At 38.1% G+C, this 137,800-nt stretch overlaps 5 protein-coding genes across 5 annotated transcripts; 3 read left to right on the plus strand and 2 right to left on the minus strand.

Annotated features, from left to right (window-relative positions):
- The first annotated feature begins 8,450 nt into the window (after nucleotides 1–8,450).
- LOC140234981 (uncharacterized) lies at nucleotides 8,451–21,593 on the plus strand. Its single transcript, XM_072315050.1, has 7 exons — nucleotides 8,451–8,549; nucleotides 14,363–14,455; nucleotides 15,035–15,176; nucleotides 18,349–18,465; nucleotides 19,795–20,029; nucleotides 20,487–21,474; nucleotides 21,531–21,593. The coding sequence occupies exons 1-7, from the start codon at nucleotides 8,451–8,453 to the stop codon at nucleotides 21,591–21,593; spliced, it is 1,737 nt and encodes a 578-aa protein (XP_072171151.1).
- A 64-nt stretch (nucleotides 21,594–21,657) lies between these two features.
- On the plus strand, nucleotides 21,658–26,271 carry LOC140230153 (uncharacterized). The gene is made up of 5 exons (XM_072310345.1): nucleotides 21,658–22,451; nucleotides 23,050–23,134; nucleotides 23,563–23,611; nucleotides 25,125–25,225; nucleotides 26,103–26,271. Exons 1-5 carry the CDS (start codon nucleotides 21,664–21,666, stop codon nucleotides 26,232–26,234), a joined length of 1,155 nt encoding a protein of 384 aa, XP_072166446.1. The 5' UTR covers nucleotides 21,658–21,663; the 3' UTR covers nucleotides 26,235–26,271.
- An 11,560-nt stretch (nucleotides 26,272–37,831) lies between these two features.
- LOC140230164 (spermatogenesis-defective protein 39 homolog) lies at nucleotides 37,832–52,470 on the minus strand. The gene is made up of 16 exons (XM_072310355.1): nucleotides 52,388–52,470; nucleotides 51,105–51,206; nucleotides 50,289–50,406; nucleotides 49,399–49,680; nucleotides 48,786–48,875; nucleotides 48,070–48,152; nucleotides 47,248–47,409; nucleotides 45,975–46,114; nucleotides 44,804–44,831; nucleotides 44,121–44,194; nucleotides 42,901–42,991; nucleotides 42,005–42,136; nucleotides 41,137–41,268; nucleotides 39,850–39,936; nucleotides 38,765–38,959; nucleotides 37,832–38,279 (listed from the first exon to the last, which is right to left on the minus strand). Exons 1-16 carry the CDS (start codon nucleotides 52,400–52,402, stop codon nucleotides 38,259–38,261), a joined length of 1,752 nt encoding a protein of 583 aa, XP_072166456.1. The 5' UTR covers nucleotides 52,403–52,470; the 3' UTR covers nucleotides 37,832–38,258.
- A 1,857-nt stretch (nucleotides 52,471–54,327) lies between these two features.
- On the minus strand, nucleotides 54,328–71,535 carry LOC140230175 (triokinase/FMN cyclase-like). Its single transcript, XM_072310363.1, has 14 exons — nucleotides 71,484–71,535; nucleotides 70,098–70,344; nucleotides 69,039–69,149; nucleotides 67,218–67,399; nucleotides 66,353–66,431; nucleotides 65,764–65,888; nucleotides 62,040–62,214; nucleotides 61,334–61,456; nucleotides 60,809–60,952; nucleotides 60,149–60,283; nucleotides 59,006–59,112; nucleotides 58,066–58,203; nucleotides 57,095–57,184; nucleotides 54,328–56,377 (listed from the first exon to the last, which is right to left on the minus strand). Exons 2-14 carry the CDS (start codon nucleotides 70,303–70,305, stop codon nucleotides 56,219–56,221), a joined length of 1,776 nt encoding a protein of 591 aa, XP_072166464.1. The 5' UTR covers nucleotides 70,306–70,344; nucleotides 71,484–71,535; the 3' UTR covers nucleotides 54,328–56,218.
- A 23,774-nt stretch (nucleotides 71,536–95,309) lies between these two features.
- On the plus strand, nucleotides 95,310–134,160 carry LOC140235082 (visual system homeobox 2-like). The gene is made up of 5 exons (XM_072315155.1): nucleotides 95,310–95,745; nucleotides 116,065–116,170; nucleotides 123,364–123,487; nucleotides 132,394–132,568; nucleotides 133,667–134,160. The coding sequence occupies exons 1-5, from the start codon at nucleotides 95,310–95,312 to the stop codon at nucleotides 134,158–134,160; spliced, it is 1,335 nt and encodes a 444-aa protein (XP_072171256.1).
- The last annotated feature ends 3,640 nt before the right edge of the window (nucleotides 134,161–137,800 follow it).

Raw genomic sequence — 137,800 nt, forward strand, 5'->3', positions numbered from 1 at the left:
ATAAAGAGCCTTCGGAATAACGAACCTTCGGAATAACGAGCTGTAACCTGTTTAATACCCCGGTCACACAGCACTCCACGTCTAAATCACGTACAAAAAGTTATGAAAATCTGGTGGACGTGGTCGTCAGTGGTAATTTTTGGTCAATTTTGGTTTGGCCGTGCTTTTGTACGGGGTATGGCCGTCGGCGGCTGTTCCACTGCTGAAGCACTGCCTAAGCACGGCTAACCACGTCCAGCCACGTGTATGTACGAGGGAAAATCCATTTGTTAGTGATAAGCAGCTAAACACACGCTATTTCCCGTGATACCAACGCGTAACACGCGTCCGATGACCGTGCTCTACCCGTGACAGACCGCGAAACTTTTGCGTCTTACCGCGTCTCCCTAAGTTTTAATCACTGCCGGAACACGGATTATCACATGTATTTCAAGTGTGTTGCACGTCTTTACCACGTGTTCCCCCCGTGGTTGTCCGCGGAATAAGATTTTGAGCAGTTCAAAAACTGCTTCACGGGAGACCACTTTTAGACGGGTTTTGGCCGTGATTAAGCCGTAAAGCGCTGTGTGACCGGGGCTTAACCTAATAACTTTGTCTGAAGTTGGCGCTCGGTATAGGAGTGTTATGCGGCAAAGTCTGATTTTTTTAAAGATAAAGCAGTGAAAGCAAAAGAAGAATAACTCAAATTTTATTTCGATCTTCCTGAAATACCTGACTTACTTGGGTTCGCATTAAGACGCAGTAAAGTCTTCATTGTAAGTTATGTCATACTGAATTGCGACAACAAGTGTCTACAATTGCAAGGAGAACTGGATACAACAGAAAAAGTATACTTACTTCATGGGGATGTAGAGAGCCACGAAGAGAGCAATGACATACGGAAAGTAATTTGCGTATCCAACGTATACAGTGAACTTGTTTTTGTAGTCCACGTCATCGCTCACGTTGGCAAACTTGTAGTCCTTGAAGTACTGTACAAATTAAAATGATTTAATTGCTTTTGTTACCTCTAATCCAGTTAATACTCAATACAATGAAAATCAATCCAACATTCGAAGATGTTTGTTTTCAGTATAAAGAGAATAGCAAGTGGTATTCTCAATTAGGAGCCGTCAGGTTGATTAAATTAGTTTTTCTTAACATAATATGCTGAATTAATCGACTGCGTGGTTTGACTAACTTTTACACAATGACCCCGTCGAATTCTCTATGCAATATCTTAAGTAATTTGAACGCTACGAAGTGTTAGAAAATTGTAATTATGAACTCTGGCATTTATTACTATCATCTTAAACATAGGTGACAGTCGATATCACATCATGATGTTTGCTATTGTCTTATAGTTGTTATTTCTAGTGTACTATGACTATGTTCATGATCATAATCATACGTTTCGTCTTGAATTGACAATATAAATTGTTATCGTTATGTCATTTGTAATAATCGGCGCGTGCATTGTGCTATCAGACAGATCATTTGATTCTCTAGACAACAAACTCTTTATGATTACGTCATCTGGGAAAGGTCAGTATAAAAAAAATGTGATATAGGGTCTAAATTGAAGAGTTGGAAAATGAACACCAGTGATCATAAAGATTCAATGAAGAACATGCTATTTTTTTATGAGTTATGTCTTTTGTTCTCAGGTTGTCAGCCATGAATGCAAATTTCAATAGAATATTCTGAATTTAACATTCAAGCATACAGTGATGCCATGTCAGGCAATTTTGACAGCTCATTTTGTTTTTGGTTGTTCATCATACCGTGTGTAAGCAATGTTCAAAAGGCCCGGTCAAAAGGGTAAATCGAAGGATGCTCCAATCAAAAAGATTCGGAAGATTATTACTGAGATAAGAGAGAAGTAATCAGATACTCAGATTTCCAAGCTCTTTTGAGGACTGTATCTATTTACAGTAGCTTAGGGCCTGGTATATGTGCGTGTATGTGCGCGTGTGCGTATGTTCTCATCATCACCATCATTTATTATCACTGAAATAACTTACGTTAATGACATTTTCCATCTGAAATTGCCAAATACTGTAATTATTCATTAAAACAGGTACTTAACGTAAAAAACAACATTATAAATGCATGCATGATGTGAAAGTGCCTATTATCATTAATAACTTTGTAGGACTTACATGCAGAGGTTTCAGTTAAAAACCACAACATACCGGTGCAGCTGTAATGAAACTGTTCCAAGGAAAGAGAGTACCGATGCCAAACAGAGCGAATATACATTTCACAAGAGATCTGTGAACAAAATGAAGGGACAAGGACATGTAATTCTTTATCAAAAACACATACTATATCGCATGCACGAACACACTCATCCAATGCGCAGACCACAATGTAATGACGAATCCTTGAAATAATGTTCAAGTTGATTGCATATGAAATAAAAAGCCACGAATCGTTACAGATCTCCAGGAATATGATTAACTTTGTGTTACGAATGACTTGAGAGCGGTAAACGGTCATTTTACAGATTGAGACACGGAAAGCGATCAATTTACACACGACACTCACTAAGCTTCGATGATATCAAACAGTCATTGATGTGTTATCTTCTAAACTTCCTATAGTGAACAGAACGCTTTCCATCTATGAATGTGATTTACCAAAAATATTTAATTATGACTCATGAGTTATATAATTATCTTTTGCATCCCTGCCAATTTCCCCTAAATCATATTGATGGTATAGTCCTCAATCTATACACATTATGTCATGATTCTGTGCCCTACTGTGGAGTAGTCCTGAGGCCCCAGATCAAAAACATTGTCAAAACCATAAGGGGAATCAAAAATTTCCCCTTTGGATCGAATTCTCCTTATAAGATATACCTCGTTTTCAGACGTAATTCCCCCTATGGACGATTTTATAATATATATATAAGTAAATATTGCGTGATCTGTCATGTACCCGCTTTTTCTGGCCTATGCATAGGCACTAAAATCATTGCCAAATTTGGTTTCACCTCGGACTTCGGTCTGAGTTATAATTATGAAGCTGCATTTTACAAAGAAACGTAATATTGCATACTTATCAAGTACACTGCTCAATTTAACCATACACATCTGTTCATCCTTACTGCATGTACCACCAAGATGACACTATTATTCGTACTCGTATCTTAACATTACAGAGCAAACTGCAACTTCGACAACAATAATGTTCTCATTTTGCTGTGTAGACTGACTCATCATGATATAATGAATTGATATTGCGTTCGCTTTAGATTTTGAAGTCTTTTCCACTTTTCTCTTATCACTTATACCGCGTGCAAACAAAGGGTTGTTTCTTGTCAAGTTTTCCTTACTTTTTCCACTTTTTCGGTTGGGTTGTCGTCATCCTAGATGAATCCTGAGTGGTATCAAGCATAGTTGTCCCCGAGGTGTTAGCATCGTTGTTCCCTTCCGTATCTGCCATTTTGATGAAGCCGTTTGCTTTCAAGGAACACGAAAATGATCTGGCTCAGAGTATCAATGTAAATCATGAAGCTCTGAACATGTCGTTGAGATTTTTTTTTTTTTTACACATCTTCAGTCTGAGAGCATGTAATATCATTATCTATAGTTTTTATCAACATATCATACGTCTGGTAGTTTCATTCATTTACATCGGCAGAAAATGAGAGAAATTAAAAAAAAAAGGAAAACAATAGGTATAAATAGGGTATATATCGCATGGAACGGTATAAAATCAGCACGATTGCGAAGGAATGGGCAAAGGACGCCTGAACGTTGTGATATTATTTCGCAAGTCAGTAAGTGTAAAATGTCACTATTAAGGGTTCTCAAACTATCGACAGCAACTATTATGATTATGGCTAAGAGTTAAGTGATCGTAGTTGCAACTGCTTTGCTTGTTACAATTGTACGACTCCTCCCACCTTTAGGACCACTTTGTTTTGTTTTGTACGAGAATATCCCAGCCACTTAAAAGCTGATTTTCATCATATAAATTTGTAATTTCTCTTAGAACTGAATGCTCTTTAAAATTTTGCAAGTGGTTTATGATTATCTCGCATGTTAGAATCTAAATCCCCATCTCAACCAAAACTATAAACGCCTATACCATAAATTCAATCTGCATACTTTTCTGCAGCCCTCTTCCCGCCGATGTGCCTAGGGTAAAAGCAGAGCACTCCCTGATTCAAAATTAAAGGGCGTGTTTCATTCGTTTGCTAGTTGTCTGTTTGGATTTGTTGCATGTGCCCACTATAATGGAAGCACTTATGTTTATAAGAGGAGCAAGCTACGCTCAGCGGCCTCCGACCTATTCCGCCGTGGACTTGAAAGCAGTCAAAATTGAGGTGTAGTGATGATATCATTCAATTTACTCCTGTTCTATCTCTCTCTGAATGGAATTATAGCACGATTGCTTTTACTACTGCAGGTTGTGGGAAAGTTCAAATCCAAAATGAGACAAGCTATAGGCAAAATTTGGTCATGTCTATGAGTTGCGTATCTGGAGTTGTTGTAAGACTATCGTGCCCGGAATACGCTGCAAGCTTGTGATATGAAGATACTCCATTAATGATGTCGTGACATTTCCACCGCGGATCAACGCTGATCAACATTACTCCACAACCTTGCATTATTAACCACAACGCACTTTCATCCATAAAATTACACACATGACATACACGGTTCGTGAACATCAGTTCTCAAATGTTCTTTTAACGTATAGCACAGGGAAATAATGTAGAAGAAAGTGAGATGACTTACTGCTAATTGCGGTGTTTCACGACGAAGTTGAATATGACACCAAACCAGCTAATTATGCCCTCCGGTAAAGATATCCATCTCAGGCATAGTATAACAGTCCTCTCTCAACGTATCTATAATAGTCCACTGCGTGCACATCCCGCGTCGCTCACGTAGACACCGTCATCAACCCATGAAATGAGTGGCGGTGAAATGCTAGTCGGAAAGGGGGAGGAGGGAGGGGGGGGGGGATTTGACAGCAGTGTATATTACGGACAGAAATTTACCCGGTATGTCGGTATTCTATCGAGGAAACTTAAATTCATCTGATAAGGACTGGTGTGGGATTTGATTGCAATCTTTTTTATGAAATGAAATTTAATTCGAAACATGATCAACAAAGACATGTTGAGTACATAGATGGAGCACGCAAACCAATTTTGTTCAGTGAATTGTTGTGAATTGCATTTTTTCTCTGGATTGGACTAGTGTTAGTTTCATGTTTAAGTTATGTAGTCATATTCAAGTGATGATGAGATGGATTTTCTGGTCTTGTGCTGCAGCCGTGATATATTATGCTTCAGAAAAGACGATTATCATCTTAGCCTAAATTTATTTCCAAGTCTATAAGCCCCTTCGAAACTAACTGGAAACAACCCTCCCTCTTAAGGGTGGGATTTCACGGAGCACGCGAACGATTTGCGAATGACGCGAATGGCAAAATCCAGCATTCGCATTTTAGTCTGCAAAAGATCGCCAAACAAACGTGAGGGTTCGGAAGCGTCGTCAATTGTTCGCGAATGTCGTTTTTACTTCGGTGAGAATTTCAAAAAAGTTTGAAATTTTTCGCGAACCTTTTCCGCACACTTAGTCGGGATTTGCTCGTGAACTGTTCTCGAAAGTGTCTTTAAAGCTTCGTCATATGCGCAAGACCTTCGCAAGACACGCGCGATGTTCGCAAAATGTTCGTGAAACCCCAAACAGACTCCGAAACTTCTGAGAATGTCTGGCATATGTTACGCGAAATCTGCGAAGTTTTTCCGATCATTTCACGACGTAATCGCAAACTGTTCGCGTACCTTTTAAGACATTCTCGCGAACGTTTAGCGCACGTTTGGGGGATGTATGCCCTGTACGTTTTCTGCAAATAGAAATCGTAGCATACATCTAAACATCAAACAATTATTAACAACTATAGTAACAAAAGAAATTATAGACTAGCAAAGAGAAAGAATATTTGATATACAAAAAAAAATTGCAGAATATACTTAAAATCAATCTTAAGTATGTAAATTTCATTTGAACTATAGAGATTATGTGTTGGAGGAACTGCAAAAAAAAAAAAAGATCAAATGCTTTACTAGTGGAGATACGTCCTAGGGGAAAAAAATGTAGGCAAACACACGATAGAGAAATGAGAGAAAACGAAAAGAGAAATAGAGGAAAGAAAAAAAAAATCAACTCAAGAAAGCTGATTTGAGTTGATTTTTTGTTATTGCTTCCACCTCTCCTTGCTACATTTTCTTCCATGATTATTAAAATTTTTTCGTTGTTCGCATTTCCGTCGCGTGTTCTTCGTGTACGTAACATGCTGTACTTTAGCAATGATACACACGACAATCGCACATACGTCGTGGGAACTTCGCACAAATTGCGCAAGAATAGTTTCTGGCTTCATTGTCGGAAAACATTCGGAGAAAAACTTTTCCGAATGTTGGATTTTGTCATTCGCGTCCTTCGCAAATCGTTCGCGTGCTCCGTGAAATCCCACCCTTACTCCTCGCTCATCAAAGCGTCTCAACCCTTTTTACCTACCCACACCCCCAACCCCCTTCACCTTCACTTGACCACATTAAGCAATCGTGTCTTTTTCATCGGGGATTCCCCCGTTCCCGGCCACACCTAGAAATTGGGATGCCCTAGATGGGGATTCCCGTTCGGGGAAGGATTTTTTCCTCTGTCGGTTTAGCTGTGCATGCCAGCATCATTATCATGAGCATGATGTCATCTGTTGACGTGGAGCCAGAGAATGTCATACGGCTAATAAAGATGTGTTGCATACTAGACGTACTGTTCGGCTGCGATGTACAACACAACTTAATCTGGTACATGTACAGTGTACACGGACACAAGACGGATACAAAGAACATGCTACATACAAAACAATGGTGTATCACCCGTGAATTAATGTAATGAAAATTCTTAATGTTATATCGACCCTAGTGATACATTACTCTTGACCCTGTATCAGTGTAATTCATCCTCAATGCAATAGGCCTATGATCCACCCTAAAAATAGTATAGGCCTACATTTTCCTCGTACTGTTTATAGATGTATCACATTTTAACGTTAAATGTAATATATTCAGAAACATAATATATGCATTTCTCACCGAGTCTCATATTTAGCAAGCGCCAAAGCCTTCATGATGTAAATATCATCCAACCCGTTTTTCGGTGCATAATATTATGGCAAACTGTGTTGTTCATGTTACACATAATAGACAAAGTGAATCACCCTCCTTCCCCCCCCCCCCCCCCAAAAAAAAAAAAAAATCACTATGATGGCACCTTGTCCTTCTGTTGACATTGAGAGTATAATGTAGGTATAAGATTTAGGGTGGATATCACATTATTATATTGGCAATACCTATGTATGTAGGACCTATTACGTTTAGACTCCTTTGTATTTGTGGTTCAAATGCACCACAGTGTGGTTGTTAGGGCCTATAGGCATGTATAATAGGGTAAACCTATATACGTGTAGTTTAGGGTGAAAATATAATCTTTCATTTATATGGTGGATTTATTACATTTATATGGTTAATATGGTTAAAATAATGTATTACAATTACGGTTGACTTGATTATCGGATATTCGTATAGGGTTAAGACGTATTGCATATATAGGGTAGATACATTAATTTAGCGTATTCACTTCATTTTGTAGTGATGATACTATTTTGCTTACAGACAGACTTGTTGAATTACAAATAAAGGCGACGCGACAAGGACGCAAAGGCGAGAAGGATCCTAGTTAGGTTTTTACGCCTGTTTGCCCCGAAGAAGGCGCAGGCAATCTTTAACAAGGTTAGTCACCTTCTAACCAACTACTACTTAATTCATACGAGTTTTGAGAAGTCTCCTGCTCGTCTTCTAAAAATCCTAAACAAGACGATGAGATCAGTTTCGAGAAGTCACCCTCTCCCCTTCTCATCATGAACAAGGCGATTAAGTGAGTTCTGAGAAGTTGTCTTCTCGCCTTCTCATCTTGAACAAGGCGATATTTAGATGAGTTCTGAGAAGTCACCTTCTGCCTCCTTATCCTAAATGTAGGTGAGTTTAGAGAAGTCGTCTTCTCTCGTTCCCTAACAAGGCGATTAAGTGGGTTTAGAGAAATTACCTTCTTGCCTTCAGTCATCCTGAACTTGATAGGTGAGTTTTTAGAAGAGGGCCTTGTCGCCTTCTCATTCTGAACAAGGCGATTATAGGCCTAAATGAGTTTTGAGAAGTAGGTACCCTACGTTGTATTATTTGATTATCGCCTAATTACTTAATTGTCGTTTACATCATTACAATTACTAATGTTGACATTTATCATGAAATGCAGCAAGGTTTCTGCATACAAACAAACGTGTGCGGCTTATAGATTTATATTTCCATGAGCGTTCTCATCATTTAAATCCGATTCTCATAAAACTTCCACAGTTCTACTCACTTGATATTACAATTCTATCCAATGCAAGTCACCTTGAAGATCCAGGAGAAGTTTTTGAGACAAGTCGAATCGGGGGTGCCTCCCCATCCTCCCCCGAACTACACCATTGATAAAAGGCCGGTATGGGTTCAACAGCTGATCTTACGAGCATTCACTATACTCAAGAGCACATGAAACTGAGTAGGACAAAGGAGTTCACCGTGTAGTCTTCGATACCTTACCATTGACAGACAACCACACAACCTCTGTTTGTCTTCGGTAATTGATGATCTGTTGCCTACTCACATGTCCCACTCACTTTCTCGTGCCATTACTCACAGGGCCCTACATGCCACTAGCGCACTGGACGACCTTTTCTTCATTTGCTGTTCCCTGTATAAACGATCTCTTGCAGTCGAATAATGCCACTTTAATATCAAAGATGCATAGGCCTATGTCTACTCATCAAGGCAGAGATGAAAGCGCACCTATCCCCAATGGTTGGATAATTATGTCCTCATTGTATCATGAAAAGGGGAACAACAATCAATACGTAACATAATTATTTGATATCCCAAGCCATCAATCCTCCTCTTATTAAGTAGGACCTACATGCATTATTGTGAATTACACGTATATAGCCTACACGATTCCATGTTGATTATTGCGCAATCGACTCACTCCGAAGATCACCACCCCCCCCCCCCCCCGCCTTCGCCCGATAACAACGTTCGTCCCATACCCCATCTATCCAGTCCATTTTGTCTGGTTGCGTACTGGTTTGTAGTTTTCGAGCATAGCCCTAGTAATTCCAAGACTAGAGTTGGTGCTCCTTGATGATTCACTCTTCTCTGAGTCTGTCATCATCATCATCATAGCTAGAGAAGCCACAGCCGCATGTTGCTCTTGAAAAAAAAAAAAAAAAAATTATATTCTCACAAATCGGCGAAAGTATTCCAGGGTACGACATTGTGACCGATCCACCACAAACTGACAGAGCAGAGATCGATTGCAAACCGATCAACCGAAATGGATTTCTACTCTTTATAATATTGCTCTTAGTTGTGTTTTTAACGGGGGTAAATCGACAGGGTATTTTAAGATAGAAAAGGGGGTTCGACAAGGGGATCCACTGTCACCCTATCTGTTTATTTTATGTATAGAAGTGTTAGCGCATTCGATAAGAAAAGACAAGGAGATTTCAGGATTATGTTTTGGAGGGAATGAAGTTAGACAAGTGCTTTATGCGGATGATATTACATTTTTGGTACAAGATTTTGAGTCAATCAAGAGGATTGAATTTATTTTTGATTGTTTTCAACGGGTCTCTGGACTTAAACTTAATAAAGATAAGATAAAAGTGTTAGAATTGGGAAGCAGTAAAGATAGTGTTTATGATTTTTCTTTTGGACAAAAGGTGACGGAGTTAAAAATTTTAGGGGTATATTTCACTTTGGATCCAGAGGTGAAAGAAATATTGAATTATAAAGAAATACTTAGTAAAATAAAGAAATTATTGATATGGTGGAAGCAACGAGACTTGGCGTTAGTTGGTAAAATTCAGTTATTGAAGATTTTTATTTATTCTAAGTTAATATATGTGGGGTCTCTTACCCCTTTGCCAGAATGGGTATATAATGAATTGGAATTGGTTGTTTGGGAATTTATTTGGCAAGGGAAACAAAAAAAAAAAAAAACTGTGTTGGTATTAGATTATGAACACGGGGGAGTAAAATTTATGCATTTTCCATCATTGATAAACGCTCAAAGAGTAATGTGGGTTAAAAGGTTATTTTATGGTAAACAAGAAATGAAATGGAAACAATATTTTCTGTTTGTTACTAAACATATTGGAGGTAAATTTATATTTTGCTGCAATTATTTTATTTATCTTTTGAATTTGTCTATACCGGGATTTTACAGGGATCTGTTGAAAACATGGGTGAAAACAAGGGATTTCAGGGGTAATTATAATCAAATAAGGAAGGAAGTATTGTTTAATAATAAAATGATTCGTATTGAGGGAAAATGCAGTTTTGATGAAGATTTGTTTTTGAAAAATTGCTTTAGATTGGAACATATAATGGATAGGAATGGTAAATTATTTTCTGTTGAATATTTTTATAATAAAGGATTTAATTATCTAAATATTTTGAGTATTCAGAAGATATATGAAGCGCTTCCAATTGGTTGGAAAAGGAACACAGAGGTAGAGAAGGATACAAGTGTTGATGAAATGATTTTTATAAGAAATGGGAAGAAAATTCCTTTGGAAAAGATTACCTCTAAAGACATATATGTTGAATTAGTGAAGAAAGTAAGTGATGATTCTTTGGTGATAGAAAAAATGAGAAATTTATATCTTTGTGATTTTTCTAATAAAGATATAAAATGTATTTTTAGTAGGATAAGAAGTATCACTTTGAGTTCTGTTTTGAGGGATTTTCAATATAGATTATTGCATGGAATAGTGTACATAAATCATCAATTATTTCAGTTTAAGTTCGTAAATGATAATTCATGTTCTTTTTGTCATAAAGAGGAAGAGACGTATAAACATATATTTTATACATGTGAATTTGCTAGGAAAGTTTGGGGAAAATGTAGTATTTTTTTGAATATGTTGATTTGCAACAGTTGAGTTGGGAAGAGATCTTTTTTGGTATAGAGCTACCTGATAAAGGAAAAGCTCAGTTAGTTAACCATGTTATAATTTTGGTGAAGAAACTGCTTTTTTTAGGAAGGAAAAATAAGACACCCCCAACGGAATATTTCATTAAAAGGTCTATAGAGCAGGATATGTTAGAAGAAGAAAAGTTAGCAGTTATACGTAATACGTTGCCAATACATTTACAAAAGTGGGAAAACTGGAAAAAAAATTTGAAAATTTGTTTTGCGTTTATTTAATAGAGTAGGGTCTGCTGCACATCCACCAGGAAATGCCTTTTCCACGCACTCGTATTGTAATATCTGTTATAATGTAAGTCAGGACACACAGATTTCAGTTGCCTTTGAGGTTTTGTTGTGATGGGGGTTTTGGAAGGGGGAGGGGGGATGGGGGTGGGGTAGTAAGAGGGAGAATGGACGGGGGTATAGAGTGGTCGGGGGGGGGGTGAGAGGGAGGGGGTTGTTTTGTTTTGTTTTGTTTTTACAATAAACTTCAATCAATGGATATTGATATTTTAGGTTGGATTGAACGAAAGCTGAAAAGAAATTATTTTTTGGGTAAGTGATTTAGTTAATAGAATTTATAATGTAATGAAAGAATAAAATTGTTAAGAGAATGAGGGATTAGTAGTGTAAAACTAGAAAAGAAGAGACGTTTATATGGATTGTGTATATGGATTGTGAAAACATAAAATGTATCAGAGTGTATCAAAATATATTAAACTGATGTAAAGTTTTGGTATAAGTTTGGTATTTATTGATGTAAAGGATTATGAAATTGGTCCAGAGAATTTTGTATAAATTTGTTTGTATATTATGTTTCCCATTGATAAAGAATAAAATATTCTTTAAAATAAAAAAATCAACGGGAGCGCAGCAAAGAGATTTTTCTCCTCACACTCGTGCTCACACACTGGGGAAAATCTCTTTGGAGCGCCCGCATCGTGGCCGCCGGTGGAGCATCAGAGATCGTACAAGTTTAGTGTAGGCTAGGCTACGATCTTTTTGGAAGCGCCAAGCAGCATGAAGCTACATAAAAAGTACAAGTAGGCAGTCGGTACCGGTATCAATCAACATCCACGACTCGACTAGGACTTCACAGCGCCCATTTCAAGTTTTTATGAGCTGGAGAGTGGAGTTCCCTCGGTTGCTGCGCTGTTGAACAATGTGTTTTCTAGGGTGTCGTTACTGACGTTAGATAGGAAATCATAAAAATGCAGACAACGAAGCATCAGAAACAGCTACACTTTCTTCGGGTATGTGATTGGATTCGTCGGATTCTGACGACATTATCTCTCCACTAGAGTTTCATAGTCTTTGTAATTACATAATTGCCATATCATGTTCCATTATCGTGATTATAGACCGTAAGGATTTATATTCTGTTCTACGTTTGCGTTCAGTCCCATTCCTTACATTCTGTGTAGGACCTACGTGTGTGGGGCGAAAGTCTCCAACTTCCAAGACTAACCATGCTAACTCGCTGAACTTACCTGGTCAGAATTTACGCTCCTACTACAATTGTACCTCTCTAGCTCCATTAATCGGTAACAATGACAAGTGTCATTGGAACCAGCTCCCCACCATTTTGACAGCCACTTCTTCTCTAACTTAAACTGGTTCGTTAGGTTAGAGTTGAACGATAGGGGGTAGGCACCTCCTAGCTGGTTTGGGTGACACTGCGTCAAACCTAACGTTTAGATCTAACGTTAGCTGTTTGAGTATACTGTAACATTGTTACTGAATGTTAGTCCTAACACAGGTGCTTATAGACTATTAAACATTATTAATATTATAGTAGAGCTAGGGCAGATATGTAGCAAAAATTGGTCGAGATGCTCACATCCAGATCCGGCGGAGAGTATGAAATTTCGCACATACATGTAGGGCCTAGGCCCTAGTTAGGGTATTTTGGGGTGCTGATTTCAAATTGCCGGATCCAAGAGATCTGACCACAGGTTTGATTCTACATCTTTGAAGATCCCTATCTTCAGTTCTAATTCAATTGACCTGTGGCACCAAAATTTGGTACACAAGAGCGTTTTGACATGTTGACTTTGAGTTTGATGACAGATTAATTTGAAGTGCCTGACAAACATCGAATGGCCGCCATTTTGAATGCCAATATGGCTTGACGAAATGTTCAAAATCCCTATCTCAAATTCCATACTTGCCAACTCTACCGCATTTGGCGGTAGACTACCGCTTTTGAAAGATTTTATTAGCATTCAAGCTAGCGCTGCTCGCGTAGGCATCCTGGATTCTGCCGCTTTCTCAAATGAAAATGTTGGCAAGTATGAAATTCTCAGTGACGAGTGACACCGAAATTAGGTGCAGGCGGGTATTTCAACATGCTAAGTTTAAAAATGGAATAATGTGATGTGTCTAACAAATGCAATGCCCGCTATTTTGAATTCCAATATGGCTGCGAAGACAAACATCACGACTAACATCACGGGCATGCCAAAAAGTGCTGCAAAATAAAGCATAATGCACGTTTCACTGACGTCACAATGTAAATACAGCAGCGCGCACTCAATCAGTTACAAACGCGCGCTCAATCAGGTAGCCTAATTTACAAACCCGAAATAGAGATTTTCAACTCTCCAACATGGCAACTATGTAGGAAAATTCAAACTGGCTGCCGTGTAGCCTGTCAGACATATCAAGCAGGTCTATTATTGAAGTCATCATTATCACCATGTTTTTATGTATCAAATTTCAATGGCCCATGTTGTTCAGAACTTAAGATAGGGATCTTTAAATGTTTTGTGATGGCGGCCGATCCAGTGGTCAGATCCCTTGGATCTGGCAGTTTTTTAAATCAGCGGCCCAAAACACCGCTATGTCCAAAATTTCATGCTTTCCGCCGGATGTGAGCATCTTTTTCACATATCTGCCCCACTATTAGGGGTCGCTGGTGCAGTTAGAAGAGGAGCTATAAGTTGAACTTTACATACACAAGGAACCCTCTTGATCTTTTATACAATGTACATCATGTATACACTTGTAACCAAACAGGATCAAACAGTGCAGCATGACACACTAACAGTTGGATTCAGCACTGGATAAAGTATGAAAATACTGGTACCGGTACTCTTCCCAGCCCAGAGGTCAGTACTATACTTCATGGGGAAGAAGATCATCATGGTCAAAGTTTGATTTAAAGTTAAGAGTCGTGATGACAGTTTAAAAGTAGACACAATGAAAAATATAAGAAAGAAAGATTGTAATGCCAGAGAGATGATTCAAATTATTGATTAATTTTTCTTTTATTCACTGGCTAGGTGAGTGAAAACTGTCAGCTGCTGACTGAATTGCACATTATTCGAGATGAAGGGCATCCGGATGAAACTTGGTTCGGAGACAGACACCTGCAGGTGAGCTGTTGCATTACAATATTAATAAGTAGAAAAAAATGGGTTAGTGTGCAGCCTAGACAGAAAGATCCGTCTGTCCGGAGGAGTCTTTTACTTTCATGACGTTATCGCTCTCCTCCGTAGACAAAAGGAGGGGATCTGTGAAGCCAGACGCAGTCTCCGCGGAACATTTCCCCGACGACCAGATACAGACCGATCTTTCGGTCAATGTGCAGCCATGCATAAAGCACATTTTTGAATGAATTCTGGAACCGAAACATTGCAGTCCATAATGAGAGGAGCTATGAAATTTCAATATAACAACTAACATCAATGCATGTCAATACTACATCTAATTGGTTCCACTGGTGAATTGCATCCTTAGACTTAAAATAAGATAAAATATAAAAGATAAAATAAGATGAAATATGGCATTCTTGAAACCTATGATGCATTAAAGTGAAATATCTGATTTTTACTCAATCTAACTACTAAACAAAAAATATTCCTATTTTATCTATACATTTTTCATTTATTTTCCGTTCTTCATCCTGCTGATTTTTAGCAGCACAGTACTGTGTTCAATTGATATTCTTGTAGGAAATTGTCATCCTTCTGAGAGACCCAATCAAAGTGAAAATTGTGTCCTACTACGAACAACTCAAGAAACCTAGGAGAGACAAGACAGAAAAGGTTGATCCAAAGAAACAGAAGGAGAAAGAAGACTCCACCATTCTAACAGGTGAGTAGGAGGAATGGAATATTATTAATAGATGGAGCAACAACAAGAAATACCCTAGACTATTTTTATTTGCTTGTATACCGGTACCTCCTGTCAAAATAAAATACAAGTACGGTGTACTGTAGTTCTCGCTATTTGGAGCATGGCAACTTGAAGTGATTTCAAAATACACCTGAGAATTTGTTACAGGGTAGCATCAATATGGAAGGTAGAGAAGTAAGCATTTTTATTCTTTATTCTTTTTTATTTCATTCATTAATGTTTTAAAAGACACCACAGAACAAATTGAAGTAGGTTACACAGTGACAGAACATATCAATATCACATACACTGTATAGAATTTGCATTGGAGTTTAGATAGCTTTCAATGTAAAAGGTTGTCTTTGTAAGATTGCAATTTGCATGTCATTTGACAGATATGAATGAGGAAAATGCACAGGTACTAATTAACCACTCATGGAAATCATGCTTCTTTAGATAGAAAAATATTGATGTTGGTTAACTTCCTGGAGTCTTTGATGCCTTTGTGTCAGATGCCTCAAAATAGTAATTAGGTGATCCGAGTATCCTCTCGGATCACCTTCTGTATCTGTACGGATTCTTTGTTGGTGGTTCTTCTTCTTCTTCTTCTTTCTTTATTTCTGGACAAAAGTTGTGTATCGATTAGCTCAAAAAGTGTTCTTCCTATCAATTTCAAACTTATACCATATATGTATCATGTCCCAAAGACGACGGGTCAAATAAAATCATAGTGATCAGTCGACCGTGACGTCACTATGACGTCATTATATGAAAACACATTCTCAATCATATCTCATCAATGGAATGGAATTTTTCTATGAAATTTACGTCACATATATTTGAAGTTATGCGCATTCTACTCATATACTCAAAATTCATATTTTCTCTTAAAACGCGCGCGTACGCGCGCGTTGAAATATTTGTATGCTCAAATCGAGCTCAAATTTTTTTTGCACACATTTCAGACCATTTGGAGCATTTTTTGAAAAATTGAAAAAATTGGACGGACGCGTACGCGCGCGCACATATACGCATGCATAGCTCATATGCAACAGAAATTTACCGGTTTTTTACGTTTATCGGATGCCTGAAATGTCAAGGAATATTTCTACCAAGTTTCAAGTCAATCCGACTCAATATGACGTCATACGGGCCCGTCAAAGTTGAAATTCCGCGCGCGCGTCAATGGCGATATACAGTGCAACAATGCCAAAAAACTGCCAATTTTAAATCCGATTTTACTCGTCAGAATGGACGGTGACCCCCCATTTTCTTTTTATATTCTGAAAGCTGATGAGTTGTACATGTCATTTCATGGGTTGGCGATGCTGAAAAAATGAATAAAAGATATCAAATTTCTTAATAAAATAAAAAAAGTAAATTTTCAAAATGACGTCATCAAGTTTCAAGTTCACTCGAGCGTATCGCACTAATCCTTTGCCAATTTTCACCCAGATTTCAGTATGATGTAGCTTATTAAATACTCTTTCATTGATGTGATAACAACATTTTGATTGGATGTCGGCATCACCTCGTAAAAATGGATTGAAAATAACCTTGTCAAATTTGACCAGTTTACGTGTTATCTCTATGGGAGTGAAGTTTTTCTGGAAATGAAAACTGACATGACTATCTTTATCGAGCATTAGCTCACTTATGCTTCGGTGAATTTCTCCCAGATTTTAGTATGATATAGCTGAGACTTTGGGCTATCGCGTAAGTGCCCTTCTTTTTTTTTTATACGGAGTCGGCATCACGTCCAAAAACTTGGTTGAAATTAAAGCTTATCTTCGATGTATTGAAATATGTCTTTGTTTCTTCAACTTTCTTTGCAATAACTCAAGAAAAACATACCCTATCACCACCATATTTTGCACATGTTTAGTTCATGTCACGTACATGATTTCACAAAATAACAATTACTTGATCGGACACCATCTTGGGTATGTAAATTAGGGTCAAAGGTCATAAATGTTTTATCCTGTATCTTGGTGAATACATGTCTTATCTTTACCATATTTCGCACACGTAAAGACCATGTTACAAGGATCATTTCACAAAATAACCACTTTTTGCTCAGATGCCATCTTGTCTGTGCAAAGTGGGGTCAAAGGTCATATGTTCTTCTTCCTGTATCTTCGTTATGACGTGTTATCTCTATGGGAGGGAATTTTTCTAGATGTGAAAATTGACATGATTGTCTTTATCGACGACTAGCTCACTTACCCTTTGGTGGATTTCTTCCAAATTTTAGTATGTTGTAGCCAATTTAATACTCTTTAAGATTTGTTTGTTAATCGGATGATGTCTTCACCTCGTGGAAATGGATATAATGTAACCTTGTCAAATTTAACCAGTTTACGTGTTATCTCTATGGGAGGGAATTTTTCTGGAAATGAAAATTGACATGGCGGTCTTTATCGAGCACTAGCTCACTTACTCTTCTGTGAATTTCTCCCAGATTTTAATATGTTGTAGCTGAGACTTTGGGCTATCGTCAATATTTTCTCCAGTTTTTCATACGACGCCGAGATCACGTCAAAAAACTTGGTTGAAATCAAACTTATCTTCGATGTATTGAGATATATTTCTTTCTCTCTGCAACTTTCTTTGCAATAACTCAAGAAAAACAGCCCCTATCATCCCCATATTTTGCACATGTTTAGCTCATGTCACGTACATTATTTCATAAAATAACAACTACTTGATCAGACACCATCTTGGGTATGTAAATTAGGGTCAAAGGTCATAATTGTTTCATCCTTGGTGAATACATGTCCTATCTTTCCCATATTTTGCACACGCAAAGACCATGTTACAAGAATCATTTCACAAAATAACCACTTTTTGCTCAGATGCCATCTTCGGTGTCAAAAGTGGGGTCAAAGTCAAATATACTTCATTCTGTATCTTCGTTAGTGTATACGGAATTCGGTACCAAAGATGGCAGGTTTGACTCCCTTTTCTAAATGAGAATTCAAACATAACACGACCAATGTCCCTAATCTCAGATGAAAACTGTATGGTCATTCCTTTTGGGATCAGGACTCAGATCATTGATTTCGAAAAAGATCGGATCACCTAATTTGTCAGTCTTGACAAATTCCGAGTCTAGTTTGTTTTGTTCTTCTTTTTTTCTGTTCATATACAGGGCAATCAGTAAAGGTTGGTTACTACTTTACCAACTCCAACATACACTATCGATCATGTGTGCTGCCAAGTGAGATTGGATCACCAGTCTGGAGGGAGGACGGGTCAAGATATGGAGGTAGCCCAGCAAATCCACTGAAGTTAAAATGTCCCCCTGTTATTCCACTGAAGAGGCACTACATCACCATCCAACTATGTACCTAGTTCAGTTGAAGCAGACAAGCCATGCTACTCATTATCATGCCATATTTTGATATCTATAATTTATTGCAAGTACAAATTATGCATTTGTCATAATGATAATTGTAATAACCCCTTTTCCGCATTTGTTTTATTGAAACTTTCATATTTTGCCAAAATGAGACCAATGATCCACTAGATTTAACAGATTTAACCTTGAGGCTGCCTAGCAGAAGAAGATGTGTATAAGAAAGGTCAAAAAGAGCAGTTTAAACCATATTTGGTGGTATGCAGAAAAGGCAATTCTGTGCTGTTTTGTTTGGTGTTTTTTTTTTTTTGCTTTGTTACGGGTTTTGTAGATTTGTTTTATTTTTGTGGATGGCTGCATCTCTTTTGTCATACAGTGAAAGCAACTACATACAGTACCCATTACCAGTTATGGTGTAAATATATACAAAGCACTTGCTCAAAATGTTGTTGCATTTTATTTTTTTTTTTTTTTTAAGGAGGTGTGGGTTGTTTTTCATGGTTGACTTGTAAGTTACATAGTTAGAAATACACATTTTCATAGCTGGTTGCCTGAAGTAAAAATTTGAATGACTTATGAGAGGAGCAAAGTCATTACAATTCCCAAGATAGTAGCTGTCATTTAAAGCAAATTGATTCTCACTCCAAAGATACCAAACAATTTTAAAAGACTTGAAAGTTTCCCCGTCTGAAACTTTAGAGAAGGGAATATTTGTCTTACACCCAAATACACCGTACAAGATATATGACCAACAAGGCACAAAGAGATTCAAAGCATGTGTTATTTCTACAGCACAATCTATAAGTGTTATATAATCATCTAACTCGACTACTCAGTGGCATCATCAATTAGAGTTAACGTTGTAGGTAGTATATTGCACATGTAGTCTGTAAATGATGTTCACTGCAGAACTGAACTAGAATTTGAGAACAATTTATTTGAGAACTTTGTTTACACGTGCTTTTAAAAGAAGTTGCATACTCTCATCATTTTATTCTTAATTCCCTGGCTTGAACTTGTGTCCATTTAAAGCGAATGTGAATTTCTGTGAATTTCTGTGAATTTCTTGTAACTTACTAGTTGTTCTCTGTTGGTTGTCCACAGGCAATGGCTATTGGTCAATCTCTTGCCCGGGCAAAGCATGTGACATGTTGCCACATATATGCTACAATTTTACTTCTCAACTTTTACATTTACATCTCAACATTGAGCACTTTTCACATCTGCATTTTCCTTCAGGTGGTGGTTTTAGCTATGCCCGTCTCTTCCCAAGGAAGCTTGTTGTTTTCGTGTGCAATCATCAAACTGGGAGTGCCAGAGCGGTGACCAGCCAGCTACGAAAGTCGATGGGCAACACTCCCCAATCCAAGAGCCTGGGAATCAGCAGTTACTCTGCCCAAAAGAATGCTGAAGAGCATGATGTATTCCAGTGTACAGATTCTGCGGCCCGAAAGCACTCCAAATTGAAGAGAATGTGAGCATATTGTGCCCAAGACAACATTTGTGTGTTATTATTATAGTTTATTCCAGGAAACTTAATGTTTTTGAAGATGAAACATTTTGTAAAGATGCTATATTTTATCATTTTGTAGATTGAAAATTTGTGTTTAACACTAGGTGCCATTGGAGGATGCCTTTTGTGTTGTTTAGTTTGACGTGAAAAAAAGGAAATGTATCAATTACTCACATGTGTCCTTGCACACATTTTATACAATGTCAAATGCCAAATTCATGTAACATAATCTAAGTATTGGAAGATTTTGCAAAAGAGTTTCTTCAGCTCTGAGATATGTGTTATGTAATATTTCTGTCTTTGTTCAGCCTGTTATTCTTGGTTCTCAAGACATTTCTTTTTGTGGACATTTAGAGCACGTTCAGAAATGAAGTTCATATTGATTCCTTGATTTGCATTCTGTATACACTTCCTATAGTGTCGGTGGGATGAAGAATGCAGGGACTAGTAATACAGCAAATCAGAGAGCTCTACTTGAAGGAGAAGAGTTTTTTCATGGTCCTCTGCAGCTTAAAGGCACACATCCACACCCACAGCTTCAAGGGTCCCAAGCAGAGTCAGAGCCATCCACTGTACAAATGAAGTCAGCTGTCAGTGTTGGAAGCAGCTCTGATGGATGTAGTACACTACCCAAAGACACTGGGAAAGTTCAGTCAACTGATGACTCGTGGGATGATCTGGATGTCAGAGTGTGCAAGAGGGCTAATGTTCGTAGGCAGTGCAATACCACAAGCACAAGGGAATTGGAGCAATCAACCCAACAAAGGGATCTCACCCTTAAAGACGATACAGAATCTGTCAAATCAACGGAAAGTAGCAAAGTGGGCGATAATCGTCAAAGATCAGAAACACCCAAAAGATATAGGCGAACTTCTGATGACAAAATAAACTCAAATGGAAGAGACTGCACTCCTTCAGACGAGGTTCAAGTTACCCTTACCCAGACATTAGGGCACACAGTGTGGGAAAAGAAGGAGCCTGATGGTAGTGCTGACAATAAGATGTTGCCTCCTAGTGCTTTGGAAGATATGACAAACACTCGAAGCGCAGTGATAGGAGTTTGTCGTGCCAGTCCTCGTTTGAAACAGAGGGGAAGAGTGAAAAGTAAGCTTTCTCTGAAGAAGCAGGCAAAATGTGGCCAACAGTCCGCAGAATCTGTGAAGCGCAATCAAATTCTTGGGGAATCAGAAGACTCTGGAGTGGAGCAGACATCTCGTTGCGTGTACAAGAGTGCTGCAGAATCAGCCGGAAGGGAAGCAGTGCCGGCTGCAGACATAGGAACGGATGCTGGACTCCCTCCAGAAGCCCTCAAGGGAGTTGCTAACTGTTCAGTCAGGCTCAGCGATTGTCAAGGTATGCAGTCAAAGTGTGATGGCAGTGGCCCTAAAGAGTCTGCTGCACCAGAGGTTGGTACAAGGGCCAGCAGTAAACAAACTCAAGGAGCCTGTGATGACCTCTCAAGGAAAAGGGATTCTTTGTTGCCGAGAGGGACGCCTGCAGCCATTTCCAGCTCTTCTTCAGATGACGACCTGGTGGCAGTCAGCTTCCTTCAAGATGGCGTGCCTAATGGCAGGGTGCCCCATGGAGTTGAGCACATGACCGCTCCTGTTCTGCATTCTAAGGCTGTACCTGGCAGTCTCAAGGAAGATCAAACCTCTCATTCGATGACATCTGGTAGATCTCATACCAGTGACCGCCAGGAGATGTATGTAGTTGACGAGCCAGAATTTGCCCATACACACGCTCTTAGGATGCCACCGAAGAGATTTAAGCAGAGCAAGTTGGCACTGTCTCGCAGAAAGGTGCAGGATACGCTGCCAACCAGCACTGCGGGAGGAGGGTCTCAGCAAACACTGCAGTCAAAAAATACTACCATCTTCAGAGCCAACGCTGAGAACAAAAAAACTCAAAAGATGGATCAGGGTGAACGGGATCAAGTAAGTACTAATAAGAGCGCAACACCACAGGGGCAAGATGAAATACTCTCAAAAAACTGTAGCGAAGGTAGTACCCGTGATGACGCTGATAGGATGAGGACACAAGATACGTGCCTGAGAGGGACCAAGAGGAAGAAAAGAGATATTGATACGATATGTGCAGACCTAGAACAGAAGGAATCTGGCAGATTGTTCAAATGCCAGAAACAAACAGAAGACGAGATGCCGTTTTGCATCCCAGGGGATGACAGCAGCGATGGAGAAGAAATTGACACGGGAGTTAATGAGGATGGGGTGAAGAAAGATCAGGGTAGCGGCGCCGGAGGCAAAGAGAGTCCAAAGAAAGGAAACGGGGGCAACCCTGAGGATGATGTCATCGATCTCAGCCATGGAGGTGACCAGGCAGACAGTGGCAGCTGGTTTGAAACCATGTTCGGTGATAAAAGGTATAAATGATTCACATAAAGAGTAAATGAAAATTTTTAACCATTGACATCGTGTTGTGTAGTGACTCCTTAGAAAGGAGATTACAGTTTGGTGGCTAAGTTTCTATGAGAAAATCATTTCAAAGCAATTTTTTACTGTATGTGATTATCATTATCATGATTATCTGTATCATTAACCTGTAATGACTTCGGCTTTTTTACCTTTAGTGTATGGTGAGGTAACAAACAATGTACTCTTGTCACTGTACCAGTATTCTTTCTGGTTTTTACATTCCTTCAGGTACACTTTTACAGGTTTCTAGAATGACAAAACTTCACAGCATTTACTGCATTACACTTTGGGTGTGCATCAGATAAATTGCTGATAAGTTGATTTAATTATTCATTCATCAAATGTGACTTAATCAATTCGAATAATATGTACTTGATTAGTTTGTTCATCTACCAGTAAGTAGTTCCTTCTTTGTAGACTTGTTTACTAAAGTATTTCATATTTTGACAACCACCATATTTATAATGCCACCTTTTATATTGTAGTTGCAAGTGGTAATGAAGGAGTTTCAGGGAGCAGATTCCCCTTTATTTGCCAACCAAATAGGTATGTGAGAGAGCTGACGGAAGATGACATCGTAAGTCTCACACTCAGGAACAGGCTGTATCTCAGACGCATCTTTACTGGCAAGGTGAGCCACGCCCAGAGGTATTACTGTATACGCCGAATATTTCACGAGGTTTTTATTTTCGCGAATTTCGCGAGTCGGCTGCTATTCGCGAAATAAAGACACACGAAAATATTGACTCTGTCCCCGATATGAATGTGACGTATGTGTATACATTTCTCGTTCAGTACAGAACTCCATGATCGCGAATTAAACCACCCGCGAAATTGTCGGGAAGTCTTGATTCGCGAAAAATTAGACTCGCTAAATATATGGCGTATACAGTGCATGATATGCAACGCATTCCATATTTAGCCAAGCCCTAGTCACTTCATGGGAAACCAAAGCCCAAATATAAATGTGGATTGAGTGTGTTGAAATGTGTTGAATAGCATCAGAGCAGTTCAGTATTTTACATGTTACATTTTCCATGACCTTTCTCTTGTTTATAGATATCCTGTGAGAGACATCAACTGTACAAGAAAAAGCCTTCTGACAGAAGTGAGTTGATTATGTTTATTTCTAAGGCTGTATGCTTAGAGATGCCAACTGTTTTTGTGTTTTTTTTATTCTCAGTATTTTGTACTATCTGCTTCCCAAAAATGTGCAGCTTTTATTACCTAATATATGCCTTCCCAGCTCTCAGAATACTGCACTGCTGTTTACATAGTTGGCATCCCTGCATGCTTATGTGAACTGGAAAAAAAAGTAAAAGAAAAAAAAAGTTTTGCAGCTGTGTTCCTGTGTCACTGAGAAGCTTTGTTAATCAAGATCAACAAATGGTAATTTATGTTATATTCCACATACTAAGAATCTTGCTATAGGATTGGTCAAAGCTGATCACGTGATAAAGTGTAGTTTTGCCCATCACATCACCTGAGAAGAACTAGGTCACTTGATAGTACACAGTGCAACGCACTTTCCCTTCAGTGTTGCGCGGAGCGCGCAGCAAATTCATTGTTTTGTCATCTATAAAGACAGCTGTTTGTTTTGCTGATCTCTGGCAGTCCATACAGTCTTAACGCGAGATGAGTACGCGCGAAATAAAAGTGCGTTGTACTGTGGACTATCAGTTAACTAGGTCACTTGGTAGTACACAGTGCAATGCACTTTCACTTCAGTGCTGCGCTGTGCGCGCAGCAAATTCATTGTTTTGTCATCTACGCGCACACATAGCCTAAGCCCTAAGGATACCCAAAGACAGCTAAACCGGTTTCAGATGTGGAATAAAATGGGAATTTCTAGGACCCTAGATGTGGAATATAAAGCAAATAATCAACTTTTAGTTTCAGGCTATGAGACAAACTATCACTTCCTCGGCGATCTGAATGTGTACACTATCTTTCCTCAGCTGCGCTTCGAAAATATAGCTACATCCAGATCGCCTCGGAAGTGACAGTTTGTCCCATCATCTTCACCAACGTTGATTATTTGCTTACTAGATGCTGATAGGTATCGGGGACTATAACCCATGGATTAGGTTTGGGGAAAACAATCTGGGAAAGGTCAGGGGTCAAAGAGAACAGATAAATTCAGCACTTTACACATTGTGCAATAACTCGTGACATATGGTATGCTGCACCTTTAAAAAAAAAAAAAAAAAAAGACGCAACCACAGCAATGTACAGTCCAAACTGATGTCTAACAGAGCAATTTGTAATGTGTATTTTGAGATGAAAATCTGACATAAGATCTGAAACCAAGATTAAAAATATGTAATTTTACATTGTATGCAATCAAATAAAAACATTTTGTGTAGTCTCAATAAATGGTAGACAGAGTGGTGTTGGGTATTGATGTGAGTCTTTTAATTGCAAAATATTTGAAAATGCAGTTCAGAACACACCTCAAAATACATGTATGTAATGTAACAAAGTCCATCTAGTCACATTGATCGTCATTCTTTCATAAAGCAAGCATTTTTATGCTGTTGTATGGTGTGGAATGGAACAACAGAGTTACATTTTTCCCATTTTCATGTGTATGCTGGATTTGTTTAACCATGGCATGACAGTGGCGCTTAAACACCAAGTGAGGCTTGGACCATTCCGGGATGAGCAGATGGATGCAGTCATGGGGGAACTGGTCAAAATATACTGCAAGAGACATTTTAAGGTACAGTAGGACCTCAATTATCCCGCCATCAGTTATCCAGATTCTCTGTTATTCAGACGTCGACTGGCTGACATTTTTGTTTACGTTTTCATGTATTTTCAGTGCCGAATCTCACTCAAAACAAACACGCAATCAACCATGATCGTGTGAATACACGACGGGACATATTGCAATCATCCCAGCAGAGTGTAACTTTTAGCCAGTTCGTGAGACGACGTCAATGACTGGTGCCGCACTTGTCACTGGCACTTATTGTACAGCCTTGGATTTATCTGCGAGTATACCGCGTAATAACTTTACAGAGTGCATGTTGTACAGAATTCATTGGAGACATTGTTGAGCGTGTCTTATGTAAGTGTTCATAACTCTCCTTGAAGAAGACAAAAAAGGTAACGGCAGTTTATGCGAAAAACAGAGAGATGTAGATACTGTAAAATCAGAAATGTTCGCATGCATTTTAATTTCGCAAGAGCCGAGATTGGCAAAATTTGAGTGCATGTGAAAGTTCTTGTTTGCACTACATGTGTATGCATTGGATTCCAGTGGCAATTCACAAAATATTTCGAGCCACAAAATAGGCCATCAGCTCCAATTCGTGAAAATCTCATGCTGCACAAAAAAGCTTTACAGTAGAATTCTATTCAACCATTGATCATCCATACCCTACATGTATTTCTAATTATTCAGTTGCTCCTCTCTTTGCTGTGTGTCATGCCATGTGTAGTTAATTGTGTGTAGCAAAGTGCCATGACCATCGAAAGGTGGACCTGTGCACTGTACAAATAGCCAATAGTATTATTGTCATTATAGACATCATTCTCTTAGTGACATTTCTACCCCTATTTTCTCTCTATCTCTCTCCAAACATTGACCCCAGTACATGGACTACATCTCCAAGGTTCTCCTACCAGAGGCCATGGCCAAGATCTACATGGATGTCCACAGTGTTAGCCATGCCCAGGCTGAGCAGGTCATCCAGGGAATACAGGAGGAGCAACCAAGGTGTTGAAGGTCATACAGGGTCATGGGATGATTTCAAGTGTGGTGCTGGTGCTGGTAAGCTGGTGTTACCTCCCAAACAGGTGCTTGAACTTGAGCTCCAACACGGCGGGTCAAATTGATGCAAGCAGTATTGATTGTGGACAAAGTGTCAATCCAATCCCTAACACTGGTTGTCATCTTCACTTTAATACCACTGCTGCAAAGTCAGTTGGATTGTGCTGGAATTGCAGATAGGAGGAAGAGAGTTATTCCATGTGGGTCACATCAAACAAGACGAGGTACATCCCTTACTGCTGCTCAGACAACTGATGAAAAGATGAAAGGTCACAAGTGTGGACCGCTATAGAATATAAACATTTTTATTTGGCTTCCAAACACTGAATTGTTTGGCCATGCCTCGTTCATGTTTTCTTGGAATATTGCCGCATAAATAATTGTCCATAGGCAGGGCTCCACACTAACTTTTATTTTTGGTGGCCCAAAGGCAAACATCCGACCTTTTTTGGTGGCCCGACGTGCGTTTTTGGTGGCCCCGGGCCACCGGGCCACCGTTAGTGTCGAGCCCTGCCATAGGTGTTGTTTCATTATATTGTCAAAAAATTGATTGGTGATCTTGGGACATTTTGTAAGTCAGAGCATACCTGAAAGGATAATGGCCTCCAAGCAGTTTGTTGTTGTTGGTTTTTGTGTGTGTGTGTGTGTGTGTGTGTGTGTGTGTGTGTGTGTGTGTGTGTGTGTGTGTGTGTGTGTGTGTGTGTGTGTGTGATACTCAGTACGGAATCGAAGGTTGCCAAGAAGCCTACCCATGCTGTCTTTCTCTTGCCATAGCAGAAAGGTTGTTCCTGTTGTGTCCTTCAATTTCATGATGTGATCTTCGGTTTCCAGGAGCCAGGCTTTTCGACTTCCATAATTCTCAGTGTTGAATGGCTTTTCGTACCCTTTTGCAGCATTGCTCTTGGAGTTCACCAGGTTAAACAGCTTTAAATCCATCCTTCTGATGAAATCTGTGGTAGACTCACTCCCTGCAAAGTCAGGATGATGTAGGTCCTCCCAGCAAAAATCAATGGCATCAGTTACAGAGGTATATGTACCTAGTACCTGGATGGCAAACTTCACATTCATGTTATGTTGCTGCTATTTGACATGCTTGATCATCAACTTGGCCAGGTGAAGACTGTCTGTTTCTTGTAATTACTACAGCTTTTCTATGTCCTCCCATGATGTTTTGTTCCCATCATGGTACAAATCACTCCCAAGTTAGTGAAGCAGTTCCTCACCAACTTAATCAAGTGACACACATCAAAGATAAAATGCACCTGTTCATCATCTTGAGGATGCCTGAAACTTACATTTATTGTTACTAAATCCAATACACATCCTAAGACTAGCTGCTGTATCATGATTGGCATATAAGCTATCACAACAAACACCATGAACTTACATGCCATAAATTGGTCAAGGCACTAATCAGACTCTTGATGATCTCAGCGTGGATGTTTCCACTCTTATTGTCCATGAGACAATATGCCGCTGGATACGTCCAGTGTCCTGTAAGACCGACCACCGTAAATACCAGCACTTTGATCTGTGGCTAGGTGGTCTTCACTTGTTGGCATGAAGTAACTGCAGTCAACGAACCCAGAGGCTATGAAAACTCCAACATCTACCACTTCATAACTCTGATACTGCCACTGTCCCAAATTGCATATACCCTATTGCTGTTACATTGTACATGTTGAATTTAGTTCAGACTGTGATTCATTTTCATTGATAATCATTAATTCCTCCCTCTGACTAAAAAAAGAACTATCAAAACAGTGTATAACATTTTCACAAAATCCAAAAACTTTTGACCTTGTCAGGAGTCCATGCTTTGGGGACAAATGTGCTCCTTTCCGTGTGAGGTCCTCGTGGATGAACAAGTTTGATCCTTTCAGTTTCAGTCTGGACGCAAATACCTCCTGGCACACATTGCACCTGGTGAACTTGACTGTGATTGGGTTGGAAGAAGGAGTTTGGTCCTTCGCACCAGGTCAGCGAGTTCTTTGGGACATAATTAAAGTGGCTATATACTTTTTTGGGGTCATTTTTGCGATTTCAGCCACTCCGGCTTTACAATCATTTCCATTGCCATGAATGCAACACTTTCAATTGTTTGCAAAGCAGATTTAGTTTTCCTCCTGCTCTTTAATACATTGGAGCAAACTCAAGAATGCAATATCACTTTTCGTTGCGCACCTTCTGCACTCCCGTGCAGAATGTGCAAAAAAAGTTACATGTCATGGGAAGCGTTCTGACCTGTCATGATGCTTGAAATGATAGAGCCATTTCATAAAATGTACCCTGATGCCTATCTTTGCTTGTCTGTTGTCGCTAGACATAACTCTGTAGAATGCAATATCACTTTTCGTTGCGCACCTTTTGCACTCCCGTGCAGAATGTGCAAAAAAAAAGTTACATGTCATGGGAAGCGTTCTGACCTGTCATGATGCTTGAAATGATACAGCCATTTCATAAAATGTACCCTGATGCCTATCTTTGCTTGTCTGTTGTCGCTAGACATAACTCTGTAGAATGCAATATCACTTTTCGTTGCGCACCTTTGCACTCCCGTGCAGAATGTGCAAAAAAAAAAGTTACATGTCATGGGAAGCGTTCTGACCTGTCATGATGCTTCAAATGATAGAGCCATTTCATAAAATGTACCGTGATGCCTACCTTTGCCTGTCTGTTGTCTCTAGACATAACTCTGTAATATAGTGTCCTTACAAAAGAGCAGAAAGCTAGCAACATATTGTTCAAGTTGATTCTATGAGACATACACACAGTGTTTGATTGATAGTGCAAGCTTTAGGCAAATCCTTGGTGGTCTGTTTTGTTATGGGGTTTTCATAGAAAACTGCTGTATAATGACCATGTGGACAATTTGAGAACTGTTTATGACTATGAGTATTTGAGAACTGGTATGTATGGATACTGTTAGTAAAGGATAAAAGTTCCCCATGTGAAAATGTCTACAACAGAGAGTTCTGAATGGACTTGTGCAGAGTGCTTTGTAAAGGTAGAAGCAGCTGTATCTATTTTTAGTTTCATGCTCCAAAAATAATATTGCTGTTTATTTTGTGAATATGCAGATATGTGATATTTCATTGTTTGGATACTTGAAAAGGAATATGAGTATTCCGATGGTTTAAAGTTTGCCAGATTTGTTAATCACTGAAAAGTTGTGCAATTATCAAGAGAAGATTTGTTACTATACTTTAACCACTGCAGTGCATTATGTCAAGTGCTAATATGGGAATGTAAGCTATGGAGTGAATATATCTATTCTCAGTGTGATCAAAGCCGTCCAGTCGAAGTCATATTCAAAGGCATGACATTAACCTATTTTCTTTAAATGACCCATTTGGGCCACCAAAAAGTATCAAATTTGATTTTTTTGGTGGGTGGCCAATGAAATTTGGTGGCCCCCAACAAAAATTTGGAAGAAAGTGTAGAAAATATAAGTCATTTTGTAAAACTCTAAAATCATATGTATGAAACATGATAATTCTGAGAAATTTGGCAGGTGTGATGTAGTGCATCAAGTACCACATACTGTGACTAAGAAGTAAGAAGAAAAACATTAAAAGTCAAATAATTTTATAAAACATCAAAGTTATTTTAAATGATGCTAATTATGCAAGACAGTGGCAGGGCTTCAAATACCACATACTGTAACTATATTTCAGTAACTCTAACATTTTAGATATTGAATTGAAGCTTGTTTGTTTGTTTGTAAGAAGAAAAACATTAAAAGTCAAATAATTTTATAAAACATCAAATTTATTTTAAATGATGCTAGTTATGCAAGACAGTGGCAGGGCTTCAAATACGACATACTGTAACTATATTTCAGTAACTCTAACATTTTAGATATTGAATTGAAGCTTGTTTGTTTGTGTGTTCATTTTCCATCTGAGAGATGGCTGGATAGCCCATATTCAGCTACGTTAAGCTGGTCTTCCATGGGGTCCAGTTGGATGTGAGGTGGGACCACTTCACCGGGTTAAGCACCCTGCTCTTTGCAATGAATGAATGAAGCGGGATCTTTTACGTGCATGAGTTGTTTCTCTCTCATACATGGGACCTCCATTTTATGTCCTATCCGAGGGACAGAGTGTTTTGCCTCTTAGTAGAGGGGACGGTATGCTTACACACAACATTGCTTAGTCCAGACTCGGGTTCAAACCCGGGCCGCGTGATCGTGAGGCAGACGCGCTACCGACTGAGCCAACTCACCGTAAATGTGATTTTCTTGAAATTATTTTTGAAAAGGCAATAAATGATTATATTTAACCCTAACTAGGCCGGGGGGGGGGGCCTCCGAGGCCCCCCCCCTCGACGTTCCGCGCGATGTATCGCTAATGCGAAAAGCTATCGCCGTGACGTTTCATGACTTTTTTCTTTCAAGTCTCCCGCATCTTTTGACACCAAATTTGCGATGCCCGGGCGCGCGGTTCCAAAGTTGCGCATAAATATGTATGTGCATGTCAGACCAAAGATTGCTCAAAAACGTGAATTCGTGTACAATTTCAATGCAAACTGTGCTTTCAGGCAAATTTCATAAAAGCATGATTATTTTGGAGTTTTATTGATTGAAATCAATTCATAACATGTTTTCTTGTTCGGAACAATGTCGCGGACAAGTTTCATCGAAAAAACAATGAAAAACATAAAGTCGAAAAAACAAAGAAATACATAAGAAATTCAAAAAACAATAAAATACTTAAGAAATTTTTTCTAATGGCGCAATTTTTTTCTCTTATATTTGCTCAGGACACTAAAAAGAATATTTGCACAAAAAATGTGCCTATTTTGAGCTTTATTTAGTGATTTATACCAAATTGTCTTATTTCATGCATCATTATGCATAAATTAGCATAATTTAGCATAAATGATAATTTTCAAAAAATCTAACTTCGTGGTACTTTAGATTACATCACAGGCAATGTGTGTGCCAATTTTCATCGCGATTGCGCGGTCGACGGCCGAGATCTGGAGGGGGGGCCTGGGAGGCCCCCCCCCCCCCCCGGCTCTATGATCTACCTAAATAGCCCGGCCTAGTTAGGGTTAACATAGGGATTCACAGGACTCGAAATACCCATTGGCCATCAGCAATACATTTATGCTGCCATTGTGCTCTCTGAAAAAAGTGCCTTGACCCAAATTTGATGAAATTTTATGCCTAGAGTTATACTTTCAAAATCTTGTTCAATTTTAGATAACTGTAACTTGCATTATGATTTTTTTTTTTATCTTCTTACAGCAAAGTAAAAGCTTAATAAAGAGAGGTATGACTCCATTATATGTGCATTTACATACAATTCTGTGCCCTACTAGATTAGTAGAAATTAAAATGAACTTTACTGGCTTTCAAATCTGGTGTATCACTTTGATTACTTTGTGATAGGTCTGTCTCTTTGGGTAGCACAAGAGATATTCTCAAAGGGTGATACTGAAGGAATGCAGTGGTGGTAATAATACTCGATATGTTATGAAATGCAAGGATACTTTATGAAGTTTGTTGCTTTAATTCTTAAGCCATTGACCTGTGTTTGACACATGGGTTTACATATGTGTGAGTGTTACATGCATTCATACATGGACATTGTGGGCATAGGACTTATACTTCAAACAAGAATGCGCTACGCTGTGAAGTTATGTACGAGTTTTATTAATTTGTCCATTAATGTGCCACGATTGTTGTACTTCTTTGCAAAGAAGCACACCCAAATACTGTAGAACCTGTTAATTTTGCGTACATATATTTTTCGCAAATGAGGAGGTCCTGGACATTTTGGCATGATGTTGTTTTCATAATTTGACATAGAGGCTATCGTAAGTGCATTTATCTAGCCTGCCTGTTCACTTCACAAATTAAATGCGATCAAATCAGGTGGCGATATTTTTGCGTACTGTTACATTCTTGGCCCAACAGTGATTCATGAAATCTGTGAAAATTAAACCCTTATGAAAATAGCAGCTTTTACAGTACTGTTCTTTAAAGCTGCAGCTCCACTCTGAATATCCACCTTGCAGAAATTACTTTTTAGTAACACATTCCGCATAAATTCTTTGTAATTTTATGCAGACACCTCTTTTCTTCAACCTTTAGTAAATTTTTGACACTTTGTTCATGTTGATAATTTCCAGTACATTTTTAAACAATACCTCATTTCTTTGTGCTGATTGATAAGCAGAGATTTTTGTGCTATCAATGTATTTATGATCCATAATGTATCTTGTGTTGATGAAATTCATTGCTCTTTCACTCTGTCCATATGACAAACATAATGCAGAAATATTAAAAGATGAGCTTCAACAATGAGCTATGATTGATAAACTGTGTTTATTTCGATCTCTCTGCCTTGGTAAGTAAACGCAATATATCTACATCATCTATGGTAATCTAAAGTACTGTCTTGGTTACAATGTTTGATGGAGGGTAGCTCGGCCATCAGTGCAGACTTTTACAATCATCCAGCAAACCATCCAGCAAACTGCAGTGCAATGAGATCAACATTTTCTAATGACTTGTGGAGATTACCCCACATTGTCTAATTGGAGTGGAAGGGTATCACAAACTTAAATGTCATACCACTTATTAGTGAAAATTGTCCACATCCATTGTAACTGTAGTAGCATCCATTGACTCCAATCTATGAAATATAAAATGTATGACAGTCTCACATTCATACAGATCAGCTATGGACATTCATGTGTAAACCTACTGCTTACCAGCCGTACAACAGAGAGTGTGGCTTAGTCCTGAAAACAGTGGAATGCTGATTAAAGATTTTCTCGGTCAAACCCCAAATTTCTTTTTACAAAACAAGGCAAAGATAACAAAAATTCACATTTCCACACTTGTGTGCACACACACACAAACAAGACACTACATACAGATACAAAGTGTACAACCTAATGTACACTATATACTTTATTCTTTACATCTTTTGGGAACACTGGAATGGACAGTTGGTATTCATGTAAGGTTGATGTCTGCCAATGACGTCTCAGTACCATAGGAAATGGGGGAAAACCAAAACCTGTAGCGTGACATGCTGAAGGTACTGAGGCTTTGAACATTATCTCAAATTCAACTTGCATGTACTTTGTACAATGCAGCTAGAGCTTGATTTTAACCTGTTGAGGACGGACTGATTTTGCTACAACAAAATGTGTCTAGGGCAGGTGTCTATTTCCCATAGACACCTGCCCTAGTATACTCGGGACTCGTCCTCAGCGGGTAAAGTGGAAGCAGGGGCTGTTAATTTTCTGAATGTCCCCCTCTACAAATGTACACGTCCTGTATTGAAACCTGGTATTAACATGGGTTGGGAACTTGTCCACACACAAGTGACATACAGTCCACTGATGGATAATACATTTGTACCTGTTAACAATCATACTCACAATATTCGCTTTATAACTGTGGTCATGATTGGACGGTATTTCATTATTGATAAGAATAAAGCACAGCTGACAGTGAAATGAAGAAATGTGTACATGAAGTACAGTCTGCACTGAATCCGAGTCATCCCCATACCGTGGATGGAATACTAGGTTCATGTGGTACAAATGCAGGGGAACCTCATCATAACATGCTGCTTGGTACCACTAAAATTTTCGTGCTACACCGTTATACAGTATCACCTTATCAGGTGATCAGGGATAAGCACAAAAGAATATAAAAGGAATGGGAACCAAAAAATGACCTTGTTATATCGGGTATATCTTGTTTTATCATAATGTTCCACTGTATATAGCAGCATACTGATCGGCCTACTTGGCATGACACCTATCCATTTCACATTCAACAATCTGGCCTCCAACATCTGTGCAAGATTAACATGTGAAAGGCAAGCATTAAAGCATGAAATGGGTATCTATACAATGTAGTATAACTGGCTCTTCAAAGTGCAAAGCCTGATAATGCATGTACAGCTGTATGTAGCAAGTACCATTGATAAACACAAGAATTTTTGATAAATGAAGTACATGGCTAAGTGAAATTCATTTTTGGCTTATTCTTATCCTGTACAAGTCCAAGAAAAAAAAAGAATTAATGTGTTATGATGCAGTTAGATCCCACACAAGGTTCACAACCAACAAATCTCATTAATTATCAATTAAACAACCTGAATTTCAAAATGACACGATTATACAGGGTACCTACATTGTTCATGACCGAACAGAATGTAATATACATTGTGCATTAGCAGCAATATGCCATATGTCTATGTAAGTATGAAGAACCATCCCACTAAAAAGCATCAGTATTTCCTAATGTTGAGTACCCATTAAGAAAAACACCAAAAAAAAAAAAAATGGATGGAGGGTCTGGTAGAAGGGCATAGTTAGACTGATTTTACTCTCTCTATTCCCAATCACCTTGATACATGGGCCCAATCATAAGGTTTCAATGTATGTTTCCCTAATTAAAACACAGGAACTGAACATGTTTAAACACAAACAAAAGTCAGGAGAGAAGTGGGAGTAGCAATGTTGCCATGTCACATATAAGTTTTCATTTTTCATCTGGCCTCATCTTGAAATCTCTCTATTAACACTAGCTCTCTCAGCTGGTATTAATGCTGCTCTGGCTCCACATCCCAGATACATAGCAAAATTGTTTCTGCCAATGTCCTTGACAACCCAGGCACATTTTACAAGTTGCAGTCATCATGGAATAGGTTTCAGTTAACAATGCCTCCCTATTTAATATGCATTAAAAAAAGACAGTAGCAATCATGCCTTATTGCACATTTCCGATTATCTGTATAGTGTATTTATAATCTGGCATGAAAGGCATCTTTATTCACTGACAACAAAGGCTGGCTTAATGCAGAATTCTTGTTTGTTTGTTTTTTCATTTGAAGATGTACAAGATTTCATTCCTGCCAGAACTTGAACACAATCAAACAACAAACAAAACTGCAGTCTATCAATCCTTTGGTTCCAGTTACTTTTTTATCACATTAATCGTATAGCACTTTTCTATCTGATAGAAGCAATAATTATAATTCTCTCTCTCTGCTAGTATTAGTTTTTCCACAGAAAATTTGGGAATTTTTAATCAGTGTTATTCAAAGGACTTTTGCAGAGAACACAAACCGTTTGGATCTGAGCTAACACATTGATGTTTATCTATGACTATTACAACAGATTACTGTATACAAATATCCCAAGGGATTAAGGCTGTAGAACTTTGTCATATCTTAGACATAGAATATTTTGCAGATTGAAAAGTTTCCTACATTTTGCCTTTCCCTAGTGTGAAAATAAGCTGCTGATCATTTGTTTACTATAACAATATTTTGTTTACATAAATTTATACTATCACTGTAAAAGATACTACAGTCAGCAAAATAGAAAATATGCAAAAGTAGTCGCACTCAACCATGCACAGAAAGCCATGCAAGTTAGAATTTTTAGTTTACAGTTAGTCAAAGAGCACTGTTCCACATATTGGTGTTCACTAGGAGTGTTCGACACCTGCACTAAAGTTTGGTGGTGGTTTGTTTTGTTTTGTTTTTGTTTGTTTTTTGTTTTTGTAGCTTTCAGAAAAGCACACCTTTGTTTAGTACACAAAAATGAGACCTTATAATAGATTCCCAAACCACTCCTTTTAAAATGTGAAAATAGCAGACATACACAAATTCTATGTTTAACAAAGGCATTTTCATCAAGAGCACTCTTGATTCAGAACATACTTCAAAGGTTAACAAATTTCAGAAAAAGCAATTCTTTTTCCCTTCTAAAGCACAATGAGCTTTGCAAGATCAGGTCATGGAAAATAGACCAACCAACGATTAAATTTAACATCACACTTATCAACCTGTCCAAAATCAAAAAGCACCAAAATCTAAATTACTCTAGCTCACGGCTATTGTAATTAGGAAAGAAAAATCTAAAATGATATGCAATAGATTTTCAGAAAAGCCATGATCCCCTTCCTTTCTCTTGGCCCGGCCACTAGTACTGGATGTCTGCCATATTGAGTTCAGTGATGGACACATGTCTAATGGTATCAAATAAATACACACTGTGAAATATAATGATTGTAGCTTTTTCATGCTAATACTGTTGCTTTAACATGTCACCCAGTACAGGGAAACCTCGTCCTAATGAGGACCTAAAAAAAAAAGACCCTGACAATACCTTGTTATATCGGGTTTCCCACTATCTCAGGGTACATAAACAGAAAATCAAAAAGAGCTGGGACCTGAAAAATCATCCTGTTGTAAGAGTATGTTGTTATATCCAACCTCTTCATAACAAGATTCCACTGTAATAGATTATGGGTACCAATTCTATAGAAACTAATGCTGCACTTGCTTCAGTCAGTACGCAGATCCAAGCAAGACAATATTAATGTAGTTATGATTTTGATCACTATGACATAAAAGATTAAGGAGAGATGACTAGTACCTTCAAAAGTCTATAATCATGACCACAAGTACTGAAAGACATGGATATTTAATTACATCTTTAACACTGCAGACACAACTTCCATCAGACAGCAACATCAGAATCAAATGATCCTCATTTGAGCATATGAAAATACCTAAGAATATAAATTTACGAACTGACAACAAAATGTGGAATGTTACTGCTCCTCTTCTATGCTGCTCTACTCTTTTTTTTTTTTCCTATTCATGAATTCGTAAAAAATTCTTTGCAAACTGCCATTGGGATGACAACAGTGATGTACGTTGTACATGGTCTTGGTTGCTGATTGGGCAATTAATACAGACAGACCAGCAAAGCTGCAATGTCAAGTGATCTCAAGTACCAGAATGTAATGAGAGCAACCAAAAAGACGAAGGAAAAGAAGAAGAGGGAGAAGGAGAAGAAGAAAAAGGAAAAGAAGGGAAAAGGAAAGCAAACAAGGGAAAGAAGAAGGAAAAGGAGAAGGCAGAAAAAGGGAAAGAATGATATTAAAGGAGACGGAAGAGAAGGAGGAGGAGAAGGGGAAGGAAAAGTGGGAAAAGAAAAACAACTGCAACAGCAACAGAAGTACAGTTGCTGTCATCATTATCATCATACCATAGCTCCTCATAGCTGTTACATTCGTACCGGACGCAGAGAAGATGAACAAAGTCTGCCTCTTGTAACTTCACAAACCGGACAATGTTAATTTGTACTTACTCACTGAAAAGTTGTTGACAGTCCTTCTTTATGACAGCATGGAATAAACACTTTAGATTTACAGTGAATTCATTTGGACCATTAAAAAAAATACAAATGTTATTCTAGGTAAAAAAGGGAGTGTATTTTCAAGTGATATGGGGTTATCGGTAGTTTTTCATTTCTTTTTAAGAACTCTGAGATGTATTACAGTAAGATTAAATACACAATGTTGGGATGCCTTATTCTTCAACCATGCAAAATCTTGTGACAATTTCAAGAGGGATAAACAATGTTAAAACATCATTACAATTACCTTACATTTACTAGTTTAATAATCAATATTTGAGATTGATATGCATATGATGGACATTTCTATGCACAAGAATATGCACACACATATATATAGACATTTTTTTTGGGGGGGGGGGGTGGGGGAAGTGGAAGGGCCAGCTGTTTGCAATGAAAAAACAATTTCAAGCTGTCACTAAGTTTGAATAATGCATTTTGTGTGGTTTGTAGGCAAAATAGGGTTACGGGCAATGAATAAACTAGAATGGTGGTTGTTAAAGCATGAACTTAATAGTGATCCTATAGGAAGCACCCTTTAATATCTAACTCCCATACATATACCCTATACATAGTTGCTTATGCTTGGATTTATTTTTAAATTCTTTTTTACATATGCAGTACTACATGGGTTGTTACAGTGAATGACAGCAGCAACAATGACAACAAAAGCAAACCATAGATGTAATTTCAAAAAATAGTTGGTATTTGTGAGCAGAGCTGCTAATAAATCTCTGTCACTATCCACAAGACATCGATTGTAAAGGTCCTTGATCCTGGATGCCCATCAGTTCTTCCATTTATTATCCTGAAAGAAATTGCAAAACAACAAAATGACTGTGGCTTGTGACATGAAAACAAATATGGAGATCAAGGCATGTTAGGAACTAGCAGCACAAGAGAGATAATGCATGCCAAATCTAATCCTGCTATGATCAAATAGTGAAGCAACAACACAAATTGATGTTTTGTTGTTTGTTTGTTATTCCAAAACCTAAAAAGCACACGTGAAACCATCTTCTGCAATCATTAGCATCTGTGTACCAGTAGCAATGTGGAGCTGATGCTCATTAACACAAATATTCATTTTATTTTTAGATAATTACGAGCTTCAAACAGAAACCTTATTTAATATTTTTCATTATGTTTTTGTTTATAAGTTTTTCATTAACATCTTCAAGACTACTCCCGAGTATTCTCGGGCAAGAGTAAATGGGAAATGCATGTTAAAGGAAAAGTCAGTCTGTCTTCGACTGGTTAACAACATTTTGGGAGAACATAGAGGGAGCTTACCGAATTTCTGAGGACGATATCGCAGTGCCGGTCGGCATCTTCGTCCAATGCGCACTTTGGCCTGTATGCTATCAGGCGCTGGCGATCCTTCAACTGTGCCAGCGTGTCGATGACGACGCGGTGGTTCTTGAACTTGATCGCCATGGCGATCCTGGCCTCCTGGTCTTCTATCAACATCATGTACCTGCCTATCACCTTCATGGGGTGAGATGAATGCCAGGAAGAACAATAATCATCAAATAGGATAGAATATATGATGGTTGTATGAATCCAGGCAGATGGGTTTTGGTCTGCATTGTGAGTAGCTCTGTTGTACAGCGGCTATTACTCAATCTTTATATGTATCGTTATACTGTAAAACCAGAAATTTTTGCATGAATGAAACTTTCACAAATTTCGTGAGGAGCCAAGATTCAGGAAAGTTAAAATGCACATAAAGGTTTCTGTCTACACAATGCACTGAATGCCAGTTGCCTAGTCCCAAAAGTTTCATGCCATCAAAAAGGCCATCAGCTCCAATTTGCAAAAGTTTGTGCCGTGAGTGTCTCTGGTTTCACAGTGCATTTCCAACATCATTTTGAATCAGTGTTTAAACCATTAGTAAGAATAGAACAATGGTGACTTTAAAGCCGTAATGCTATGACTTTAACTGGTTGTGCACACAAATGATTTTATTTTTTTAAATTTATAATAAGTTATAGTAAGAACTTGTTTCACTCTATCTATGCTACGGATTTTGGACAGTGTCTACAATGCTGAAGGGTTATCCGTGCCAATTGGTACTCGAAGCACACATAGGGTGTAAAAACAAAATAATAGAGTATCTCTATAAGCGCAATTACTGGTTTTATATTTTTCTTTTCTAGCACTTGCAACAGTAATAAGTTATAAAATCAAATTGAACTCAATGAATCCAAAATAGGTCACATCAATGACAAGTCAGTGAAATTTACTACAACTTAATTAAATCCAGCACATACAAAAAGTTGGTGTACTCTTTAAATACAAAGGCAGAGGATATTGATAGTCTTTACACCCCAAGTCTTTAAATAAAAAGTATGAAACATCCCTTTCAGCTATCTTACCTCATTTGGTGCTTTCACAGTCTGCAGGATGTAGACCACTTGAGAAAAGTTCACAGCTGCCTTGAGTCTAGCTTTACCAAGCCAGTTCTGTGAAAGAGGAAGAAGAAAGAGAGGGAAATTTTAGTGCTACCATCTTGATTGGTGCAGTAACATGAAATATTGGACATAGTTGTAGGGTCAACTCTTATGGTGAAAATACGAAATAAATAAAAACTGACAGAAAGCCAAGCTTTATGATCATCAAAGTATTGATTTGTTTTGTATTGTGGCTGCAGTGTAATCTCATGATAATGAAGTGAGATACCTTATATAACATTTTGCAGGCCCCATTTCTTGATATTCTTTTGCTTTATCCCTGATGTACTACAAGATACCAAATATAACACGAAAATAGTAGTGTTCCCAAGCAGCTCCTTATAACAAGGTTCCCCTGTACAGAGACAACAGATCGTGTGAGCTGCAAAACTTACTGTATATGCCGAATATTTTGCGAGGTTTTTATTTTCGCAAATTTCGCGAGGCAGGGCCTATCCAAGAAATTAAAGTCACGCGAAAATATTAATTCTAATCCTGATATGAATGTAAGGTACACATATACATTTCTCCGTTGAGTTCAGTACTCCACGGTCGCGAATTTAACCACTCGCGAAATTGTCGGGAAGTCCCGATTCGCGAAAATTTAGACTCGCTAAATATATGGCGTATACGATAGTCTATGTGCCTAGACCTGTGTGAGCACAGACAGCTGCAGGGGGACAGAAGGGCTTTGTACAGCTGGGACAAACAATCATGTGATATGGTGAGGTAAATAGATTGCAAGTACTGACTCTGTCAAACCAACAAACTTATGGCCATACATTCTTTTGACAGACCAATACATTAAACACACGGATTAATGTTCCTCATCGTAACAGCTTTGTACTCTGAACTTCTTCATACAATGCATTGCATAATCTAAACCTGTATGGCCCACTGCAAGCAACCATAAACTTGGAGTACAAGGCACTCCCATTATAACGAACAAGGTTATAACAAAGTTTTTGTTTCAACAAAGTAAAAATTACGGTCCCAAAATTATCATCTATATATCTTTATATACTTTCATTTTCAGCTATAAGGAATTTTTGATAAACAAAAAAACAAAACTTCTGGTCCCGAGGACCTTATTGTAACAGGAGTGCATGGATATGATAACAGCGTATTCATACAAATGCATACCAGTACATTCTTTTTATCCATTACTTGTACCCAATATGCAGAAAGGAATATGTTTATCTATCTACTTACTTTGGAAGTGAGAAGTGCTTCCACTTGGGACCAGTCATTTAGCCGAGCTCTGGCGAGCAGTGCCTGGAACAAGAACTGCTTGTCCGTCAGCTTAAAGTCCCTCTTCATCGAGGTGGGGCTGCTGGGATCCGTCTGTGATCCGGAGAAAGGGGTGAGAGAGTAAGACAGATGCCATTCATACATCAACATGCTATTAAAAACTCACTTACAGGAAGTTGTGCTCATTTGAAATGCATCATGGGAAGAGGTAGGACCTCAAGATGACAGACTCCCTGTAGTTTGACATCCCAACTGTATGATATGCAACATCACTCATAATAAATCATGCATATTCAAACTAATGTTTCTTGCATTGAGTTGTTTTTATTGAGGCTGATTGACAAACTGCCCTCCATCAATGGTAATAAGCACCAATTACTCAGTGTTTTGAGCAAAAGCCATGATAAAAATTATGAGCATACATCTGGCCTGGGTATGTATGCCCATGCTTTTTAGTCTTTATTATCTGATTATTACACAAACGTTTGCCTATTTAAGTCAATGTACGGCTATGTGTCAATCAGTTGCTACACCAATGTTTATACCTTCACTGTTGTAACAGAGGGATATCAACTACTCATTTCCAGGCGGGTGTGGTCTAACAGAGAGAAAGAAAACAAACCCTAAAATATCTTTTAAAAAATAGAAAGGATATGGTCCTTTATTGCACTTCACTATGAGCATGTTTTGACTGCTCTGGGTAATGGGGCATGATGATTATTTCAAATGCCTTGAAAGTCATAATTTGACCCCAAGGTCTAGCACATGAAACATGTCAATATCTTTCGTGGATGAACCAGAGTTGGTAGTTTTCTCATCACACTCTCACCTCTTGAATGTTGAAGTGGTAGAGGCAGCAGTAGAAGAGAGTTGTGATGACAGGTTGGAAGTACAGACAGGTCTTCCTGGGCATCTCTCGGAAGGGTGACCTTCCTTCTTCCTGCCACTTCCTGTCACGAGGCTAGGGGGAAAAAAAAACACCCCCCAAAAAAAATACACAAGAAACAGAATTTCCATATAAAAGGTCATAGAAAATGATGTGCACGTCCATGTGTACAGTTGAGGAGACAAGAGCAACTTGGAATAGGCAGAGCAAAAAAATTCTTGCTGTTTCAGAGTGCAGCAGTTGATGGCAACAAATTTTGCTGCTCTTGGCAGAAATCATGGTGTGTGTGTGTGTGTTTTTATTTGTTTGTTTGTTTGTTTGTTTGTTTGTTTGTTTGTTTGTTTGTTGTTGTTTTTTGTGTTTTTTTTTTGGCTGATACACTAAAAATTGCTTTGGTATCATACAACTGTATTCAAGGTGGTCTATGTTTAGAAGTATGCAACTCTCCTTTTTTTCTTTTTCTTTTTCATTTGACCTAAATCGATCCCGCAGGGACAAAGGGCTGCATTGAGTGTGGGTTTTACACCTTTTCCAGCAAACCAGTAAAAGACATTACCAAATATTTTCCATCATCTTCCAAGAGGGAACCTTCTGATGTAGTCAGCCTCTTCCTCCAGCCGTGAGGAGTTATATTAATATAGTTTTATTTACTCAATACCAGTGGGGACATTTAAACTATGAAGCATGTATTATGCACACAGCATTCTTCTCATAGGGGAAGAATACATACTATAATACATGGCCATGCAAGTGGCTCATAGTATCCACTGGATCTTGCTCCAAATCAAACATATCACACATGAATGTCTGAGTCTGAGTGAAAGATGAGTACAGCATACCTCAATGTGAAGCTGTTTGTTTAGCAGCAGGACCTGCTCATTAATCAGTTCGTGTTCTGTAGTGAGACTGTCCACCTTCCTGAACCACGTCCTGGGGCGGCAAAAGTAAAATTGAGAAGAGGGAGAGAAAATTTTGTTCATGAGTTAATTTAAACTATAACAACAGTAACAACAACAACAACTACTACTACTACTACTACTACTACTACTACTACTACTACTACTACTACTACTACTACCACTACTACTACTACTTCTACCTCTTGTTGGCATCCATCTGTCTCGTGAGACAATGGTATACACCCTCAAAAAGAACACCAGTTCATTTCTTGCTGGAGCTATGACTATTAATAGGCCAACTCTTGGAATGGCAGTCTCTGCTACACTTGCTGCAAATGAAAGAGGTCGGCTGTGGAGATGTTGTTGTGGGCATAGCAGCTGTCCTCTATTTTCGAGCTTTCCTGGATTCCAGTGTCTTCTCATTTTTCTAAGTTTCTCCATGCATGATGCTATCAACGTACGACAAGTCTCCACTTCGTATGATCTGCAGCGATGGTTTCTCAAGACTGAGTCAACTTTCAAACCAGCTGATTTCAATTCACGCTTGCGGACATCATTGTACCATGATGATTACTGCTATTACTACTACTCTTCTGCTTTTTCTATTCCTAATTCCCCTATGCTAAGACATACATATCTGTGATCAAATTCACCTTCAGCGTAATATCTGACTTTTCTAGTTTCATTAAAGTGTACACTCATTGCAAACAATCAACTCCAGTCAAGATTGTTTGGCTCTGTGTGTACATACACAGAAATCAGTGATTAAAGCTGCACATCACTTTTTATGGGGATTCCTAAATGTATCCCAGTTGGCCCAGTCTTCCCATTGCATGGTATCCCCAAGCTACTATAAAAGTGGAAATTTTCGCTTTTTTTCTATGATGAGGAAACCAGAGCAAAAATAAAAACATGCACATATTTTTAACATCATATGGTCCATTAATGTCTTGATTCCGCAGAATTTAAAACATGTGAAAGTCATCTTACCCAGCCAAGCGTGAAAAATCACGCATGTGAAAATAACCACTCAACTGGGTCTTTAATTGGTGTTTCATCCATAGAAGGCCAAGCTGAACACTGCACATACACGGTGTAACTTCACTTCATGATGGGTAAAATGTTTTACAATTACATACCACCAACAATGAGATACTCACCCGTTACAGTGCATGAGATTGTTTAGCCTTGCCTTTGGGTCTTTGGTCTGAGTTGCAAGCTTGTATCTCCACAACTGTTCGCAAGCAGGAGGAGAATGAGCAGAAAAAGGATAAGAGAGTTGGGTAGTAGGGACAAAAACACATTTGAGGTATGACTCAAGTTGTGTTCGACTGCATTTGTGACTGCACATATTTTGAAGAAAAAAAAACAATTACAAAACTGCATTATTATATTCCTGTAATATTACTACAAATTCAGCAACAGCTAAGTGACACAATAGTCATGCTCACAGCACAAAACATTTGGTGTTAGAACATAAGAGAATGTATCTCATCGGATTAGGATTTGTTTATGTCTTACTGCCAGTACAAAACATTTGGTGTTAGAACATAAGAGAATGTATCTCATCGGATTAGGATTTGTTTATGTCTTACTGCCAGTGCCTATCTGCTCTAATTTACCAGCCCATGGAAATATTTTACAATTCTCTTATAGCCTCAATTTGATTTGGGAGGAAACGATAAACACGATAAACCAGAAGCTGTAGAACACCTTAAATGCTTTATATGCAAAAATTAAGTATGTAAATGAAAAGAAAGAAGTCTTATCAAATTACAAATACATAAATATCATGCTTAAAGTCAACACCATCACATCATCATGAAATATACTGATTACTTACGGCTGCTTCATCCGCTCTCTGGAGTGCTCTGCCAAAGACAGAAAAAAATAAATCAATTGAAAATTTTATCTGATCAAACTATAACATTAGTCCACGGTTAACAGTCTATTCTATGAACTTTGCATACAGTGACACAGCACTTCTCGATGTAAATGCAACTTGAAATATACATTACGAGATATGTTATCAGACTTGATGAATTTCATCTTATCAATTCCAAGCATGTTACCACATCACAATGGTAAATACTGGCCAAGCATTTTCCATCTGGTATACACAATTCTATTTTGAAGTACTTTTTTTGGAAGATATCACTGTGAGATACAGAGCAGTGGAAAGGAGGGAGTGATGTTCGTGTCTGTGATATTGAAGGGACTGTACAGTTCTGGTTGAGGTGGGGATTCATGTTTTTAACATTCCCAAGTGAGATAATGAGAAACCTCTTATGAAATATTAAAGAGCATGTAATTTTAAGAAGGATTCAACGTTTATTTGATGAAAATTGGTTTTCAAATGGCTGAGATATCAAAAAAAGTGATAATAATAAAAGGCAACAGGCCACGCCTTTTATGAGGATCTCTTCGTTTCACCTTGTTTTTGGATATCTCAGCCATTTCAAAACCGATTTTCATCAGATAAACTTTTGATACCCCTTAGAATTGCATGCTCTTTGACATCTCATAGAGTGGTTTCTGAATATCTCGCAAAATGCTAAAAGCTAAATCCTCACCTCACCCAGAACAATATGTTCTTGTATCATGTGATCACTCTCTCTGATGTCCCATATCTACAAGATCTTTGTGTGTTTTTGTTCTCAACAAGGGCGGGGGGCCCACAATGAAATTCCACAAGGCAATCCTACTATCAAGCAATTTTATGGATGCACCACAAATATGGACTCCTTTTAAACGGCTTTGGAGATATTTTTATCCAATCATTGGAACCAAAACCTCTGAAAACAGAGGCAATGTATCAGTGTTTTTGTTTTGTGGTTTGCTTTTTGTCACAAGATGGGCTCAGCATTGTCAACACAGAACAGGAAGTATTTCTTTCAGGAAGTAGAAGCAAACTTTTGTCACACAGTACTACCATCTCACTGTGCACAGTACTGTTTCCTTTACCATCAGACATTATAAGCAGTGAACAATCAATCTCTGCATTTCCTACTCACCCTAGTTCATTCGCGACAGAGTCATTACGACTGTTGTAGGATTTGATGAATGCTATGTACTGGTTGACGGCTTCAGGTCTCTTTGATAGCTGCTCATAAAAGAGAGACTTGCTCAGAGTCTTCTTTAAGAAGATCACAACCTGCACAAAAGATTTTTGGAAACATGATTAGACTGCATGTAGGGTTAGAGAGTATTAACAGTGGTATTCTAAATTTCCAAGGCAACATGAGGCCTGTCATGTAATGTCAGGTGGCATCATAGCATCCTAGTTCATAAATTCAATATTTATACATTCTGTGGCACCTGCAATGGAATACTGTCTACTTCATCATTCTTAGTTTAATGTGGTAAAAATTCAAATAGCAGAACAAAGGCCCAATTTATCAAACGCAACAACAAAGGTAAATACTTCGTAGATGGGTGGATCATCTATCAGCAATGCATTTATTTCAAATACAGATTTAGTGCTTTTAGCCAATCAGCCTGAACATTCACAAATCTACGTCATATAACAAATATACTGCCTTATCTCACATCTAGTTTGCTTGAATTTCATCAAATAACTGAATTATTGCACAAAATCATAAAATGTGGAACACTGACCTTAATATTGACTCTATAATCTTTTGATCTTTATCCTTAACCAGATGTCCTACCATCAAAGAGTAAAATTACCTTAATTTGGCATTTAGTCCACATGATTTGATTGTGTAACTACGGTTTGAAATTTGGCCTTCAGACTTCAACTTGTGACCTTAATCCCAAACCATAATCCATGACCTTACACCATGACCTGTGACCTTTCATCTCATCAATTTAACATGTCAGTTTATGGTGCATTGAGATATCCCAAGTTATTTTCAGGTTATCACAGTAACAAGAAATAACCGTGCGCAGACATGCAACCACATGACTCAAGGCCATCGCACACTATACAACTTTTGGTCGCAAGACTGGCAGACTTGTGATCTGAAATAAACAAGCGTGTTGATGCTAAGGCTATTGTGATTTATTTTGGATCCAAAAGTCGGTTAGTCATGTGACTGAAGTCGTATAGTGTGCAGTGGCCTTTATGAAATTTAAAAAAAAACAAACAAAAACTAAAAGCAACGTGCATAGAGAATATTCTAGATTATTATAACCAATATAAATGCAAATTATTATCATCATTAAATGAAAATATTACAATGATGCCTTCAGCACAATATGAAGCTGGGTACTAAAAAAAAAAAACAATTCTGATGAATGCTATGTCTTAGTCTATGAACTTACAGCGATAATTGCATTTCCATCGTGGAAGCCAATAGCGGCATCAAGCAATGAGAGCTTGTCCTTGAGGGACTTGTATGGCTCCAGGGAATACCTCTCACCAGTGATGATGCGACTGATGGTGTCTGCCACGGGCATTGCAGACCACCGAGACTTCTCTAGATTCTACGGGCCATGTGGAGGGGAGGGCATGGGGAGAGGAGGAAAGGGGTTGTGCAAAGCTGTTTATAACAACACAAGATGATAATAAGGCAGACATTCAAACCTTTTTCTTTTCAATTGGTTGAACTGTATTTTCACTGGGATACTCCTTGGACATAATATTTTTGATAATCATACACTTACACTGCTATTCTTAATTTGAAAATATGACACTGAACAGATTTTCAAAGAGAGTTCAGGGGAAATGTAATAATCTGATGCGTAAGATCAATCATTTACTATGTTGACAATATTTTGTGATTATTTTGAACTAATTTAGTGCTTAACAGCCACTTTACAGGTGTATTGATTCTAACAATCAAAATAGGAAAAATAACCTTCCAATTTGCAGAGTTTTCATATTTCTACAATCAAACTCTCATCATCAATGTTCAATCAATATCTTGTGACCCATTTCCACAACCTAGTGGAACTCTATCTAGTGCAACAACATTTGGTCTTCACATTAATTGCATCTCCTGGAAATACTTTCATCCATCATATCGAATAATCCTTTGTCCCTACCCTCCAAAAGAAAGGCAAATAAGAAAAAAAGATTCCTACTAACAGAAACAAAACAAGGGATTGTCATTGTTGCATTCACACTGCACCACATGAACTCACCTTGATTTTCCTATGCAAGGCATGAATCTCAGCCTGGAGTTTGGCTACTTCTGTCATGGAAGGTCTGCTGTCTCTCTTTACAGCTGTAGGAGCAAGAAGAGAAATGCAAAGGCAATGCTTCATTATCAATCTCTGTGCACTCCAGCAAGACCCAAACATAGGCTGCATTTATAATCTTTACCGTGTTTAAAACATGTTTCAATACCCACTAACTAAACACATTTGCAAAGGCCCTTTGTATAACGTTTCTCGAGTTGTTGCATTTATCATCTCTACTACAAGTCAAAAGGAAGGCAGCTCTATTGAGCTGTTTGGCCGAAGAAGCAGACGTCACATAGTGGGTGTGGGCAGATCTGAGCAAAATATGTGTTTCAAAATGACTTTGCATTTATCATCCCTACAGAAAAGCGTTTCTGGCTAAAAAGCATTTGAGATCGCACTTTTCCGCATTTCAGAAAGGCATTTCTGACCCTATAATCAAAACACCTCTGCCTTTATCACTTGCAAAATCTCCCTGAAAGTGTGAGGATACCTTAATTCCATTCCAGAAGTGAGTTCGTAATTGCCATAGATTAGAGGAACAAGGATTTTGTTAAGGTCAGACTGATGACACAGTGTGAAGGGTTGAAAGAGTAGGGTGGGGGAAGGGAGGGGGAAGGGAGGGGGAAGGGAGGGGGAAGGGAGGGAGGGGAGCTGAAAGGGGGAACCAAGCTCACCGTCGTCGATCGATGCAGTACTCCCCTGTGTGCTCCCATGAAGAGATGACTGTGGGGATGAGGACTGTGATGATGCTTTCTTGTCTCCTGCTAGAATAATCAAGACACGGCAATGTGACGTGATATTAACCATCGAGACATTTAGAAAACACAGCATGACATGAAAATGGAGAAGAAAAGATACATGTTTCTGTGAGGAAGATGTGAACAGGTAAATGCTGTCACTTTTTTTCTCTTTTTCTTTTTCTTTTCTTTTTTTTTTGTGTGTGCCAGGATTCCTTTTCAGGGTTTCACAATAACTTTTGATCATTTTGTTGAAATTTCTTACAACATCAGTTCTTATTTGAAATGAAATTATGACTAAGAAGAGATGCAAGAATACACAAATGAACTCATGCATTAAATGAAATGCACAACTGAATAAAGTACTATGTATCAATGAACATCACATTCACATACGGTGTATATCACATCTGCAAAAATTCAATATGATAACATTATAGTCTTCCAGACATTAGTCCTACTCAATGAACTAATTACTATTTGAAACAAACCCTGTATTCTTTGTATCAAATAGGTTCTACCTCATTATGACAGTGACCATGATACGTACCACTGAGTGATTCACTAGCTGATCTCCTGTGGACAGATATTGCCTCATTCCCAGTTGAGGAGGCTGGACTGCTGAGGGTAGAGGTAGCGGGGCTCACATTTCTGCCTGTGACTGCCGAACCCTCCGCCACCATGCTGCTGCTGCGGGTCGTCTTGAGGGTGACCGGCACCGAAGTGGATGTCGTTACTGCCGGGGAGGAAGCAGAGGTAGTCCCTCGGGCCGACTGGAAGCCACTCGGGTGACCGCTGAAGCTGCCGGACGGGGGTCGTGCTTTGCTGAACTCTGCATTGGAGGTGTGCATATCACTACATAATCTCTTGATAATGAGACTGTTCCTGACAGTGATATTACTATGTCTTTTAAGGTTTATACAATTTCAAACAAACTACTTTCTTGTTAATGGTGATCCTACTTGCCTATTTATTGTGGTCTTCTTGTTTTCTTCCAAAAACAGTAAACCTCTGTTACGTATCATTAAACTGCCCAAGTATCATGTAATGTAAATGTACCTAATGAATTCAGTAGAATAGAATATACACATGATTACACGAAACTCTTGTACACTGTGTATGTAACAAACTACAGATGAAGGACTTTATGACCCTACACAGAGAAACTGTATGCTATCGTCACTGCATTAATTTCTAATTTAATCAAGTATTCTCTACTTGAGCCGCACCATGTTCTCAAACAGTAGAATACATCTTACCACTTGTATCATATGATATTCAAAAATTATATGATATTCACAAAAATCACAGCATAGAAATCAAGTAATGACAAAAATCAGATACTACAAAAACACCATGATGTTCAAACACACAAATGCAGGGCAGACATCAATATAAAAGAAAACTTAAATGCTGCATATATCTTTAGAATTCTCATACTTTGAACTCCTCCATCAACACTGATGAAATTCTGGTTCTCTTCTTCAAAGTCCAAGCCAGCTTCCTTGAGAGACTTCTGAAATGAGTGAGCTTCCTTTCTTGTGGGGCTGACAATATCCTACAAGAGGCATTGAGGGGAAAAAATAATTATAGAATACAAAGAAACATTTTCTCAAGATTTAACATTGTAAATATGCATTGCGTAACATCTACAAATAACGTCAGAGGAAGTCTTTCAGAATAAGCTACTGTAAAACGAGGAATGTTCGCGTGCATTTTAATTTCGCGAAATTAAAATTTCGCGAAATTAAAATGCACGCGAAAGCTCTTGTCTACACTATAAAGATTGAATGCCAGTGGCAGTTCGCGAAAATTTCATGCCACAAAAAAGGCCGTCGGCTCCAATTCACGAAAAATTCATGCCGCGAATATATTGTGTTTTACAGTATCTCTGCTTTGCAGAAGTAGTTTCACATCACTATCATGTTTCAGATAGTATCTTTATGTACTTCATTACCCTACTATAAAGATATAATAGCTTTGGTTGTATTGAATCCAAATACTACATCTGAAGCTCTTTGAAACCTACAGCAAATCATCTTCTGGCAACAATAACAACAAACGTGACTAATAATTTTCTGCAACAAACTGTCAGACTGTCTTCAAATATTTGTTAGCCCATAAACTTGACATCAAAATTGTCATGAACTAACATGCAAACATACATTGTACATGTAAACATACAACTTGTACAGACACACTAGGATAATAACGACAACTGTCTTATACTCTGTCAACAAACATCATTTAACTTACGGAAGATGGGTTGTCATCAAAGAAGTTTTTCTTCTTCCGTCGAGACTCATTCCAGTATTCCTCGTCAACATCATCAGTCATGTCCGCTGACCATCCTCCGTTCTGAAGCACACAAAATAGACACAAAGAAAATATAAACACAATTGAGAAACAAAGTCTTTGGATGTCTAGAGCGCATACAACATCACTGACAAACAAGCCATAGTGTCATTGGTGGCATTGGTGTCATTGATGGTGGCGAGGGGTGGGGGTGGGGACGGTGTGGAAAGGGAGTGTCTTCTCTTCCCCCCCCCCCCCACCCCTTTCCACTGGAGGGAGCTTTGACAATCTTACATTTTAAATGGTGCACTCTGGTGCATACATCAGTAAAGATTTCAACACATGCATAGAGAGTGCCTGTGGGAAAAACTTGAAAGATGGACTTGGGTATATTAAAAGATAGAATTACCTGGACTTTGGGGGCATTTCTTGTTTTACTCCTGTTTTCAGGGTTCAGCATGATAATTCTTTCACCAGAGTGAGACAGTTAAAACTTGGTGAATTGCTCGAGAGTTGGCAGCCCTGCAACTATTATAGACCCAGCTTTAAGACACCATAACTTATGTCGGCCATAACAGGAAGTTAAGTTTCCAAAATGAGAAGAAAAGATGATTCAGTGGGTAGATATACAATGAGCCAGGCGTTTTGCTTTATCAGTAATATCAGTGCATGCAATTGTCTATGAAATTAATCATCTATTTTTCACAGCATGCAGCATTGAGCCCTCATTGTGAACATGAAAGCATTTTTTTTAAACATGGTTGTCATTTGCCCGTAGAATTGATAAATAAATGTTAACATCATTCATTAAAAAAAAAAAAAAATGTGCGAAATAATGTGTGAATAATTATAAGAGGCAGATTTATCAGTCCACATCATTGTCATTGACATGTAATGTCAGATTATTGATTTAGATTTAAAATCAAAAGGCCCATCATCAGATTATCAATTTTCATCTCTGATGCTCTACATAACTTATCGATGCATCTTTATAGTTTTATAGTAAGTTTACATGTCCACAACTGCATTATCGCGTTTCAAGTTAGTCTGTTTTGTTTGTTTTGCTTTTTCGCAGGGCGTTCGTTCGTGTGCTGCAACAACCTCTGCATAACATAAAAGCAAACGTGTGGGACTGAATCACACTCCTATTCACAGGCTCACGAATTCTGCCGAAACAAAGACAGGGTTCGAGTGATCAAGACTTATCAACATTTTCAAACTTATCTGCACGTAACATTACTCACTAATGAAGACGCCATAGTTCTTGAAGTTATTGCCGACTCTCTGAGATATTGCTCATTATATTTTACACCGAACTCGCTGGTGGTCGATGCGACGGGTGTGCTGTAGCACTAGCTATATAGCAGGTGTTCCTGGTGGATGGGTCATCGCACTATATTAGGAGGAGGCGAGGCGAGGCCGAGTAAGGGCGTATGTGATGAGTGCTACCAGCATCTACTAGCCTGTCTATCTGTCTGTCTGCCTATCTATCTATCTATCTATCTATCTATCTATCTATCTATCTATCTATCTATCTATCTATCTATCTATCTATCTATCTATCTATCTATCTATCTATCTATCTATCTATCTATCTATCTATCTATCTATCTATCTATCTTCTGTCTGTCTGTCTGTCTATCTATCTATCTCTATCTTTCCATCTATATATCTATCTATGTATCTATCATCTATCTGTAGGCCTATATCTATCTATATCTATCTATATCTATCTTCTATCTATCACCATCTATATCTATCTATTTATCTATATCCCGCTATCCATCTATCCATCCATCCATCCATCCATCCTTACTTCTTTCTTTTCTTTCTTTCTTTCTTTAGGAAGTTCCTACTATGCAGCATCTTGTTTCTTTCTTTCTTCCTTTCATTATAAGATATCTCAAAATGTTATAAACGAACTTGGGGTTTTAAGAAAAATTGAGACTGATCAAATTTTGGTTATGATCCAGATCACGATCAGGATCCAGAGTTTTGTTACTGTTGTTATTATTGTTCTTGGTGTATTTTGTTTTGTTTTGTTTTTAGAAAGGATTCTTTATCATTGGGAAATAAGAGAGCATTATGCACTTGGTGGAGATCTGTGCTCTCTGAGTAAATTGCAAAAAATAAAAAAATAAAAAAAAATAATATATATATATATACTGGATATGGAGGGGACTGCTAAAAAGCAGAGCTGATTGTATGCAGTCCCCTCATATAAAAAAAGGAAAAGTCAAATTTAAACAAAATATATCAATTTGCCTAAGAGATTAAAAAAAAACAAGACAGACAGTAAACACATACATGCACACACATGGAAGCACATAAACAATCATGAGGCAGCTTCTTGTAAGGGAAGAAGATAAGTAGAAAGAAAGATGAGTGAGGAAGGTAGTGAGGAAGGAAGTGAGTTCGAGGTGGACAAGAAAGGGGGAAGGAGAAGGAAATGGTGGGTCATAACCAGGGCACTAGAGGCACAGAAGTTTGGGCTCGCTAAGTTACAAAGAGTAGTAAAATTAAACCGTAGCAACAACAATTTTGAAAATCAAAAGCAAAGAAAAGAGTACCTTACTGTGTTGCATAAGAAGTTTCTAAATAATTCTTTAACTTTAAGGAAAAAGTATTAAAACTTAAGGCCTCTTTTATACTATCATCAACAGAATTCCAGAATTTTGGCCCAGAAAAGGAGAATAAAGATTTTGCAAGAACCGTCCTACTCAAAGGCAAATGATATTCATGGGATTGATGGGTCGGATGTGCATGAACAGTTTCGTTTTTGATAAACATGGAATCAAATACAAAGGGGAGAAAATGGTTGGTGAGTTTATACAATGTACATGAATTGTCGTAATTGCAAATGGTATAAATCATGAATTTTAAAAAATATTTTTGTGAAGTAATGCCATCTTCATTCTGCATCATCCTCATCACAGATTACATTAATTTTCTCATCAAAGCAGACACTGAGACCACTGCTCACATGATTTCACACTCTCAGTACAGCGACACAGTTTTTCTCACACTTTCAATTTTTCATCTTTTTGCCCTCTTCCACTCCGTCGACCACTCACTCTCAAACACGCAGTTTTCTGTAATTGTCATTTATTTTCATTCTCGGAACATAAAAAATGAAAACAACATCAAGGAAGCAGATTGTCACTTTAGAATGAACTTGGTTTCTGTATATTTGGTGCACTTCTCTGGTGTAATGAATTGTCAAACATGATAAAAGCCTATCTGCACATGATAAATGTTATCAAAACTTTAATATTATAATACATACACTATACATTATGTACAGGCATTCCTACTCATCCTTTTGCATATAAAAAATAAAGATTGTACATGGCAATATAGAATATAATGTTTTGATATCTGTAGCCTTTTTTCACTTATCATTTTGTAGCACAAATCAAACATTTGAGGTGTACTAATTATTAGAAAAGCTAAAATCAATAATTAACATGACACTGAAAGGCATGCATATATTGCCTTTCTAGGGCCGATACTAACTTACAAGATCATAATGATCAGTCTATCAAGTCTACATGATTTTCTAATTCCACTTTTTGAGATATAATACCAAAGTCATCACTATCGAATATATGTTTTGTTGTAGCAAAAGGCAACAATGCCCTCTTGAGGCATTATAAAGAATTAGGGTGCACCAAATACAGAATATGTGGAAATTGACCAGGAAATGTAATATCTGTGCTGTACATTATGGATATTCTATTTTCTCTTCCATATATATGTCTTATCCACACACCTAAAGCAAAGAATGGGAAAATAAAAAATAGATTTATGGCCCCATACAACATCAATAACCCTATCAACATTTTCAAAGAAAGTGGTATGGAAATAGACAAATTTGTAAGAACTTTATGCAGAACAGGTGGACAGTTACATTAACAATTAAGGCCACCTGCTTTCTAAAAGATACACAATATATGATTTTAAAAAAGGCCCAAATCAAAAGAAAGCAAATGAAAGATTTCATCCCAACTGCATTCATTGTCTTGAACAAGTAAAAAAACTCCTTTATTCAGCCAACATAATCAGAGACATTTACTTTCACTGGTACATGCTTCGGCACATGATGCATACTGTAAAACATGATATATTCGTGGCATGAAATTTTCGTGAAATTGGAGCCGACGGCCTTTTTCGCGGCATGAAATTTTTGCAAATTGCCACTGGCATTCAATGCATATAGTGTATACAAGAACTTTCGCTTGCATTTTAATTACGTGAATCTCAGCGCTCTCGAAATTCACAAAATTAAACTGCACGCGAATATTTCTCATATACTTGCTTTCCTATCAAGTGACAAAAAAGGGGAAATCCTGATACAGAGTCCACAGCATGGGTCATAAAACCTCTTCAGTGGCAATGAAATGCATACAACTGCGGGTGGTATGTGTACACCCCATATACCACATTACCTTATGCTAACTGCAGATGAGAAATGCTTCTCAAAATGTGACTTATTTACTGTGGAGTTTACGACATTTTCTAATTGGAAAAAAACAAACAAAAACCCATTGATCAAGAAGATGTAATTATACTAGTATAGCATAATAAATAGAATAAATCTTGAGTTGTTGTCTACACAATCTGCTGACATATGGTCAGTGAAAGAGAAGGAAAAAAAATGACACTCAAGATGTGTTGGATGTGATAAGATCATCTTGATGCCTAGAATGAAAATAGAGTCATTTTTGTAACAAAAACAAACCATCCTTCAAAAACTTGAACAAGATCTTACAGCTTTATGACTTGTAAATTTGAGATTTTGATGATATGAAATTAGTCATATACAGGAAATGGCAACTCGGATGAATCAATTAATATCTGATTGATATTTCAGTATTCCAAAACGGTGATACACAAAACAAATAAATGCACAGCTCGTAAAATTCTGGATACATTACACATTGGGAAGAAAATGTATGAAAATCATCATGTTTCTCTGAAGAGGTAGATCAACACTGAAAGAATTCGGTGATGCCTAGGAAACTCTTTGAGACTGTCGTCAGGGCAGTTTTAGAGCAACAGGTCTAAAAATGGAATCATGTCGTGTTCTGCATAGCCTGTAGTGCAGCCCTCAGCCAGATGCTCACTGCAGTAGCCCCAGGGTCTGGTCGCCCAAGCTGGTCTGGATTCACGTAGCGTGCTCTGCCGGCACGGGCAGCCATCTTGGCCGTCTCCTCCGTCGCTTGGTCAGCAGCCTCAAGAGAAAACACAACATTCAAAAGCTTATACTAAGGATAACAAAGTGTAAGTAGGAAACACTTCTTAATGATGAGGATGATGGGTTAGGTTTAAGACTTAGCATGCACAGCACACCACGCTGCATTTAATTATCCTTTTCATGCTCCTGTATCCATTGAAGAATCTCTTAATCTAGACATCTGTATTTCTGTCTGTCTGTCCATCCATTTATCACCTATATGTCTGCAGCTCTTCTATTTTTATCTATACTTTCATCCATTTATTCATCTATTGATCAATCTATTATCTATCTCTCTATCCATCTGCCTACCTATCTATCTATCTGCCTATCTATCTATATATCTATATCTATCTATCTTTCTCTCTATATCTCTATAAATACACATGTATGAACACACTAGCGCGAATTCTAAAACCCGCGAAAATATTTTCACAATTTTCTCTGCACGTTGTGAATGGGCTGACAATTGCGCAGCGCGAGTTCAGCAATCCGCTAATATGTTTTTGAACAGCTCAGTGCGAAAAATTAATCAGGCAAAAATATCAACGTTTGCAGTAGAGAGATAGAGAGATAGATAGATAGATAGATAGATAGATAGATAGATAGATAGATAGATTAGTATATAGACAGTTATCCATCTATCTAAATTCATATCAAAATGTCAGTCTGCATCTCTCATGAGACATTCAATCACGAAGCTAAAATAACTTACAATGACTGCATCTGAAAAGCAGTCCATTGGATTCCTGTTCTCACTGACCCCCTTTGACAGAGTCCTGTAGGCTGCGTCCAGTGGGTCCAACTAATGAACACAAGAGAAAATATTTATATGATGTATTACTAAACATATGACTGTCATTGAAATAGATGCTTTTTGCTTTCAGCAAAACAATGATTACTTCATTCTATGATTTTGGCGCTGGTTGTACTAGTAACACACATTAGCATTTTATGCTGAAACACCGCAGACTTGTATTTGACTTTATTTTCATTCTCCAGAAAGAAATTGACAGGACTCCAAACAGGTACAGTTGCACATGCATATGTTGTTGTTATTTTGTTTTATTATAAAATTGAAGGATAAGTTTCCCAAAATACAACTGTAGATTCAGTGAATGTAGAAAGATCAGTGACCTGTTCAATTAAATATTGAGGAAAATTGTGCCATCCCTTAAAAAATTTTGATTTTCCTTTCTTCAAGTTTTGGCAGATTTCACATGCTGCCCTCTCTAGACAGGAACTCTACAACAAATTATTTTGTGATGTCATAGAAGTGGCACAATCTCAAGCAAGTGTGAAAATAATTTGAGGATTCATTGGGGGAATATTGAAAGAGCACATGCCCTCACTTTTCCAGAATGCATGGAGCATGATAGTCACCTCAACACATCTGCATATCAAGTCAAAGGAAGGCATACTTTTCATCAAAAAAGTAAAATCATCAAATATTTCATTGATATCATACTATTTTGCTAGTGTTGTGACATCACAAAATATTGTGGAGATTCCACTTACGGAGGGCAGCACATGGAATTCTAGACCAATATGTGAAAAATACATAACATTTGAAAAGGTATTCAGACTTTTCTCACACTTTCACTGAGAGTTTTGCATAAATTTTTGCATTCCCTGAACAAAATATATGCGCTTGGGGAATTTTCCCCATATTGTATGATTGCCCACCATAGTTCTGTCCCCGACATCAGCTTTGCCGTGTTTCTTAATGCTGTCCATGCCTTGCTTGAGGGCACTGACCCACTCAGCAAATCCAGGGTCTCCAACCAAAGCACGCTGGGCCGCCAACAGAAACAGACCATAGAACTGGAGAGGAGAGAGAGAAGAATGAGATTGTACATGCATTGTAAAGCCTGAGCAGGAAGTATGTATGATACAATATGTATGGAGACTTTATCTTATATGTATCATCATCATCCTCATGAATCCTTGGTATACTGTTGTCACCTTCCCCTCATCATCATAATTTTCATCATTTTTTTTCCCCATCAATATCATCATCATCACCAATATCCTCATTATCATCATCAGCACTGCCATCAAGAAATCCAACATTCGCACCATCAGCAATTACATATTTTATTTCAAGACAAAATTACCACGAACATTTATTCATTTCTATATCCAGGACTTCTTACCTCTAGAAATCAAAAAATATACTGACAGACAAAAATGAAAAAAAAAAAATATCTCAGCTTGAAAGTGGAAAAAGTTGCACAAACTATCCATACTAAATCAGATTTCTTTCATGGTGGACTGTCATGTTGTTTCACCCAAGTGGGTTTATCTACCGTAAACTTGATAACAAAATTTGAAGGGAACCAATCAAATACAACACGGTAAATCAAAAAGGCAAAACCTTGGCAGTATGTGGCTGAGTAATTAAGGGACAATGACATTCCAAAAGCAGTCCTAAAGACCTACAGAGATATCACAGAAGGAGTGTTACATGTATCTCAATAGGTGAAAATAAATCCCAAGTCAGGGTGGATTTTAGTGTCATGCAGAGACAATTGGTAAATTTTGAGGGAGCCTCCTAGAAAATCAGGAAGAGTTGGTGGCTCAAATTGACCTGACACAGCAAAGGGTCAATCAATGGGACACTCACAGCTCCTGAGCTCCCTCCCATGGCCTGCTCGGCAATCCTAGACATCTGACCAGCCAGATCACTGACCGACTGAGGCTCTCCTCCTTTCTCCAGCCAAAGCTTCATTTCTGTAGTGAGATCATTTTGAAACCAAGTGTACTTACGGGTGAGCAATTGGCAATGCTAAAGAGCACTGAACTCAAGCACACTTAAAATTCTGTAGGGAATGATTATGTAGGAGGCTGGTATGTGGATGTGGTAATAGTAGTTGCCATGGGAGATGCTCTAGACTGGAGAGCAGCTCAATGCATCATCACTTTGTTATTCCTACTCACTTTTTCCATGTTTTTCTAACTCCCTCCCACCCCCTTTTCTTCTTCCTCTTCTCCTCCATCTTCTCATCTCCTTCTTTTAACTATCCTTCTCATTCTTTCACTTTCCTCCACCACCTCCTCTTCATTCCTCCCCTCATCTCTTTCTTCCTGTCCTGCTCTCATGTCTCACTCTCCTCTTCCTTCTCCTCCCTTCACTTTCCCTCATCTCCTTCCTCCCCCATCTCCTCCTTGTCCCCTCCTCCTCCTCCTATTTTTCAATCTTCATCTCAACCCCTTTCTCCTCATCTTTTTATTTCTCCTCTTCCTCACTCTCTCTCTCCTACTGCTCATTGCTGACTTCTATTCATTCCTTCTTCCGTTCTAGCTCACACTTCAGTTCACATCATTCACCTCATTTTTTCTTTTCCTTTACCTCTTTCTTGTCATATAAACCCCAGATCCATTTCCAGACAATTTTCCCTATCATGCTATGCTGGAACTCAGGATGATATACTACCACACACGTTTTTGTGATTATTCAATCCAAATTCACTTACCTACAGTAGGACAGACTAGAGTCAAAATGTATCAAGCAAAGCTAAGGACGCTGTCTATAGCAGCATCAAGGAAAAAATCTATGCACGAAAAGTCTAATTCTTTAACATAACTATCTTACAATCTTCAAATGTTTTATGAAGTGGAATGATTTAACCCTATCATGAAACTTGCTTGAATAGTTTTCTGGAAGACAATGTTCAAAGTGGAACATACATGATGAAATAATAAATCTTCTGGAAAGTTCTCCTGTCATAAAAAAAAAAACCAGAAGTAGAAACGACGCAATAGTAACCTTGTGCTCCTCTCCGCATCGTCGAGCCACAGTCCCCGTCTCCGCTGCTAGTATCCAGGTCATTCAGGAGTTGCTCGCTCTCTACCAACCGATCACAGACAGCTACCAGGATGGTTTGAAGCTGCCTGAAGGTGTCTGGGATCAAACACAAAAGAGTGGAGATGATATAAACCACCAAAATGCCCTTTGCGGTGTCATGTGATGATAAACAATGCATCCGACTCCCTCATTTCACCATAAAAACATTATTAACCTGCTTAGGACGGGCTGATTTGGCTAAAACACGCATTTCCCACACTTGCCCGAGTGTACTTGGGACTCATTTTCAACAGGTTAAAGTGATTTGTACCTTACAGCATGAGCATAGTTGGAAATTTGGCAAGAATGAAATGAGATCATGATGGATTCATTCATATATTGTACCAGACAGGACCTGTATAAGACTTCTTAAGATGTATGTATTCATAAAGACATATGTGTGATACACTGTATTACTCTGCATCATCACTGACATGATACAAAGCACTGGCAAGGTTTCCACACGACGGTTACCAATGGCAACAACAAATATTCACAACACAGGGCCTACAGCAGAAGCTCCTTACGATTGACACAAATAGGTTAGTACAGCAAACAATGAAACTCTTAAGTAATATTTACCTTTGTCTATGGTAGTCTTCTCATCAGACCCAGAATTGAGCTTGGTGTCCAGTGAAGGGTCATCTGGAAGCTGAAGTTCCAGGCCTAGTGCGATACCTCCCTGTCGGCTGGCTCTGGGCCAGCCTCGGGCAGTGGTCATTTGGTCTGTATGGGTCATAATAAAGATCAGCATGGGTCATAATGATTAATGTAACATACAGGAAAATCTGTATGAAAATGCACGGTCAAGAATGTGTTGCCCCATTCTTCCAGTGTCTATATAGATACACCTATGGAATGCTTATCAGTGGAGGACTACAGGAATACAAGCTCACCTACAACCCAACATCATTGTGTGAACATGAAGCTCTCAATGAACTTTTGAAAGAACTGCACAACACCATGAATTTACATGTATATATACACATGTACAGTGTAATTACTTTGGGTTGTTGTTATCCCTGCATTTTTTTAATGCCCAGAATGGCACATTACTGAGAGACAATTTGCTTTACAAACACAGACCACACCATCACAGCACCTTACCTAGACCTGAAACCCTAAGGCCATCTTGGTCCAGGCGAAGGATGGTCAGTGAGACTCCGGCCATCTCCAGGGAGGTCATGAACGTCCCACAGAACAGGCGCTGAACTTTGACCCCCTGTTTATCTGAAAAAAAAAAAAGGAGAGGGGCATTTGTAAAGTTGTAGCACAGAGTGTGTACCAAAAGTGTTGGCATTCAAAACTTATAATCCTCCTCTTCTCAAGTAACATTCACTAATTGAACCATAATATGTGGTGTTATGAATGTCTTGTTTTTTTACTCACTCCAAAAAAAGATTAAATGAAGTTTAAAAAATAAATGAAATACATAGACATTATCATGAAACATCACCTCTCCAGGAATTACTTAATCCACTCACTCATATATCACAAGTGAATATTACAAGCAATACAATTCTCTAACTGAAATTTGAGAAAAAAGGAATAGACAAGTTTAGAATTCAAGGAAAAAATAAATGGAAATGATATCCAATTTCAAATTCAAAGGTGAGCTACAATTATTGTCATGATACATGAGTACTAGGAGCAAGGAAATGAGCAAATTGATAGAATGAAAAAAAAGTATAATAAATGGCAAGAAAATTTGAAAAAAACAACAACGACAAAATGCTTCAAAACTAACAGACTGCTAGAAATATCTCACAAAAAAAAAAAAAAACCCAAAACAAAACAAAAAGAGAAAATGTACCAAGATAGCTCAAAGCCTCCCTGGCAACAATGCACATCTCAATGTTGGACGTTCCTCCGAGGTTGTTCACCATGAGGGCGACCTCATCCCCCTTCTGGACATCCAGCCGACAATTATTGGATGGCGCCCTCATGTGGTCCAGCATGGTGGTCACAACAGTCTGGGCATTGGACATCTATCAAAGAAGAGATGATTGGTAAATATGTTTATCTTCTCCAAAAAAAAAAAAAAAATTCTTCTCTCGCATATCAGACATGGGAGCTGGCTTCTGCCTCATGAAAACTACAATAAAGATAATCATAATGTTGAGACAATGGCAATGATAATGATAATAGTTTGAATCTATTGTGCATGATAATCATATCTATTACATTTAGAATACCAAGCCATTCATTGTATTATTATTAACATTATTTCATTTATTTATTCATTATTATTATTATTTTTTTTTTTTTACTGAAGGTCCATATCACTCTGAATACAGTTCTTGGCATTTTCACTTATTATAACGAGCAGGCCTGTACAATAAAAACTGACTTACCACATTCGCAATATTTGGTTTATGCACGAAATATGAAATCTAAAGCAGAATCTAAGTTGGTGCAGGTTATGTATTGTTATAAATTTCCATCTATCTAATACCTGCATGTTTTGGGTTTGGTTTGTTTTGTTTTGTTTTGTTTTGTTTTGTTGTTGTTTTTTGCCCAGGTACAATTGTACTACATCTGCCATCTTGACAATCAATAATATTGTGATATTCTATAGCTATAGCGTTCTTGAATTGAATTCAACTGCTTTCCTCTGAGAAACTGACAAAAATATAAGAACACATTTTTTCTGTACACTTCAACTCATATACGGATATCTCGCTGCAGAAACAAGACGAAATATTGTTTTATTCGATGTTCTTCGAAAGTCTGGAATATTGCCATGCTGCAAACAAAGAATTAATCATAACCCCCAATTGTTTCTTATCACTTTAGCATTCTAATCAAGTGTCAAACAATTGCCGGATCATAATCGTGTGAAACTGTTATCATACACGCAACTGTATCACCACAAATCTAATTAAAGTCATTTCGAGTTTTGAAACAAACAGGATTAGGAATTGACCATGCGAGGACCAATTACAGTTACACAATTTTTTGTGGCAAAACAATTCTTCTCTCTCTCGTATCTCTCTTTTTTTCTTCTTCTTTTTTGTTTTGTGTTGTTGGGTGTTTTTTTTTTTTTTGTCTTTTAGAAACAAAGAGGGGAAATGTAAGACTCTTCTCAAGCATAATTTTCCCCTAAATATCTCATGAGAGAGAGAAAAAAAAAAGAACTAGCCAGAGCAGCTGTACTGTGAAGAGAACATGTTTGGTGTGCAATTAAGTGCACAGAGCAGCAATAGAATCTGATTTGGTGTGAAAAATTAATATCAGTGAGATGATATAAAAACCATAGAAACAATGTATCAACTGAAAAAAAAAAAAACTTCTATTTTTTTTTGCTACCCCCTTTACTCCTCCCCCCCCCCCCCATCTCTCTCTCTCTCTCTCTCTCTACCTTCAAAATGCCACTGTCTTTAGGTTGTACAACAAAGGACTTGAAATTCTATATTACTCCTTGCATAACAAAAACAACAAAAAATTGCCAGATAAGAATTTTTAGTTTAGGCTAGATTTCTCACAAAATTGATTTTCAGCTTCATAGTTATGCAGAGAAATTGGATTTCCTACCCATCTGAAATAGTGGTAAAAATTCAAAGTCTGCAGGCAACTCTTCCTGAATAGAGGATTTGAAGTTCGCAAGAATTCAGGAACACACTGCATCATTCTTTATTGTGTGCACACACACAAAAGATCTAACACTCCAAATATTTTAAAGGGATTTCAAGAAATTTTGGATACTCATAAACGTCCTTCTACTTATGATTATTTAATACCACAAAGCATCAATGTTATTGCTAAAAATTTTCAGATTTCTTTTTGGTGTTTCATACCCTCATTCATATTCTAGGTGAGTAAAAATTGTAGATAAATGTGTAAGACAGAACAAATGTGGATGAATAAAGATAATAAACTCCATTTAATTCTATGCTTCTGAGTTTATGTTTAGCGAGATAAAGGATAACTCCTTCATAATACAAAGTTATAAAGTCAAAATAGCTCTTCTGAAGCACATATTGCTCAGACCAATCACAACATGGACCTATGCACATTGCTGGTGGACTTTGTAGCTCAAGGTCACGTATTAAGTGTATTCAGTTAGGCAACTGTCTTTAATTGGTTTGACACTAACTGGTCAGAAAATGACCATCAAATTTCTACAATGGTGCAGGTGGGTTCATAAAGAATACATAACCTGCTGAGTATTACTCAAAATGTGATGGTATTTCCTTCTTTTTTTTTTTTTTAATTGATGGATAATTTCCTTCCTGGAGGCTGAGTATTAAACAATGCTCATGCCTCCACAAAGTTGGACAAGTTAATTTCAATACATTCATAGAATGCATAAATACAAGGGAGTATCTTCATGCTGGTCAGATGACATAGATGAGCATGTACAGGTTACATAGGGACACCATGTTGAATTTATGAATAATACTAGAACTGTTGCACTTATACTTTATTATTCGGTTTTTTTTCTCTTTCTGTATTATAGATTTATTGAAACATAGATACGATGTATACAAACATCCCAAAGATTACAGTACAAACTAATGGGCCATACATGTACGTATACAACCATACATTTTGTAATTTCAAACACGTATACACCTACCAATCACATAACATATCAACAAAAGTACATCTTGCTCAAGCATCAGCTGACCACTGGTTTTTCTTTCATTTTGCCCAGTACATTCAAGACAGCTTTTCTACTATGTATAATTTTAAAGAAAAATCCACTTTGCGTTCATGTTGACTTTACTCTATGGGGTAAAATTTAACAAAAAGAATAGTAATTTTTTTTCTATTATTTTGTTGAATTGGACAAAGGGTTACAGAGTTTAGCGAAATATTAGTCATACACAAACATGCAAATTAGATGAGGCAATAATGCCATTGCCTAAGAATCTAAATCTTCTGGCTCACAATTCTTCCCTAAATTTTCTTTTGAAATATATATAATTTTTCTAATAAATGCATGAATTTATTTACCTGATTGGTTTAGAATTGCCACAATTTAGCAATGATGACTTTACAAAGGGATGGAGGTCATATATGATAAAATCATTGACACAAAGATTGATGGCATGATATTTCTACACACAAACGAACAGGAGAGTTGTGAGGCAATCATACTATTGCCTTAGCTAATTTGCATATAATTATGGTGGTGTCAAGTAATAACGTCTGGCAAGAAGATGTTGACTTTAAAGTTCATAGACTTTAAGTATTATCTGTTTGAATTGAACGTTTATTGTTCTGAGTGTTTGATAATTTCTGGTAATGAAAATCCATAAAAATTTGAACTCACAGGGAAGTAAAGTTTACATTTTGACAAGCATTCCAGGATTTCATCTCATGTTAAGTTAAGGTTAATTGCATGGAGTGACACACATGGATACACATTGATGTCAAAGTGGACACATATCTACCTGCTTTTTAAAAAAAAAAAAATCTACTGTTCAAGGCACTGACACCTTTTTATATGGACTTTCCATATAACAAAAAATTGTACACCATATACGACGCACTTTATAAATATCAAAAGTGAAAGTTGGAAACACTCCTACCTGCAGTGTCTTAACACCAGCCTCTCCATGTATCCCGAGACCCAGCCCAATTTCATCCGGTCCAAGAGTGAACGAGGGCCCGGCTCCCGGAACACTGCACGGGTACAGGCACAGCCCTACAGTTCCTGTTCAGGGACCGTAACAACACTGCCAATTTAGTGATGGAGAATAATGATGAATTCTTTAACCCGTTGAGGATGGGCCTGAACAGTTATGCAAGATCAATGTCACTGCTCATAGACATCTTATTATTCTATATAAGGGAAACACTGATCAAATATCAGTTTTCTGTTCATGCTAGCATATATATAGACAAGAAAAAATTGTCCCAAATTAAATGAACCAAAAGAGCTTGAGTGTGCAGACAATGAGGACAAAAAGCTTAAAAATACCAAATGTGAAACAAAAAATGGCTGACATTTCACCCTATAATACAAACACTGGTTTCAAAACTGTGTGGGAGTCATGTTCCAGGTTTGCAGCTTATTAACCGACTTCCATGCCAACGATCCACTCTTACAAAAAAAAAAAAAACTCTGATGCTTTCCTTTCATTGTGACAAATGTTTTCTGGGTCACTTTCCACTCACCGAGTGACGCACAGGCCGCCTCGACAGCTGCTTTGATCTCCGGAAGTGACTTGCCATTCTCTGCCATCGCACCTGCCAGCTAGAGTGGGCGAAAACATTTCCCCGGAACAGGTTCGTCATCATTTATTTTGGCTGCCCATAAATTCATTCATTCATATTCATCCATTCTTTCATTCAGAAGTCCAGCCATTGAGTCATGTCGTAACTCAAAGCATATCACCCTCTGGACATTTACTGGCCATTTTATGCATAAACAAAAATGGAGACAGATATAGAAAGAGAGGCAGTCTGGGAAAATGCAATTCTCTTTAATTGTTGATATTTTGCTCAAGGAAGTGAATAGATGAATGAAGCACTTACAACAATAGCAACGTCACATTTTATTCATTCCCCACTGTAACACTAAAACGCAGAGGTCAACTCTGTCGTACATGCCACTGGTACTTCACGTGTCTCCCTCTTGATACGAAAACGGAAGTAACATTAGGCAGTGTTTTTTTACGTTCAGCATCATTCCCCGCCAGGGATTCCAATTGTCATCGCAACAATAGCTGGATGAAATAGACATCTCGAAATATACCATCCTACAGGAAATTGGGAAGTCTTGACGTAGTCTGCACTTATTGTCTTCAAAAAATATTTACTGTTTTAACCCTTTATGTGCTCTGGTAATTACCTGGTAGCTTAACTTGCCAAGCTTCAATTTTCATCAACATTCAGTAATACCTCAAAACTTGATGCAGTTATAGATTACAAAGAAAAATCAGATGCAGGAATGTGTTTCAGTCCAACAGGAAGACCATGGCGACACGAGAGGTTGCAGGAATTAGGTAATCTCTAGCAAACTTATAGAAAGGAGACCAACCTTGTACATAAATATAGTCCCCGACAGGCCACGACGGTCACTCAAGTTCTGGCCAGAGAGGGCACTGTCATCCCCTACCACCACCATGTCCACCAGGAGGCCCTCCGCCTGGGCCCTCTCCATGGCGACACCAAAATTGATGCAGTCCCCAGTGTAATTTGTCACAACCAAGAGGGTTCCAGCTGTATGCAAAGCACGAGGTCATAGAGATGGAGATGGTTATACAGACCACTTGTATTACATCACAAGTGTGAGGCATGGCTGTTCTTTTGCAATGTTTTTGATTGTATCAGGGCAATTACCCCCCCCCCCCCCCCCGGCTAAATACTGGTTAGTGATAGGTTAGAGTATAGATTAGGGTTAGGATTATACTTAGGTTTAGGGTTAGAGTTTGGGTTAGGATTAGGGCTAGGGTCAGGGGAAGGGTCCGGGGTAATTGCCCACAGGGTAATTGCCCTAGACCCGTTCCTACACATTAGGCGCGGTCAGACTGGCAAAAGATCGCGAAGTTTAAGATCGCGATCTTTAAGATCTCGAAGTTTTGCCAGTGTGACCGCAAACTTCCCGCGAAACTTCTCGCGAAACTTCTCGATCTGTTTGCGGGTGGTGTCTCGGAAGCGCGAGGCCATTGTCATGTACAGATGTGCATTGTTACATCACAATCACTAGCCATCGGACGGCGCACTCTTTCTTGCGCGCGTACGAATGGCCCAAACTTCGTGATCTTAAACTTCTTGATCTTTTGCCAGTCTGACCGCGCCTAATGATACAAAAATTAACCTGTTGTTTCTTATCTTGATTACTACTACTACTCTTACTACTACTACTACTACTACTAATAATAATAATAATAATAATAACAATAATAATAATGGAATACTTATAAGGTGCTACATCCATAAAAATGTTTGAAAGTGCTTATAAAGTGAAAATGAAAATGTAGAATAATACAAATGGGAACAACAGTACATAACAAAACAAATAATGTAGAACAAAACATATATCTACTTGTATGCAAAATTAAACAAGATGTGATTTTAGTTTACCTTTAGCTATATCACTATTGTGAGTTTCTTAAATATCCAATAGCAATTTATTGAAAGAAATGGAAATGCATATACGAATTACAGATTCTCCATTTGGTATGAACTTTTGGTACAACATAAGAAATGAAGTCAGATAATGGTAGTTGCCTAACAGGGGTATTTTTTCTGGTCTATGCCATCATACAGGCAGCTGTATTCTGATGACGAATACAAAACTAAGAGCTCCATATAGCATGTGAGAAAGCAATAACAATCATTTCACACAAATGCTAAGAGTAGATTACTTGTCACCTTTTGTACAAGGATAAGACATGTCATACATCCTGGTAATTTCATATTAATGACATTGTTAGTTTTGTTTGAAAACAATCTAAACTGTTATGTACTCAGAGGTAATGATGAAAGTGTTGACATATTCATTTCTGAGATGAACTCAACCTTAAAATCATCCTCTTGGTGGCTTTAGCACAATGTCTTGTCAAAAAGAATTATTGTAAGTGCATGTTATATTAAAAAAAGAATATTTATTCTTGGTGAAAGAAACTTACACTGATTTAATGTAATCACTTTACATTCTCTCTGGACAACTAAAACATGCACAAATGTTATGAAGAGGACTTGCATTTTTCATTTTAACTATCAACTGTTTCGCTTTTTTTCTTCTTTTCTTTTAGTGCATGAATAGATGAAACCAACAATGAATAACTAGTCCTTCCCGCTTCACAATCTTACTTCCCTCACGATACCAAATTCCTTAGATGGAGGTAGCACTTGCCTTTGCTGCCTGTCCCGACTGCCTGGATGGCAGCGAGAATGGCGCTGGTTGGAGGAGAGGCAAAGACCGATCCTGCTACAGCACCACTGAGCATGCCCCGCCCGACAAAACCTGGATGGATAGAGAGAGAGAGACATCATAGTAAACCTCTGAACATCATTAGACTTAAAAGGTGCCTCGGTTGTACTTTGGGGCATGAGGGTAATGAATGAATAAGGCTCATTATCCCCAGACCATCTCCACGCATGAGCGTGACAGATGCACAGAAAGTCTGGAAACCAAGGCACAATGACTGTATTTTCAATTGATGCCAATTGCTTGGATAAGTGATTCATTTCAGTGTTAAGTGAGCAACAATAATTTGTTTAAACTCTATGGGGTAGTCTAGAAAAATATGAGTAAAATCTAATTTTATGGGTCAAATTTACCTTTTTTCTAGGAGAATTAGTTCAATTTTATTATTTTGTCAGATACTAGAATGTGTTGAGCTTAGGATTAAAAAAACAAACTGTGGTCTGTTCCAAACAATTCACAACATGTCAAGCATGTTTTACCAGAGGAAATGAAAGTGCCTCAACTCTCCTGTGTGTGTGTGTGTGTGTGTGTGTTGGGGGGGGGGGGGGCTAACCAATGGCAAGTTAACTTTAAGCCTTCTTGAGAATTCAGCTATACAGAATATGGAATGGTTTAAAATAGATGTTTCACTATCACTTAAAGATATTACTAATTGCTTAGAGCTTTGGCATGAAACTATAAACATATCAAAATCAGTTGATGAGCATCCAGAATAACTTTTCATAACTTCTTCCTCTTAGACACTACATAGTCTTTTTTTTTTTTTTTTTTTTGGTGGTGGTAATTTGTTTGTTTGTTTTTGCATAATACATAGGAATATATATGGTCCAACCAACCACTTGGGGCATCCCCCCCCCCCCTTCTTTTCCCCCGGAAGTGGCACCAGAAATGCACCAGAAAATTGTGCTGAAGCTCTTTTCACTCCTTTTTTTTTCTTTCTTTTTTTGCTTGTGAGCTGATAAAACCAGGAAGCGGAGGGCCTACCAACATGAGCTGGTTCGTGGCCCGATCCACCGCCAGAGAGCAACGTCACTTTTCCACTCTCCTTCACCGCCTGAATGTCATCCCTGATGATAACCCTGTGACCGGCCAGCTTCAAGACCCCCGGAGTAACGGCCACAAGGCCATCCAGAGCTTCGTCCACGCAGCTGTCAACTTTGTTGATCAGCTTCTTCGTGGGCAGGGACGCCATCGTGTGCTGGCCACGACAGAGAGGTAGCTGCCCTGTGTACTGCAGATTGTTTTGAAAAATAGGAAGTAAGCTGAGTTTGGGGTTATATCAGATTTGGCTATCTTGTTTTATACAGATGTTCTTCTATGAGTCCATTTGTCTGCATCTGTGTGCAACATATCAAATTTATTCCCTTCAATACACATGCAGTAATTAGTAGTTTCTCTCTGCAGATTATATGGGGAATCCTTGAACGAAAAAGGAAATAATGATAATAATAACAATAATAATAATGATAATAATAATAATAGTAACAATAGTGATAATAAAACATGATACTGAATATGAAGAGAAATGACGACACTTCTTCCCATACAGCATGCCATCTCGGTATCACAATATGGTGCTCCAAGTGCTATACCATTTTAATTGCAACCTGTAGGGAGAGATCATCATGTAAATATTTTACATTAGATCTAGGATCCCACAGCAACAGACACCATGAAAGTTAATGGGCATTCACTCTCATTTTTCTAAATCTCATCAAATGAATGAATGATAAGATAACACATTTCTACTATTTGAGCAATAGATCATGTATTTGTGATATTTACAGAATAAATTTTACATAATCCAGTCTGATACAATTTTCTTACATAGAAAAAAAAGGTTTGAAGAAACAAGAAAAGCTAACTTCTTCGTCAACCACCTGTTGATACCAGCTGGTAAACTCACCCCTTGCTGCCCCTTGGCCTTGGAACAAAATATTTTAGTTTTCTTGATTCGATACTTCTCGCATGAAATTTTGACATCATGATTGATACGTTTTTGTTACACTCTGATGTCTGCTGTAATGCAAAACCCATCATCATCGTCAAACATTACTTAGATTATAAGCATCAAGGAATTGGTGTGAAAAAATATATATATATTTCCTATTCCGCCTATCAAACGTAGCATTTCCACACACGTGCAATCGCTGCTGTTGCAGGTCACAGCGCAATTCAGCTAACTTAATTGGCATAGTGTGGGACTATACATTATGGCAAACTTTGATCTTCGATGCATCTTAATCTAACCTGAAGAAAAAGACTTAACCTGGTAAGTAGTGAAGACAATTATGACAAGAAAAGATTAGTTGTTGCTTGTGACATTCTTCAGAGCGACATTCATACCAAACATAGCATAACACCACTTACAACTGGTATAATAGTCTCGTACCCGACCAGCGCAGCTAAGAGGAGCGTGCAATGAGTTTCTCACGGCCACAACATAACAAACACTCTATGGTCTCTAATCACACACACAACCACCTACAACGTGCTATTGTGGGGATGGGGATATGAATGGGCGTTCCCTCTTTCCAGGTCAGCGTTATTATTCCCAGGGTCCAAAGTAGGGAGATGGATCCCTGCTAGAAACAGAAAGCAGTAGAGAGGGGCAGATTCCGTACGACAGGATTAGTATACTCATAGATTGGTGATTAACACAAACATGATACATTTTACACATATGCAGGATACTTGTAATTCTACATTATGTTATTTCATCGTGTATGTAACATGTATGTAACTTTTTGTTCTGTTTTATGCTAGCATGATTGTTAGTCATCTCAGAAGAGTAAAGGAATCTTCCCGTTCTTGTTTCCCCTTTTTTGTGCATATATACATGTATTTCAATCTTGTGAAGGTTGTTTGAGATTAACTATAGCTAATCTTTGTCTCAAGTGACTCTCCTACGTTCTTTTCTTTCCCTAAAATTACTTCACTTTGATATCGCATCTTTATTAACCACTTCTTTATTTTTGTCATATATTACTCATTTTTTTTTTTTTTGGTTTATCTATCCCACATCATTATCGCGTTTCTACGTTCCAATTGTATTATTCCCCACCATTACTATGTTTCATCAGCTATTCAATATGACAAGACATGCGTTCCTTTGATACGTTGATTAGCTCTTTGTGAAAGAAAGCAGGCATTTATACCCTGACTGAGCGGATCGAAAATCATTTTTTTTTTTTAAGGGTAAGGGGGGGGGGGGGTGAGAGAGAAGAGAAGCATCACCACCTGTTGATTTGCATACCAAGCATAAACCAGCTCAAAGAGGCAATCGTTTCTTGAGTATACAAAGCAGCATGAGAATATGTCCTCTGTTGCGAATGGAAGCATTATTCATTTCGTAAAATGACAAAAAGACTACGAACCTAAATCAGAAATGATTTTTTCCTCCATGCAGATTTATTGTTATTCCTTTCCCAACTGGAGAGAAGACCAGTGTGGTGGTAGATACTTGTGTTGTTGGTGGTGGTGGTGGTGGTTGTTGTTGTTGTTGTTGTTGTTGTTGTTGTTGTTGTTGTTGTTGTTGTTGTTGTTGTTGTTGTTGTTGTTGTTGTTGTTGTTGTTGTTGTTGTTGTGTCACGAGAGGAGCGGGGGAGAGGTGTAAAGGGAATTGGTATTGTGCATGGGACTTGTCATCATAATAGTGCGCCCACTTTCTCGCGCGGTGATGAAGGGTACTTCATCACCGTTACAAGTTAATTCATTGCCATAGAGGGTGCTTCATGATTCATGCTTTGGATTATGCTTTTTTTTTCTACAAAGCAAGACTTCAGTGTGGATGTGTTACCTTTGCCAGTCATCTTGTCTGTCACTATGAGAAATATACTTCTACCGTATACATGGTTAAGTTTATCTTTAAACAAGGTAAACACTTAGAAACAACTACAGCATGTACAGGAAGTTAGGCAAGGAGTGTCGATTGTATACCACTGTCGTCAAACATTGCTTTGATATTGATTGTTTAAACGATAGTGTCATGGTCTATGTTACCATCCTTAACACTGTTCGACGCTCAGTTCTTTTTATATTATAATTTCTATACCCATGGAATTGAAATATCTATTCGTTATTTTTGGTTATAATTTTAAGAAATTTAATCTCTTTTCTTTGTCACTGACTGCCTTACACTTTCTCGTCATCTCCCAACCACCTATCTTCTGCCCATCCACTTGACTCTCACTTTGGAAATTACTGCATCGCCCCAAACTAAAAAGCGAGATATTCTTCTTCCCTTAACCCTCAGTTCTCGTCCGCCGCGGCAGAAAGGAGGCAATTCCGGGCAGGAGAAGAGCCCCCGATCCGTGATTGCTACGCTTGATGATAGTTCGGCGAATTTTCCTTGTACCCTCCCAGCATGCCGGGGCATTTATCACGCATTAATCGAGTTGTGCACGGTCCATTTCATGGCGAACTCTTGAAAATCATTAGGGGGAAGTTTTTGTTGGTAAATTGAATAGGGATCAGCGACGGCAGTCTCCCAGCACTAGTAATTGCTGCGCGGAGCAGCGCCGAGCACAGAGGCGAACGTGATGGAGTGAATTGAGCGGTACTGCTTCCTACGGCATGTACGGCATGTGCATTTATAGACTATGTTTTAATTGGCAATCACAGTTGTACCAACACGTTCCTCTTATAACGTTTCCTCTTCACTTCGTCGTCGTCTTCTTCTTTCTTTCTTCTTCTTCTTTTTCATCTCTGTCGCAGAAGATTGATGAGGATTGAGATAATCACATATTCAAGCAATGGAAAATCGAACGAGGTGTATACGAAGGATGCAAATTTGGGAGGAAAACTCGAGAACTGATGCATGGGTGTTGTATCAACTTAAAAGTTAATGCTGATTCTTGGTATAGTCAAAAAGGAGGATGCCATCTTCCGTTGCCTCTTTTTTCCTCCCTATAAGAAAAAAAAAAAGAAGAACGATGACGTGATCCTGATGTTTACTGGTGAAGCTGTCGAAGATTTATTGCCCGTTTCGTAAATTTAATGAAGCAAACGTCAAAAGAAAAGTTTGTCCCTCGGAAAGCAATGAAATTAAGGGTGTCGTGTCGTCAAAGACCCTCCAATAGCAGTTGACACTTCTCAGTGGGTGAGAGAAGTACACTGCACTGTTTGCACCATCATTAACTTTTACCTATCCAGTCACACCTTCATGGGACTGTCATATCATTTCCGATAATAATGATCATATTTGTATGTGCACCTAATCACAGCTATAAAATGCCATGGATGGCAAGAGATGTAAGCTGCAGATGACCAGCAAACATGCACAAGCATGCACGCACACGAACTCACACACAATAATATTGATAATTTTGTAATATAGATCATTACTGCTGCCTGCATGGGCTGATGGCAAAGCCATTTGTGCTATATTCGTAGTTTTGTTGTTCTCATTTTATTTTACTTTATTTTATTTTATCTTATTTTATTTTATTTTATTTCATTTTATTTTATTTTATTTTATTTTATTTTATTTTATTTTACTTTATTTTATTTTATTCGATTTTATTTTATTTTATTTTATTTTATTTTATTCTATTCTATTCTATTCTATTCTATTCTATTCTGTTCTATTCTATTCTATTCTATTCTATTCTATTCTATTCTATTCTATTCTGTTCTATTCTGTTCTGTTCTATTCTATTCTATTCTATTCTATTCTATTCTGTTCTATTCTCTGTTCTATTCTATTCTATTCTATTCTATTCTATTCTATTCTATTCTATTGTCTATTCTATTGTCTATTCTATTCTATTCTATTCCATTCTATTCTATTCTATTCTATTCTATTCTATTCTATTCTGTTCTGTTCTATTCTATTCTATTCTATTCTATTCTATTCTATACTGTTCTGTTCTATTCTCTGTTCTATTCTATTCTATTCTATTCTGTTCTATTCTCTGTTCTATTCTATTCTATTCTATTCTATTCTATTGTCTATTCTATTCTATTCTATTCTATTGTCTATTCTATTGTCTATTCTATTCTATTCTATTCTATTCTATTCTATTCTATTCTATTCTATCCCATTCTATTCTATTCTATTCTATTCTATTCTATTCTATTCTATTCTATTCTATTCTATTCTATTCTATCCCATTCTATTCTATTCTATTCTATTCTATTCCATTCTATTCGATTCTATTCTATTCTATTCTATTCTATTCTATTTCATTCATTTACAGTGCTTTATTCGGTCACTGATTTCACATGTTTGTAATGTCAGTCCCTTTCAACTATCGACTCGAGTTATGGCAGTCAGGTATCACACAAGGAGACACTGTTCCATCTCGCCGTTATACTGCAATAAATACGAGGAATGCGAAGTATCGTGACCAGCAGAACATCTGTCTGAATGGATGGATTGCATATATCAATGAGTTTAGTAATTCAGAGACGACACATTGTATTCCATATATTGTAATAGAATACGAATATATAGATATGGGTACATGACGATATTGTCATTATAATGTACCTTATGCAAAATTCTGATATCTACACTCAAGAAATATGTTCATAAAATGTAAATTTTGCACTAAGTTTGCATTCTTTCTCCATGCAAATTAGACAAGCATTATAACTATAATATATGTATGTTATTTATACGCATGTTATATTTTTCGGGGGCCTCCCCCTCCCCTTCAGGGGGAGGTCCCCGAAAATTCGGATTTTGAATAAAATCAAGGAAATTGGCATTTAATGCATGCCTCTATTGTGACATTATTATTGATATATATATATATATATATATATATATATATGTATATATATATATATATATATATATATATATATATATATATATATATGTGTGTGTGTGTGTGTGTGTGTGTGTGTGTGTGTGTGTATAAATATTATTATAGGGCCTACATAAATACGTATATGATATGATATTACACTGGACAGCAAAAGAAAATACCCACTTCTGTCAAAGGCCACACACAAAAATTCACCCCTAGAATTTAAAAAAAAAATGTAAATAGTTTTGAAAATAATAAGTGTATATATTTTTTTTCATTTATCTATATGCTTATATGCTTATATATGATTCAAAGAGAGAGGGGGAGAGAGAATAACATACTTGTACAGAAGTCATGTTAGCATAATACGTTTCTTTTTAGAGAATACAATTTTCATTTCATGCAAAGTCGTAAGTGTTCACTTCAGCTAAATCATACACACAAACACATAATTAGGCTATATACATCACAATGATGGTGCTTTGATGATCGCAAACACGTCAGAGCGTTTGTTGAAAATGTTGACCCGAACTCCCTCTGTTTGATTAGGTTCTTCGCCACGAGGCTTGTGCTGCCAGAGGGGCGAAAAGTAGTCTTGGAGCAATTTACTTGATTACGATTTGTTGGTTAGCCATCTTACTTTCGCCTTCTTGTACGCCGTGGTGCACTATCGCGATCAGAATTTGTTTAATGATTAATATAGCGCGCTCGGCCTTTTCTTTCCCGCTAATCAGGCGTAGTCGTCTATCGTCTGCCTTCTACGGGAGATGTGGCGTTGAAGAAAAGTGCGGAGCGCGATCGCCTGCACACACTACCCTGCTCGGTCACGCGTATGACGAACTACTTCAAATCCAGAGGGGGACAACACTCCAGGGAATAAATACTACGCCGCTAAAACCTGCACTGCCCCAAAGAAAGCAGGGCGTGTAGGCTTACTCTAGGAGGAGCGATTTTCTGCTGTCCGGGCAATGAAGGGGTTAAATTCTGCAAGTCGTGTGGTCCTCCTTAGGGTCCTATCCCCACACTGAACCCAATCATACTGCTGTGATTTGAGAATGTTGGGGAAGATGGAGCAGAGGGAGAGGGAAAAAAAAAAGGTGAATTAGCATGATTAAGTGGGATGGGCTGCTTCCTCGCTTCGGACTTTGAATGATGACGCTATGGGGATATGCGAACATTTTCCATCATTACGCGCAACGTCGCGCCATTGTGCTGGGCAACCGCGGGCCCGCATTTTTCCTTCGGTTGAGCAGGGGAATTTTATCCTCCTCCCGTTTCGCCCCTCTTTCTGACCGACGCAGGTCCTCGCTGGAAACTGATCAAAATGCGATTTTAATGAATTCAAATCAACAATCAGATTTACAAGAGCCATTAGCTTGATTAAACTCTCGAGTTCTGCAGATTAACTCTTTATGGATGCATGAAGTATTCACAGTAGACTCACAACGGTAGTTGCAAGACATTTTTTTTTTCTACAAGAAAGAAGTCAGTCCCTACATTATGTTCATGCCTTGTAAGGAAGTAAATGTACACCTCTACCTAGGTCTATAATCCAGTTACAGATATCGAGGAAATGTGCCTACTTTAGCGGTGGCAATATGATTGCAAATTTCGTGCGCGGGGGAAAAAATCCTTCCCAACTTTGTAAACGAGTACATTTTGAAAGGCACATTTTGACACAAGGGGAAAGAGGAAGGGAGATTTTACGATTATTTCCAACTTGGAAGCGATTGTTAAGATAGGTAATTTGAAAAGCATTAAAAGTACGGAGAATATTACTTCTAGGATGTCTTGAAAATTACAAGAAATGTCAAACATATACACTAAACATACACACACGCATGGAAGAGAGATTTAAGGTAAATGCATTTAAGCTTGTACAAAATGGAGAAAGAAAAAATGAAGTAAGTATATATTGATGGAACGGAGACTAGAAAGTTACTTAAGTATTTTCAGTTCTCACTTAATTCAAATTTGATTTATTTTTCTCATTGTTTTCTGTATCATTATACATACATACATGCATAAATGCATACATACATATATATACATACATACATACATACATACGTACGTACATACACAAGCCTACATACATTAAACAAAATAATCACAAATTACCTTGTGGTCGTCGGGGATACAAAGCTTGATCAGCTTGCAGCTCCTGTGGCAAATAAATTCAATTTACTGCTTTGAAATGACTTGCTTCGACAACAGAAAATGAGAGAGGAAAGCCGAGAAAGGTGTACAGCATTTGTTGTACTCTTTCAAAAAATTTTAAACAAGATTGCCATTGTTATGGAACTATAAGTGTGTTGTCAAAAACACTATATCAACCTGGACTAAGTCGAATCGAAAGGACAATCATTCAACCTTTCAACGTTTTTGCTATATGTGGTTTCTTTAATAAGACCTTAACATTCTCATCTGTAGAGACCTATATACAATACAAGTTTTGCTTTTTAGTTTCCTCGTAATTATTTCATTGTCTTTTCTCTTGATTACCACTTTACTTTTTGTCATAGGTTATATTTATGTATGAGTTGTGGAACTACAATAAATCAAATAAAATCAAAATCAAAATCGACTTATGTGATGTTCGACTTCCGAACTATAGAAGAGAGACGGAGAGAAATAGACAGACAAACATACAGGAGGAGAGATAGAGAGAAACAGACAGACAAACACACAGGAAGAGAGATAGAAACACAACCGTCATGGCAACTATTGTTCAATTTCCCCTTCTGTAATATACCTGCGAAAATGGTTGGGCTATACATAATATGCCTTTTCCTTTGAAGAAAAAAAAAATGACACAAAACATAGCATAAAACGCTTGAGTCTTCACAGTCTAGTGTACATCAGATCTTAAGGATATCAATAGGCCGGTCAACAGAGAAGTATCTCACACCTAACGAGCATTATACTTCGTTTTCAAATGATATTGACGTACTTTGCGCTGTGAATATTGGATTACTATTGGAAATGTTCCCTGGCGGGAAAATTTATGACATTGAATGAAGGCGGAAGGCGGGAATAAAAAAAAAAAAAACGTTGTATGGGAATTCTGCGAAATCGGACAAATACTGAGAAAAGCAATCTATATGATCACATAAATATCTGCAAAAACGTGTCACGTGGAGGGTAATGTGAACTGCGACTGTATCGGTCATGTAACTGCGACGTCGTATGCCTAAACTCCTCCTTTGTATTATGGATATCCAAATTATCGCTTTGACAATACACATATCCTCACTGAACTTAATCGGCAAGTACTGTAGATACTAGCTAATCCCACGTCCTGTAGCGTAGGCCTCTTTGTTTGGTATTATATCTCTATTATGTAAGTTGATATTGTCAAAAGGAAAAAAAAGTACATAAAAATTACATAAATCTACAACAACAATATGAATTTAATCCCATTAAAAGTACAAAGCACAGGTGTTCATTAAACAGAAATGTTCTAAAAGGATTTCATGAGGGCGATGTAACGATCACTTGATGATATCGAACCATTATCTGTGCCAATGAGCCAAATCGTTATTATCTCATTTGCCTATTTGGACAAAATGAAATGACCATTCTTTTGTCTCAGTTGGTTACATGCAGGCACTTTACTCATTGTCAAAGTGACGTAATGCCTATAACCTTAAAATGCCCGACGTAACAATGATTATGGAATTCATGTTCACACAAAGGATGAACCTGCACAAACCAGGTGACTAAAACGGCCCGTCAATGTACACATGGTGAAGCATCCATTTCATTGTTTTATATTGAATGCATTAACAAACATTTGCTATTGATATTGATAAAAAATAATATGCTTTAATAAACACTTTGTTGCTCTAAGATGATGCACTGGCAAGTACAGTTTATAAGGACACCATAAAATAGGTATGAGTATCACAGATGCTTATCTCAGGTCAGGGGTGGGGCGTTGGTGCTCGTGGTTAACGATCAATGGGCAATGCTCCCTTTACTCCACCACCCGCCTCCCCCACCCCATTCGCTTGGAAAATCGTGAAGCGGAGCCATCGGAAAGTCTTGGGTTTTCTTTTTGTCTTTATAATATTTTCGAAAATGTGTTGTTTTTTTTTAATCATCTATTATCCACCTCCCCGTCCCCGACCCCTGTTTGACGTAATGCCCAGAAGCTGATAGATGAAGTTTCATACCCTGATACATAAAGGGAAAAAACTGAAATAGTCATGTGGCTTCAGTAAATGCAGCAATATCAGGTTCAGGTTCAATGACATTTATTTCCAGCAAATATGATATATATATATATAATATATATATTATATATTTCATATATATATATATGCATAAGTACAAGTAACTTATTGTAACAAGTACAAGTAACACCAATTTGAAAATGCTGGGGCACATCTCTTGAAGTATAAAAACTTGTGACGAGTGTGCCCTTGACATAAATGAGTATGACATTCCATGATATGCAGTATCATAGTAGATATAAATACAAAACCGAGGTAAGGGCGAGAACAAAGACCCCCCCCCCCTCCACCCTTCGCCTCCACGCCCCCACGCCCCCACGCCCCCGGTTCCTTTGGCCCTGATACAGGGGGTTTGTCGAAACAAGATTAGTAGAAGACGATTAGCAGACGATTAGTAGAAGACATCAGCGAAGTTTGAGGAAAGTCGGACAATCCGTTGAAAAGTTATTCACTTTTAAAGTTTCGATGCACCCATTGCGTGGTGAGGAGACTATAACTGCAGCTAGTGACGTCACTAATGAACAACGATGTAAAGAAACTGTCAAGAAAATTCCACAATATTTCATTCTTTCTGAAAATTACACATTAACAGCTATATCCCATTGCCATTGTTAAGGGTAATATTACTCCCCCTGCTTTTTGAAAGAGGTAAGTCAAGTGTCTTATCATCCAGCGATGGCTTCACCAAAAGTTTAAACACTCATGACTTTTGAACAGATTGTCCAATTTTCCTAAAACTTCATTGATGTGTTCTTCTGATATCACTGCATACCATTAATTCATATACATATTTGGGTTTCATGTCCTAACGACTGTTAGAACGACTACATAATGCAGACGGGTGTCGTCCGTTTCCATGTCCACTATAATTATCTGAAAAGGTTCACTAATAGCACACGATTATGGCATACTGACTGAAGAGAAATTAAATTGCCAACTGTGTATCAAGCTCCTCCTAATGTAGGCCCCTTAGTACAGAATACTAGCAAATAACTCTTTGAAATTTGATAAACGAGCAGCTATTATTTTTTATTTAGTTGATTGTTTTTATGCTACTTTATGATAGGAATATATTGAAAAAGAAGTACTCAGGTGCTAGATAAGAGATGCAACATTGACACAATTAACGAATGATTGACAAATATTTCAGAGAACCAGTTGTGTTTTATTAACGTGATTTGACCGCTCATAGGCACGCCATCTTTAAGTTCGTACAGTTGTAACTATTTGCGGATAAGTCCGAAAGCTATACCCTACCACAAGGAATATACGGTGGCGCCACGGGCACTTTCCTCCATTCTCGGGATCAAGGTCGCTGCGAATGTACCGCAAATCCGCTGCGCTTAATCCCCCCTCTTCCACTCCGGTGAAACTCGATTTGATGCAGGTCAATTAACGATACCGAATCATCAGACTCATCACCGTGTCGATCGATTATAATCGCCTTCCATCGCGCGTGAGGTAACTCGCCTTACATCGTCTGTGATGCCTTGGCAAATGGTGCGCTGTGTATAGAAGATGTCTTATCCTTTTTTCTCTCTCTTTCTTTCTCGCGCGCGTGCGCTAACGTGATTTCCTGCACGGTTTCATTGGTTTGTTCAGCGCTGGGTATCGATTAGGAGCCATCAGTACGGACCAACGGGTAATCGGTGAAGAATAACAGAATGATAAATGTAAGATGGGAGACTTCTAACAGAGACAAGGGAGGAATCAAATAATCCAGGCTTCCAGCTTGGAGCCAGTTATTCGTTTCTCCCGATGATTGAATCTTCAACCATTAGTTCGCGACTGCAATTGGATTAAACTGTATCATTTTGCATTGAGTATTAATGGTATTGAGATAGCTGGGCAGTGTATTCTGCTATTGTAATCTGATGCATTACAAAATGTCTGGAGATGAAAGGCCGGTGATCGATTGATGATGGATGAGCTGAACTGGTAGAAATGACTCCCAAAGTATGTATGCTAAAGTTTGCTGTAAGTCTATTGAACCCAAGAGATAGCACAGATTCACTACGAATGTTGGAAAGTTTGCACATTAAACAAGGTTGTCATAGTTAAGATATTTTTTTTTTCAATTTCAATTTCAATTTTATTTTCGTATTTCTCGATGAAGAACACATGATATAGCAAAATATGATAATACAGAATGTCCAGCTTGGATACATACATAAAGAAATAGGAATACAAACATAATACATAGCGGTCGATGTGTCATTTTCAATCAAAGTAAAGGACGCAAAGAGAAATACGATGGAACCTACTAAAAAGCAAAGCTTGTTGAGTGTAGGTCCCAACAAAAGCCTAGTGTGGGGTACAGGATGAGGAGCACGGGAAAAATTAAAGACCAAAAGTAAGGATAAACAAAAGAGAATGACTATTATAATATTCGGGGTACAGAAGATTCTTCTCACATATATATTATATGTATGTGTGTGATAAAATGAGAACAAGTAACCACATGCTGCACACTATAGCAGTTGCTCTAATAGCAATTTTGGTAATAATGGTGATGACTGCATGAGAGCATAAAACACAAATACAATGGTGATGTCTTCAATTATTATGTAATATGATCTGAGGTAGTGCGTGAAATTTTGTGTCGTGAAAAAGTAGCAGAAATAAATGAAATGAAATGAAATGAAATGAAACGAACAAAGGAGATATTTACAGGCGAGCTCGCCTAGTACCTCCTTGACTGAACTAAACAGAATTTGTATAATTTCAGTGATATAGTATAAAATTACAGTATAAAGTGATGGTGCCCTGACTGACCTTCTTAGCAAAGCATTTAAGTGAGCTCCACCGAATTTTCCATCCAAAATATTTAACCCATCTTAACAATGCTACTATAATAACTTTCTTCTAGAAAACAGAAAACAAAGACAATGCGTGAGTCATCCGTTACGCTGAGGTAGTGCAATTATCTCAGTAAAGGTAAAATGGTCTGTTAGTAACAAAAGCATCGTATTTTCTTCTGTAATGAATATTGCACCTTCATTTACCTAGTAAAAAGCTTTTGCTGAGCCAAAAGCAATGGATGACAGCTTATTTACAATGCTTATCATAATTATTAAAAAAAAAAAATGCCCGTCAGTTTTCACCATCTACCACTGTTAAGGAAAATTCGTCTTGGAACGTAAGATATAGAGAGACGTCCTATATTATGCACTCATAGACATGACACGACGTTCAACATTTTCATACACGAAACGATGAAGTTTGACAACGAAAAACAAAATTAACAACACGTATTCTGACGCCAGTAGCTATCTACAGATGAAATTTGGTGGAAATTGGAAGGGCTCGCAGGAAAGGACCACTACCTTCAATGCTTTTCCTTGCTTCCTGCGCCTGACGACTTTTTAATTTCATCAACTATTTTTTTTTTCTTTTGAGGGAGAGAGAAAAAGCATAGAGGGATCCGTACAAGAATTTGCGATAACAATGAGTTGCTTCCACCTACACATTGACGATTTTCTTATGAAAACTCCAAAGTGTCATGTTTACTCTCTTCATCAATCGTTTCAATTTGCGAGGGATGCAACAATTTCTGTGCAGAGCCTGGCCGCGGGCAGAAAAGGGCCGTTACCGGCTCCACCTCCATGCCTGTCCACAAAGAGGGGTTGTCCTCCCGAAGAACGGGAGGACAGGGGAAGAAAACGAAAGAAGACTTTGAAGGAGAAGGAGAAGAAAAAAATGAACAAGAAGGAGGAGGAGAAGACGAGAAAAGATGGAACTTTTAGTATCATCCTCCTCGTGTCATTGTGCCTTCTCACCTCCTTCGCGCTGTCGGTTTTTACAAACTAATTTAAGCCCTGAAGGAGCGTTTGGAGGACAACAATGAAACGACGGTGTATCGGTTTCTCTCCCAAGTACGCACCTTAACAAAACAACGCAGGAAGGAGATACACTACGTATTCTTTGGCGTCTTTGTAAGAAGACTGGCCTTACAATGGAAACACTAGACGGGGATGTCCGGGCCTAATTTCACAAAGTATTTCATACTTATCAGATTTCTGTCGAAACGTCAGTACGATGGAATTATCTTCTCCTTCGTTTTGTTTGTTTGTTTGTTTGTTCGCACGTTGGAAATTCGCCTTGAAGAAATCAGATGTATTTCTGCAGAGATCATACAGCACGGTGCTCTACTGTAACTGTGCTGGGTCCCCCATTGTTGGGCAAAGTGCCCTCACTTTGTGGAGTACGGAACGCCAATCCAATACCAGCATCTGCAAACCCGAACAAGGAGAAGCAATTAACATTTCGTTCCTTGGTACATCTAGCGAGCTATCTTTAGATTTCAATGATGAAAGGAACATAAAGAACATAATACTAATACAGACACGCAAACTAGCCGCGCACTGACTGATCGATGCGAATCAGATCAAGTAATTTTTATGGTATGTCTAAAGAATTGAATATAATGGAATATTCTAGAACTACCGAGGACGAATAAGTGACTTTTAGACGTCGATATCCTGACCTTTACCACAGATTATCTGCCATAACTGGAGGAAAGGTTTAACAAAATTTCAAAGTGAATTTTTAAATAATCATTTCGCGTCTTGTCACGAGTCTTGGTGCATGGATGCACTTTGTATTCACCTAATAATGTTGTGAAGGACAACGAAAATCATTTCAGCATTTAAAGTTACACTCAAAACAATATCCATGCACAAGCGTCAGTCGTCGGAGTTACCTGTGCGAAGATTTGAATGGAGAGTTCCTCTCAATTAGCGGCTCATTGCCAATTTTCCTTGGAACACCAGGAAAACGGAAAAAAATTGAAAATAGACACTTCTTATTCAAGAAAATAGTCATGAAAACTCCAATATCCTATGTGACTCTATGCCGATATAAGTTAGGTTTAAAAAAAGAAATACATCAATGATTCAATACAACAATAATTGTCTGTCTTTCAACTGTCTCTACGATTGATCCAGAGCATTCATGACAATTATAGCGAAGGTCTACATCGAAATTCGTGATTCCGTTTGGGGATGCTTGATGTAACTCATTATACTTTACACCTTTATTTTCTTCTGATAACATGCAACAGCTCTGTAAGTAGAATTCTACATTTTCTTCTGAGAATCTTAAACTTTGAAAAAGAAGAAGGACTAGAAAGCTTCGTAGCGAAGGCTGAAATGATGTGTGTGCGAAAGGGAACTTGGAATCGGCTGCAATCCAACATTACTAACTGCTTTGCGGTTGAATCCGCAGCCTCTCGTCTTTACCTCCCCTACTCTGTCTCGACTAACCAAGTTAGGCCAAAAACATGACACCCTGAAGGTACGGCGGACACTAACTGAATGGAGAATCAGAAATCGAATTCTAATTCAGATTCATTTTTTATTTTTCTTCATCTAAACATAATCAATAACATAATACGCACAATGTACATAAAAGTAAAGAAATACCAGAACAAGTAATCAAAAAGGGAGTACATTATACTTTTGTTGAAATAACAGAATCATTAACATTTTGTTAATTCATTATACCAACTTAAGGTTATCTCGTGTACGTTAGTGGGAAAGTGAGGCACTAGGACAAACAAAAATCAAGTATGCAAAAGTGCTCAACAAAACATTGGCCAATCTGTAATGAATGAGTAAAAGCGGCAGCTCCAAAGTTTGAATAATAATGATAATCATAATAATCGGAGATATATCTATTATTATGGAGTCATAACCTTTATTAAACTTCTCAAGTCGGCCGGCTTTTCGGTTACATCAAAGGATAGAGCACAATGCTTCCCTACGTGCAAGTAAAGGCGGAATGCAAATAACAAACCACAAAGACGGTAATCATTAAAGATTTCTCATGCGCATGACTTTTCTTTCTCTTCGTTTTTCTGATGGAAGATTTACCACTTAATGACTCGACACAAACAAAAATCCGAAATGAAGACATCTTTCAATATCGCACGACTTTTCCATCTCCATGAGGTAACCCGACGCCTCTCCCCATGCCGTTCAAGTTAAGTTTCAATTACGAGGAGGCCTTCTATTTACCAGTCACGTACCACCACAGAAGATGGAGATGATGGTGTTGTGCTCTGCCATCTATAAATTGGGCTGCCCATTTATTATGAAACGACGAGGAGCAGAAGGGGGTATAATATGATATCACAAAGTAACAAAATGATGTAATCTTCTTGTCCAAAGTGCCGCCAAATGCGGTTTACCCCACCACACCTATCGGCAACATACTGTAATGATGCTTGGGGCCCATTGCCGCGGACAAGTTAACTTCTTTTCCACTTGGCTTCCAGACTCTTCGTTCCGTACTCACTGGTCAAAGTTTTATAACTGACTCAGAGCAAAGGCATCGCACTACAGGGTTTCTTATAGTTTCTGATCACGCAATTTCAATGTCATTTCGCAGCTATAGTGCACTGCTATACCTTGTCTCTCCACACGAGGGGCTCTACCAGTTGATGTCTAACAGATACACTACCTATGTAAAGAGGGAAGGGAGAGTAATGATGTTGCAGACAATAGTAATTATGATAAGAATAGCAACATTAAGGAACCAAATTTGTCAATATATCGTCATTAATATACTGGTAAGACAGCTGTGGTCAAAATTTAACAAAATTGTTGAAAAACTTTATGCTATATACAGACTTTACTTTCAATTAACTATTTTTTTTTTAAGAACGGCTCTAAGTTAGAAAATAAACAGTTTAGAACCATCCTATTACGAATGCGAAATATGAAGCTTATGTAACCTTTATTCAAGCAGAATATCGCAAAGGTGCATATTTTCATGAGTTTTTGAGGTTAATATCTTTATTAAAGACTAGAGTACAACCGCCTACAAACTGAGACACATTATGATGAGAACAGCAAAATATTATGCAGTTTTGAGAACACTCTCATTCAGGAAAATATGATATATTTTGTATGACATCAATATTTATATCTATATGAAATGAAATGTACCTATTGCATTAATAGCGATGTTCTATTTTCATCAATAAGAGTGCTTGTCAAAAAAAATATGGTGATAGCAAAAGACAGAGAGAGTATGAATGATTGTAAAATATCAATAAATTTGGAATTTTATACACTTTATGTTTATGTCATCCTGTCAAGCACACTGTTTAGTGATGATGATCTCCTCTGTACCTCGAAATATGCTCATGTTTACACGTATAACACATTATTTTTTCATGTCCTTGTATATTAACTTCCATGTAATGAGTTTAGTTATCACCGATTTGTATTTGATTTATATGTCTATTATAATAGTTAAATTGACGTTGATCCATTACGTTTTTTATTGTTATCATGTGTACATGCGGACAAATAAAACAAACTGATCTGAACTGAACTGAACAGAAATGCATTGCAAACATTGTGGTAAAACAAAGTGATAATTTGACTTCAAGTTTTCCAAGAACTTTGCTCAAAATATACCATAAATAGGCATTTTGCTTTTTTATGAGGACAGCGGTAAGTGCGACTATAAGAGTATATCAAGAAGGCAAATTAAAGCCACAACGGACTGATGAAATATGCTCGAACGAATGGTTATATCATTAAAATTAGTGCAGTGTGTAAAATGGACCCGGAATAGGGCAAACAGGAGGAGTTGAAGAAATCAGTTTGTTTGCGCCCGCCTCTCCCGCGCGATTTGCGTCCGGGAAAATATTGCATAGAAATGTGGGTGAAAATTATGATTGGAACTATTTCACGCTCAACCTGGAATTGAACGTGCGCATTGAAAGGGTAGTTAAGTGAAGTAATTAATTACCGGTGTACCGTGAGGGTAGTTCGTGGTTCGCACTTTTCTCTCTCCAGAAAAGAAGAAAAAAGAAGAAATAAGAAATGCATCATAGAGATGTAATCACATGTAATCACATGATTTCTAATTAATTTATTCTGATGACTGCCTTTCTGTATAGAGGAGTTATATGAAAGGCAGTAAGAGACTTCAACATTAACCTGAGACCGCACCTTGTACTACGATAGGATAGGGAGAGAAGGAGGGTAGCGATAAAAAGAGCGGGGGGGGGGGGGATGAGAGGGTGAGAAGTAAAAGAGAAAGTGAGAATAAGAGAAAAAGGATGGGAACATATCAAATGATGAGAAATTATGTGGCACATAGATATCTCATATGAAGAATAGGATACCATCAGCGTAGTGCGTGTGCGCGCATGTGTGTGCATTTGTAGGGGACAGACGGAATTCAATACAAAACACATATATAATGACGTTGAAAGTTAAATACATGTACATCATAGCTGTGAGTATGTGCGTGTGTGTGTGTGCGTGTGTGTGTGCGCGCGAGTGCGCACTCGTGGTACATGAAGTGGTGAAGGAAATTATTGAAGAGTTTTTGAGTTACCTTTCCAATTGACTTTGACTAGCACGTATGTTTACTGAAGAATATTTTGGTATAATATTATTTGTACAGAAATGGAAAAAGTACGCCCTACATGTCAGATGACAACTGCTAAATAATGCGGATTTATGTCCACATAATTGTACAAAATAATATATTCAGCATTTCAGTTATAAACCTTAATGTAAACAGAACGATATGATTATTATGTTCTTACACACTTTTAGGAAAGATCTTCTGAAAACATTCTTGTGTGTAAGGGCCTAATTACTTGTCTGCTAACATTGACAGTTTGCTTGTCTTGGTTTGTTGTTATGTCTGGTATATTTTCGGTGTATTCTCGCTGATATCTTTCTTGGTTTATTGTCATTTTTCGCATTTTTTTTTATTGTAGTTTTCTCAATGATGATCAAAAATTTTGAAGATGAGAGACAGATTTTTCAGACAGGCTTTCCAGGTATTCGTTGTTGTTTTTAAACTAAAATTTTTCTTAAGCCTGATGAAGCTCCATATCAACAACATTTGCCCATCGATTCCTGAATACAATTCTGGTCTGTTTTGATTATAAAGAAATGAATGACATACCAACATCCTGATCTCAGTCGACAAGATTGAGCCAATCTTAATTAACCCTCTTCCAATTATAATAGGCTTTTAAGCGTAATCTTATTAAGTTTTATATTTGTTGGTACCCTTGTATGAATGTACATAATTTATATGATTGTAATCATAAGTTGATGACGAAAAAAATAGGCTACATCCAATTACGATTTCAATCAATCAATTGATAACTTACGGGATTATTTGAATACACGTTGATGAGATAAACAATGGTGTGTTTTCTTTTTACAATTTAATTTGTCATCAGAGTAGAACATGACCCTTATACAAACTATACATGACTGTTTTCCTCTCAGAATTGAATGACAAATATTCAAATTACGTATTAGGTTCACATAATTTCTCACTACACCTCATATCGTTAGAACGAGAATTCATTTGTAATAATTATTTTGATCGGAAGCGTGTTGTCAATCTGTGAATCGTATCCTTTGTGCCGAAGTTTTCTCCTCCCGCTTGGTTTTGTTATTTCCGTAAAACAATAAAAACAAGTAATAAGAGATAACAATGTCTTAAAGTTAATGGCATACAGTCAATTGTTTATGAAAAATGTATAATCTGTAAGCGCTTATCATTATTATTATCATCATCGTTTCAGTTACTACCTTGTTAGACCCTTTTTAATTGACAATAAAAATATGGATTATATTTTCTTCACAGATATCATTTCCCCGTTAATCTGATTTAACTTTTCGTACCTACATTACAAGTTATTCTATCATTTTTGTTCTTGATTTCAAATTGGGTAGCAGACTTGGCAGTAATTGCGTTGAGACCTTTCCTATAAGCATTTAATGATTGACAGTTAGCCGGTAAGGTTTCGAAAGAGCCAAACTGAGCTAGAAAAAAAAAACCAAAAACACGCAGAATGTTAGCACGTCATGTAAGAAGGCCGTCCTTATTGTTGACGTGAAAACCTCCTGGTAGCAAGACAATTGCAAATTGCAATGTGGAGAGCTGCTTTATGGTGCATCCACTGCAACCTGTGCTCACAATTTGCAGAGCGTTTCCGGGAACTGGTTGGGCATGGTTTGGAGGGGAGAAAGAGAGAAAGAAGGAAAAAATACATAACTGATCACCTAAGTACGCCAGTTTGGAGATGACAACCAGCCACGAAAGCATACAAACACTGTCGCGGCAGCAAGACATAACACCACTTGACTCGAGCATCTCTGCCCGATCGTCTGTCTTGCCCCCGAGCTACATTTTGGCGGGAAATTATTTGTACTCACAAACGCTTGAGCGCTGCTAATTGCCTCACCCTTGCCAGGGGAACGTAACGAGGCAGTGCAATTGGGCATATTAAAGTCACATATGCCGAGGTGGCCCTTTGGAAATGTGACGCATCGCGGACAAAGTTTTGAATTGAGTAATTAGGTGCGCGCAAGTTCCATTGTTGAAAAGAGACATGGGCGCCATTGAAAAACGATAACATTCACAGTTTTTCCCATCTTTGTCATTCTGTCATCAACATACTCGGTGTAGCATGAGCATGATCTTCAAATCTACCAAGGGTGCGAAAGTAGATTCATATATCACAACGAAATATAAGAAATAAGAAATGTAAGTATAAGAAACTGCATAGCTCTCACCTTGTGGTAGCAACACGTTAGCGTCACATGCAATCCAAATCAAGTAGTGGTAAGTAGGTCATTAAAAAGAAACTGCTAAGCTTGTGACTACAATATTTTGCTAGCAAACAATCTACTTGACTTGAGTTTACATAATCCTTCCAGTCTGACAAAATAGAACTGCGTAAATTAATTGTGTCTTTACTTTATTTCTCGTATCACGATTATTCATTTTAAAACCAAAGTCTCAGGGGTTATGTACAATTATATATATATATATATATATATATATATATATATATATATATATATATACATATATATATACAGGTATATACTGCATATCTTAACGTTCTACGCGAACTTCATTATGTCAAAACTGAAAATAAAGCATAAAGAATCCCTTGTTATCACAAACTTGTTGTCAGTCTGATAACACAAATTCATTTATTTATTTATTTATTCATTCACAACATCTTTTAACAGGGACATTCCGTTCAGTTCTGCTGACAGCCAGCAGACCTGCTTTTCAAGGAAGCCCTGTATACAATGATACAATGCATACATAAACTTTCAGGTAAAAACAAACAGTAGGTGACCTACACAAAAACAAACAAACAAACAAACGAATTATATACAGCATTTACAAGTACATTCACAAATGGTACAGAGGGGTACCAGTGTATTACAATAACATGTGGTACATAATATCAACTCAACTCAATGTATAATCAAATGAGCAAAAGACAAACAAACATTATTTTCTACCATGCTTCACAACCTAAGATCATATGTTACCATATATGTTACTAAGACATATGTTACCATGACAATACATTGACACCTTCATCCCCACCCCGACTTTTTTTAAATTGTCTTTTTTTTTTCTTCTTCTTCTTCTTCTTCTTCTTCTTAATTCAGTGTGTTTTTCCCCTCTCCAAAAGGTGCATTGCTTTGAGGTGCAGAAGCGGGAGGGGCTTATAGGAATACCTATCATTTCGTAAAAACAAGAAGAAAACAAACGACAAAAATCATATCTGTTTTTTTTTTTTTTACATAAGAAGTTAGAAGGTGACAAGTATTCCTTTTAACGCTTATCTTGGAATTATCTTCTAAGAGATTGATCATGACGCAAACTCGACATGAAGACTATATACCGAGCAATATCTTGGAAAGGTTTAAGCCAGGGACAGACATGACGTGATGTAGTACGGAGCGAAAAAAAATATGCACGACAGTCCGCCCAAAAAGACCCCAACCACGCACACATGTAATTTTTGGGTCTTTTCATGTCTATGAAGTGCGTTTTATTGACGTTATGGTGTAACGATTCCTTATTGCAAAATGTCAACAAAACACTTTTAGAGTGAAAGATGTCAGCGACTTTATATTAACATGAGTTCCGCATCGCCAGTGCTGCCCGATAGATGCTTATGACGACATAGGTGTACAGCAATTAGGGCTCACTTGAAATGATGAAGGTCTAACGTACATAAGATCGGATACAAGATGACACAAAGGAAAGTAGATGACTGTCTGAACAGATATCGATCGATCACCTGAATTGTGTGTTAATCGATATCATTCAGCTTGATTAGATATCTAAGGTCGTTCTCACAAAAATCGCTGTTCTTTTTCTTATCTTCTTTCACACAATCATAAAGGCGCGTCAAGGCCATCGCTGTCATGCCTTCTGCACCTTAGATTGTTCGCATGTCAGCCCTTTATCCCCCCCCCCCTTGCTCTTTTTACTGTACGTTCATCTACTTTTCACCCCTTCTTTGACATTATCTACAATATTCCTTCTTATAAACAGTAAGCAGTACCATGTTGGCCCAAACGCCGATGGGATGCAGTGTTAGAATATGCATAACGTTCCTGTGAACTTGGACCCCGATTGACTTTGAGGACAGAGGGTCCGCACTTGTGGCCATGATTCAATTACTTGCTGGGGTTTTCATGCGATGAAATGGATTGGAATGCACTGATAAACTCCAATCCATCTCCCACCACTGTACGACCTTTTAAACAATCACATCAGCGTTTAGCACCAGTCTTTTCAACGATCTGGAGCGCGAGAGATCTGCTTTTTTTTCCTCTCTGTGATTGGTCCTACCTCCTAGAAACTGATCAGTCGTTTCAGTTGTTCCTTTTTACATAGAGGTGCGATGAACCAAAATTCTCATCATCATTTCAATTGATTTCATCATCGCAAGGTCAAGTGTGCAAAATGGTGGGTTACACGTGAATCCGTAATAGCTTCCCGTTTTACGTATTATAGTGCCCCCATTCTCTTGAGTGCATTTATATTTTGGTCCACACCACAGCAATATTTTGCACCCTAATAATGACTAAAACAATATATTTATAATGGTTCTCATTACATGGATATATCTGCGAACAATAGCCAATGCCCTGTAAATCCATTGTTTTGAAGTGACAAAAATACCATTGGATAAATTTGTTGTTGTTATTATTATTATTATTATTATTATTATTATTATTATTATTATTATTATTATTATTATTATTATTATTATTATTTTAATTCTTCCAGCCACTATGTAGCACTGACCAAATTTTCTGTCAAAACACTGCTGGTGTTCAAGGTGGGGAAATAAGCGAAATCTCGAAAATCTTCTGAATTGCCATTCATGGAAACCCTTCTCTAACAACACAAAGAGGTATGCTATAGTATCCAAAGACAAAGATCCACATGCTTGGATAAACGACGTTCTGTCCAGCACACATCATTGATTCTATAGCCTTTATTCTCAGACCTTATGCCTTCATCGGTTAGATTAATGTTATATTAAGAGATCCTAATCAATATGCACATTCTGCGTATACACATTCCGTGTATATAATGTATGAGTAATTATAAACGTATTGTGTGTTTGTGGATGTTCATATTTTGGTAATTTGATGATAATTTGTGACGATATGACTCGCTGCCAATAAATAATCACACTTACTCAGGGATAACAGGAAACCAATTGTAACTTTCACGCCTGATTCAGAGCATCTCCGATTCATGAGTACTCGTGGCGCAACATCTTGCATTGGACCAGTCTCCGGATAACGATGTGTTATTACGGCTAACGAGATAAAGATACCACGTATACCGAGTAAAGCATAACTGGATCCTCCAAACAAGATTACCGGTCGAACACTTCTTGTTCGCAGGAAATATAAAATCAGATCACTATCTTCGTAGAGAGGAGTTCCTGGCTCATGTCGCAGGAGAAGACTGACCAACAATATTGCTTTATGTCTATTTCGTGCTCGAAATGACTCTCAGCACTATGTGGAATCAACAGCATGAGAATAAGATTAGAATCAAGACACCCCGACGGTTGATTGTGACCTTAAACGCGAACAAAAGTATATTGTAACAGAAATATACTTTATTATAATAATACACACGAACGCAATCCAGTTCATTTTGTTCGCCCGGATCTTGTTGAATATTTTTATGGTGTGACTGTGCGTATGTGTGTGTATGTGTTCGTGACAGAGAGTGAGGGAGAAATGAAGAGAGACAGACAGACGAACAGACAGAGAGTAGAGAGATATAAAGAATGGTTAATATTCCCTCTCTCGTCATCCCCTGACGAGATGGAAGCTTGGGCGCTTCTCTCACAAGTAGCTTGCACGTCATTCTCTCGACAACCAATCGCTGTGTCGAATAGAAACCTACCCTCGAGTCTCTTCCCTCTCGCTCGGTTTGATTGGCAAAGTTTGATTGACAGAGATCAGAAAGAGAACAGCGAGGGTTAAAAAAGGGGGACCACGAGAAGTAGCGGGACACCAGTACGGGTGGGCTCGACGGGGATTGTCAAATATCTTGCTGTCCTCATTAGCAAACTTTAGACAATAGCTAATTACGGAGAGGATCAGTCATACACCAATTCACGATTCTTCCTCCCATTGTTAGCTGGAGACGTCTGTTCGATAGTAAGTGCCCGATCAGAAGAGAAATAAAGAAGACATTCGGCTCCTACCCCCTTTCCCTCTTCAGAATCTTTAAAAGAGCTATTTGGAGTCAACGAGTTAAGAGGTGTGTTCCTCTATTGGTCGCGCACACCGAGGGGACATCATTGTAAGATTCCACCACACACACCAAGAAGGAGCCACCCCGCAGTGCCACCACAATAGCGCCTCTTCTCAATCACTCGCTATATAAATCACTCCAGCCCGGTACTTCTGTCCACTCTCCCAGTGTTTTCCTTTCACCTCCCCCTTCTCTCTCCTCCACCTCCTCCTCGTCCTCCTCTTTGATTCTCATTGGAGCGTCTCGATTCAGCGACGGGGCATTATTATTTTTTGATGAGGGCTACAAATCGCAAAGTGCTTCAATTTCCGGATTTCTGGCGAGTGACTTTCAATTGAGGGTATCTGTCCGTGTGATCGAGACCATGCAGCATGTTTGTTAATCCCGATACACAGGTGGACATCGACATACTGTAGATGTTTACAGTAATGTTAAGCAGCGTTTCTTTAAAGAAAATACAAGTTTTACCGAGGATTCTACAGCCAACTCTCGAAGGAAATGTTAACAAGATTCAGCATCAGACAGTTACACATGAACAATTAGAGGTCTCAATAATTGAAACATTTGCTCTGAAGTGACAACTGATCAAACCCGTAATTATGACAGGTGAAACACTAAGTCCGTCGTCATCGATCACCTTGTCCGGTGGTCATGGCGGTCAACCACGTGTGTCGGTTCCGACAGCCACGTCTCCCATCCACGGGACGTCGCCGGGTCACCAGCGGTCCTCCTTCGCCATCCACGAGCTGCTGGGTCTTGGTCGCCAAGAGCAACCAAAGACGCGGGAGATCTTCCCTCCCCGACCGCTCATCTCTCCGCTGATGGCGGCCGCCGCGGCGGGCCATCCAACCATCGCTAGCGTGGCGTCCTGTCTGCCCACCATACATCCTTCAACCGCCTCGCTCTACTTCGCCGCCGCCAAGGCTTCGGCGGGATACGATCACGCCACCCTAGCCGCCTTGGCGATGCACAGCAGCTTCGTGCAGCAAGCTCGAAGTCCAACTGGTTTACCAGCGTTGTCTGAAGCGCGCAGTGGTAAGACACAAATGGTTTACTTTACTTTGATTCCGCTTTTGTCATCATCATCATCCCTTGTTTATCAGCTCTTTATGAATGAGTAGGGTCTAACTATCACACAATATTAATGTCTAGCCGTTTTCTGGGATGTGTAAAAGAGTGATTTTTCATCTATGTGTCATAATTATAGATCATGACAATGTTCAAAGGAGCAGACAGACACCATCCTTCTTAGGAGGACAAAACAACATGACATAAATAATAAAGATCCGAAAGTAAGATGTAGACAACTGTGCAAAAGTATAATGTTGTAATGCAGAGAACAAGTATTACTTTGCAGCCATGTATATTGCATACACAAATGCAATACTCTTGCTGACATTTAAAAACAAAAACAAAAACATAATAGCATAATAAGATTCAAGTATCCGTCGGCTGCTGACACTTGAAAGTAAGTCATTGCTTTCATTGCAACTGATTGACAAATTGCCCTGCATCGACGTAAATAAACACTGAATTGATCAATGTTTTAGTAGTACGCGTTATAGTTCGAGTATGTACGCCCATGATTTTTTATCATGGCTACTACTAAAACACTGATCAATTCAGTGCTTATTTACGTCGATGCAGGGCAATTTGTCAATCAGTTGCAATGAAAGCATCTCGACGGAAGAATTTCATGAATTTGAATAAGTCATTGCTATTTCCGCTAGAATGTCGAGATGGAATTGGCGAGTTGAGGGTTTCTGTAGTATAGATATTTTGTATTTGATTCAAAGAATGTTTCTCTTACATTCAGCAACTATCCTTTGTGAATATCACATGCTGACTGTTTGATAAAACACAGACACATACATTATACACATTGCTTCTTGACAAACATCACACATTTATACAAGTATTGAATTCTTAATAATGACAAGCACACCAAACGATTTACCTATTCATGCCACAACGCTGATACTTCATCATTTCTGTTCATGTAGAAATGCGTGTAACTATTTCTACGGTATCTAGGGAACTGGAACAAATATGACAGTTGTTGACTTCTTTCCGCCTTGAATTGAATAATTTTCATTACTGTTTTCGTTGACGCAAATGCTTACCACATTACACACTGAAATGTTTACATTGAACAGATGGCTCACAAAGGATATTTGAAGCGTCATCAGAACTCATCATTATCCATTTTATTTTACCAACATTTTGATTTATGCGTTTAATTTTCATAGTCAAAATAAACGAGTTCAAGGGCAGACATTAATACGCATCGATTTTCAGTTGGGTAGACAGCAATCTTTGTTTTAAATTGACCAACACGAACTTATCTTATATCAAACTTTTGCTGTTTGCACGTGACCATTGTGTTTGCTGAGACAGGGGCCTTCAGGCCATCAGCATGGTGTGAATGGAATGAACCTCACGCGCAGGACGCATGACGTCTTTTGGACTTGAGTTCAATGTTTTGGGGTTTGTCATCTATTTTAAATCTCCCGTCAACACACTGACTTGTGTTTGTCCAAATTACGACATGAAAATTGACGAGGATATTGTAGTTTCTGGATAATAATTTGTATATATGATCGTCATATTGTTTTTCCTCTTGATTATTGTGGTCTTATAATCAACATCGCTTGAAATGCGTAACAAAGAATGTTCCATAACCCCCCTCATAACCGTGTTAAGGAAAGGTAGATCAATGATTTCCATAGAGTAGTGACAAAACGTATTGCATACATTCATTTGTAATGGACAGCTAGAATTTACATTGTGGCATACATTATGGATCTCGTCCTACAAGTTCTTTTGAAGTTCGGCCTGTTCCATTCAGCTGATTAGATGAATTGGATTAATAGGAAATCATAGACGTTGCAAGTAATGTTTAAGATATAACAATGAGTGATACATCGAGGGTGATCGATGGTATCTTCCTAAATAATTTATTTAGCAAAATATAATGAAATAATGTGATATTTCATTCCATTCAATTTTTCATTTGTTTCCTCCTCAGAACATAATTTAAGAAAATTACAAATGATCTTGAGTGAACACTGGTTAATTGTTGGATGAAAATTAGACGTAATTAACGAATTGAAAACAGAACAAAATTCACGATTCATAATAATGTCCTTGTAGATACAGAAATGTTCAGGTGGGAATGTAAGTTATGCGAAGAAGCAGCTCTGCTCTTGATGTTTGGGTTCATTATAAAGACTAGAGAATATGCTTGTATCTGGAATAAAATGATACCAAAATATCTTCAGCATGCATCAAGGGAAGTGAGCCTCCTGTAGCGAGTCCCTCTCAAGGTCAAACGCCTGTATCATTCTTCAAGTTCTCATCACGTTTGCAGCCCAAGTGTATTTACGAATGACACACTCACACGAGCCTGTCCGTCTTCACATCCGTTGACCCATCGGGGTAAGACCCTCTAAAGTCCATCATGTAAACTAGGCATGGATATTATTCGTACAAATGGGTTGCCGATGGTAACAGGAAAAAAAGTTTTGAACCTGTAACCATTTCTGGTACCTTGCTCACTATTATTTGTTGTTTAACGCTCCAGCCACTTCAAAGTGATATTGATTGTTCTCCTTTTTCTCAGCACTATTCTTTCCTAATCCTCTTGTTCTGCTTGTCGAAAAGTTTAAGTTAAATAACACAAATCAATATGAGTTCCGAAAAGATGAATTATCATAGTTACGACATATTTGTGGAACATCTTATTAAAGAAGCCTAACTGCCGAACTCACCTCTTCCTAAACGATTTCGTTTACTTCAAAGCAAAATATTATTTTAAGAATAGATAATCCGGCAAGTTTCCTCAATCTAATATGTGACTTGTCATTCAAACTTAAACATAGCGAGTAGCTTCCAGCATTGTTTTCACAATAATGATAGGGACAAACAATTCAAGAGATTAAATGAAGCATGCAATCTATTGTAACATATCGATCTTACACTCGATGTCTAAAACCGGTATACATGGAACTTAACTCTACTTCACATTTGAGGAGACTTTTTTTTTAAAGAACAATTTCATTTTAGATCACATGTGTTTTGAAGATGAGAAATGAAAGCCAAGATAAATAGACAAGTCGAAAGTTAATGTGAACGTAGTAAACTTCACTAATGTTTTGAGCGTATTCATTCATTAAATTTCCAGCGGAAACATAAAATATTCTACAGACAGATGATTGCATAAATTGCATTACAATGTAAAATAAAAGATGCGAAATATTGAAAGTATACGGAAATGTTGGAAACAAATCATTCAATCCGCGCAATGATATCTTAGGCTTTGCACCTTAGGAATATGATAGGTTAACGACAGAGAAGTAGTATTACTCAATGACTCAAAAGTTGCAGAAATTAAAAAAAAAAATCCGTGAGACACCAGTAACTCTGCAGTGATCTGGAGTAGTTAATGTCGAAGCCTGTAGGGAGAAGATGTAAGTTTTGGTTGACTTTTTTTTGGTAAAAGCTTTATACAGGATATTCTCATGGCTTGATTATCTGTAGTATTTGGTCATGGCATCAATACACATTCTTTACGAGACAAATAAATGCTATACGTGTATTGTTGAGAATATGCAAACGATAGTTGAGCATTGATCACGTCCATTTAAGAGAAGGAAACCATACCATGTTAACCGTATTTCCATTCAAACGACAGCTGTTATCTCCTGGAATCTTTTTTTCTTACTGAGGGTTTCCTTTGTAGACTACTAGTATACTTATAATTGAATTCATGTTAGATTAATGAATCGGTTTTAAACTATTCGTATATCTATCTCAACAAAGTGAAAGCGAAATGGCTTCCATGTTAAATTAAACAAAACTCAAACTGCTCCACATCTTTTTTCAAAGTGTATATGGCCGCGTATTAAGTAATCGAAGCTGAGCATTCATCTATTATAATAATATAAAGAAATAAAATCGTAACTTGATAATCAACTTACAACTGCTTGAACTTTTCAAGCCACTCCAGTGACTAATATGAAACTTGGAATTTAAACAAAATAAGAATTATAAAATCGCCTCTATGGCGTTACCACAGAAGTCATTTACCCCAAACGTAGGAAGTGCTAGTTATTCATTAGCCGCATGAATAATTGCACACAATCTCAAGTGCATTTTATCAAGTTATTTGAGTTTTGACGAAGAACAAACGAAACTGTAAAATCAAGGTACTTCGTATTTTCGATCCATTATGTGGGATTATGACAGGCTTACAATTTGATGTTGATTGAACGCGTCTCTAGGTTCTTCTGCTAACGCAATAATGCCAACAAGCTTTGGGAAATCAATATATTGTGACAAGCAAAGGACTAATTTTAGCTCCCAAGTGCTGGTACTGAGTATTTTCTATCTAATCCCTTTACTGACGGTTTCGTGAATCACACTTCTACATCGCGTAAGAATTCAAGACTATTGTGTAACAAGAAGTTAGAAGACCTTTATATTTTCATTTTCCCACAGTCCCAGAATTCCCTTTCAAGCATCAACAGATTGATTGCATAAGTGCACATGAGCTGGGGATTTAAATCTGAAATCCTTTGATTGATGGAATAAAATGTGCGTATGTTATTAGCGTTTAAACAATAGGCGAAAAACCCGACGCGATTATAATTGTTTATATACATTTCCACGTCGTGCATCAATTTGCTTAAAATCTCTGGAGTGAAGCGGTAATTTCCTGCCGTACCCGCCTTTCTCCGCTTTCCTTGGTCGCGAGTTGGGAGCCTCGCGCGTCCAGGTAACCGCACAATTCATCAGCTTTGTCTTGGTAGCAGTGGGTATGGGTGGATGCAATCTACGTCTCGCGGATCGGAGGGGTTCGCTTTCATTTTCCTAATCGCGAATCATCGATATGCACACATTTTGTCGCTTTAGTGCGCTGAACCCCCGCACGGTAATGCCTCCAAATGTATATACCTGAGGAAAATTTTCTTTTGTTGAAGTGAATGGTGTATGTCCCTCTTGTCTTTCTTACTTACTTTCTTTCACCCCCCCCCCCCTCTCTCTCTCTCTCTCTCTTTCTCTCTGTCTATCTCTCTTGCTCTGTCTCTCTTCTTTGGAATCAGTGAACAGAAAAAGAGTGGCATTGTCTCCACTCTTATTGGATTGTGGTCTGATGTCGAATCAAAAAGAGAGGAAAACTTGAGTAAAGCAGGCCAATCAAGAGATAAGGAATGGTCTTTAGAAAAACATTCATAATAAATTTCCATCACGCTGTCGGTGTCGTTTGCCAAGTGTGGAGTCAACTATAGCATAGATGCAATATCATCTGTTTTGGAAATGGAAAATAAAATGAATGAAATGAAATGCATAACAGACACGACTTTCAAAGTGATATAGGAGTTAGGATTTTGAATTTTGAAGATTTTTAAGATTTAAGGAGTGGTAATTATAAAGAAACAAATTATGCAGGCGAATTCGAGAGAAGAATGAATGATAAAACGATGTGGACTTTGTTTGGATATTATAGAGATGATATTAAACTCACAGAGGGATGCTCTGAGACGAATATCATAATTATGCCAGAGCTTCTCCTCTGAAATAATATCACTCATTGTGACAGGAGAACGATATGATGATCAGAGTTATGACATCATAGCCATTGACAATGATTGAAGAAGATGACAATTCGTTCGCCAGGGCCCTGCCTTATGCTGCATAAAAAGATGCAATCAAACATAAGTCAGAAAATCAAAGACAAGTCAGGTGTCAGCCAATCAGAACCGAGTATTCAGAGACTAATGTTTGACTTTCTGACTTTTGATCAGAACTTATACGCAACAGGGCCATGCTGGTCACATTAATATTCATGATGTTACTTATGACGTCAGCAACACTCGTGCCAGCAAGTAGGACTCTTTAAAGTTGATTGGCTGGTAGTGCGGTGTTTGGCGATTATGGGAAGTCACCGTTTGGCAAAAGTTACTTTGAATGACCACGGGCCTCACGTGCACAATGTGTTAACTGGTGCCAGCTCGTTTCTGACTAATATCCTACCCCTTCAGCGCCTTGTATTTGCATATACATAAATTTAGTATTTTCAAGTGACACAGTATGTCCTCTTTCTGCACAACCTGACATAAACCTGTCAGTTTTAATCTATTCCAATGCACCCCAACCCATATTGCACTCGATAATCACATTACAGTGTGTGTGTATGTACATACACGCACACACACACGCACACACACACGATCCGTTTTCTTTTTCACGCCACCAGATGAGGATAGCGCTGCAAAAACTTACCAAACAATGTCACCGAGCGCTAAGCAAGGTCAGTTATGATTGGCATTTTTTTCAGCCGACGTCGACCGCAATGTTGTTGGTGTCCCCGACTATATCGCGTTTAAACCAAAAGTGCAACGGGGTGGTGGAGACACTGTCGCCATTGGATCCAAACAGCCCTGCGGGAGAAACGGACAGCTGAGGGAAGAGAAGGCCGCTGGGAGGGAAGTACCATGAAAAGAGAGACGGGCAAAAGAATACATGCACGGCGTTGAAGCGGGACCGAAAAAAAAAAGACCAAGAAAAAGTAACTCGCACATTTCCCCCACTGCTTATCCTTGATTCCGTATAGATGTTGCTGACAGTTGACAGTTGGCAAAAGCTAAAGATAAAGTCCTAAGCATGGGTGAATCTCCTGTTTACAAACTACCAGAAGTTGAGAGGGATTTACACTTAGCATAGTTGGCCAATTTGTACTGGGTGTAAATACAAACAGCTTTTATGCAATTATTACCCTTACTCTCTTCAGACACGAATAATTTGTTCAACTTTCAAAAGTGCGCTTTGACTCACAAATCGACATTCAAGACTTCATTTAACTATCCTGTTGTTTTGATTTGATTTGATTTGATCTGCTCTGACTTGACGCATCACAAATTCCCTCTTCATCATCATCAACATCCGAGGGGATGTTCGTTATTCTGAAAGTTCGTCAATCCGAAAATGAAGTGAGATTCATAATTCCGAAGATCCTTCCTTCGGAAACACACGAATTCCGTATGTACCTGGTGGATGTTCGTTATTCCGAAAATCAGTTGCAGGGTTCGTTAATCTAAACACTAATTGTGGCGTATTCCGAAGGTTCGATAGTTTGAAAAGGAATGAGGTTATTCCGAAGGATCGTTAATACGAGAATGAAATGAAGTTCGTTGTTCCGAGGGTTCGTTAACTCGAAAATGAAACAAGGTTCGCTAATCCGAAAAAAAAAATGTGCATACTAACAAACTTTAGCAGTGATTTTCTTAATTTTCGTCTAATGAATAAACTTTTGACGGAAAATGACTTTTTATGATCGAAATGAAGTGAAAAGGAGCTATCCGGCATACTTTTAAAAGGGAATCCTATCCATGAAAATGAGAACATTTTTGTTATTGTTTAATAGTTCAGTTGACATGTTTTTATATTACTCTCAGGTACAAAAAGTGAAACAGAAACAAAACCTCTTTCCTGTAAATCTCACAAAATGGCTGTTAAAAGGAATGAGTTGTGGCAGACGTTATCCTTTCCACCTTACACAATAAGTCCCATCCCCATACGGTGTGTCGTTTATCTCATGAAGTAATAGTTCTATCAATAGACAAATGAAATGCCACCTTAGATGTGTCAACCCCCACCCCCTTATACGCGAAATTTATATAAAGCTACATAACCTAAGCCCAATAGTGGTTATGCATAGTTATGAATTAACATGTTTCACTTGTAAACCAAAATAATGTCATATTCAGATAATTAAAATAATTTCAACAGTGAAGAAAAGGGAGTTCTCTTCGTCATCTTAACATCTCACAAATTATCGATGTCATAATGAATGTATGTCATATGCACATAACAATGGATACGATATGGCCTTAAACTAATAAGTAGGCTTCTTCGCCAAAAACCGAGGAAACAACAAGGGGATTTGGGAATTAAAGATTGTCCGCTAAAAATGTCTCCACAATGACTCTCACGGGGTCTCTCCCTCAAAAGACCCAGCCCGGCTCAAGCCATTGTTGTTCCGGCCGAATCTTGCTTACAAGCGCGAATGGCTAATGAGTCCAACGAGGAGAGGCGCCCATTGACCGCTGCGTAAGAAAGTGGCGTCATTAGCACTAAGCGCTTTCTGGACCGCCTTACATCTTACGGCGCTTTTTGGAATACTCTGAGAAGCGGGACGGGGAAACGGGAGAAGGCGAACCAATCATCTATTCTTCCGAACCTATTATGACAGTTATTCTTGACTTTGCGCGCCGCCAATCGGTCAATTAACTTGATTTTTCTCCCCAAAGGTGGTCCACGTGGAAAAAAAAAAACGAAAAAAAAAAAAAAACGGTGTCAATCACCGTAACTGTCACTATCGAAGAAAAGGATGTTTTCAGCTCCCCTCATTCTAATCTGTATGGACGTAATCACTGTCAACAGGGTCATTGTTGGGGAAATAAAAGCGCCCCATGGGAAAGAAAGAGCTCGATCGGCTTTCTTTTAACACCAGAATGAGGAAGACTGAGTTTCTCTCGAACTGGTGGAAATTGGCTAAATTGACAGGCACATTCTTGTTTTCAAATTGTGACTCAGCTGAGAGCTATCTACGATTAACCGAACTTGTTTTTGTAAATTCCTTTAATCACACACCGATTATCTAGACGTTTTCAGACAGGGACTGTACCACATTATTTTTCGCGTCAGTCAACACTGTGTGTTTCTAACGTTGTCTGGAAACTTCTGATCTAATTGAAACTAACATACTGCTACTGGAAGTTAATAATCTCTACGAATTCTTTGTAGGGATAGATTTCAATGTGCATATATTTTGATGGTCCCCTTCGAAAAGTTTGGTTGTCCATATAGTGCCTAATTGAAAACAAACAAACAAACAAACAATCATTTTTAGTGGTCACGTTTTGGCTATACCAAAAACGAGGCTAACGGTAGATGAGAGCACGGGGAAAAGTGGGTAAAGCTTTGACCTCTTGAAGGGGTAAGAAACCAAAAAATATACATCGTATTTAATTTCTCTGTTTATTTGATGGAAATCAAATAAATTTAAAACTCTCTCTCTCTCTCTCTCTCTCACTTGAATATAATGTGGCTTTAGTGAATGCAGGAATATAAGAAGAACACATCAGTGAAGTTTGAGGAAATTAGACAATCCTTTCAAAAGTTATGGATAGATAAAGTTTCGGTAACGCGATCGCTGGAACACTATACAACAATGCGTGATGCCACACGGTCACAAATAGAAAACGATATAAAGAAAATGTAGAAGAAATTCATCAAATTTTACATTTTTTTTGAGACGCACACATTCCTTCCACTGTCTTGTTACTGATATATCTTGAGGGCAAGTTTATTCCCCCATGTCTTCTGAAAGAGGTGAGCCAAATGCTTTTTCATTGTTCTATTAAAAATGAAAAATGATATGTGGAATTCTCTTTTGATTTTTGTTATATCGTTGTCCATACGTGACGTCACCAGTTGTCGTAATCTTCTTATCCAGAAATGGCTGCACCTAAACTTCAAAAATTCATAACTTTTGAACGGTTTCTCCTCAAACTAATTGTTTTGTACTGATATTTCTGGATTCACTCAATCTTTGTAATTACGTGTATTTAAGTTTCATTCTCCTATAGATATGACATCCCCATCAATTCGAATCCTGTCCTTCGCGTACGAAGTGCTTTGACAAAGTCCTTCATCTTCCTCCTCTTCTTCTTCCTTCTTCCTGATAATCTATAATAGTGGGAATATTCCTTATACCCGGCAATGCTGGGTAATAATCTTCGGTAGGACCATTTGGCACAGCAATGCTACCACTTAAGCTACCATAGTGTGTTAATAAGACCACATGATTAGTATTGTTATCATAGATAATGTCATTATCATTATAGATTAATGTTTATTTATAATCTATCGTCATTATCATTATTGCTGTTTTTAATAATCATAATTGTTAAGGAGGCACATCTTGGGTAAGTATTCCATACAGAAATGTGTGGCCATATTCTTGGTCAAACTATCTCGTATGACTATAAAATAACAATTACATACATTAATATGTATCTCACTTATTTATATGAGAATGAGAATATTTTTATTATTCAATAGCAACACTCATGTATGCACTAAATCATACCGTCTACACATACAAAATATACAATGTCATTATACTAAAATATAATGTGAATGTGTGTGCGTTGTGGATGTGTGGGTGTGTGCGTGTGTGTGTGTTTAAGATGCCGACTTTGTATACGTAGCAATCCGTTTTATTTTGACTACTTTGTGACATGCTCTCACACAGCAGCGGACGTGGAAGGAATAATCAAGGTGTAAGTTGCTCCTAGGCATTTTTTATCAGCTGGGCCAACGTAGAGATGAAGGGCAAGCAAGTCAAGACCATAAGGTACATACAAGTTATTTAGTACGCTTTGCTGTTGCAAAAGAGGCATGGAACGGGAATACTGCCTACGGTTTTCCACTAAAGCGCTTTACAATAACGCCGTCCCGGGGGACGACAAAAACAAATATGTACACTTTCCCCGAGATAACCTTCTTTTTTATTCCCGCAATCCTCCATTAGCATCCTATCCTAATATCAGATAATCTCGTTTGTAGCAACTTAGCTCCATATGCACTCACGCTTAGTGAAAACAAAGAGGGGCGTAAGTAGCAAAATTGTGTAAACCTATTATCGAAGGTGTAGAGGGAGTAAACGCCAAAACTAGATTAGTTCCATCAGGTAAGACACCAACAGAAAAAAAAGGTATGTACGAGTAGAGGGAAGGGTCAGTGAATTTAAGGGCAAGGTATGAAATCATATCACTGCGTAGGGAAAATCGTTGCTTTATCAGTGACTCTGTTATGTGCTATGGATCCCTTCCGAAGTGCTTTATTATATAGTACAGGTTGTTTCAGGCATAGTATTTTTTTTTCTTCTTCTTTTCTCGGTGAGGATTTTTTGAAATTCTAAAATGAACTTTCCGTGAATGACTTGCTTTTTATTATGACAACAATAATCAGTAATTAACCACTCAATTGTTTCGATAGTTCAAAGTTTGAAAAGATTTAAAGAAGTGGTCATTGTGATTCCCAGTGGTATATCATTAATTTTGTTTCATTTTTGAATGTTTCAATTTGTTCTACAATGTCAGCAAACAACTAACCAAAAAAATCTTTTAAGTATAGCTATGCTATATTCCACATTTAATCCACAAGGATTTCAGACATATTTAGCGCTATCTTGCAAAGTATCACCCAGTTAATTTACAATATGATAATTATGTGGTACTAATCTGTTTTCGTAATTTATTGGTAGGAGTATATTCTTGCCGTTATGCAGAGCGCAGACGTTCATGGAGGGAAGAAAGAAATACAGGTACAATGTACATTAATAATATCATAAACCATGACTTATGCTTGAGATCTAATTTGTTTTGGATATCTGACAAATTGGGAAGAACACTCTACTAACTAATGTCCTTGAAAAAACAAAAAACAAAAAAATAGAAATACTAAATTAAAACTATTTTAAGGGCGATTTAGTTGACGTAATGATGTATTCGCCTGTAGATTCTAGTTACATTACAGTTGGTAAGATATTAGTTGTGTTGGGCCTATTCTTTGAGGGAAATCACAGAGCGATCAAAGCACAATAATTATGATCAAACCGAATTCTATTTTTATGTTATACGATGGTGAGAATTTAACTCATGGAAAAAATAGTTTAAATGGAACAAGTGAACTTGACTCGGCGTATGTCAGATATAATATCACCCCCCCCCCAAAAAAAAAAAAAAAAATCCCCTCAAATATATGCAGTGAAACATTTAGTAATTTCTCTTAGATTTTGTTTAGAGTTAATGTGCCATGAAATATGAATGTGCCATGAAATATTAATGGTTTGTCATTATGTAAATAAAAAAGTATAGCGGAAATCTTCTATAGGAGTCCTCTTAATACAATCTGCAGTTTAGTTTTGTGATACTTTGCACATAATTTGTGGTCAATCAGGATGATGGTGCACATCACGTTGTGATTATGATAAAGACAGCTATTATTAGCCACATACTGAGCACCATACTGATGTACTTAGCTTACAAAGGTTTAATGTAAGCTTGTTAGTATGACTGTGATTAATTTGGTAGGATTATTATGGATTATTATTACGTAAATATTGGTTTATTCAGAACAACCTTTCAGATTAAGATTTGATGTGTGTTTTGATAGTTGTTGCGTTTGATTGTAGTGCATGGTGCTGATTATGTACATATTTTTGTGTGTGAGTACGTATGTGTGTGCGTGTGTGTGTGTGTGTGAGGGAGTGTGTGTGTGTGTGTGTGTGTGTGTGTGTGTGTTTCCCACTGCGTCAGGATGTGTTCGTGTGTATTTGTGTGATTATAATTCATTCGAATTTCTGAATTCATTTCAAGATGAGTGTAATGTTTCGGCGTTTTCACGCTTTATGTTAGTGACACCCTAGATCTGATTCAACGATGGCAACAGAGATATCTTAAGCCGATCGAGAACAATTAGGTGCAGATGCATTAAAGGATGATCTAGTAGACATTACTGGTTTGGAAAGAAGTCGCCATGACACTGTTGCGTCACGGCGTTAGTTCTTCTGTCTGTGTCGTTCATTCATTAAAGAGCTGCCTTCAGTGTATACAGCGGGACGCCACACCTGCACGCCATGAAACCCGGCACTCCGTGGCGCCTCCTATCACTCCTGCAACGCGGAATTAAATGGTACGCCCCAACCCGGCGAGCGCTTGCACGGGCATGGACGAGTGTTGACCGACAATACCCTCAAATTGGATTATCGCCAAATGAAAACCATCAAGGAAAAGCTTTTTTGATTCCTCATGACACCTCCAACTGCATAACCAAGTTAGAAACTAACTAATAATACAAGCAGCGCAGCCCCGGCGAGCATGCTTTCGCATGCAACACTTTGTGTTACGGCGAACAATGAATTGTGTACTCGAACACACGTGGACGCAACGAGAGTGACAGTCGCGGGGCAAAATTGGATTAGGTTCTTCAACCAACACCGTCTTATCGTATGCTTGCGCTGAGAAAAAAAGAGGGGGAAGAGAGGGAGAAAGTCCTGGAACTGCTCATGAAAAATTAACTCGTAATGAATACGGAGTATATAATGTCCTGTAGTTAGGAGATCGAATGTGCTGTCATGATTACTACGAAAATCTGATCCCTGAAGTTGACTCTTACGCGACAAAGAAAGGTCTTGGAAATATCTTTCTAACAACAAAAATGAAAGAAAAAGAAAGTTTGTTGTCAAAATCATGTAGCGTGGTCCGATTAGTATACGCACCTGCTTTATAGCTTTGGGAGATTGCTAATACTCAACTCCCATTGCAGTGTTCGCTGTGAATTTTCTCCGTGGGTCGAGGGACAACAACAACACAAAAATGGGTTGAGCATGTTAAGGTGGTCATATTAAGGGGTGGGGTGGGATTCAGAAACTAGATGTTCAGTCACATTGATTACAGTGATTATTTTCCAAAGCAAACAACAATATCGGGAATGTCTTGGTTTTACTTTCTTTACGATCACAAAGTACATTGATTTGCAAGAACGTTGATATCTATACGCCATGACGTAATTTCGTTGCCTTAGACTGGGCATATAACATACTTATACTATAATTATTATATTAGAATTAGTTAACTGCATTCAGCTTCACAATTGTTGTTAATGACATTTTTATATGTAATTTCTTATCTTTTTCCTTTGCAGTGGTTTTACATCTTCCTCTAGTCCACGTCCGACAGCGTAAAGTTAGATCGATTTATAATGCCTATCGGCATTGTTATTTCAATTTCAAATCTATCAAAGTATTAGCACTTCTAAAGGCGGCTTTATTTTGCTCTTTTCTCAGTAAGTTTGTCGCAAGGACACAAATCAAAATATTTTGGAAACTAGTATATTTTTGATATTATTATGACGATATCACAATAAGGACAGAAGATGCGCGTCAACAATTTTTATAACATTATATTGTACAATCTTTCTGAGAATTATTGTTCATCTTTCTGAGGCGGAGTATAAAGCTAAAGTTTTTCGCTTCCTCTTGGCTCACAACTCGCCTTAGCAGAAGACGGCAGCTCGTAAATACACAATCTTTGTTGGGATATCATCATTCTAAGATGAGGACACGGGCGAGAAGACGCTCTGCCTATACTAACGAGAGCTCATTGCAATCGGGATAATTAAATTGCTGTTCCAATGAGTGGGAATGTACCCTCAGTGAGTGCTAACATGTAGATGATTAAACTAATCTCAATATTACGGCCCAGGATTCTAAATTCGATTTTCAGGGGCTGTGAGCAAGCGACTGAGGTAAGGAGGGGAAAAAAATAAGCATCGCTACAACATGCGGACCTTAAACAAGGTTTATAGTCTCTCTATATATACGTGGTCATAATTAACCAAGTGTGTACATCAAGTTTCTCTTGGTTTAACCGTACAAGATGATAATCTATGACAGTCTCAGAGGAATGAAGGAATGGAATTAGTCAGAGGAAAACGAACTTTTATAGTTATTTTGGCTACCTCTCGTGGTAGAGATTTACCAAGTCATTAGAATGTCTAGTCCTTCTGAATTAATTCGCATAAAATGTTTAGATATACAGAGTAACATCTGGATCCGTGGTGAATAAATTATCGTCTTTTCAAACGAATAACAGGAGTCGGAAATAATTATGATATAACTGTTGTGATCTTTTGCAATCTAAATCGGATAAGATTAGTATATCAATACAATGGTGAAGATGAAGATGCTTCGAGTTGTGAAGGCAGTATGAGAAATGTACGTGTTATATCGGCTATTTTGTTTAATGTAAAGCATTCTTTGAGGTTATACTCATGTGCAGGTATGATTAAGATACGTAAGTTTTCGACGAGATATTTTCGTTTTTCTCAAAAGTGCATCGAAAAGTTAACTGGGTGCAGTAATTGATGAATGACCACTTAATATTTCCACCGCTCTTCAATCTAAATTGTTTCAATCCCGTTTTTCGCACATTACTAGTCGAGAAGTCATTTTCTGAGAAGCGATACCCTAAAAAAGAATCGAAACTCGTCACACAATTTTCTTGCGTGTAGCGGTGAGTAAGGAAGCGGTCACAGGCGTTCGATACTTCCCGCCGGTGAGATCGGGTGCTTCGGTCCCGCTACGCTAACGTACACCACTAACAGCCAATACGATATTGCTGCGACAATTTTGCCCAATTACCCCCACCTCCCGGGCAAGACATTTTATGCCACTGAAACATGTAGTGATAATTAGATTCTCTTCGACCGGATTTATTATTGAATTAGCTTCGAACTTGGTGTTGGGAGCTTAGAAAAGGGAAAATAAAAGACTCTGACGCTATACAGATGGGCCGATGGAGTGGGAGAGAGGGGGGAAGAGTGAGATCGGAGAAATGAAGACGCGGAAGAGGAAGATGTGAGTTAAAGCCAGACGAGAAGAAGCGTACACAAGCGGATGAAATAACAGTGTAGAAATCGAATGGCGGGAAACTAATGCCCAAACCTGATAGCATGTAGAGCCACTTGTAGCGAATTTACGACCCTAATCCGCATAACCAGCAGAGTTTTAGGCTCGGGTTCCCGCAAATTTCATCTGGACGCCGTTTTCTTCCCTTACATGCAGTGGCTTCATAACGCAAGCATTGATTTCTGCAGTCCAGGCCCGCTCAGACAAGCCATTCGTGGGTGATCGCTATATCAGCATGATTCTCTACTCGCATGTATAATCAATTTCCACCTTGCCTCTAATTACGACAGGAGTTTTGCGAAGAAACAGTTTGAAAAAACTATTCTTGCGATCCCTGAACATTGTCCGCTTCTTCCCCACCCCCCCCCCCCCCAATCTGGATGACGCATCGCGCTTGTTTCAGAAACACATGCTTTTTAAGGTTCCAAAGATTCTTCAGTAATTTTGAGTGATGCGACTGGGAGGGAATCGGTTTTGGGCCTTTCAATGGGAAGCTTTTAACATTAATTGAACCATTTGGGGAGGGCCAGGGGAAAGAACGACTTTTTCCGTTTTTGAGACTGAAACGTATTCATGCCAGTAGCAAACCTATCTGAGAGGGCGGATCGGATTTCAAAAATGGTCGAAACGCGCTAATTGGCGTGCGCTGCCGATTCCGACAAGTCATTTTCATAAGAGTAATTCGGTCTCGTGTGTGTTGTGTTGTGTGTGTGCATGTGTGTGTGTGTTGTGTGTGTGTTGATGTGCGCGCGTCTACGAAGCGCACACGGCGCCCACACCGAATGCAATCTACGCTTAGCACCGATACTGCGATTTCAGCTTCAGTAAGGCAATTTCGAAAATTAGCTCTCGTACGGCGTACATCGCAATACACGGCTCCGCTGCGGGCTAGAAACCGATCCCAGTCGTTCCAAGTGGTGCGGAGTAAGCGGACCCCATCTAGCCCTCCCAGTCGAATCAATCTCTACGCGAGCAACCGGTTCGTGGGTCTTACTCAACCCTTGTTCTCCATCCTGTCGCGTTTTTTAACAGTCGGTACACGGGGCCCGGATTGCAGTTGCTTGCAATCGCCGAGTTTTGCTCGCGATACAATTCCAATTTGCCCGTCGTATCGGGATGGGGTCCCCGAAGACGGGGCATCGCATGCAAAATTGGACTAATTCGATGTTAGGTGGGCACAAAAGCTGTATGAGATTAATTGCAATCAACGCCTGCGACAGGTACACCCATTCCCAAACCACGTGAATGATGGCAGAGACTCGGGAGAGAAAGGCGGAGGCAGAATATATTCGACAGACGAATCAAGAATATCTGGCGAAAAGTAATGACAAATGGTGATTATTGTACGCAGGGGAACGTGTAACGAAGCGAAGTGCCTGCTGGATCGAGATGGACAGAGTGTTGTCAAATTTGATATGTTCCCTTTTATCACGTTTGATGAATTCACTCGCCTCCCCTGCTGTTATCCAGGGCAGGGGAATGACCTATCTATATTTTGTTAAGCCTATTTTCACTCTTTCGTGTCCTTGTGACATGGTTGCTATAGATACTGTATCAAAAGATATACTTAAAAACTTTCCCGTTGAGTGACATTGTGCTGTCGTAAATATTCACTTTGATCAAGGTGACAAGACTGTTTTAATCAACATCCCTGAATCAATAGTTCCTAAAAAATGCCGCCAACTATCAATGAAAAATTACTTTTCAAAATGGATGGTCAACCACTTTCTATTTCCTTCAAGCTCTAGCTTTGTGTTTCAGGGGCCCTCTCTTATTTCATATGCATAAATTTCATGCAACGACAAGTAAATAATTTTGAAGGGGCATTCATCCGAACGTTACAATTAAGTATCATTGAATAGAATCTGTGAAACGCATGCAGACGTTTGGACGGGCTTGATAGAACCTTGAAACAATTGACAAATTATAATCGCTTGTATTAAAGAGAAAGAAATTACAAGGAGCTCAAAATTTCAGCAGTGGCTACGTGTTCATGATGTATTGTCAATATCTCTCAATGCCCCTATAATTTTACTTTGTAAATAGAGCACTCAACTATAAATTTGTTGAATATATGTTACTGTGTCGACCTTCATTTCATTTCATTTTCATTTCAGTTATTTTCAACCCAGAGTGTCAGTGTATGAAATATAGCATGAAAGAAAGCAATATACATATTTACATACATCGAAATATGATATAAACACGAAAATAGAGAACACGATTAAATACATGTTATTTACTCCGTAATATTGAAAAATATGTTAAAAATGGAGGGGAAGCTGAAAAGCAGAGCTTGTAATATGCACTCCCATCAAACTATACCATTATTGATAAGGTATACAACAAAATGCAAACCACATCATTATGTGCAGAGAAACGTATAAATATTAAGTAACTACAACACATTAACCTTTTCATGAAAAACGTAAAAGATCATGACAGGCACCATATCTTAAGATAAATACATATCAAATGAGCTGGATATCATAAAGAAAACACATAAAAGATTATCATGAAAGTATGATATCAAACGAGGATGCATATAGTATACTGTGTTATATTGTATCAAAATATACTTAGCCCTTGAGAGCCTCTAATTCGATTCATTCGGGTCAATTCATGTATTTTTTATTCTCATTTTTCTTCCAGCAAAATATAACACAGAATAAATCTGGAATTATATCATAAGCATTATAAACATTAGAATGTGCGAAAAATGAACGATAGTTAACAAATAGAGATATACTTGCACACCGGCAAAATACTAAGTTACGTTTAAAAGGGGAAAAGAGAACTGAGAGGTCCACTAAAGTGTAATACTTGTATATTGTGAAGCACTCAAGAGTTTCTTTAAAAATGCTTACTGTAATAATAATTAACACAAAAATAATTAAGACAGAATCAAAATTATGGACAGAGGTGCTCTATAAAAATGGTTTGGGAGACATCGAGTGCCATAATTTTAAAGCGAAATTTGAAATTAATCAGAGTATATTTCATACTTTGGATGAAAAAAAAAATCAGACATAGGCGTGAAATGAGGTGAAAAGTCGTGTAGGGGATTTGATGTTGTAGAGGGATCCTACAGTGATCGTATATTAATATACGAAGCAAGTGAGTACTATGAGAACTGCTTTGTGATGTCACAAAGTGACCCGACGAAGCTGCCCGCGATATCAGAATTGCTTTAAGACATTAATTTTCATTTTACGAATCAGAGCACGATATCACAAATGCTTTGTGACACAATTTCACAAGTAGTGTATAATTTGGAAAATGTCATCATAAAAAGTGACGTCATTTTCCAAATAGTTTTCCACTGAGTGTCGGACAGACCAACATTCTGAAATAGCTGAAAATACATGAATTAATAATCACATGAAGCTTTTTCAAGCAATCACTAGAGACTTAAGTTTTTATGCAAGATTTAATACGCATATAATATCATTTTATCTATATATAGGTGTTCTATCGCGGAGTGATTATAGTGCGTACATATACGGAAACAAAATGAAAGACCAAGACAATGCACAAGTGTATACTGTATCTTTTAGGCATGCACGTTTGCATACATTATGCATGGGTATCGAATAACGGTGACAGTTGCCCTGATATAGCCACACGTTCCATCCATATACAATCGAATGAATCAGACTTTCTAGCATTCTTACATTAAATGTCGCCATAAGTCCGATATCTTTTAATTTCACTTATCGGTTCCCTCTTACTTGTACTTTATTTCTATCATTCATTAAAATTTATCTTACTTAATCACTGAGTTGGTCGTATCTACGTGTTCCCGTATCTTTCCCGTTAGTTCACACACACACACACACACACACACACACATAACATGATATGTCACATCTGTTACGTCATGACAATGAATTCATTTCAAAATGTTAGAAAATAAGCACCCATTGCTATACTCGTCTCATCTTATGCATTTGAAATATGTATGAGATAAATGACGTGCATACACAATGATAAATATTCACTATAAACATCATTCCAACTGGTGTATCTTAAAAGAATACATTTAATTGGAATGATGTTTCCTCTCAATTTTCCCTATTCCTTTATTTCATCACTTAAGATATTTTTTTTTTCTTTGATAAACATGTGGTCTCTGACGTTTTTTTCATTCGATACTTTAAAGTTTAATGCATACCTCTGGCACTTTGAGCTGTGACATTCTTATTTAGCATCACCGTTATATATGTATATATGTATATATGTATATATATATATATATATATATATATATATATATATATATATATATACAATATCTACGATGAATACGAGCACAAACTAGAATCACCGAACAAGTACATGAAATCGCCTGTATTTGCTTTAGATGGTTGTAGATGCGTTATGCACCTCATAGACAGATACAGATAAACCAACTGTATCCAAATCTACAGTAATTCAAGGTAATTACAGTAATTAAGGTTGATTATTAGATATATAGCTGCTAACTATCTTTTTGTTTGAATTTTCCGTCGTTTGATTTATTTCATTCTTGAAGAACTAATTTTAGGACCTTAGCTTTTGAATAAGGTTAACAATTTGACTTCTTAATTCTCAACCGCTCTGTCTCTCTTTCATGAAATTCTTAAGTTGATATTATTTAGGATATTAATTTTATTCATCAATTTTATGGCGACTTTCAATGACAACGAATGTTTTCATATCAAACACTTATATTCATCTGTAATCTTATACATGTTTAAGTTTGGATTAAAATAAGAGAGTTTAAGGTGAAAAAAAAACTCATATTATATCTCTTTTTCCCATTTTCCTTGTAGATATCCTGATGGAAGACAATGTCGAGAGAAGCAGTATATTCAGCCAGCAGTCACCAACATCTGTGAACGGGATTGGAAAGAAGAAAAGAAAGAAGAGACGTCATAGGTTAGTTCAACATAGTTTATAACGAGTTTATATGAAGAGTTTGCTTGCAAAAACGGGTTTAGCATCAATTTATAACACTTTTAAAGTAAGTCGCTCATCAGAAAAAGCAAAATAAAACCTTCCAATGGAAGACCTACCTCACTTGTTGCATAACAAGGAACATTCTTCAGTTACAAAGAGTGGAGCTGACTCGTTTTGCCACCAAACTCTTCAAATTAAGTCCTGTCCTCTTTACGTAACCCTTAATTGCATCTCTGTGAGTTTAGGGCATTAACATCCCTACCCATACAAGGTACCCATGAAATAATGATTCTGTTCTTCATCGATACGATTAACCCAGACTTTAAAAAATATTATGTATTAATATAATTATATTACATGATATAATAAATGGACTTTTCTTTGTTTTCCCTGCCAATTATAGGAAACATTAGACGTGGCATAGGATGTAAGAGGAACGTTAGATGCGGTGTTCATCACGCTTTGATATACAATTATTAAACACCTTAAATTGATGTCGACTATGTTCACGGAAAAAAAATCAAGCATGAGCTAAACAAAAGTGAGAGGGAGAAAAGGTTAGATAAAATGTTTTGCTGACATTGATTGATTATTTTCCTTCTGCCGAGAAAAGAAAACGGACGAACTGCTGCTTTTTTTTATAGTTTTGTAATTATCCTGAGATGTTTGCCGGGGAATACTTGAGAAGCGCGTGATTTGAAAATTGGATAATTTTTGAAATTACATCCCAAACTTGTTGACCGCTGAGCGCCGTATGACAAAAGGGGCGGTGGTCAAAGGTTCGACAAGCAAGTCGGCTTTGATTAATCAGTCTCCACTGACATCGAAGACTTTCTGGTTTCCGTCCGCCCCATGAACGATGGTACCTGCTTTGATTTCTTCTACGGTTTTTTTTTTTCTTGTCGTTTCTCTTTATTTAATAACTTATTGTGACGGAGGTATGCAGGAAACGAGGAGTATAATTTGAAGGCTAATATTGTGTAATATAGGGAAAAGTTGTGGCCATCGTTGGTATTATCAATTCTATGGGGACTGAAATAGCATCAATAAGCCTTCCGTTTCCACCGATGTCACTGGTACTCCTGTTACTTCTCCTACTCAATACTTCAACGACTTTTTTCTCCAATCAATCACGATAATATTTGCTTTTAGCCATGAGTTTGGGGCCTAAGCATTCATTTATAGAATTATATAAGAATTTAAGATCGCCATTGTGTATAACGCACAAAAACACAGCTTTGTGCATGCGTACCATGGTTCATTATAGTTCAACACAAGCTACTGTAAATTCATGTATGGATTTTCAGGTTTCTCACTTATATTGACAATTTCAAGAATTATAAGAATATGAATAGGTGATGAGAAAGGTGTCTATGATAATGAAAGAACAATATATCTGGTTCTAGTATAATTCTCAAATTACGTGTTTTTTTTATAACATGAAACATCTTTACCAATTGCAATGTATATCCCCAATCCGTCTTGGTAATTAGGCCTACTGATGACATCGATTGAGATGCAATTTGTGTTCAAATCATCTTCAGCAGATACCTCTTAACAGTCGTAGAATTTGTGTAATGACGAAGGATACCATCCACTTAAGTGCTCATTTCTTCTGCCAGTTAACCAGAGGCTGTTGTCGTTCTAAAGGCTCGATATTTCTTACTCCTTATACACCACGGCAAGATCATTATTATCACCATATAGCTATAGCTACTGCAAACATGTTGATATCCATGTTGCAGAATGAAAATACTCATATAGTGCAACGATTGTGGGTGTAGAAATCCTTCTTGGGTGAATAGTCTTCAGTATCAGCATTTTGTAACGTGTTACCATTAAATCGTTAAAGGCGAGATATTTAGGCACACTTTTTATCGGCCCTTACATGCGACCATGCGTCTCTGGTCTGATTAGAGCTGGCTTATAATTGGCAATTACGGACATAGGAATGGCAGGATATAATTAGTATATTTTTTTCTATTACTCTGTAATACAGGACTATAGTCCATACTGATTACTCCCTTGACCACAATGCCGCAGCGTAAGAGTCTTACATTAGAGAGTCTTTTATGTCGTCCGGCATTGCCTTTGAAAGAAACTCTATAATGGGAAAGAAAAAAAAAATCGAAAATTGTGTTTAATCTGATCTCACCATGTGGTCTGTGGTCATTGAATCTGGGGAGGATAATTAGTATTGTTTATTGTGTTACGCCATTTTCTCCAGAAGAACAACAAAACAGCATGCAAAACAGCATAACCATTAGTAACTGAACCGCCCAAAACCGCCCGTCCACTTTTTAAAAAATAGTTTTATGCTTTATCATTTTATTGTTTTCATATAGAATATACAATTATATACGTAATTTGAAAGAGGTCAAAGGTCAACAAAAGAATGTCAGAATTACTTTTGTGACCCGCAATTCTCCTGGTAAAGTGTGAATAGGCTTTCAAATATATATAAACATCACTTATAATAGACAAGATAAACATGCCGTGAGCTATTTTACATAATTTAGAAGGTTGTCGAAATAAGGGTAATGTTGCTCTGCCTTCTAATGAACCATAGGCCATTATGTACGGAATCTTCAGTTGCTAAAGGGAAAGCAACAACATTTGTCGATTGCAATACATGTAGACCTCACAATGTTAATTAAATCAAGTGTAGTGTTTTAATTCTGCTACTATACAATGCATATAGTGCCATTAATTAATACCATTCATCGTGATAATAATGTGTGGTATATAAGGGTTTCTGAGTCTAGTCATTAATGTTTTTCCACCGTTCAAGTCATTATCAACCTTTCGACACAATACACAATTCAACGACACTTGGCCATACACTAAAATGTTAAGTGGTATGAATCCTCCAATAAATAAATAAAAAAAAAAATAGATGAGACATTTGAAATTCTGTTGAAGAACTATATATAGGGCCTACAGGTTCTTTACATTACCCCCGCCTTCCCCTCCTCTCGCTGGTGGATTCACCGTTACGTATACCTTCCAAATAAAATTGTAGTCACTACGTTAGAATTATTGTACAGTGATATTGCGACTAATACCTTCTGCTTCTGAAGTTATTGTTCCTATTTGAAACTGCAATTCATGTGAGGTGAATTTGACCAAGATTTTTCCAAAACTTATCATTTCTTTTTTCAATGCCTTTGCATCATTCACTATCCACGTGCTGAACAAAGCCAATCAAATCTTCATTTTGTTGATGGCAGTTGATTTGGACTCTCAGAAAGGCAACGACAGTTTCAGAATACCGGTATGCCATTTTTGGAAAAGCACACGTAAACATAGCACATGAATCGTTGTTAGTCTGAGCAACGTTGATCGAAAAAGCAACAAAATAATTAGACTTCTATTTCACTTATTTTTCGAAACCATCAGATCTTTGTATAGGCTAAGTGCTATCTAAATAACTTCACAATAAAAAAAGAAGTAAATGAACGTCATCATTTTCCGATCCAAAATATGAAGGACTATATCTTTTCATCAATGAATAGGAAAGCTTGTGGCTTGCATGAAGAAAAGAAAAGAAAAAATACTCAAAATAAGATAAATTGATCGAACTCGCCAAGGTTCTCTTGGTGAATTCTCACAACTCACGTTTTCCCCAGCGAGCAGACTCGGCCGTTGCTTTGTTGCATGTTGAAATGGAACGACAGTACTCTGTTGTATCATCACACTTTTCCTATACACCAAGTTTACCAAATACCAAATTGTACACATAACGCAATCATGGATGTTGCGTGCGTCAACTTGGCGAGACACCCTCTGTCCATTACGCGTCCGCTGCAAGGAGTTGATGTCTGTAACGAGCAATGAGAAGCAAGCCGTAAACCAATTAGTTCGATCAGAGGGGGGTAATAGTACTTTCTTCACAATGGTGAATAGCCCAACTTGTGGACACCGGGCTTTTCAAATGTGCTCCCCGAAGAAAGGCGTATTCTTCCGACTTCTCGCTAATGAGATAATAAAATCAGACGACTTGATTTGATGTGATTGCTGTATGCGTCAAGGCTACTTTGGCAGAATTATGTTTTTGAGACGGACCAGAGAGAGGGGAAGAAAAAGAGGGAGAGAGAGAAAGGGAAATAAAGAAGGAAATGAAGCTGAAAATGCAGTACAGAGATAGAGTAATAATAAAAAGGAACACACACACACACACAAAACACACATGCACACACAACTCAAACACATACTCAAATAAACACAAAACAAATTGACCACCAGTATCCAACCTCCTAGGCAATGTTTGTTTTCAGAAAAATGCAACGGCTCTGTCCTCTACCCCTACTTAAGCACTTATTCGAAGTACATTCAAACCTACACTATCATTATTACATGTATTATACTCCTAGATATACACCAATGTGTACATATAATGAAAGTACAACGTAGTCAACAGCTAGCATGTGAAAATATACTTAACAAACATGAACGTTACATTGTAAACACCCTTGTGCCTGGTGTAATAAGGTCACAAATAGTCTTGCAATAGTTACCATAGGAACAAAAAAAAAAGAGAAATCTACAACATTTCACGTTTTTCTGCACAAAAAATACAAAAAGTAAACAAACAACAAATATTTGATCAGTGCATGTGACGAGTCACTGCTAATGCTACTCAAGGTTGATCTCTTCTGTGCTTTCAATGTTTGTACTATAAAGAAGTAGACAATGACGTTCATCCCTTATGTAGGCATAACTGCGAAGCAAGGAAAGACTGTAGGCCCTACTGATTGATGCTATTTCAGTATTTCGATTAAAATAGAGAAACGAATTTAAAGGAGATTATATGCATTCACATTATAAAAACTGGTAAGATATATAGGAGACTAATGTCTATAATGCTGATTGATGTTATTTCCACACTTCAATTAAAATGGAGAAACGAACTGGAGGGAGGTTATACATTCACATTATAAAAATTGGTATGATATTGCAGGAGACTATATGCTGAACGATAAACCTAATATGATCAAAATAAGTTAAAAAAATAAAACAGAGGTACTCTGTCGTTGATAGTTCAAAATCAGTATTACATGATCGAAATCTATAAAAATTGGAGTTCCAATGAAATCTAATTCTCAATGATGTCATTATGATGCTTTTGGGCTGAATCTGATTGGATTATACGATGTCTCGTGTACATAAAATCTGCTTGGTTGGCAAATCTCTTTCAATTACTACAACACCTCCAGCGTAATATTGTACATAATATTCAGAGTTTCCGTCTATATACTGAATAGACAATACAAAATGTTCATGGAATATAAGGAGAGCTATAAAATGCTGCAATAAATATTCACCACGCAGTTGCTATAATAAATTGAACAGAATGAGTGCGCGCGCACACACACATACACACACACACACATGCAATTAGTATTATTGTTAAGGATCCAACATGCTAATGGTTTAAACTCTCTTTGAGAGGTAGGAGTCGCAAAATAAAAATAACAAAGTAAAGTAACATGGGCCTACATGGCAGTGACCCATGATCCTACACCAGCCTGAAACTTGCATTGTGGCTTATTATGACCTGTTTGAAATAATTAATTGAAATTAGTGCAATAATAGTCAATAAAGATGCAACGATATGTGGGAAAATATTATTGTTTATCTATACTTCTCTGATGTAAAAGACAACGTGTTCCTTCTCAACTGAAAATTACAGTATGTGGTAAAGTTGTAACTGGTATAAAGGGGTCCAAAATGGGATACGGCGCTTGCGATCATGACAATTCTTGCTCTGACTTTTCCTGTACAACAGAGATCTGTTGCTGAAATTATCATCAGCCTAGGCGCATGTCACGTGGTCGAAAGGATGCGCCCGATAATTATCACAATCAGGAGGGGGTGAAGAGCCAAAATAGTGATCTCATTTTGCGTCCGGATGGGCGCGAAAACTATCCCAAGACCAATGTCACGAGCGGAGTCGAGAGCAGACATCCAATGGGCTAGGCCCCCGTGGCAACTCGGTGAGCGGGTCGATGTCACGGCAAGAAAGTTTAAAGACACGCAAAATTATCGCCCGGGTGCGATTGGTAACCAAGTTATGACCAGCCATCTGTCAAAGGGGTAACGTGAGAACTTCTCTCCACCCCCATCGGGCCTATTTTCCCCTCCTCTCGAGGGAGGGGCATCTAGAATTCATCAAAATTCGATACTTTAGATTTGAGTGATTAGTCGTGGAGTACAATCATGAATAATGCGGGTGTACCTTACGTTCTCTTTTTTTTTTCTCGAAACCTGAAGTTTGCAAGAATGTCATCTCGCTAATCGTTTCGCTAACACCCAATTCCCTTTCCGGTGGATTATGTCCAAACGTTCGTTGGGGGGCAAGGATGAAGCGAACGATGGGCCAGTGGGTTTCCCGCACAGCTTTTCCATCTATATTTTCCTTTTATTCTTTTTTTTTTTTTTGTTAGAAATTCAAACTAAGCTTGGGTGTCACTGTGATTAATTGAAATATTAATGAATCGGGCCAGTCACTTCTATGAGAATAAAAGAAATATGCACACGGTGTCATAGTAATGATTCCAAAGTCCGAATTCGTTTTTTAACAAAGATATCCACATAAATGCAAGTTATCTTACAGCAAGAGCAATATCCATTGTGTCACTATGGGAACACTGATGCATATACACATACATACACGTATTATCTGTAATTTTATATACATAAATGAATATATGTAAATATATATATAATATATATATATATGTGTGTGTGTGTGTGCGTGCGTGTGCGTTGTATATGGTCAAAATCGATCATTGTGATATATCTTTGTGTTATTGCGATATTGTCTGCATATTTTCAGTGTAGATGATATTGTCATTTCCCAAGGATATCTGTCATTATATCATGTGAAGTAAAATATCACAAACAGTCAATAAAAAAAAAAGAGAAACCTGGGAGACTTTCTGTGTAAGAGACTCTTTTTTAAACTTTGCTTTTTCTTGCGTTTGTGCCGTGCACTTTCGCGTCCTTTGAATCACAGTATCATATTGATCTGTGGCCATTATTGGATAAATCTACCACAGATCAATAACCCCCTTGCAACCGTATACGTGAGTTATTTGTTCTCTTTATGCTCTTGCAATACGTCATTTCCTCCTCCATGCATTTCTTTTTCTCTTTTTTTTTCCAACTAGGACTATCTTTACGTCATACCAGTTAGATGAGTTGGAGAAGGCGTTCAACGAGGCTCACTACCCCGACGTCTACGCCCGGGAGCTACTGGCGCTGAAGACAGATCTTCCCGAGGACAGAATACAGGTGAGTTGGGTGGTAGCACCATCCAACATAGGGCATCATTAGAGAGTGCAGAACAAAACTCACCCCGACCAAAATGTTACAGATCGGGATTGAGTACATCGTATAACTGTAACAATTGCAAATATGTTAATAAATGATTGTCATGGCTTACTCATTGTTTGACTTTGGGATGGTGCGTTTTGGTGTCCAACTCGGCGCCGTTTTCTTGTCCTGGTTACACAGTCATCTCTGACGGGAGTTATAGTTCCAGTGTTTCTGTTGAAGGCTTATTTGTTTAATAGGTTTGATGGAAGGTAGACAAGCACCAATGCATTCAAGTCTCTTGAGTCACTAATATTGTCTGAAACAACCATGCTGGAAAGAACACAGTGTCCCACAGTGTGTTCACAATCTGTTCACATTGTCGAATATGAAAACGCTCGAATTTAACAGCGTGAAGATGATTTCACAATGTGGCGTGATTTTTCACATACAGTTCATATAGTAATGTTATGTTGTTTCACATTGTAATTTTGATGGTTCACACTGTGAATCGACGATTCACAATGTGTTCACAATGTTAAAACGCTCGAATTTCACAGTGTGAAGGGATTGCACACTGTGTTACACATTGTGATTCACACTGTGGGACACTGTGTTCTTTCCAGCAGGGAAGAGTTGAGCTTAATCTACGAATGCATCTAGAGCACGTGATGACAATCACTCCAAAGACATGAGCAACCCTCTTATAGGAGTCCCAAGACTCTTCCACCATATCAGGTAGGACAAATAAAATGTATCAAACATCACGAAGACGGCATTATGAAGACAACACATGGTTAAAAAAAAAAAAAAAAAAAAACTGGGATTGTTTCGTCAGCATGTGCGAGTGTGTGCGTTTTTACTTCTCAATATTTCTGTTAGAATTCTGACCACTAATCAGTCAATTCCTTCCTCTGGTAATAAATGCACATCAGTTTACCTTCATCATTACAATGAGTGATTAGGAAAACCTGACACACACGCACACATCATGATAACATAATCTTTTGACGGAATTACTGTATTTTTTCTCGCAATAAGAAAAGGGATGGTGTGTTTGACCTTTTGAAAATGTTACTGTGATTTAGGATGTCAGCGTTGTGGATAAAGAATATATATATATATATATATATATATAGAATGGAGAGAGTTCCAGATACAGTCGTTTTTGTACCAACTCACCACACACACAAATGTTTCATTAAGCTGATATAAAGTTTAACGTGTCTGCTGTTTCATGATTCGACATGAACTAATTAATATGGCGGTGATGTTCAAATGAGAATTAAACCTTGCGGAGATCTTGGGATCGTTTTCATGTGTAGGCCTACATCAAATTGATATTTTAAGCAAGACGCTCCAAAACGTAAATTTTCTTCACAAAGATTCAGTGTTTGAGCACATGGAAACGTTGATTCCTTCTTGAGAAAAAAAAATGAATAAAATGAGCCAGAGATAATTGAACACATATCGCACATGAAATCGTTTGCATTGTATTCAGTGTTGTGCCGAATTTGTCAAATCTTCATAATGCTGAAAATATTAGAACCAGTAAAAGATCTTCCATATACACTGCTATACAACTAATCTATGTTTGTTTTATTGTAAGTGATTGACAAATTGCCCTTTATCGACGAAAATAAACCCCGATTATTACGTGTTTTGTTTTTTTTTGTTTTTTTTAGTTTATAGCCGTTACAACTAATCATGGGCATACATACTCGGTTGGGATTCTAACCTACCACCTTGTGATTGCTAGACAGGCGTTATATTCACAAGACAATCAGACAACCAGACCCAGGGCAATCTGTCAATCAGTTGCAATTAAAAATATACTCAGTGCAGAAATCACCAATTCATATTATGCTTATTTTCATCAAGTTTCATCAGTAGTTACTTCCGTTGTATTGTACCGGTATAAAAAATTGTAACAGTCGAATTTCGAATCGGGTTTCCTCAACAATACATGTATCTTCAATCCCAAGTAACATGGGGATGACAATTTTCGCGATAACATGAGCGCAGAGGTGAATTATTGCTTTCGAAACAAGCCTCTGAATAAAATGGAACATCTCGTATTTGAAATGTTTATGTCATATACGTTCTGTCATCTTTAGAATGTGAAAGGGTTCCATGGTGGGTCATAAAAGTTTTCAAGTAGCATGCACCCTTACAAAGGGTAATGTAACTTGATGACCTCTCGCAAGTGACATCACTCATTGGTGTGTAATCTGGCTGGTAATGTCCTTTTTTCGAAATGGAAAGTGTGACAGTCGTGAGATGACGGAGATTGGGTTTGACGTAATGCTAAATGTTATTTATGAAAATGCAATATGTAACTAGGTCAGAATCGTTTCATATAAGTTGGATTCGGTGTCCGAATTCGACGCTCGACGGAGTTACTCAAATAATGCACGGCTGTGATGACTGAAAAACGGGTGAAGAAGAAGAAGTAAAAAAGAAATAGTCGCTTTCTGTCACTGAAAGAGATTCGGACAAGGTGATAGGGCAAAAGTCCTATTTTCTGCAAATGTATAAACTAGAAACTAGTTTTCGACGGGATTCGATTTTCGGGCCGGAATTACGCGGAGCTCCCCTGCGACCCTCCCCGCCGCCTTTCCCCTGGTGTTGACTGCGCATTTGTGTGATTTGGTTCGGCGTAGCATGACATCCCCGGGACGGCTTATTACCAATCGGGATTTAAGCTGATTACTAGGTCTTAATATCAAATTAATTATCAAAATGGCGCTAAGGTGTGTGCGCCCGCGTCTCTGACCTGATTTTGATCAAAGGCATTTTCTTGTGTTTGTGATGATGGTGTTGGACAGGCAGGCAAGCAGGGGGTGGAGTGGGAGTGGATAAGGGGCTTTGGTGGATGTTGCTGCTTGGCGACGGGTCCGGACTATACCGGAACTTGGATGCTTGTAGCGCATCCTGCTCCCGCGCGCATTAAAATACAGGGGACGGGGAAACTCATCTAAAAGAAGGAGATACAGAGTGGAAAGGAGAGAAAGATAGGTAGAAAGATAGATAAAGGGATAAAGAGAGAGAGAGGGGAGAGGGAGAAGGGGGAGGAGAGATGGAGAGACCGGGGAAGGTCTCTGATTGGATGTTAATGCCTAATCGCAAGGATAACCAAGCGTTAAAGTTCAGTCAGGCGCTGAGGGACAGTTGAAATCATGCCCTTCGGAGAGACTCGCTGATGATTCGCACGCTGCCTCGGGGATTCCTTTAGTTTTAAGGTTCGAGGCCAGCAGTCCTCGTCTGCGGGAAACGCACGCGCGTAGGCGTGACTGTAATCAGGCCCGTCGTGCTGGAAAAAAGATAAAGACGCGATTGAATTGTGCGCAGGATCATCCTGAGCTACCCAGTGGTTACATGAACAGAGAGGAAGAAAGAAAGAAGGAAGAAGGTAAAAAGGAAGACAAAAAAGCTAATCCGTAGGCACAGCGAGCGTGACGTACTTAATTTCCAATTTGGGGCCTAATTTGACAAATGAACAATTTTCCAGTGTTTGAGTAAATGACGCGAAGTTGTCGTAATGAGGTCCGACTCGGGCGCTTGATTAACTCGTTGTAATAACTCAAGCCCAAAAAACAATTTGACTCCAAGAGAAAGAAGATGGCGAGAGAGTTCGCTCGGGAAATCAACTCGGATCATGCTTGTTGTCTCAGCGCTGCGCTCGGGGTGTGTTTGCTCGGGGACCGTACCTTCCTTCGGACCTAGCGTCTAATTCGTTACAACCTCTCCCCTCAGAGAAAAAAAGAAGAAGAAGAGATAAAGAAAATCGTTCCTTCTTGGGATCTTCGTCTTTTATTTCCACGCTTTACAGCCCTCCTCCATCTCCTCTAGCTCATTTTCATCCTCCCCTGCGCTCTGTTTGTTTATTTTATTGTGTGTGCCGAAAATTTAATTTGCAAATTTGTCTGTTTTCGTTGGAAGACATGCATATGGAGCGAAGGTGAAGATCGCCCCAGCGACAGACGGAACGGACGAGGGGGGAAGGACGGGGAGGGGACGGGGGATGGAGAGTTTGGATTGATGTATTGGGTAACGAAGAGGTTATCCGGACACAAATTTGCTGCTCCGCTGGCCGAGCACGATCTCAACATCGTGTGCGACATGTTGGTGAAGAAGCACCGATGACGCAGACGTCATAACTGCGCGAATTAGGAATAATTTGATAAGAGGTAATCCATATAACCAGTGAAGAAGTAAAAAAAAAAAAAGAAGATAACTGTGATTGGAGAGAATCAGAGCGAGAGTTGGAGAGGTGGTCTCGGTTGATGGGAAAAGGAAAGAGGGATGGTTAAACTCCATATAGTTATTTTCAATAATTAAAACATCGCAAGTACTGATTTTCCCCTTTCTTAGGTGAATTGTACCAGAGTATATTATAAAGTTTGCGCCGAAATCAACACAACGCTTGATCGCAGCACCAAAAAAAAAAAAAAAAAAAAAAAAAAAAAAAGTTAGCAAGAGTTGACGAATACGGAACTACTTTGAACGAACATTACTCGAATATCTATTGTGCTTGGACACTTACACTTGTTACAAAGTTTTAGCCTGATCTTTGCTTGATGATGATGATGATGATGATGAGACAGCATTTATATAGCGCCATTTATCTGTAGAAACATTCAAAGGCACCAGGCTCCCACAATGGGCATGATAAGGAAACAACTGATACTGACACAAGAAAGGTTAAAAGGGTCACAATCTATCTATAAGTGACCTACAAAATATTTTTGAAAATATACAGATATACAGGCCTATTGTGATTTGAAGGTTATCAATGACGCAAGACACCACTTTCTTATATACTCACACACTTCTTGTATCACAAGACTATTGAATCTATTACTACCATCACCAACACTAATATTACTATTCCTGTACTTGACTTGTATTGGTAATAGCTGTTTTCTGCCACTACCACCTGTCTTGCAACTTCCATAGTCACCAATCAACTGCTTCCACGACTGCCACCACTGCAAAAACCCTACAACGATCACCGATTCCAACACTACAAGATTCTCCCGCAATTTATTGCTGCTGCTACTACTACTGCTGCTGCTACTACTACTACTACTACTACTACTACTACCACTTCTACTACAACTACTACTGTATACTGCTACTACTACTACTAATACTACTAACGCTACTGCTACTTCTACTACTACTTCTACTACCACTACTACTACTATACTGTTACTACTACCACTACTACTACTACTACTACTACACTACTACTACTACTACTACTATACTACTACTTCCATAATTACTACTGATACTACTACTGCTGCTGATACTACTAATACTAATACTACGACTATACTACAACTGCTGCTGCTGCTATACTACTACTACTAATATACAACTACAACTGCTGCAACTTTAACCACATGTACAGCTACTACCACTTGTATACTTCTAATAAGAAAGTGTCTAGGAAATTGCAGGGCAATGAGTAAGAATCCTCTCGCAATGCTACTGAAGTCATTAGTATAATGACCATGGCGTCCGGAACAATATGTTTTAAGAGTATTTCCGGTAAAAGTTATCAATTTTTTTAATCATTATTTTGTTGGCGTTTGTGGCATCCCATAGTGTAGGCGATAGTGATCGAGTGCACCAGTACTATAACTATACCTCTCATGTTAAACTTGAAGTGTTGTTTATGCCATTGTTAAAATTGCCACCGACTATTTCTGCTGCAGTTACTACGGTTTTAACTTCAGTCCCCTCCATTTCCAACTACTTTCTTTCGGTATTTGTTATGAAATCTACAACATTGTATTTCAGTTCACAGGTTGTTTGTTTGAGTAAGCCTACATCGTTGTGTTATGTGTTTTCTTATGTAATGATATTGTATTTGTTGGAAATTAAATAAGATAAAAGAAATTAAATGAAATCAAATCAAATTAATCCATTGCATTTGATCTCGATTGCAGATCTTACTTTTTTTGACGAAATCTTAGGTAGCCACCATTAGCTCTCATGGAATAAAAAAAAACTCAGACAGACAGACAGACAGACAGATACACACACACACACACACACACACACATACACTCACACAAACACAGAGCTATACTTTGAAATATAGAGAGCACAACTACACAAATACGTGGATGCATAATAACAGAGCACAGCACAAGATGACGGGAAGTCAGTGAAACATACTTGGAACGTGAATGGCCACTTTGCTTCAAAATTTCCCTGGCCGATCAAGTTTCCGTTAAAATGAATCATGCTTTTTGAACGACTACATTATTCACCAAAAGAGTAGTTCATTTTATGGTTAACTTATCAACAGTTTCGGTTTCTCGCCAAGATAGAGAAGGATGCCTTAAGCGTGCCGTTTCGATCATTAAACTCATTACCAACGTTTTCTCTCGCCTTGTTTACCGTATGAGAAACCTGAATGGCCAATTACAATTACAACCATTTCCCTTTCAATCAGAACGCCTGCTGTAACAATGAAACCAAACTGTTGAACATTTTAATGACGAGGCTGCGTTGTCAATGACTTTATGAATAATCTAACATCGGGAACTTACCTGGCGAATGTTTGACTTTTAATTGGGAGGCAATTAGCGGTGGAGAGTGACGATGGTAGCTACTCCATCGAAGGAGCGTGCGGGAATGAATGGATCCTCCGCGGAGACAGGCGGACCGTGCGTTTAAAAATGCAGGACACTCATATACCACGTTTCCATCCACTGTGGTAGAAACGACAAGACTGTGATCTGAATTGCGTGTTTCAAACCTGCATTTGAGAGCTACCCGTTTATATTGTGGTCTCCATTCTTCCGTCCTTTTCTTTCCCTTGTTCATTTTCAATAGTACGAAGAGTACAATCGTCAAAGGATTGCGTAAGTTGGGTTGGCGTGCAAGATACAATCAGCTTTAGATGTGGAGTAATTGATAAAAACTCGCAATTGCCGATCTATCGATCGACGGACAGTGGTTAATTTATGATTTTCTTTGTTCGACCAGTTATTGCAGAAACCCGGCGAATATTCCAATCTATGTACTGATCAATAAATATCCTTTTTGCCTATATTGAAAGACAGTAATTATGTCTGGCAATAAAGCGGCCGTGTTTATATGCAGAGACGATAATAGCATTTCATATACAAACGGTGACTCTCTATACATCTATACAGGTTGATGAAGTTTAACAGTCCAAATTGTTTGATTCTTTTGTGTTCTTTACTTGTGCCATGTAGAGCGATGTTGACAGATTAATGTATGATAAGATGACTGACATCAAAACTTACTTTGTTTTACACATAACATACCTATTATTGAAGATATATAATATGCATATACTATTATATATTACACGATCATATTCATCTTATATCACACTTGACTGTATGTGTGTGTAGTAATGAATATGAAACATACAGTCATTTTATGTCTATAATCTATGTAAAAGTGCATAGTCTGGAAATCAGATTAATTGTTACTATTGATTTTACTTTACTGTTTACCACGTTTCACTATAAAGTAAAATCTAACCGGTTTTGGCTTTGACGTAATAACTGCGCACACAGAATATGAGTGACTGCAACTTTACGCGAAATGACAGGCACCTTTTGTGTTCATGTTTTGCTTTCTCGCTCCCTCCTAAATGTTTCGTATAATTACGAACGCATTATATCCATCATGTGCAAGGAAGTGTCGTTCGTAATCCAAAGCAATCGCGTCATTTCTGCAGATTTAAAAGTAACCCGATCAGAGGCATTGTTGCTGTTGATGATTCATTTAGCATCCCTTATTTGAAACCCTCTGCATGATTTGGTCACTAATCCTGCTTAGAGCAAAGAGTTATAGGGTACGATTTTTGCGTCATTATGCACCTGGAATTATTTGTGGAATTTGTAAAACAAACTGAAAGAAAAAATGATTAATGAAAGTACAGCCTATATAATTGTACTTACAGAATCCTTTTTAAGATGTTAGGTGTTGGACAAGGAAAAACTAAAACCTGAAATTTTCCCAGATTGTATGTTTGTTGTGCGTGTGTGTATTTATGAGTGTGTGTGTGTGTGTGTGTGTGTGTTATTAGTGCTGCGGGCTGTCAGGATAATTGCAAATGATCATGCTTTCTTACATATCTTTCTCCATCAGCCCCCCTATGATTATCTTTTTCACTCAAAATTATCATTGTCAATATCATCAGTATTATTACCACGATCATTATGATGCAATCATTATGACATAACAATCTGTAAATAGATACGAGGGAAGGGAAAGACCAGAAATCCATTTCCCCGTATTCACCTTTTTTGTCTTAATGATATATTTTTTTCTTTCCCACCAAATACATTGTATCGCATTTTTTATTTCTTCTTTTATTTTCTAATTTTTCATGATGAGGTCGTCATCCAGGTCAAAGTCTGATTATGATGGCCTCTTTCTTCTTTCTTACTGACATTCTATAGTGTATATCCAGGGCTCGACACTAACTTTTTTCTTTCATGGCCTTGTTAAGGACAGTAAAATCTTTAAATCTCAAATTCTAATGGCTCCTTAACAAATGTAGCAGACCGAAATAAAAGGAAACATAACGATCTATTCTGACTCTTAGTCGTCGGATCGGGCCACCAAACAATAGCCTTTTTGGAAATTTGGTAGCCCTGCATCATTTTCTTAGTAGCCCCGGGCTACCGGACCATCGTTAATGTCGAGCCCTGGTATATCAGTGAACAGAACGTCATGAAAATGGACTATAAAATTTGTACAATGCTTTTCATCATGATTCCATTTGCTGTCGTATTTGAAGAACAATGCATGACATTCCAATCAAAACCAAAATCAAAATCAAAATCAAATCTGACTACTTTATTTCGTGTCGCATCCAATAGGTGTGGTTCCAGAACCGGCGGGCCAAGTGGCGGAAGAAGGAGAAGTGTTGGGGTCGTAGCAGCGTGATGGCGGAGTACGGACTGTACGGGGCCATGGTGCGACACTCCCTACCCCTCCCGGAGAGCATCCTCAAGGCGGCTAAAGAGGGCGAGAGCTGCGCCCCTTGGCTCCTAGGTACATCCATCATGTCATCATCACTCGATGGGTAACTGGGCGTATCTAAGCAGAAAAAAAGCAACAACAACCCAAAAGCGAGAGTATTTGACACGGGAGTATTTACTCAATAAATTAATCATCTGTTTCACACTGCAAAATACGACATTGATAGAATGATTGTCATACGCTAATATGATAATAATATCGTAATGTTCGAGAACCATTCTGTGCCACAACCTACTCCTCTTTCTCTCATTTCTTCTTCTTTATCTTCTTCTTCTTCTTCTTCTTCTTCTTCTTCTTCTTCTTCTTCTTCTTCTCCTCCTCCTCCTCCTTCTTCTTCTCCTTCTTCTCCTTCTCCTTCTTCTTCTTCTTAATTCTTATTTTCATTTTCTTCTCCCTCTTTTTCTTCAGATAGTGAGGACAAAAGAGAATGACGCAAACAAGATTGATAGGCCTGATTATACACTTCGTGCAAAACTTCACATTACACACACTCAAGTGACTCACACGCACCAACACAGGAGAATCTTTATGTTAGAATTTCAAGAAATATCTCGATACAGCCATAACTTTGAGGCTGTATACATTTTTTATAGCCTGATGATGGTTTGACGAATAAAAGCAGAAGATCTATTTCCGTTTTTTTTCACAGCTACTTCAGATACATACATATTTGGATCCAAGCATTGATAACAATTATGTGGATGGTGACTATAGCGTTTGATCAAGAAAGACTTGCAGATTTTGGCTAAAGACATCTTTGTCCCAATAAAATTTGTAACATCATCGCTTATGTTTCAGCTGAACAAAGTTAATGATTGTAGACGACCGAAAGTCCGATCTTGAACGTTGAGTGTAGTTTTGCATTTTTTTTTTCAGCGTATATATTTATGAGTCACAAACTTCATGTCATCTAGAACAAACTTCTTAGATTCGTTAGTCTGTCTCTTTCGCTTGAGGTTTTTAAGAAATATCTCAAAATTCTAATTTTAATCCAGCAATTAAATCAATCATGACAATTGAAAAATCATTATTTTCTTTCATCATTATGCAAATGTAATCAATGTAATATTATTTGTAACGTGTCATGTTTGTATTGTTCGTGTTCTATAGGCATGCATAAAAAGTCACTGGAAACTGACGGCACGCCAGAAAGCAACAACTCGGAAGTAGGAACAAGGGAGGGTCCCGGAAAGATGGCGAGCGACTCCTCATCACGTGGTGAGACGAAGATGACCGGCGCCGAAGAGATTCGGTCGAACAGTATCGCGTCGTTACGCGCAAAGGCGCAGGAACACAGCGCGAGGCTGCTCAGCCAAAACAACAATAGCATACGCGCATCGAACGGCAGCGAGTGCGCGCAGCACTACCCACACGATGTGTCCGACTCCAAGCTCGGTCGTGAAGCCAAGGCAGATGCCAGAGACAGTGGGGTGTGGTCCGCTGACGAGGAATGTCACTCGCCAGACGATCGTCACCATGGCAACAGGGGATGCAGAGACGAAGATGAACGACCGAGAAAGTGGATGGAAGATTCATCGTCGAGTGATGAAAGCCATGACAATGCAGACGACGAGATAGGTGACGAAATTGAAGTGGATTCGTGAAACTGTATAGAATTCAAAATTGACGGCAGAAGTTGTACTGAAGAATGGCTGACTCAGTCGGTTTGTGGAGAACGACATGACTTTCTATAAAAACGAACCCTTTTGACTATGATTCTCATTACGGTGACTGATTGATCGATGGAGTCTATAATGCGATTACCCTGTAATGGCTTACACACATATTCTCCCATGCATTCTTGCCATTCATTGCGTATTCCTTGATTTGATGATCACAATATCAGTTGGAATATCAAAATTTACTTTCCACTGAATATTGTCACTATACAAACGACAATTTGGTAATACATGCAGTGAAATGCTAAAAAAATGGACGTTTATAAAACCTGAATTGCAAACGAACATTAAGGAGTAAATAGTTTATGAAATACACAAAAATATATGTGAGTCACATGACATTGAAGCCACTACCTCCGAAATGTTCTCTTACACCACTTGCGCGTATTTGTGCTTTCCAGAAAAAGCACCCTATCTGGCTTCTCAAGGTTTGTTTCCTGTTGTTACATTGGCTTGATGTCCTGTTATTGCTGGTGCATTTCCAAGAGAACGAGATAAACTCCATCGATGGAAAGAAATGCGGAAATTACTACACTTGTTACAAATTGACCATTCCGCAAATATTGTCTGTACTTACGTGAATTGTATATTTCCTTGTCTGTATATATCATATTCATATTGTTTGATATCTATCCACGCCAAAATTATATACGCACTGTAGAATTAGTCTTTATGTAATTAAGACTGTCAGAGATGTTTTAGATAAATAATATGTATAGTTTTCACTTGTAAAAAGTAAATATAGATTTAGTTCTTACTCTAACAAAAATTGGAGAAGTACGTTTACGCAAATATTACATTTCTTGCCAATGTGCGTACGTAAAGCGCTGCTTGTGTTATATATAGTGGTCAAACTGTTTCATTCCTCTGGATGTGATAATTATGCTGTCGATATCCCTCTCCGATATTGTAATCCTGGTGTGTGCGGTTATTTTTTTTTTCCCCCTTTGGGAATGCCCTACCAAGTTGTAACGATGAGATTCGTGGCGCACATAGCCACGTGATCATGACCTCACAGCCCACACTTTCACTTTGTCGTCAAATTGTAATACCTTTGTTTAAGATGACGTCATAGTAATCCGCGTGTCAACTCATTTATGTGATCGAAACAACGGATCATTGATAATACAACGTAACTGGGAGCGTGAGGGCCTAATTGTTATATAGGATATTAATTGACCAACGGGACTGACCTTTCCTCAAGCCATCAAGAAACAAGTCATATTGTTATAGGATAAAATCAAACAAAGGGAAACTGACCAGGGACGAACACCACTAGGACTTTCCATAGCTCGTCCAGTTGGTAAGAGCACCGGTCAAGCAATCCGAAGGTCTCGGGTTCGAATCTTGATGAAATCCTATTTTCTTGGCTCAAAATTCGTTACACCTAGTGGCCCGAATTCTCAAAGGTGGAATAACTTTATTACACCGCTTATTCCGCCGATTTATTACGCCTCTTATGCAAATCAGGCCCTCGTTACGTAAAATGACGAGATTTATTCCCCGGAATCTATTCTCAAAGGTGGAATAAATATTCCGCGGAATAGTTATTCCAGCTTTGAGAATTCGGGCCATTGAATTTAAGCAATAACGTTTTGAGATACAATGACAGATATTTTCCATGTCTTTTAGTATAAAGTTATGATAAGAAGAATTCTTACAGGAACAAAAGAAACCAGCCTTTCTCCTCTCAATTCGAGAAAATGTCAACCTTGTATCAAACTGTACTAAACAACGTCTAACACGGAGATACGTATGAAGTCACGTGGTCTCTGATACTGGCCACTTTCACTTTAATATTGGCAAAATTGCTTATCATATGACCGATCGAGTTAAAGTGGGAGAGAGAAAATATGACAAAAGAAAGTAGCCGGACAGAACTCGAATGGAGTCCCACTGTGAGCGGTGGTGCCTTTCATGTGATAATTAGTTAATCGTGTAACGCCGAAACTTGTGCTTGGTAGCATTGGGGGAAAGGGTGTAGTTGTTGGAGAGGGTAATGAAATGAAAGAAAAAAAAATAGTGATATCGTTGGTTCTTTGTGAACACATCCAGACGAGGTGGATCTTCGCGCATGGCTTGCCTAATGAGTGCCGACACGACCGATGTTGAAGGGAGACCACGGACCGCCAAAAAGCCGTGCTCTCGATGTGATATTGGTAAATTAAACAGACGAGGAGATGTAAATAAAGTCTATTATTCCCTTTACAATCATTTTTACACGTCACTAGTCCGATGCGTAAAGGATACCTCCCACGCTCCCGCAACTCTCACCGATGTGTGTGAAAGCCGGGAATGTTACTACTGGTAACAAGCTTGGCGTGACTGCGTGGCGTTCTCTCTGTCTTTCCGTTCGTTCTCTCTCTCTCCCTCCCTCCCTCCCTCCCTATCTCCGATAAACTCGATTTTCATTCTTCTGTTTGGGGCGCACTACAGTGTATTGAAGGCAAGGAGGTTTAGGGGAGGGAGGGGAAGGGGCAGGGGCGCCTCAATTCAATTTGGGCGGCTCTGAGATCGTCTGCAAATTAGACGTTATCATGCCAAGTCACAGAGCAGGCAGGAAAAATAAAAGATGAGGCACCGAAGTGGCAACGGGTGCGGTGGAGTTAAGACAGGTATGAAGCGGCCAAGATAATTTGATCTCTTAGTAAATATGAATAGGTTTTGATAGACTGACTTGGAAAATAATTATAATAAGAAGAAACACCGCCTAAACTTAGGCCTATCTGTTAATCCTGATTTTGTGGATGTGCTGACAAAATGTCAGTCCTCCCCTCGGCAGGAAATTTCTGCATCAACCATGTCTAGAAGAGACCGGGTCTCATGTGAATATTTTACATATGAATATTTCTTTTTTGCTTTTGAAAGCTGAGTGTCCAGTTGAACTATCGGAAGAAAAGTGGATTATCGCTGAATTTCAGACCTGCAAAAGAATATGAAAGTACACGACATCTTTAACCAACTAAAAAACAAATACCGTGGACTTCAAAGAAAATTAACTGACGGAGAATAAACGATATCTCCGCATTCTTTAAAGGGTGCATTCTTAAAGCATTTACCTGTCATGCAAAGCTTATTCAAACTCTGTAATGTGTGTTTTGCGTCACAATGCTAACTACGATTTGACAGGGGGTCACACTCGATTCATACTTTGTGTCAGCGGCTGACGTGTGGCATGTAGCAAAGGTGTTTACATCAGGGTGTCAAACAATCTTACCTTTAAAAAAAAATGATTGAAAGGTCCCCTGAAGTTTAAACCAATGGTGACCTCTGCTGATGTGAAAATGTCCACACATCACAAATTCAGAAATATTTGGATCAAAATATCGTCACACATTTATAATACCTTTTATCATCAATCTTCTTTACTGCATCCACCAAGCACAGACCATATTTTCCCCTCTTGCCTTCACGATGGCAACCAATAAATTGAAATCGTAGAACCTTATTCAAAGAAAGCTCTCCTTTTAAATAATGTCAATAAGAATAAAAACGACTTCCTCTCCCCATCCCCTCCCCCTCCCTCTATCTGCCTGATAGAGGCCAGACAAACTCTAATGTGAAC

Source organism: Diadema setosum, chromosome 1 (assembly GCF_964275005.1).
Source record: "Diadema setosum chromosome 1, eeDiaSeto1, whole genome shotgun sequence".
Classification (NCBI taxonomy): Eukaryota; Metazoa; Echinodermata; class Echinoidea; order Diadematoida; family Diadematidae; genus Diadema; species Diadema setosum.

Bases quoted from the DNA above. Each gene is read 5' to 3' on its own strand.
- LOC140234981 (XM_072315050.1), top strand. From the start codon at position 8,451: ATGCAAGTCACCTTGAAGATCCAGGAGAAGTTTTTGAGACAAGTCGAA. The intron at 15,177-18,348 runs GTGAGTAGGAGG...GTTCATATACAG, and splicing joins AGACTCCACCATTCTAACAG to GGCAATCAGTAAAGGTTGGT. The intron at 20,030-20,486 runs GTGAGCATATTG...CACTTCCTATAG, and splicing joins CACTCCAAATTGAAGAGAAT to TGTCGGTGGGATGAAGAATG.
- LOC140230153 (XM_072310345.1), top strand. From the start codon at position 21,664: ATGACCGCTCCTGTTCTGCATTCTAAGGCTGTACCTGGCAGTCTCAAG. The intron at 23,135-23,562 runs GTGAGCCACGCC...TCTTGTTTATAG, and splicing joins GACGCATCTTTACTGGCAAG to ATATCCTGTGAGAGACATCA. The intron at 23,612-25,124 runs GTGAGTTGATTA...ATGGCATGACAG, and splicing joins GAAAAAGCCTTCTGACAGAA to TGGCGCTTAAACACCAAGTG.
- LOC140230164 (XM_072310355.1), bottom strand. The intron at 42,137-42,900 runs GTATGCTGTACT...TTTTCCCCCTAG, and splicing joins ACAAACAGCTTCACATTGAG to CCTCGTGACAGGAAGTGGCA. The intron at 41,269-42,004 runs GTGAGAGTGTGA...TCCGGATCACAG, and splicing joins ACCACTTCAACATTCAAGAG to ACGGATCCCAGCAGCCCCAC.
- LOC140230175 (XM_072310363.1), bottom strand. From the start codon at position 70,305: ATGGCGTCCCTGCCCACGAAGAAGCTGATCAACAAAGTTGACAGCTGC. The intron at 69,150-70,097 runs GTAGGCCCTCCG...CTATCCATCCAG, and splicing joins CCACGAACCAGCTCATGTTG to GTTTTGTCGGGCGGGGCATG. The intron at 56,378-57,094 runs GTAAGTTATTTT...TTTTCTCTTGAG, and splicing joins GCTTTTCAGATGCAGTCATT to GCTGCTGACCAAGCGACGGA.
- LOC140235082 (XM_072315155.1), top strand. From the start codon at position 95,310: ATGACAGGTGAAACACTAAGTCCGTCGTCATCGATCACCTTGTCCGGT. The intron at 95,746-116,064 runs GTAAGACACAAA...TTTTCCTTGTAG, and splicing joins GTTGTCTGAAGCGCGCAGTG to ATATCCTGATGGAAGACAAT. The intron at 123,488-132,393 runs GTGAGTTGGGTG...CGCATCCAATAG, and splicing joins TTCCCGAGGACAGAATACAG to GTGTGGTTCCAGAACCGGCG.